Source organism: Schistocerca piceifrons, chromosome 2, assembly GCF_021461385.2.
Source record: "Schistocerca piceifrons isolate TAMUIC-IGC-003096 chromosome 2, iqSchPice1.1, whole genome shotgun sequence".
Classification (NCBI taxonomy): Eukaryota; Metazoa; Arthropoda; class Insecta; order Orthoptera; family Acrididae; genus Schistocerca; species Schistocerca piceifrons.
Window position 1 is genome coordinate 1,045,861,275 of NC_060139.1, and position 144,179 is coordinate 1,046,005,453.

A 144,179-nucleotide genomic window follows, 5' to 3' on the forward strand; every position below is an offset into this window, starting at 1 on the left:
GTATTTACTAAAATAGGTGGCAGATCCGCCGGCAAGTGAGCCTCGGCCCGCTGGTCAGAAAATAAAACGCAATCCAATAAAACGTGGCGCACAGTGACCTGGACGCCGCAAGCACCACACATTGGAGGGTCCTCTCGCCGGAGCAGGAAGCCATGCGTCATAGGACTGTGGCCTACACGAAGCCGAGTGAAGAGAACCTCGTCCCGTCCCGTCGACGCAGTTTTTGTGACTATTATTTCAAACTGCTGCATAAATTTCTTACAGCATTCACAATAAACATACCGTTTAGTGCATTTCTCTATCGATCTTTGTTTTCGAGATATTTAATTTTGAAATCAGGGAGCCTTTTTCTGGACACCCTGTAGCTATCTGAACTCCTTGCCAGACAACAGTCAAGCGCACACCTAGCAGACTTATACGAAATCTTACTCTGAGTGAAACGGGCTTAGCGAAATGAAATTCAGTGTACTCACAGCCAGCCTTCTTCCAGGGCGACGCTAAGTCGGCAGCGCACGAGCGGCGGCTGCTGGAAGTACACCAACATCCTATGGCCGTCGTCCGCTGGTGACGTAGGAGTCTCGGTGGACGGGGACGACGACGAAGACGAAGAATCCGACGACGTCGACGACGACGCGGCTGAGGATGACGCGGCTGACGACGGGGTCGACGTCACAGACGGCGCCGCCTCCCGCTCCTCTCGCTTTTGCTCGCCGTCCGACGTTTCGGCGTCGGCACGACGCGCCTTCTTCGGGAGCACCATCTGCTCGGCCGAGACGCGCAGCTTGTCCACGACGCGGGCGCACGCCTCCCGCAGCGCGGTCTTGGTGTAGCTGGCCGCCAGCCTGGACGCCGGGTGCACCACCGTCGCCACCAGCACCTTGACCAGGTTCTTGTTCTTCTTCCAGAAGTCGCCAGGTCCGTCCTCCACCGCGCTCGCTTCGGTGTTCATCACAGACGCGGCGCCAGAGGGCCGAAGGAGAGCAGCGGCGCGGTACTACACGCTAATGACTTAATGCGCCGCCGTAATAGTACTCTTGCTGCCGGCACTGGGATCCCGCCGCGCTGATGATATTGTTCTCGGCTGCCTCGCCGACACAAACAGCTCCTGCGGACTCCCTGCGGTGGGCGCTGCGCCGCAGAAGAGGCCGGTAATGATGATGGATCAGTCACACGTACCTCACGGCCGGCGCGCTACCGTTGTAAAGAGCGGTTGCCAGTGGGAGGCTGGGCTGATTAGAAAGACGTGCCACAGCAACAGGGGGCTCCCCGGCAGCTGCTGGATGCGTCGCTGCCGTGCTGCTGGAGGCTGCTCTGGGCGGCTTCTGTGACGGAGCGGTCAGGCTGCGGGCCCCGCGCCAGTGCTTCCGGACCTGTAGAGGAGAGACGTCAAAAAAATGGTACAAATGGCTCTGAGCACTATGGGACTTAACATCTAAGGTCATCAGTCCCCTAGAACCTAGAAGTACTTAAACCTAACTAACCTAAGGACATCACACACATCCATGCCCGAGGCAGGATTCGAACCTGCGACCGTAGCGGTTTCACGGTTCCAGACTGTAGCGCCTAGAACCGCACGGCCACTCCGGCCGGCAATGATTTATATATATAAAAAAAGTTAAAGATACACCTACATCTACACCTACATCCATACTCCGCAAGCCACCTGACGGTGTGTGGCGGAGGGTACCTTGAGTACCTCTATCGGTTCCCCTTCTATTCCAGTCTCGTATTGTTCGTTGAAAGAAAGATTGTCTGTATGCCTCTGTGTGGGCTCTAATCTCTCTGATTTTATCCTCATGGTCTCTTCGCGAGATATACGTAGGAGGGAGCAATATACTGCTTGGCTCCTCGGTGAAGGTATGTTCTCGAAACTTCAACAAAAGCCCGTACCGAGCTACTGAGCGTCTCTCCTGCAAACTCTTCCACTGGAGTTTAGTGGTTAGCACACTGGACTGGCATTCGGGAGGACGACGGTTCAATCCCGTCTCCGGCCATCCTGATTTAGGTTTTCCGTGATTTCCCTAAATCGTTTCAGGCAAATGCCGGGATGGTTCCTTTGAAAGGGCACGGCCGATTTCCTTCCCAATCCTTCCCTAACCCGAGCTTGCGCTCCGTCTCTAATGACCTCGTTGTCGACGGGACGTTAAACACTAACCACCACCACCACCACTGGAGTTTATCATCTCCGTAACGCTTTCGCGATTACTAAATGATCCTGTAACGAAGCGCGCTGCTCTCCGTCGGATCTTCTCTATCTCTTCTATCAACCCTATCTGGTACGGATCTCACACTGCTGAGCAATATTCAAGCAGTGGGCGAACAAGTGAACTTTGTAACCTACTTCCTTTGTTTTCGGATTGCATTTCCTTGGGATTCTTCCAATGAATCTCAGTCTGGCATTTGCTTTACCGTCGATCAACTTTATAAGATCATTCCATTTTAAATCACTCCGTACTCCCAGATAATTTATGAAATTAACTGCTTCCAGTTGCTGACTTGCTATATTGTAGCTAAATGATAAAGGATCTTTCTTTCTATGTATTCGCAACACATTACACCTGTCTACATTGGAATTCAGTTGCCATTCCCTGCACCATGCGTCAATTCGTTGCAGATCCTCTTGCATTTCAGTACAATTTTCCATTGTTACAACCTCTCGATATACTACAGCATCATTCGAAAAATCCTCAGTGAACTTCCGATGCCATCCACAAGGTCATTTATATGTACTGTGAATAGCAACGGGTCCTACGACGCTCCCCTGCGGCACACCTGAAATCACTCTTACTTCGGAAGACTTCTCTCCATTGAGAATGACATGCTGCGTTCTGTTATCTAGGAACTCCTTAATCCAATCACACAATTGGTCTGATAGTCCATATGCTCTTACTTTGTTCATTAAACGACTGTGGGGAACTGTATCGAACGCCTTGCGGAAGTCAAGAAACACGGCATCTAGCTGGGAACCCGTGTCTATGGCCCTCTGAGTCTCGTGGAGGAATAGCGCGAGCTGGATTTCACACGATCGTCTTTTTCGAAACCCATGCTGATTCCTACAGAGTAAATTTCTAGTCTCCAGAAAAGTCATTACACTTGAACATAATACGTGTTCCAAAATTCTACAACTGATCGACGTTAGAGATATAGGTCTATAGTTCTGCACATCTGTTCGACGTCCCTTCTTGAAAACGGGGATGACCTGTGTCCTTTTCCAATCCTTTGGAACGCTACACTCTTCTAGAGACTACGGTACACCGCTGCAAGAAGGGGGGCAAGTTCCTTCGCGTATTCTGTGTACAATCGAACTGGTATCCCATCAGGCCCAGGACAACAGAGAGAAGGCAGAAATAGTAAATTTCTCTTTCAAAAAATATTTCATTGCAGAATATCGTACAGTGATTTATTCTTTAAATCGTGACAACAACGTCAAATTGACAGCTGTAGAAATAATTTGACCGTGGGTTAGGAAATCGAATGAAATCGCTCAAAATAAGGATGATGACTGGACCTGATGGGGTTCCTAGCCAACTCTGCAAAGAATACGCTAAAGAACTTGCTCCAGTCCTAGCAGCAGTGCACAGTAAGAAAAAGAAACTTGACATTTAGGTTAATGGCTTGAATGATTTACAAACAAAAAAAAATTGTAGATACAGCTGATTTATCCAGATTTTTGTTAACTTCATACGTAATACATCAACATCAATACTACGAAAGCCGGCTGACGGTTTGTGGTGGAGGTTACGTATCATGTAAAGTACAGCTAGAGGCAGGATACTTGCGATACAAACCGAAACGTCTATCTACTGATAATTCAGTCTACCTATCCCACGGAAAATCCTGTTAAGATTTGACTTTATGTTAAATCAGTAAATGGATCAAAGTCATCTTAGCATACTCTTCGACATCATAATGATATCGAAACGAAGGATTTTGGAAAAACCGACATTCCTCTTCCAAAGACGTTGAGGTATTGTAAATAATTTTATTAATTTTTTGTTTTGTCTTTAACACAGTCACTTTTTTGGAAATTTGTGGTAAGTTCCTATGGGTCCAAACTGAGGAGGTCATCGGTCCCTAGGCTTACACACTACTTAATCTATCCGAAACTAGCCAACTAAGGACAACACACACACCCATGCCCGAGGGAGGACTCGCGAACCGGGTCAAGGCGGCCCAGACAACGCGGATGGTCACTTTTCCATGACATAATCATAATCAGTTTCACACTGCAATGACCAACTTCAGACGCTATAATATAAAATAGAAACACATAAAACATGAAACAAGTGCAATTACAGTCACTAGGACTACTTGTGAGCTTTGTAAAGCGCTGTTAACATGCATACGGTTCATAGCTTTGGGCGGCATTTGATGAACAAGTGTTCACGCGTTGTCAGCTAAACATAAAATCAGAAACCAGGGAATTATGCATATACTCCAAGTGCACTTTTCCTTCCCCAGTCCCGGGTTCGATTCCCGGCGGGGTCAGAGTTTTTCACCTGCCTCAAGATGACTGGGTGTTTGTGCTGCCCTCATCATTTCATCATCATTCCTGAAAGTGGCGAGTTTGGACTGAGTAACGTTGGGAATTTGTAAAGGCGCTGATAACCGCGCAGTTGAGCGCCCTACAAACCAATCATCATCATCATCATCATCATCATCATCATCATCATCATCATCATCATCATTTTCCTCCCCCACTATTTTTGCTAGATGCGAGCGTGTCGCACTGAGCTGTCCGGATAGCTTATGCGCTTGCTAAAATCTACACATCTAACGCAAACACCTTGCAGCAGAAAGTATAGTGCCAGCGAGATGCAATGAGCAACTCCCCTGATTGTCCATTCCGTGTCAGCTCTACTAAGTTCATGCGCTGTGGCCTAAACATCTTGCAGCCGGAAGTGCAGCGCCACTGGGCATTGAAAAATATGCCAAAAAGATCTTACTTTCTTCTAAATAGGTTTTACTGTTTTAACGACCTGAATTTACTTTCATATTTGATGAATAACTGATTGACATATTGTGGTATCGATAGCTTCGATGCCACCGCGTAGGTGCAAGTTCTTAGGTTGGTACTACGAGAGTGGAAGATCTTCGCCGACCACAGCGCCCTCTAGCCGGCGCAGTGCAGCTCTACGAGCGCCGCTCCAGATTCTGCCCATTTTCACGAACAGACGACCAACTAACATTGTTCCATTTTCATAGTGGGCGAGCCACTACAGCCTTTGCCTGTGTTAGCTTTGGTACATCCGGCTTCGCACTTAACGTGCTACTCAGTACAAAATTATGTATTCAAGTTAATATTGCGTTGTGATACAGTGAAACCACTTTTACTTTAATTGCAGTACCGAGAGTTCTATCTCACCTGCTTCTCCTAGCTTCCTACATTCGGCCTACCCTTCAGACGGGATACAAAGCATATAATTGTAACAGGTGTCATATTTTACCGTTTTTACGATTGAATATTATCTTATAGAGGACGCACGCAAAGATTGGGGAAGAAAAGTACACATGGTTGAATGTATATAATTCCCTGATTTCTGATTTTACGTGTAGTTGACAACGCATGAACACTTTTTCATCAAATGCCGCCGATATGTATCAAGCATATGGGCGGCATGTTAATTGCACTTTACTAAGATCACAATTAGATCTAGTGAAAATAACTGGACTTGTTTCAGGTGTTAATTTAAGCTTTTCTGATCTCTGCTGCAGCATCTGAAAATGGCCTGTGAATGCCGAAACTGGCTGTGAATGATCATAAAAAAGTGATTGCGACAAAGCTTAAAGAAAAAGAATGAAGTTTAACGAAGGCAGAAATACTAAATTCTGTTTTCCAAAATTATGTCACTGCAGAATATCGCACTGTGATTCATCCTTTAAATCCTTACAAGAACGTCAAAATGACGTCACATACGTCATAGAGAAAATCGGCTGAAATCGCTCAAAATAAGAAAGACGACTGGACCCGATAGGATTGCTATGCAACTCTACATGGAGTATGCTGAAGAACTTGCTCCCGTTCTAGCAGCAGTGCACCGTAATCTACGTCTACATCAGCACTCCCCAATCCACATGACGGTGTCTGGCCGAGGATGCTTCTGGTAGCACTATCTGATCCCTCCTTCGTTATTCAATTCGCTAATGGCTCGTGGGGAAGAATATTTGTCGGTAAACCTTCGTATTAAATCTTTCTCGAATTTTCTCGTTGTGGACATTTCGCGGGGCGTACGTGGGAGGAGGTAATACGTTTTCCCATTCTTCCTGCAAAGTATTCTCTCTCCCGGCGGTGCACAACGCTTCTCTTGGAGCGTCTGCCACTGCAATTTGTTGAGCACCTCTGCAGTGTTGTAAGCTGTGGATGAATTACAGTTAAGGAACTGTAATTCATCCTATTCTTCCCATGAATCTCAATCTCGCAACTGCTTTTTCCTACTATTTGGTTTATGTGGTCATTCTACGTGTAGTATCTCTGGATAGTTACTCCTAGACATTTTACTGTAGGTGCTCTTTCCAGCAATTTGTCATCAGTGATGTAGCTATACAGTAGCGGATTTGTATTCCTATGTATGCACAATATGTCATTTACGTTCAGGGTCAACTGCCAGAGCCTGCACCAGTCATCAGCCCTCTATAGGTTCCTCTGCACATCATTAGTGTCTTCTGGCGCTGCTATGTTTTATACGCAAACGCATCATCCACGAATAGCCCTAAAGAGCTTCCGACGCCTTCTACTGGATCATTTATATACAGTGTAAACAGTAAAGGACGCCGAACGAGGTGGCGCAATGGTTAGCACACTGGACTCGCATTCGGGAGGACGACGGTTCAAACCCCCGTCCGGTTATCCTGATTTAGGTTTCCCGTTATTTCCCTAAATCGCTCCAGGCAGATGCCGGAATGGTTCCTTTAAAGTGCACGGCCGACTTCCTTCCCCGTCCATACCTAATCCGATGAGACCGATGACCTCGCAGTTTGGTCTCCTCCCCCCAAATCAACCCAACCCCCAACAGTAAAAGTCCCATCACAGTTCCTTGGGGCACCCCCGAAATTACTGTCACAGTTGTCTATTTTGCTCCGTCAAGAGCGACGTGTTGTATTTTGTTTGTGAAGAAGTCTTGAATCAAATCGTAAATTACAATGAGACCACGAGTGCAAACGCGCGAGGAAAGAAAACGATTGAGAAAATCTTATAAAAATTACGGAGGAAATATACTTTAAAAGAATGTTTTGCGAATCCCTATGACAATGAAACAGAGAGTAAAGTGTTATTTTGTGTAACACCGGACGTTTTTCTATTAGAAAGCGAGAAATATAACGTGTTGTATTTTTTATTTAATTTTATTACGTATAAAGTTACGTTTACAAAGCCCGCTCGGCTAGCAGCGCGATCTAACGCGCTGAATCCCGGGCGGGAAGGCGTGCCGGTCCCCGGCACGAATCCGCCCGGCGGACTAGTGTCGAGGTCCGGTGTGTCGGCCTGTCTGTGGATGGTTTTTAAAGCGGTTTTCCATCTACCTCGGCCAATGCGGGCTGGCTCCCGTTATTCCGGCTCAAACACCGTTACCACGTACGCGTACACCATAATTACTCTACCACGCAATCATTTTGGGTTACACTCGTCTGGTATGAGACGTTCCCGAGGAGGGGGACGGGAGAAGGATTGGGGGGGGGGGGGGAGGGGGAGGGGGTGTCCACTGGGGGCCGAATCTCACAATACCCATGGTTTCGGTGTGGGACGGCGGTGAGGTGGGTGGACTGCTGTAGTATGTTGTGGGGCTGTGAACCACTGAGGGCTACGGCGGGACGAAGCCTCTCCGTCGTTTCTAGGTCCCCGGTTCAATACATATACACATACATACGTCTACAAAAATTTGTAGAAATCAGCTCCACCTTCACTTTTTTTGCAAATCATACATTCACGCCATTAACCTAATTATCCAATTTACATTTTATTGTATTACACGCGAAGCTCCTGTTTCAGAATAACACAGGTGTATTCTGTGGCAACTGTTGCACTTCTGCTCTTTAATTTCTGTCCTTTACATCTCAAACCGATCACATACAACGATGTCCTGCAGACAGAATTAAAATGAGTTTATGTTGTTTAAAAATAAATATATATACATCTAAAGTTTGTGGATATGGAATTTACACTCGTTTTATTACTTTTCCTGTATCGATCTGAGCCGCCTGTGGACTGCGTACCGGTATCTAACTACTTCGGATTTAACTTTATTTCCCCAACAATTTTTCATTCGATGAGGGTGATATGTTCTGGAACTTCTGATCAAATCGCTCTAGTTTTCTTGTTTGGTTCTCTCAGGAGATGGGAATCTAAAACCTCCTTGTGAAAATATCTCTGTTCAGAATTTCATTTTCTTCAATCTTCATCTCTTTCAGATCATTTGTGATTTCTTCGAGCCACAAGCACCGTTAGGTTTTTTTTCCAATTGATACGTTCAAAAATTCTCCTGTATACCCTTTTTTTCATTCGTGGGAACGAAATGACCTTAAAACATCAGTCCACGTTTTCTCATCGTTTCTGTAGTTTTCAGTCTCTCCGACTGTTTTAAGACACCTTTTTCTCACGAACGAGTAGACGTATCAAGTTAAAATTTACGTGCATACTAAGGTCTACTGTCCCTTGACGGTGAAAAAACTTTAAACTTGTAAGTCAATACAATCAAAAGACACGTTCATTTTTTATTCTTGCAAAGGCGCTCATTAAAACCTGTACAATACTTCTAGTTGATCCAGGATCATGAAATTTGGCAAGAAGCGAAAAAACACGAAAATTTTTCATCTGTAATCATATTAGTTCAATACCACATTTTTCCATTAGAAACTTAGACTGCATTCGTAATCCGTGAAGAATCTTAGGATCTACTGCAGGAATTTTGATCTTGTTTTCAGTAGTAGACAGAGTAACTCATTAAGAAGGCCCATGTATATAATTTACAAATATTTCGTGCTACTTGGCTGAGCTACGCTTAGATGAAGTCCCCTGTCACTGTGAAAACGATGCCTTTGCCATCGAACAGAGGTAGGCAGAAAGCCACTCGACTACCGCACCGCGCCGGCGATAACATCGCAGGCCCTTTACGAGCTGCTCACACTGCATACAAACAACAGTACCCGACGGTTTATGCGTGCGACACGTATGGCATCTGTAATCGTTCAGAGCAAAGTAATGCTGGTAACTGATGGAAGATCGCTCTTCCATTGTTTAGTATGAGGTACCGATAGACCATAAAACGTCCGCTGAAGCATTCCACGGAACAATTCGACATTTGCGTAACAATAGCCCTTCTCTGGAGACTTCCGTCAAATTTTATCAGTAATCGTGACAGGGACGAGAGCAGACGAAGTCACGCATCTCCAGTTGCCAATTTTCATAGCACGTTAATAAAATTCTAAAATTGATAAAGTAAACGACAAATTACAATAGCGAATGCGAAATTACGGATAAACTTAAAATTAAATATTCTCTACAGTCTTAGGATCTCTGAAACCAATATCTTGACAGTATTTATATCGGTAACAGATGAAAATCGCCTAGGTTATCAGGCAAAAAGGAATACAAACGTCTTAAAAATGAGATCGACAGGAAGTGCAAAATGGCTAAGCAAAGATGGCTAGAGGACAAATGTAAGGATGTAGAGGCCTATCTCACTAGGGGTAAGATAGATACCGCCTACAGGAAAATTAAAGAGACCTTTGGAGATAAGAGAACGACTTGTATGAATATCAAGAGCTCAGATGGAAACCCAGTTCTAAGCAAAGAAGGGAAAGCAGAAAGGTGGAAGGAGTATATAGAGGGTCTATACGAGGGCGATGTACTTGAGGACAATATTATGGAAATGGAAGAGGATGTAGATGAAGATGAAATGGGAGATATTATACTGCGTGAAGAGTTTGACAGAGCACTGAAAGACCTGAGTCGAAACAAGGCCCCCGGAGTAGACACTATTCCATTGGAACTACTGACGGCCGTGAGAGAGCCAGTCCTGACAAAACTCTACCATCTGGTGAGCAAGATGTATGAAACAGGCGAAATACCCTCAGACTTCAAGAAGAATATAATAATTCCAATCCCAAAGAAAGCAGGTGTTGACAGATGTGAAAATTACCGAACTATCAGCTTAATAAGTCACAGCTGCAAAATACTAACACGAATTCTTTACAGACGAATGGAAAAACTAGTAGAAGCCAACCTCGGGGAAGATCAGTTTGGATTCCGTAGAAACACTGGAACACGTGAGGAAATACTGACCTCACGACTTATCGTAGAAGAAAGATTAAGGAAAGGCAAACCTACGTTTCTAGCATTTGTAGACTTAGAGAAAGCTTTTGACAATGTTGACTGGAATACTCTCTTTCAAATTCTAAAGGTGGCAGGGGTAAAATACAGGGAGCGAAAGGCTATTTACAATTTGTACAGAAACCAGATGGCAGTTATAAGAGTCGAGGGACATGAAAGGGAAGCAGTGGTTGGGAAGGGAGTAAGACAGGGTTGTAGCCTCTCCCCGATGTAGTTCAATCTGTATATTGAGCAAGCAGTAAAGGAAACAAAAGAAAAATTCGGAGTAGGTATTAAAATTCATGGAGAAGAAATAAAAACTTTGAGGTTCGCCGATGACATCGTAATTCTGTCAGAGACAGCAAAGAACTTGGAAGAGCAGTTGAATGGAATGGACAGTGTCTTGAAAGATGAACATCAACAAAAGCAAAACAAGGATAATGGAATGTAGTCTAATTAAGTCGGGTGATGCTGAGGGAATTAGATTAGGAAATGAAGCACTTAAAGTAGTAAAGGAGTTTTGCTATTTGGAGAGCAAAATAACTGATGATGGTCGAAGTAGAGAGGATATAAAATGTAGGCTGGCAATGGCAAGGAAAGCGTTTCTGAAGAAGAGAAATTTGTTAACATCCAGTATTGATTTAAGTGTCAGGAAGTCATTTCTGAAAGTATTCGTATGGAGTGTAGCCATGTATGGAAGTGAAACATGGACGATAAATAGTTTGGACAAGAAGAGAATAGAAGCTTTCGAAATGTGGTGCTACAGAAGAATGCTGAAGATTAGATGGGTAGATCACATAACTAATGAGGAAGTAGTGAATAGGATTGGGGAGAAGAGAAGTTTGTGGCACAACTTGACCAGAAGAAGGGATCGGTTGGTAGGACATGTTCTGAGGCATCAAGGGATCACCAATTTAGTATTGGAGGGCAGTGTGGAGGGTAAAAATCGTAGAGGGAGACCAAGAGATGAATACACTAAGCAGATTCAGAAGGATGTAGGTTGCAGTAGGTACTGGGAGATGAAAAAGCTTGCACAGGATAGAGTAGCATGGAGAGCTGCATCAAACCAGTCTCAGGACTGAAGACCAGAACAACAACATCGATTCTCTGCATGGATGAACTGTCTATAGGATGACAATTACTGAATTTTGTGAAAAAAACGTAAATTAGTTGGAAACTACCGCGTGCATGTATTTTATTCAATACGTTAACGTCTTTACAAATATTCGGATTTAGGCTGTGACATGTTCGGTGTGCCCTCCACCATTGGCGATGATGTGTCGCAGACGAATGGTGAAATTCTGCATGACCCGCTGAAGTGTCGGAAAATTGACGCTCTCCATGACATCCAGAACGACTGTTTACAACTCAGCAATGGTTTTGGGGTTATTGCTGCACACCTTCCCCTTAATACAGTCTCACAAAAAGGAGTTACATGTGTTGAGATCCGGGGAATATGCAGGCCAATCGGGGCCGATGCCAGTGGCCTCTGGGTACCCCAGATAAAGAATGAAGTCCCCAAAGTGCTCCTCCAGCACATCAAACGATCCACTGCTTCGATCGGATCGAGCTCTGCCTTGCATCAACCACATCTTGTCAAAATCTGGGTCACTTCGGATAATGGGGACGAAGTCATCTTCCAACACCTTCACGAACAGTTGGGTACTCACCATGCTGACAAGGAATATCGCACCGATTATTCCGTGACTGGACATTGGACACCATACAGTCACCCCTTGAGGGTGAAGAGATTTCTCGATCGCGAAATGTGGATTCCCAGTCCCCCAAATGCACCAATTTTGATTGCTGACGAACCGATCCAAATGAAAGTGGGCTTCGTCGTAAAGCAAACCATAATGCGCGTACTAATTCCCACCGTGCCACACGGCCAACCGTGCAGTTTGAACGTTCTAGCGCAAACTGTTCACAAGTTATGACGATTTTATTTCACATAACTGTCACCCTTAAGTTTGTACGGAAACGTCGGAGTGTGAGACCAACTGGCACTTGTCCGATTTTTTTCTATTTTTCGTTGTTGTTGCTGTTGTTGTTGTTGTGCTCTTCAGTCCAGACACTGGTTTGATGCAGCTCTCCATGCTACTCTATCCTGTGCAAACTTCTTCATCTCCCAGTACCTACTGCAACCTACAAGCTTCTGAATCTGCTTAGTGTACTCATCTCTTGGTCTCCCTGTACGATTTTTTACCCTCCACGCTGCCGTCCAAAACTAAATTGGTGATTCCTTGATGCCTCAGAACATGTCCTACCAACCGATCCCTTCTTCTAGTCAAGTTGTGCCACAAATTTTCTATTTTTCGTTGTTGTTGTTGTTGTTGTAGTCCTCAGTCCAAAGACTGGTTTGATGGAGCTCTCCATGCTGCTCTATCCTGAGCAAGCTTCTTCATCTCCCAGTACCTACTGCAGCCTACATCCTTCTGAATCTGCTTAGTGTATTCATCTCTTGGACTCCCTCTACGATTTTTACCCTCCACGCTGTCCTTCAATACTAAATTGGTGATCCCTTGATGCCTCAGAATATGTCCTACCAACCGGTCCCTTCTTCTCGTCAAGATGTGCCACAAACTCCTCTTCTCCCCAATTCTATTCAATACCTCCTCATTAGTTATGTGATCTACCCATCTAATCTTCAGCATTCTTCTGTAGCACCACATTTCGAAAGCTTCTCTTCTTGTCCAAACTATTTATGCTGTTAACAAATTTCTCTTCTTCCGAAACGCTTTCCTTGCCATTGCCAGTCTACATTTTATATCCTCTCTACTTTGACCATCATCAGTTATTTTCTTCCCCAAATAGCAAATCTCGTTTACTACTTTAAGTGTCTCATTTCCTAATCTAATTCCCTCACAATCGCCCGATTTAACTCTACTACATTCCATTATCCTCGTTTTGCTTTTGTTGATGTTAATCTTATATACTGCTTCCAAGAAGCTGTCCATTCGGTTCAACTGCTCTTCCAAGTCCTTTGCTGTCTCTGAAAGAATTACGATGTCATCGGCGAACCTCAAAGTTTTTATTTCTTCTCCATGGATTTTAATGCCTGCTCCGAACTTTTCTTTGGTTTCCTTTACTGCTTGCTCAATATACAGATTGAATAGCATCGGGGATAGACTACAACCCTGTCTCACTCCCTTCCCAACCACTGCTTTCCTTTCATGCCCCTCGACTCTTATAGCTGCTATTTTTCGTATCTTAGTCGAATTCCCGTGAAATAAGATGAGAAATCTCTTTGGGGGCCATACCAGAATGCTCGGACGGAGTTAGGAAACACAGCCGTTTCGATGACGAACGCACTTTCAACAGCAGAGCCACCTCGTATGGTGGCTGCTTAGCGAGTACGTTTCAGCGAGAGGGCGCCGCATCCCAGCGGCGCCGTGGCCGACATTCGGCGACCTGGTGTGCGTGTCGCGAGAGCAGGGGCGGGCTTCGCGGCAGCCGCCCCCGGAATGTGGGCTACGGTGACGCAACCAGGATGTGATCCGGCGAGCAGCGCGCCCCGCCCTCGGGACACGAAGCTGCCAGGCGCTCGGCACCGCCGCTGTCTGCCGCCTCCTATCCTTCCCTCCAGACCCCGGTAACCCAACTGCGGAATATAATACCAGCTTTACAACTGGATTAAAAACATCCTAGCAAACAGAACATAGAAAATGCTGAAGGTAGCGTAGATAAAACGTAAGGAGAAACGGTTATCTTCACTGAAGAACGAAAGAAACTGGTACACCTGCCTAATATCGTGTTAGGGCCCCCGCCAGCTCGTAGAAGTGCCGCAAATCGACGTGGCATGGACTCCACTAATGTCTGAAGTAGTGCTGGAGGGATCCATGCCGGCCGCGGTGGCCGAGCGGGTCTATGCGCTTCAGTCCGGAATCGCGCGACTGCTACGGTCGCAGGTTCGAATCCGGCCTCGGGCATTGATGTGTGTGATGTTTCTAGGTTAGTTAGGTTTTAGTACACTCCTGGAAATTGAAATAAGAACACCGTGAATTCATTGTCCCAGGAAGGGGAAACTTTATTGACACATTCCTGGGGTCAGATACATCACATGATCACACTGACAGAACCACAGGCACATAGACACAGGCAACAGAGCATGCACAATGTCGGCACTAGTACAGTGTATATCCACCTTTCGCAGCAATGCAGGCTGCTGTTCTCCCATGGAGACGATCGTAGAGATGCTGGATGTAGTCCTGTGGAACGGCTTGCCATGCCATTTTCACCTGGCGCCTCAGTTGGACCAGCGTTCGTGCTGGACGTGCAGACCGCGTGAGACGATGCTTCATCCAGTCCCAAACATGCTCAATGGGGGACAGATCCGGAGATCTTGCTGGCCAGGGTAGTTGACTTACACCTTCTAGAGCACGTTGGGTAGCACGGGATACACGCGGACGTGCATTGTCCTGTTGGAACAGCAAGTTCCCTTGCCGGTCTAGGAATGGTAGAACGATGGGTTCGATGACGGTTTGGATGTACCGTGCACTATTCAGCGTCCCCTCGACGATCATCAGTGGTGTACGGCCAGTGTAGGAGATCGCTCCCCACACCATGATGCCGGGTGTTGGCCCTGTGTGCCTCGGTCGTATGCAGTCCTGATTGTGGCGCTCACCTGCACGGCGCCAAACACGCATACGACCATCATTGGCACCAAGGCAGAAGCGACTCTCATCGCTGAAGACGACACGTCTCCATTCGTGCCTCCATTCACGCCTGTCGCGACACCACTGGAGGCGGGCTGCACGATGTTGGGGCGTGAGCGGAAGACGGCCTAACGGTGTGCGGGACCGTAGCCCAGCTTCATGGAGACGGTTGCGAATGGTCCTCGCCGATACCCCAGGAGCAACAGTGTCCCTAATTTGCTGGGAAGTGGCTGTGCGGTCCCCTACGGCACTGCGTAGGATCCTACGGTCTTGGCGTGCATCCGTGCGTCGCTGCGGTCCGGTCCCAGGTCGACGGGCACGTGCACCTTCCGCCGACCACTGGCGACAACATCGATGTACTGTGGAGACCTCACGCCCCACGTGTTGAGCAATTCGGCGGTACGTCCACCCGGCCTCCCGCATGCCCACTATACGCCCTCGCTCAAAGTCCGTCAACTGCACATACGGTTCACGTCCACGCTGTCGCGGCATGCTACCAGTGTTAAAGACTGCGATGGAGCTCCGTATGCCACGGCAAACTGGCTGACACTGACGGCGGCGGTCCACAAATGCTGCGCAGCTAGCGCCATTCGACGGCCAACACCGCGGTTCCTGGTGTGTCCGCTGTGCCGTGCGTGTGATCATTGCTTGTACAGCCCTCTCGCAGTGTCCGGAGCAAGTATGGTGGGTCTGACACACCGGTGTCAATGTGTTCTTTTTTCCATTTCCAGGAGTGTAGCTCTAAGTTCTAGGGGACTGATGACCACAGATGTTAAGTCCCATAGTGCTCAGAGCCATTTGACCCATTTTTTGAGGAATCCATCAACCCTGCATAGCTGTCCATAAATGCGTAAGACTACGAGGGAGTGGAGATCTCTTCTGAACAGCACGTTTCGGACATCCCCAGATATGCTCAATAATGCTAATGTCTGGGGAGTTTGGTGGCCAGCGGAAGTGTTCAAACTCAGAAGAGTGTTCCTGGAGCCACTCTGTAGCAATTCTCGACGTGTGGGGTGTAGCATTGTCCTGCTGAAATTGCCCAAACCCGTCGGAATGCACAATGGACCTGAATGCAAGTGATCAAACAGGATGCTTACGTACGTGTCACCCGTCAGAATCGTATCTGGAAGTTTCCAACTCCAACTGCATACGTCCCACACCGTTACAGAGACTCCACCAGCTTGAACAGTCCCCTGCTGAAATGCAGGTTCCATGGATTCATGAGGTTGTTTCCATACCCGTACATGTCCATCCGTTCGATACAATTTCAAACGAGACACGTCCGACCAGGCAACATGTTTGCAGTCATCAACAGTCCAATGTCGGTGTTGACGGGCCCAGGCGAGGCGTAAAGCTTTGTGTCGTGCATTCATTGAGGGAACACGAGTAGGCCTTCGGTGATATTTCATCGAATGGTTCGCACGCTGGCAGTTGTTGATGGCCCAGCATTGAAATCTGCAGCAATTTTGCGGAAGGGTTGCTCTTGTGTCACGTTCAACGATTCTCTTCAGCTGTCGTTGGTCCGGTTCTTGCAGGATCTTTTTCCGGCCGTAGCGATGCCGGAGATTTGATTTTTTACCGAGTTCCTGATATTCACAGTACACTCGTGAAATAGTCGTACAGGAAAATCCCCACTTTATCGCTACTTCGGAGATGCTGTATACCGTCACTCGTGCGTCGACTATAACACCATGTTGTCCAAACTCACTTAAAACTTGATAACCTGCAACTGTAGCAGCAATAACCGCACTAACAACTGCGCCAGACACTTGCTGTTCCCGACCACAGTGCCGTAATATGCAGATTTAAAAATCTCTGTATTTTAATACTCAGGCCTATACCAGTTTCTTTGAACCTTCAGTGTATAACTTTCACAGGAAACAGAATCAATTGTAAGAGTCAAAAGATATGAAAGGGAAGCTCTAGTTGAGAAGCCATGAGACACAATCCCACATGCCAAACAGTCTGTGCACTGAGCACTGACTAGGGAATGGTCCAGTCCGACATGTCGAAACCTACCCCGTAATTTTTCACACATTGAAAATACACCGGAAGAAACGCACTGTAGAACTTTTTCTGCTAAGGCGCAGTGCAATTATTTAAAAAATGTTGAAGTTAACTCAGGTTTGCCTCACGAAGAACAGCTTGTAACAGCAGTTTATACAGCCCTTTCTGTCTAGCACGCGAATCGGCGCTAAGTCCAAAACGCACACACGCCAATTTTAAACACTTAAACCTTACCAAGAATGTCTCGAATCATGAATTTTTTTGAACGACTTCCAGTTCATATCGACGGCTGAACTTTTGTAGATGTAGTTCTTACAAGACCGGCAGTGCCTGATGTTACTTTATAGACGACTTTCATTGATCAGGACTTGAATTTGTTGACATGAAATATTTTATAATAATACCTCTAGCACAATTCTTATGATAATTTTTCAGTGATGTGTATTTTGCTTATAATGAAGCAGTTCCTTGTTTATTCCTGTAGTCGTCATAAATATGCGAAGTGTCTACTGGACAAAAATTTCCTTACACCAGGCACACGTAATAATTCTTTTATTAATGCTTTCAGGCACTTCAGTCATTATTAGTCTTATTTAGACCCAGCTGGAATGGTGTAAGAAATAGTCGTGGCTAGTGTTCTGCATATTGTCCTGCATACTAGGCATACTCGGTGAAACTCGTAAAATGTGGTGACGTAAATCGGCAATGCAGAAATTACTGAAGTTTAACAGTACTCTTCCGCTAACCTGAAATGACAAAGAGCTATGGGAAATTATGTTGTCTGACAATTTTCTGAAAATAGTTTTACACAGTTGAATTTGTTTTGTCGAGAGTCTGAATCACATAATTCATTCCAGGTGAAATTTTTAATATATTAACAGTCTTTTCGTCGTTCTTTCTAGGCCAAGATTCCAACAAAAGCAACGAATTCAACATTTTTGCAACTATACAGTCCTAACTATCCTTGATGTTACTAAAAACAGATATGAAACTGCGGAAACAGTAATCCACTGATACTCGTCACTGTTTTATAACATGTCAGAGCATTCATTCATAGACAGCACAAACGAATCTGCTTTTTTCGCTCCAAATGATGAAGTGTAGTCTGCACACAGTTCTTGCACAAAACCTGACTGATGTTTTTGTACGAAACATTTTAGGGGATAACAAGCAGCTTCGTGCTCACGTCAGCTACGGCTTTCTCTGTACTGCAGTACCTATTAATGACATCTGATCTACACTTTTACTTGAGGTAAACTTTGTAATTTTGAGACTTACTGTTTTTTCTATAATATCCTGAATGTTTAATTAGGTCTAAGAAGCCTGGAAGTCACCAGTGTTCATCTCACTTGCAATACAGAGTGCCCAGTCTCATTGATCTTGCTTTGCCACAGTGGTCTGACTCTCACGAACAGTTCTAAATCTTCCGAACAGTTTTTCCTTCTCATTTTTGCAAGTCTCATTTTGGCGCATATTTCGTATTTCGTGTAAATATTTCTTCCATTTATACGGTTTTTGTTCAGATTTACGAAAGGCAATCGGCCTTGTCACTGCTTACGTATACGCATTTTCTCCCTCCTTTGTTTAAACAAAAATTTATAGCCTTTTCTTTCTCACTGGAAGTTATTAATGTAAACTTTTTTTTTTTGGGGGGGGGGGGGGCCTTGAAAGTTGCTCTGTTTTTGTTCTGAGCTTTATTTACCACACGAATCATCGTTCGAGACATTTCCTGTTTTCTCTAATGTTTCCACAATTTCTCACGAAAGAGAGAAAGCATTCAAATGAATGTCCACGAAATTAACTAATAAATAATAGACATGTAGCTCTTCAGAAGAATTACGTGAGTTCGATTGCATGCCACATTCTTCATATTTCATCTTTGCAAGGTTTAAAACATTAATTGGATTCCACGTTACTATGAAACTCTGGAACCAGCACAAAGACAAATGCTATTAGCAAGCATATATCGCAAAGAAAATTAATTCAGTCTTATGTCCACTCATAACACTTAGCAATACTGCCAAGGGCTAGTTTGCCAATTATTATGGATATTAAATGAATTACAAATTTGAGCAAATATAGACTGAACAATTGTTAGAAAATCCATCAACAGAAACTGAAATTCGCTTTACAAACTGCGATCGCATTTGTCATGTTACCTGTTTATGGATGTGGCGTCAATCAAAGATAGCGACTGCCCTCTAGCGCATGTGCTGTCTGCTTCAGTTACTGCAGGGGTGTACACCCCTTCAGCTGCCTGGGGAGCGACGAATTTGGCAATGTTCAACATTAAAAAAAAAATTGCAGTGTGTCTTAGCAGCTAAAATTTTGACCTTACATTTCTTTCCTGCACAAAAAATTTGAGGACAGGTTTCGACATGTCGGCTTGGGCCATTACCTTGTTAGATGACATGGCATATTGGAGTCAGAATTCAAAAGAGCTTGAAAGAGTTCAGATCAAATAAGGCAGAAGGGATAGATAACATTGCATCTCAGATTATAAAATCATTGGGGAAAGTAGCTAACAGACGAGTGTTCAAGTTGATGTGTAAAATCTATGAGAATGGCGACATACCATCAGACTTTCGGAAATACATCATCGATAAAACTCTGCAGATAACTTAGATAGATACGTGAGAAAACTATCGCATAATCAGCTTTACAGCTCACGTATTCAAGCTGATGACAAAAATAATGTAAGGAGAATGGAAAAGAAGACAGGCGATCTGTTAGATGACCATTAGTTTAGCTTTAGGAAAGGTAAAGACGTCAAAGAGGCAGTTCTGACGCTGTGATTAAACCTGGAAGCAGGACTTAATAAAAATCAAATTACGCTCATAGGGTCCATCGACCTGGAAATGACATTAGACAGTATAGTGTAAGATCTTCAAAATTCTTAGAAAATTAGCTGTAAGTTTTAGGAAGAGATTGATAATATACAATACATATAAAAACCAAGAAGCAACAGTAACAACAGAAGAATAGGAACAAAGTTCTCAGATTACAAAAGGTGTAAGACAGGAGGCAGCTGCTTAAAAAAAATGGCTCTGAGCACTATGGGACTCAACTGCTGTGGTCATCAGTCCCCTAGAACTTAGAACTACTTAAACCTAACTAACCTAAGGACATCACACACATCCATGCCCGAGGCAGGATTCGAACCTGCGACCGTAGCCGTCGCGCGGTTCCAAACTGTAGCGCCTAGAACCGCTCGGCCACCCCGGCCCGCGCGTGCATGGAAAAATGGCGCTATCCAAAACCGGCGGCGACGAAACTGTGGTGCACCACAGACCGTAGGTAAAAGGGGTGAACGACTGCTGCGGAGATCTTTACGGGGGGAGCAGAATGCAACTCTTGAGCAAGTGACCGCACAAATGAATCGAGGGCTTACCAATACTTCCCTTCATCTACATCTACATGATTACTCTGCAATTGACATTTAAGTGCTTACTTTATTTTGATGATCATTCCTACCTATGTAGGTTGGGGTCAACAAAATATTTTCGCATTCGGAAGAGAAAGTTGGTGACTGAAATTTAGTAAATAGATCTCGCCGCGACGAAAAACGTCTTTGCTTATTGACTTCCATCCCAACTCGCGTATAATATCTGCCACAATCTCTCCCCTATTACGTGATAATAGAAAACAAGCTGCCCTTTTTTGCACCCTTTCGATGTCCCCCGTCAATCCCACCTGGTAAGGATCCCACACCGCGCAGCAATATTCTAACAGAGGACGAACGAGTGTAGTGTAAGCTGTCTCTTTAGTGGACTTGTTGCACCTTCTAAGTGTCCTGCCAATGAAACGCAACCTTTGGCTCGCCTTCCCCACAATATTATCTATGTGGTCTTTCCAGCAGAAGTTGTTCGTAATTTTAACACCCAGGTACTTAGTTGAATTGACAGCCTTGAGAATTGTACTATTTATCGAGTAATCGAATTCCAACGGATTTCTTTTGGAACTCATGTGGATCACCTCACACTTTTCGTTATTTAGCGTCAACTGCCACCTGCCACACCATACAGCAATCTTTTCTAAATCGCTTTGCAACTGATACTGGTCTTCGAATGACCTTACTAGACGGTAAATCAGAACATCATCTGCGAACAACCTAAGAGAACTGCTCAGATTGCCACCCAGGCCATTTATATAGACCAGGAACAGCAGAGGTCCCAGGACGCTTCCCTGGGGAACACCTGATATCACTTCAGCTTTAGTCGATGATTTGCCGTCTATTACTACGAACTGCGACCTTCCTGACAGGAAATCACGAATCCAGTCGCACAACTGAGACGCTACCCCGTAGGCCCGCAGCTTGATTATAAGTCGCTTGTGAGGAACTGTGTCAAAAGCTTTCCGGAAATCCAGAAATACGGAATCAACCTGAGATCCCCTGTCGATAGCGGCCATTACTTCGAGCGAATAAAGAGCTAGCTGCGTTGCACAAGAACGATGTTTTCTGAAACCATGCTGATTACGTATCAATAGATCGTTCCCTTCGAGGTGATTCATAATGTTTGAATACAGTATATGCTCCAAAACCCTACTGCAAACCGACGTCAATGATATAGGTCTGTAGTTTGATGGACTACTCCTACTACCCTTCTTAAACACTGGTGCGACCTGCGCAATTTTCCAATCTGTAGGTACAGATTTATCGGTGAGCGAGCGGTTGTATATGATTGCTAAGTAGGGAGCTATTGTATCAGTGTAATCTGAAAGGAACCTAATCGGTATACAATCTGGACCTGAAGACTTGCCCGTATCAAGCGATTTGAGTTGCTTCGCAACCCCTAAGGTATCTACTTCTATGAAACTCATGCTAGCAGCTGTTCGTGTTTCAAAGTCTGGACTATTCCATTCGTCTTCCCTGGTGAAGGAATTTCGGAAAACTGCGTTCAATAACTCAACGACCGTTTAGCGAACGTTGCTACATATGGATCTCCGCAACAGGCGCCTGGTTATTGCACCAATATTGACTGCTGTTCATCAGCGACGAAGGGGGGAATTTTCATGTCAGGTTCATCGGCAACCAAGAGTGGAATCTGCGCGCAATTATCGCAACTGGACGTGCACTGAGTGGCGACAGGGGGCCTTTCCAGATGACTCACGCTTTATGGTCCATCGGACAAATGGCCATTGGCTTGTACGTCTGAAAGCACAAGAAGAGAACACTACCGTCTGGGGAATGTTTTCGCGGCATTCCCTGAGTGATATCGTCATTCTGGACGGCATAGTGGTTCAACACAAATATGAATCTATGGGGACCACGGTTCCTCCTTCATCCAGTTTGTTTTTCCTCGTCACGATGGCATCTACCAGCAGGACAATGCAACGTGTCACACAGCTCGCAGTGTACGTGGTGATCCGAAGAGCACCAATATGAGTTTACTGTGGCCCCTGTCCACCAACTGCGCTGTGTGCAGTCTGTGGCTGGTTGGACTCATTGTTGGAATATTCGCTTGTGTAGAGTTGGGCAGTTGGATGTGAACAGCCCGTAGCGTTGGGCAGTTGGAGGTGAGCCGCCAGCAGTGGTCGATGTGGGGAGAGAGATGCCAGAGTTTTAAGAGGTTACTATGAGCGGACGATCTGAACGTGTGTCCGTCAGAAAAATGAAATTTGTAAGACTGGATGTCATGAACTGATACATATATTATGACTTTTGAACACTATTAAGGTAAATACATTGTTTGTTCTATATCAAAATGTTTCATTTGCTAACTATGCCTATCAGTCGTTAGTGACTTCAGTAGTTAGAATGTTTTATTTAGTTGGCAGTATTGGCGCTCGCTGTATTGCAGTAGTTCGAATATCGAAGATTTTTGTGAGGTAAGTGACTTATGAAAGGTATAGGTCATTGTCAGTCAGGGCCATTCTTTTGTAGGGATTACTGAAAGTTAGATTGCGTTACGCTAAAAATATTGTGTCAGTTTAGTGATGATTAGAATCAGTAAAGAGAGAACTGGCTGAGTACGTTCAATTTTGCTCAGATGTTTGAAAATCAAATAACGTAAGAGTTTTACCAGCACAGTCTTTATTTACATTCAAAGGGGTAGTTTCATCTTTCTTTTCATTCAAAGGGGACGTTTCATCATTTATGTGGCTGGACACTGTAAAATGTCACTGGACTGAAGTACCGACAAAAACATCATTTCTTCTTATTTAAACTATCCTCTAGGTACAACACAATTAGGTACAACACTCTCCTTTACTGTACATCGAAGCTGCAATGATGGAAACAAAAGAAAGACTCAAGTGTGGGACTAAAATTCAGGGTGAAAGGATATCGCTGATAGGATTCGCTGACGACGTTGCTATCATCACTGAAAATGAAGAAGAGCTTCAGGAGCTGCTGAATGGAATAAGCCATCTAATGAGTACCGAATATGAGCTGAGCCAATGAAAAAGAAAGTAAAGAGGAGTAGTAGGATGGAAATTAACGACAAGCTAGCATCAAATACAGCTTAAATGTGAGAAAAACACTTCCGAGGCTATACACTTGAAGCATAGCATTGCATGATAGCGAACCGTGGACAATGGGGAAACTGCAACAGAAGAGAATCGAAGAAGTCGAGATGTCGTAGCTGCAGAAGAATGTTGAAAATTATGTGAACTGATGAGGAAAGATGAAGTTCTCCAAAGTAACAGAGAGGAATGAACATGTGAAAACCACTGTTACGAAGAAAGAACAAGATGACATGTCATGTGTTAAGACACCGGGGAATAATTAACGTAGTAGTAGAGGAGCTGATAAGAAATGAGGAGGTCCTTTCGTACGTACATCTGGCAAAAGGAGACCTTGAAGGTAAAATTAGAGATTCACACGGAGGCTTATCAACAAACATTCTTCTCTCAAAACATTAGCGATTGGAATGGGAAAAAGGGGAAATGACAGTGGGGCACAGACTATAAAGTGACTTACTTGAGATTCATAGGAAGATGCTTAAGGAAATGTAACTCATCCGTGGAGGAAGTGGCTTATAAGGCAATTTTTTGACCTATTCTTGAGTATTGTCCTTTGGAGGGAGGGAGGGAGGGAGGGAGGAGGGAGGGAGGGAGGGAGGGAGGGAGGGAGAGAGAGAGAGAGAGAGAGCGGCGCGTTTCGTCATGGGATAGTTTAGCGTTACCGAGATTCTCAACGGACTCCATTAGCGGACGTTACAAGAGAGGTGTTGTGGATCACGGAGAGGTTTGCTATCGAAATTTCGAGAGAGCAGTTTCCGGGAAGAGTCGAAAAATGTTACTTCCTCCCACATTCATCTCGTATAATGACAACGAGGAGAAAGTTCGAGAAATTGGAGCCAATGCTGAGGCTTATCGACCATCATTCTTCCCACGCGCCATTCGGAAGTGGAAGTGGAAGAGTAGGGCGATCAGTTAGTGGTACCAGAAGTGAAGGAGTAGGAGATTAGTGTCCCGTTGACAGTCAAGTCATTGGAGATAGAGCACAAGCTTGGACGGGGGAAGAATGGGGACGGAAAACGGTCGTGCCCTTTCAAAGGAACCCTCCGGCATTTGCCTGAAGCGATTTGGGAAAATCACGGAAAAACTAAATCAATATGGCCGGATGCGGGTTTTGAACCGTCGTCCTCCCAAATACGAGTCCAGGGTGCTAACCATTGCGCCTCCTCGCTCGGTGGTACCAGAAGTACCTCCGCCACACACCATTAGGTAGCTTGCGGAGTATGAAGTAGATGTAGACTTGCAGAATATAGATATGGATGTAGCTGTATAGGTCCCACATATGCCTACATGGGTTATATTCTAGGATGCGTCACGTAAGTATTTTTGTATGTGACGTCCACTATAAACAGACTGCGTTTTCCCAATATCCTACCAATGAACTGAAATTTACCATGTCATTTACCTGGAATTGAACATACGTGACCACTGCATTTCATGTTTCTAAAAACTCTTATATCCGGGTATTTGTGTCACTGATTCCTATAGTGACGTTCATATTTAGTGATATTGCATTTTGTGAAGTGCGCAGTTTTCCATGTCTGACGTCATTCTTTGCAGCGCTTTTAAGTTTCATCTGTATCTGACTGAATATTTCTACAGCGTGTTTTCATACTCATTATTCCAGCATTTGCAAAAAATCTGTGGTTAGTCTTAATTTTGTCTGCCAGGTCAATGATGATGTAAATCAACAGCAACGGTTGCAACACCCTTCCCTGGGGCATGCCTGCTTCTGTATCCGACGATGACTCGCCATACAACAACGCAGCCTCCCTACCAACAGATCCTCGATCTGGTCACTACTTTCGTTTGATGTCGCATACGATCATTAATAGTCATTGGAGTGGTACTGAGTTCAGTGCTTTTCAGAAATCTAGAAATACTGCTTCCTGATGACAGTTTGCATTCATGGTTTGCAGGAAGTAATGTGAGAAAACCGCGGGTTTTTCTTTCGCCCGGTCTGTGTTTCCGGAATCCATGCTAGTTAACATGGAGGAGATTACATTGTTCGACGTACTTCATGATGTTTGTTCTCAGTAAAAGCTTTGTGATACGTAGAGAATTCGCAACGCTGGAAAACTGTAGCGATGTGCGAGTGCCTGCAAAGAAGCGACGCTTGGTACAGATAATGGCACTTGACTCGCAACATAAATAAAGCTAAGTATTACCTGTTATTGCATGATTATGCTATTGCCTAGCAATCATTCGAAAGAGTCATATCCATTAAATATTTAGAAGTATGTATACGTTGCAGTTTAACATGGAACAACCACAGAAAAAAATGGTTCAAATGGCTCTGAGCACTATAGGACTTAACTTCTGAGGTCATCAGTCCCCGACAACTTAGAACTACTTAAACCTAACTAACCTAAAGACATCACACACATCCATGCCCGAGGCAGGATTCGAACCTGCGATCGTAGCAGCAGCGCGGTTCCGGTCTGAAGCGCCTAGAACCGCTCGGCCACACAACCACAGAAAACTGACCTAGAAAAGGATATTAAAAAAACAGTCAGCCGACGAAAAAGATACCTTAGAAACGCCGTCTTCGGCCGATGCTGGAGTATTATTGTGGGACCCCAACTAGCCAGTACTGATAGAGAAAATAGAAAAGACCCAACTACAAACAACGCGTTTCGTTTTAAAACATGACTAGTGTCGCGGAAATCCTCATACAGCTACAGTTGCAGATGCTACAAGAAAGGCACTGTGCACCCATGATTTTCCTCACTCACGTGAGGTAAATGCATAGGTGGCTCCTCTCAAGAGGCTATAACCGAACTAGTTAAATGTACTGATGCTCCACCTTGTAAGGCCCCAATTTAAATCGATTCCTAGTCAGCGTCTAGAACCCAAACTTTTTCACCTACACTGTTTTGTTTCGATGCAGTCTGTCGTAACACGGAGTTGGAAAAAACGTTTTCCACATTTCGTTTACTTTTGTATCTTGGACGCGGTTGTTTAAGGCGATCGCGATCACATTGAAACTACTGTGTGGTTCGCCATTTTCCTGTCAGCGTTATCTACAGGGATCGTCGCATAGCCATAGCGGTCCACATCACACTTATCAGGAATGGGCAACGTCACGCCATTGCATAAACCCACTAGAATACCGGTACTACTTCATCTTCTGACATTTTCATTTTCATTCACCTTGTTGTTCTAATGCTATGCTGCTTGTGCACTGTTGTATTTGTTATTTATTTCGACTGCTTTCATTTTGCCTCAATTTTGATCTGAAACTCTTGTTTACAAAAATTTATGGTAGAAATAGAACAGTCTCATGTCAAAAATGGCTCTGAGCACTATGCAACTTCTGAGGTCATCAGTCGCCTAGAACTTAGAACTAATTAAACCTAACTAACCTAAGCACATAACACACATCCATGCCCGAGGTAGGATTCGAACCTGCGACCGTAGCGGTCGCTCGGCTCCAGACTGTAGCGCCTAGAACCGCACGGCCAGTCTCATGTCAAAGGGACCATGTAACGCACTTGTATTCACATGCATTTATGCAGGGGATCAGTTAAACAACTAGATCAGCATGTCCCAATCAACACCGGAAAACTCTAGAACTGATTACGGAGATCTGGTGCGGTACCGCTAACACGTATCAGTTGATGGGGCCCTCACAATCGCATTCCGCTCCACTTTGTTTGCTACGGGGTTTCCTGTACATTATTTATCTTAATGCCATCACCCTAATGATTATCATGAGAGCTGCATCCATCAGAAATCGCCGTTCCAGTTGGAGATAACACCCGAGAACTTTTCCCGTCGTGTAAGTTCTTACGACCATCTGTCGAAACTACAACATTCCTGTAGAAATTATTACGTACGTGGTATAGAGAATATTTCATCTCGACGTTTCAGTGGTATGAATTTCAGTCCAATTTTGTTTTGTCTTAATACATAGCAGCTCAGCTCAAATTCTTGAAACTACGACTATGTACTTCGTCCGAAATATTAAAAAGAAATGCGGAGATAAAATGGGATCTACTTTCTGTTACGACAAGCACAACGAGTAAAATACTTCAAATAGTACGTTTTATTATTTCACGTGTCTTTCTTCTTCGCCGGCCGAGTTGGCCGAGCGGTTCTAGGCGCTACAGTCTGGAACCGCGCGACCGCTACGGTCGCAGGTTCGAATCCTGCCTCGGGCATGGATGTATGTGATGTCCTTAGGTTAGTTAGGTTTAAGTTGTTCTAAGTTCTAGGGGACTGATGGCCTCAGAAGTTAAGTCCCATAGTGCTCAGAGCAATTTTTTGTCGTCTTCCTTTGGCGGTAGCGCGCTTTCATTGGACGGCTGCCTAATTCTCCGTCCCAGCTTTTGTTGTTCATTCATACATGTCTAGTGTATGATATAGTCAGGAAAATAAAAAAAATTAGAAAAACCGAAGTGCGAGAAAGACTTCCGCTCTGAGGGTTCCGTATAAACTTTATTATGTGGAATGGAAATAAGCGTTTGGCGTCATTGGCCGTGAGGACCTTTACGGGGCAGGTCCGGCCGCCTTGGTGCAGGTCTTATTACACTCGAGGCCACATTGGGCGACCTGCGCGCCTGTTGGAGATGAAATGATGATGAAGACAACACAACGCCCAATCCCTGGGCGGAGAAAAACCCCGACCCAGCCGGGAATCGAACCCGGGCCACTTAGAACGGTAGACCGTCACGCTGAGCTTTTCTTTTTTTTTCTAATTTTTGTTCGTCATAGTTCGTTGCAATTGTTCGTGGTGGACGTCCTCTGACGCCCGCTGAATTTCATAATTGATCTATTCACTCAGTTTTTTTTATTACAGAGGGCGGCTAACCCTCTGACCGAACGCACTGAGCTACCGTGCAGGCACCATTCAGCTATTATGTGAATAGGTAGTAATAACGATTTCGTATACCTCAACAGCCTCGTGCAAATTTTTTTATTGGACGCCACTTCGGCGACTTTCGTGTACCTAACTTACCCCAGTTATCCAACCGGGGAAAGGTATCTGAACCACTTGTTGTTTCTGGTGATTCCTCACATCGTTGAGAGCTGAAGGCTGGGTCAAAAGAGACTGGTAAGTTCATGGTCCGACAGAATTCCATCCTGCCACGTCTCTGTTTCTAGGCGTGGGCCTTACCGCTAGTCAACCGGGCTTGACATGTATACAGCTAGTGCATCTATAAGTTTTGATGAATGAGCTTGCGAGTATTAAAATATGTGGCATATATAGCCGTATCTTCTGACTGCACTGATGCACAAACTTAAATTATTTACACCGCCAAGGGACCGTAGACCTTAGTACTAGACATAAATTTCAAACTGATACGTCTAAACGTTCCTAAGAAAAGGGTGTCTTAACAGTCTGATAGACGGGCGGACAACAAAATGATCCTACAAGGATTCCGTCTTTACCGAGAGAGGTATGTCTAAAAAGAACAAAGCTTATACATACAGTCAGTAACAGCAAAGACAAGAGAGCATATGTAAAACTTTGCAAAACTGAAAGGAAGAGCTGTTGGTTTTAGAAAAATACATGAACGTGTAGCGGATAATCGTGTAAATATGAGATCCTTCCAGTACATAACACCGCAAGGTTTTTTTATAGCCTTTAGTAAATGCAGGAAAATCTCATTTTAGATTCGTCTAATTTGATGTAGCGAACAATCCCGACAGGTTTCAGAGACGTAGTCAAGCACCAAAACGACGTCTATGCTAGGTATTCGTTACATAAAACCGTGGTGTAACTAAATCCTTGGTTTGGAAAAAAAGCCGAAGTGAACATCCATAAAAGACTGTGTGCAGTGTATATTAATGATGCAGTTGATAGGAATACTGCTGGACGATGATTAAAGAGAGTTAAAGCGAAAGTAGTGCAGAAAGTGACCTCAATTATGAGCCACGTTCGGGACGTCCTGTTACAGCCACTGGTCCCGACTTGTTTAATCGCGAGGACGCTTTTATTCCCCCAGACCGGCGCATCACAGCACGAGAGTTGCCTCTAAAGATGTCGGTGAGCATTGAATGTGTGTGTGAAATGATCGAGACGTTTGGATATTCAAAAGTGGGTTCCACGAGTTGTCACACAGACCATAAGCTTCAAAGCTATTTCAGTGAGTTGTTGGAGCACTATGAAGGCAATGAACAGGCTTTTCTACCGCGGATCGATACAGATGACGAAACGTGGGTGCATCACTTTGAACTTTTACCATGAGGGAACACATTCTCTTATACACAAAGGTGGCAGTAGTCATGGGATATCTCCCAATACCGCGTCGGACCAACTTTTTCCCGACAAGGCATGTTTTATATCCCGCCTGGAAGGCGGCACGTGGGTCTGCTCCTGAAAACTGAACGGTTGGCCGAATGACGAAAGTGAGTAGGAGCAGGAGAGGTAAAACACTTCAGTACTGCGTGTAAAACTATAGATGTTTACTATAGGCAAAAACAAGTTAATACGTGGTTACATAACTTTGCAATGATGAGCACGTAGGTGCGAAGACTTAGACCCGTCGTAAGAAGTGCAAAGTCTCTATATGAAGCGAAGTGTCCCGGCTGTCTGGTCTGATCAAATGGGTAGAACCTGCAGCGGCGCTCGTAGAACTGAACAGCGCCTGCTAGAAGGTGCTGTCGTCGGTGTCGTAGTGCCAACCTATGAACTTGCACCTAGCTATCGATACCACAGCATAGACTCAACAAGTCGTTGGAAGTCCCCTGCACAAATATTGAGCCATGCTGCCTCTAAAGCAGCCCATAATTGCGAAAGTGATGCTGGTGCAGAATGTTGTGCACAAACTAACCTCTCGATAATGTTTCATAAATGTTCGATGGGATTCATGTCTGCCGACCTGGGTGGCCATATCATTCAGATTGCTCTTCAAACCATTCGCGAACCATTGGGGCCGGTAACATGGCGTATTCTCGTCCGTGGTAGCTCTATCGTTATTTGTCAACAAGTAGCTGAACATAACCATATCAACTCAATGATCGGCGCAGTTGGACCAGAGGACCCAGTCCATTCCATGTAAACAACACAGCCCCCACCATTATGGAGCCACCACAACCTTGCACAGTGCATTGTTGACAACTTGAGTCCATGGTTTCGTGGAGTCTGCTCCACTCACGAACCCTGTCTTCAGTTCCTATCAATTGCAATCGCGACTCATCTAACCTGGCTATAGTTTTCCCAGGCGACGTTGTGGTGTTAGCAGAGGCACTCGCGTCGGTCGTCTCCTGCCCTAGCCCATTAACGTCAAATTTCGCAGTACTGTCCAAATGAAAACGTTACTCGTGCACGCCGCACTGATATCTGTGTTTCTTTCTCTATGCAAAGGGCGCTGCTCTCTGTCGCAAAGCAAAGGCCGTCGGCGACCGCGTTATCCGTGGTGAGAGGTAATGTCTGAAATTTGGTATTCTTGGCACATTTGTGAAACGGTGGACATGGTAATATTGACTTTCCTAACGATTCCAGAAGCGGCGTGTCCCATGCACCTAACTCCAACTATCATTCCGCGTTAAAAGTCTGTTAATTCCCCTCGTGCTGCCATAATCACGTCAAAAATATTTTCAGGCGGATCCCTGGATGCACTGTCATTTCATACCTTCAGTACGCGATACCACCGCGATCTGTACGAACTGTGATCAAAAAGTAACGGGAATTTTTGTTTTCTTATAGAATTTTTGATTATTCGTCAACATCAACTTTTTTCCCATTCCAAGTAATCCCCTAAGGTGTAAGACTCTCGCGCCAGCACTTTTTCCGATTTTGGAAGCATTTCTGGGTCTCACATTTCGTTCAGTGTCCAGCTCCTTCAGCAATCCTTTTTTTTTATCTCATCAATGGCGGCATATCGGCGTCCTTTAACAGTTCTCTTCAGCCTCGGAAAAAGAAACAAGTCGCTGGGGGCCATGACTGCAGAATACGGTAGTTGAGGCAACATAACGGTATTGGTTTTCGCCGAAACATCACAATCAACCATTTAGGTGTGAGTGGAAGCATTATCTTGATTCAATTTCCACGAGTCATTTTGCCACAATTCTGGTCATTTCCTGCGGGTTGCTTCACGCAAATGGCGCATAACATCCAGTTAGTATTCCTTATTGACCGTGCGACCATTAGGGAGAAATCATTATGCACTATCTCACTGTAATCGAAGAAGACAGTGAGAAGAACCTTCACATGCGAGCGAACCTGTCGAATTTGTTCGGTATTGTCTCTTCACGCAGTTTCCATGGGGATGATTGGACCTTGGATTCGATGTCAAACCCGTCTACCCACTTTTCGATACCTGTCAATCTTCTTTAGAAGTTCTGGATTGTTGTAGACTTCATTCAGCAATCTTGCTGTTGCGTGTTTCATACCTAAAACATACGAAAAAATTGCTTGGCATCATCCAAATGATATGCCGACATTATCAACAATCTCTCTGCTGGTGATTTCGGCGATTTTCCAGATCCATTTTCTTTACTTCTTCGACTTTGTCGTCAGTGATGTGCTAGGATGTTCAGGGCGATCGTGGCCTTCGCGTCGTCTTCTCGATCCTGTTTGAAACGTCTATACCACTCGTAAATTCTTGTTTTGCTCATAGTATTCGCTAAAAGCCACAGCCAACGTTTCGAATGGAGTGCTGCACTTTATTTAAGTTTTCAAACAAAATTTAATGGAACTTCTTTATTCCACCTTTTTCGAAAGTAAAAACTCGCCGAGCACTCGAAAACACTTGTAACTTTTTCGACTGTCCACAAAAAAACATGAAACTGCAAACATTCATTAGGAACACAAAAAAATTGAATATGTGATGTATAAAGACTGCGAAATTAAAAAATTCCCTCGTATATGTGCATATCGTTATTCCATTACTTCGTCACCTCTGTGTATGTAGTGAAAAGTAATAATCCTGCAACACTCCCTTGGGGTACGGTCGAACTCGCTTTTACTTCTGAAGACTTCTCTCCGTTCAGAATGACATGGTGTGCTCCGTTTGTTAGAAACACACACAGTTGGTCTGATATTCCGTACGCTCGGATTTTTTTCATTAGGCGGCAGTGCCAAAGCGCATCGAATGCCTTCCGGAAGCCAAGGAACACGGCGCCTGTATCTGCTGCTATCGAGGTCTCGTGGGTGAACAGCGTGAGGTGGGTGTCCCAAGATCGTTGTTTTCGAAACCCATGTTGGTTCCTACATAGGAGATTTTCAGCCTCCAGAAATGTCAAACTACGCGAGCATAAAACATGTTCCAAAACTGTACAACCGAACGACGTCGGAGATATAGGCCTATAGCATTGTTGAGGGATGGGTAAGGGAAGCCAAAACGTGAGGAAATGGAGAGACGGAGGTCAGAGATGGGCCACGTTCGGGACGTCCAGCACAGCCTCTGCTCCCGCCAACGGGAATCACCATTTAAAGGGTGTCTCCAAAAACATTTTTTTGATTGGCTTTTAGAAGGGGAACGTGCAAATATCTCACCTGGCACAATTAAAAAGCTCTCCGTAAATCTTACCCGTGAGTAGATTCTCTCTTCGTGTCACACAATATCATCAGATTCTAGACGGAGGCATCAAAAGTCAACAGACGCCTGTACCACTATTGGTGAGCATTGTAAGTGCTTGTGAAATGATCGAGACGTTTGGATATTCAAAAGTGTGGTTGAAATGGGTTCCACGAATTCTCACACAGACCATAAGATTAAACACCATTTCACTGAACCATTGAATTGTTGAGGCAGTGTGAGGGCAATGGACAACACTTTCTGCCAAAAATATCTACAGGTGACGAAACCTGAGTACACCAGTTTGAGTTTTTAACAACATGGAACACATTCTCTTATACAACGCTAGCGAAAGACCATAAAGCGTGTGATGACTGATATTGTCACCAGATTCTAACTCCAAAGAATATATTTATTCCAAGAAAAAATTTTGGGACTTTATTTATTGAACGACTTTCGTACACAAGAACTTGATGACTGAATAAATAGCAGAGCAAAAGTAAAGCAGTGAATGTGTTTATAAGATAAAACAAATGTAAGAAAACAAGGAAGATAACGGGCAAGAGAAGAGAGGACATAAAAAGTGAACATGCTCGTATTGCGCATTGCAGAATACACAAAGCTGACTTAGCTGTATAAAGATGGTCCGTAGTTCACTGTTTACAGAAAGAATGTGCCTCTCATTACTTTTCCGTATGTTCATTTCTGAAGCAATATTCATAACGTGGAACCAATTTTTGTGTGTCTACGTAGAAGATAACAGCCCGTGATGATTTGTTAATTTTTTTTTAGTTTTGATCTTGTCCAGATACTAAAGCGGACCAAAAGTTGCATATAAAATTGTGCGATGCTGAAACTGCCATTATTTCTACCCGCTGAACCACGCCGTTGTAATAATTATCAGTCACATTTGACAAATGACCTCGTTAGGACCACTATTCATCAACGGAACTCTGTCCGATGTAATCTTCCAAAGAATGCAGTTGTTTCATAATATGTACATGCAGGTACCATTTCATATGCCTGTGGTTTCTAACAGTCAGTCATTTGCTGTAGACAAAAACTTTTGAAAATAGTACATTAGCCACTAAACCTGAACATAATAAAGGAATACGATGTTGCAGTACTTGTGTTATTACAAATTAAGAATGTCCATTGCATCGTAATTCAGAATAACACAGGCAACGCAATATTGTACTTATCCGCCGACACTGGGCAGGCGACTTTCAAATAAAATGTCTCCGCTGTATGGGAATGCACATAATGGATATACGAGTACGGGTTGTAGACACATGATTGATGACATGTGGAAGTTTGGGTGTGGCCGAGCATCGCGCTCAGGTAGCCAAATGGTGCCGGCACGGTAACTCAGTGTGTTCGGTCAGAGGGCTGGATACCCTCTGTAACAAAAAAAACAACTGAGTGAACGGATCAACGAAGAACCTGAATGGGTATCATCGAACGTCCACCCCGAACGAATTCAACGAACAATGGAGAACAAAATGAGAGTAAAAAAAATGGCAAAGCGACCGCACGCGATAAACGGGAAATCCTGATTCGAGTCCTGCTCCGGCAGAAATTTTCATTGACGTCATTTCATTACACAGCTGGTGGTTGTCCATCTTCGCAACTGCGAACTCATTTCATGTGTAATAAAGAAAGGTGTACATACGTTTTGAGCAGGACATTTGAAGTTTTATAGATCAAACCATCTACTATTTTCAATATATTTGTTATACAACAGTATTCAAAACAGAAATATATTGAAAATACTGTCTTAGTTACAGAAACAGAAAGAGCTAACATATTGTACTGTATGTTAACCGGGGACGTAGAAACGACGGAGAGGCTCCGTCCCCGCCGCAGCCGCAGTGGTCCACAACACCACGACGACTACCGCAGTCCACTTCACCCCTCCACCGCCCCACACCGAAACCAGGGTTATTGTGCGGTTCGGCCTCCGGTGGACGCCTTCCCCCCACCCCCACCCCCGCCCGGGAACGTCTCACACCATAGGAGTGTAACCCTTATGTTTGCGTGGTAGGATAATAGTGGTGTGCGCGTACGTGGAGAACTTGTTTGCGCAGCAATCGCCGACATAGTGTAACTGAGGCGGAATAAGGGGATCCAGCCCGCATTCGCCGAGGCAGATGGAAAACCGCCTTAAAAACCATCCACAGACTGGCCGGCTCACCGGACCTCGACACAAGTCAGCCGGGCGGATTCGTGCCGGGGACCAGGCGCTCCTTCACGCCCGGAAAGCCGTGCGTTAGACCGCTCGGCTAACCAATATCAACCTAACTTATTGTTGCTTAAAATCTAAATTTCTAGTCACTGAACAAAATAATTTGCTAGTGACGGCTCAGAAACGAAGCAACATGTTTGGGCGAACATAAACAGAAGAACTACAGCAAGAATATATCTTAATCTGCACGTTTTTATTTTGTTCACCCGTCATTTATGTCCAGTGGAAATAAATGCAGGTTATCACAAAGTAGGGAAGAGACAACATGATGCTGTACTACAGTGGCTACTTCCTATTACGTACAGGCCTCTGGATTTCCTATTCCTTCCAGTCGTAGGTACTTCCAAGACAACAGCCGTCATAGTAATTAATAGTGTTAGCATATACAATGATAATGCTCTCATACTCTCTATGAAATGAAATGGAAAAATTGTTTCAGCAATTACTGACGTTCTAAAGGTTAAAAATTAGATTGTGTAATGACGCCTATTAAAGAATTCACAGTGGTATGATAAACGTAGCCTCGTACGCCACTTGCCTGAGGATTAAAACACTGCAGTCGCGTCTCTCGAAGAGTCATATTTAGCTCCCGACCGACTACCTGGATACAGGTTCCCCAAGGTTTTCTCAAACCGTTTCTCAAAAACGTATGAAAAATCTTACAGTCTCAGAAAACTCCAGATACTCGCAAAAACGTCTTAAATTCCAAAAACTGGAAAATGAACCTAGGAACGGCACGATCAGTGACACATAATGATTCTCCCTCAAACCAGTAGTGAACATAATCGGAAGAAGCGTTAAAAGAAAAAGAAGAAGAAGAATAAGAAGAAGAAGAAGAAACCAAAAAGATACATATTTCTACGAACATTATTTCAGATATTTTTAACAATTTGTAAAACTGAAGCCTGAACGACCCAGTTTACCGTTAGTTTCTAGCTACGGCAATAAATTTCTTCCCATTACAGTAGTCATTTGCCAATAAAGCCACCTGTATTGCTTGAAGTATTTTATCACAACGTTTCGGCTACTCGGGCCTAGGAGTTCGAGCAGACACCGAACTTTGTTTTGATCTAATAACGGTCGTATCCCGAACATCGCAATAAATGAAAATATGTTAAGCGATATAGACTGCTTATTTGAAAAAAAAAAAAAATACAGTGCTCGCAGACTCGTTTGTGGAATTTATTTTCTTCATTAATAATAGAAAGACGTGTGTTGAGAAACTTTTATCTCTATATTCACTCGGTATTCCGGACACTATATTTTGCTGCTTTATCCTCCTCAGTTCTTATGTACCATATATCTTCATCATCATCATCATCATCATCATCATCTTGGACAGTTTCCAGCCACTGGCTGGGTCTGTCGGGAACACAAACCTCTCCATCGTGTTCTGTCTTTCCACCATTCCCCCTCTTCCACCTTCGTCCAGTTCTCTCCTCTTCTCGTCACACATTCCTTCACTCCCTTCACCCATCTATCTCCTGGTCTTCCCCTGGGCCTCTTCCCCTCCAGTTGGAGATCAAACATCCTCTTTGGAATTCTTCCCTCATCCATTCTCTTCATGTGTCCATACCACTGCAGTCTTGATTTTTCTATCCTGTCCTGTACTGGTTCCTCCTTTAGTCTTTCCCTCACATACACATTTCGCAATACACACACACACACACACACACACACACACACATACACACATACACACACACTTATGTACCATATATGCCAAATCCAATTTTTTTTTCTATCTTAGAGAATCAACTAAACTCGCTGTGCCTGATTGTTGCTTAGCTTTACACTGTGTGTTTTCGGTGCATCACTTGTCTTCTTTCATGTATTTTCGCAGCAGGTGCAGCATATGTATAAAACGTTGTTTACTGTAGTGTTTAGTCATCTTCTAGAAATAAAGATAAGTTTCATCTGTTTTTAATAATTTTGGACTGCATTGCGTGTAGAACAGGATAATATTTGATATATCTACGGTATCGAATAAGTTGGGTTGTTTCTTGGGGGGAAAGACTAAACATCGAGGTCATCGGTCTCATCGGATTAGGGAAGGACGACGAAGCAAGTCGGCCATGCCCTTTCAAAGGAACCATCCCGGAATTTGAGTGGAGCGATTTATGGAAATCACGGAAAACCTAAATGAGGATGGCCGGACACGGGATTGAACCGTCGTCCTCCCGAATGCGAGACCAGTGTGCTAACCACTGCACCACCTCGCTCGGTATCGAATAAGGCTGCACGAAAGGCATTATTCAACATGGTGGCGTTTCTGTCAGGGTTCCTCTGAGCCATAATCCGTAGGTAGCGGTCATCCACTGCAGTAGTAGCCCTTGGGCGGCCTGAGCGAGGCATGTCATCGACAGTTCCTGTCTCTCTGTATCTCCTCCATAGACACACTGTCCAGCGAGTGCAGCAAGGTGGAGGTTTCCTGCTGTTTTGGGGTGACATTATGTGGGGCCGACGTACGCCGCCGGTAGCCATGGAAAGCGCCGTAACGGCTGTACGACACGTGTGCCATCGCTTTGTTTCACTCCGAAACGCCTGATCACTTCCCTTGTTGAAAACTCTTCCTGGCACAAAGTACCACTGCGGGCGTGATCGAACCGCGGTATTGACCGTCTAGGCATGGTTGAACTACAGACAACACGAGCTGTGTTCCTCCTTCCTGGTGGAATGACTGGAACTGATCGGCTGTCGGACCCCCTCCGTCTAATAGGCACTGCTCATGCATGGTTGTTTGCATCTTTGGGCGTGTTAGTGACATCTCTGAACAGTCAAACAGACTGTGTCTGTGATACAATATCCACGTTCAACGTCTAACTTCAGAGGTTCTGGGAACCGGGGTGATGCAAAACTTTTTTTGTCCACGAACGGCACCTGTGCGAAGTCCTACAGAAGCATCAAGTGTAAGGCGTGAATTCCAACGTTGGAAAATTGTTGGTATTTGTATGGTGGATGCTTCTGTAACCATGGGAGCCGAAGCGTTCCAAGACAAGGCCCCTGTTCACAGAACTGGTTACGTGAGCACGAGGATGAACCGTCACACCTCCCCTGGCCACCACATTCCCCTAATCTCAATATTACGGTTCTCCTACACCGTATTAGACATGGTAATGTGTCGTTTCTGCAGTGTTTCCATATTTTTGTCCAACACCTGCACAACTCGTGCGTAAAGCAGGACGCAGTTATAAGAGATTTTGATTAGGAAACGAGATACTAAAAGATGTAGATGTGATTTATTATTCCGGCAGAAAAATGAGCGACTATAGCCGAAGTAGAAGGATATGAAGGATAGAAAAGCGATTCTGAAGAAGGTTAGTGTTTTAACAACTGACATTAATCTAAGTATTAGAAATTATTTTGTAATATATTGGACTGGAGTGTAGTCTTGTGAAAGGTGATGATCTCCTGTAGCATCAGTTTATCCCTGTGGATAATACTTGCGAGGAACGGAAAAATGTCTACACAGTCTAGCTAATAAACAGGACAGGCACGAAAAGAATAGACGCTATTGAAATATGGTACCACTGAAGAACGCTGGAGATTAGATGGATAAATCGAGCAACTAGTGAGGAGATAATTTAATTGCGAAGAAAAGATGTCCCAACTTGGCTAGAAGAAGGTCTCGGTTGATATAGGACATGTAATGACGCATCAATGAGTAAACAATGGTGGAAACTGTAGAGGGGGAGGGGGAATTCCAGAGATATACAAATGCTTGACTACAATAAGAAAGTTCGAATAGATGTAGGTGGTAGTAATCAGGCATGCAGAGATGAAGAGGCTTGCACTTGACAGAATGCCTTGGAGAGCCGCATCAAATCCTCGGACTGTAAACACCAGCCGGCCGGAGTGGCCGAGCGGTTCTAGGCGCTACAGTCTGGAACCGAGCGACCGCTACGGTCGCAGGTTCGAATCCTGCCTCGGGCATGGATGTGTGTGATGTCCTTAGGTTAGTTAGGTTTAAGTAGTTCTAAGTTCTAGGGGACTGATGACCTCAGAAGTTAAGTACCATAGTGCTCAGAGCCATTTGAACCATTTTTTTTTGTAAACAACAAAACAACAACAACGTGATATACTATTGCGCGCTAATGTTTTGAAACTCATTATACCTATAGCTGTAAGAAGAGCAACGCTTTTGTCTGTATCCCTTTTCCTACCACGTACGTGAGCAATGTGAACAGGTTACAGGTACGGGGAGTTGCGCAGTAACGTCGATGCCACTCCATGAGGGCGTAGTGTGGCATCACTGAGCGACCGGTCGCTTCCTCAAAACAAGGGTACGTCAGCTGTGCAGTCCGTTACCACGGGGGACTACGCTTAGTCGTACACTTTCCCTCCTGTGGTCTTTCACGGTGGGGAAATACATTCGTAACGAGAGGAAGTACCTGCATGTTGTAAACAGAATACTGTGGACAGCGAGGCACCCTTGATTAACTTGGCCAGGAAGGTATCGCAGTGGTAATACACTGGACTCGCATTCCGAAGGGAGACTGTTCAAACCCCATTCGGACAACAAGATTTAGGTTTCGCGTGATTTCCCTAAATCGCTCCAAGCAAACGCCAGCATCGTTCCCTTGGACGGCCACGGCCGATTTACGTCCTCATCCTTTCCCAATCTGAGCTTGTCTACGGGGCGTTAACCCTAAAATCCCTTACTTGAGGCACCTTACGACCAGATCTGCCTCTGTCGACCCCAAACAGCGACTGGTGTTATCGAGCCAGCTTAAAAAAATTTTCAGTGAATTATAAGGTTTATAATATAAACAATACTCAGCCACAAGTCATTATCATTATCATCATTATCATTGTACAGTTCCAGTTTCCTGGATACTGTTAATGAACCTCTTTCATTTTTATCTATCAGTGTTTAACCTGTCACAGAGAATGTCACCCATCGTGCTTCCTTTGGCGGCGAGGTATTCCTGGATAATGTTCATCCAACGGGTTCTGGGTCTTCCTATTGGGGGTTTTCTTACCATCCCTCTTTCCAAGTTTATTCGGGCCGTTTTTGTAGTCTCCAACCTCACCTTGTAGCACCGTAGTCTAGGTGTGCTCATTCCGTCTAAAAGGGATGTCTTTATTAGGCTTTATTCCTCACCTCCTCATTCCTTAAATCATCCACCTCAGTCTTCTGGATGGTGGATCGAAGAAATTTCATTTCTGATGCCTGGAGTCTCGAAGCACCTCTCTTCGTAAGGGTGCGTGCTTCGATACCGTAGGTCAATATTTGTACTAACACATATTGAACATCACTAATTTTGCTTTTTTTCGAATCTTGTCATCCCATAAAGGGTTGTCACTTGTTGATAGAATTCATCACCCTTCTGCACTCTTTTGATAATTACTGTCTAATCGAGCTATCTCTGGAGATGATACGACATGTTGTAAGAAGTCAATTGCAGTAGTTGCAATGTAATATTTATTTGCTTGTTTCTAGATATTTCTGCACAACAAGCGTCCATGTTTCAGTTTACAGTACTATTTTCAAGCGCACCAGTGTGTGTTATGAATAGGGAATCTTATTTACATCTTATTTATAATCCCGCAGGTATGTTTATGTATTACATTGATACTTACTAGATGAAGTTAACGATCATATTGCGCCCAGGAGCCTACTGTGGTCTTTCTGTTGTGAAATGTTGTTGTTGTTATAATCACGAAACTGTTGTAATATAAAAATTTTTCGTGGTAGTAATTGTTTGACAGCTATCTGACATTTGGGGTCCTTAGGTGCTGTATGTTTACATATTTTTTTTATCTTTGGGAGTCAGGGATGATCTCTACGTAGCGTAGATATTATTTGGTAAATTTTTTTGTGTATGTATTATTTGTGATTTTACATGTTAATCCTTGCTCGTAGTCGATAAAATTTTCGAAGTAGGGCTTGCGTTTCAGGTCAGTTTATTCATTCAGTGAGTCGTTCGGAAAGTTTTTCGTATGACTACATGTCTCCAATCCCTCCAAAATATTCATAGTACGACCCCGTGTAAAATCTGTACAGTGTTTTCAATGTGTCCTACTCCACCTAAACGTAAGTAAAAATGCAATTTATATAAATACATTCTTCGTCATAAGTAAGATGTAAAGAAGATTCATTATTCGTAACACCCACAGTTGCACTTTAAACAGGCAAGCTTGTTGTGCAGAAATATATGGATACAAGCAAATAAATATTGCATTGCATCTACTAAATTTGGCTTCTTGTGAAATGTTGTATTTCGACGGAGTTCACGCTACAGGCCATACAGACAAAAAACTGGAGATTCTACTTGGGAGATACGGAATACTGTCCACGCTCTTCCTAGTTTCACACTTGCGGTATGCCCCTCTCTGCTGACTGCCATCGTACCTGTCTTGGTTTCACTGATTTGAAGGTTGTACTCCTGGAACTTGGATTTCCATATGTGTAATCTGCTCTGAACTTCTGCTCCACCCCACATCGCGACATCATCAACAAAGGCAGCTGCTTTTAGATCACTACAACATTTCTTGATATTTATAATTATAACATCCATAACAGTAACTGAGGAAGTGTACTGCATTGCTGAACTCCACTCTTGGTCTGAAACCATGAAGACCGTCCTTCTCCAAGTCATACACAGTTACTACGTTCCTTGTAAGGCATCTGGAGTTTCCTTACCAGTCCATCAGGTACATTCCTTATCCTCAGGCACTGTCAGATATTCCTTGCAACGCTATGATGTGCCTTTGTTACATCTAAGAAAACAATTAACAGGTTTTGGTCTTTCTTCCAGTATTTTCCCCTCAACATGAGGGTACTGAAAATTAGAGCAATTGTTAATCTGTTATTTCTGAAGCAATGTTGCTCGCCTTTCAGTTTCGGTTGTGTGATGGCTCTCAATCTTCGCTCTACGATTTTCTGTGGAATATTCAGCCAATGTGGCGGCAAGGTTATTCCCCTGTAATTAGTGGGCTTCCGTCAACTGCCTTTCTTAAACAGAAGAATAATAAAACCCTTGCTCCAATCTGCTGCCATCTTGTTGTCTTTCCACACTGCATTAAGTGTTCCGTGCAGCCACTGTATGTCCTGAACGCCTGCAAGCAGCCCCAAGTATGGTGGTTAAAAGTTTATTTAAAGTAAACCACTATGGTTTCGGATTTATTACAAATCCAGCTTCAGATGGCTTTCACATAATTCCTTGATTTCTCGTTGGGGCTTCGTTTTGTACTTGTTTCTACTTTGGTACAGTGCTGTATGTTTCTGGGCGATGAATTTGTCCCGTGTATACACCACCGCCAGGTTAAGAACATAATTATTGGATTACAGTGCCACAATAGGATAATGTTCACAGTACAGCAAGTTTGTTTGTGGTCCCTTGTGGTCGCCTAAAACCAAAGTCAATCGATGCAACCATTCACAACTGTACGTTACCTACGTGTGATGGTTACTGCGGTCGTGGCTCGTCGGTGATCAGCGACAAGGCGTGGAGAAGGCAAGATGCAGCACTTCTGCGGGCCCTAGGGTACACGTGGTCGTTGCTCGGACAAACATGGAACTGGAGATGTGGTCAAAGAGCGTAAACTGACGGTTGCGAAGTAATACATAGCCCCGGTAAGTCACTAAGCTCCAGTAAGTCACTATTCTCTATGGACGCTTGATTTCTTTTCAGTCAAAATTAATTTTGTCTTTTTAGTATGTTACGCTGTTATTACGACGACTTTTGCTTAATTTAAAGAGTCATGGTCAGATCGATGTTTTATAGTGGTATAAACTGTATATGGTGGTAAACAAAACGGGTCAGAACACTGTTGTAGAAATAACGAAAAAAGCGTGCCAAATTTAAACGAACGCATAATCTCCAAGATAGGCGATCTTTTACAGAATCTCGAAATTTAGCGCGGACTTCAGTGCGAGATGTTTATAACAGTTTCCAAAACGAAACTTTGCCTCGAAACTGCCAGAATATCCCAAGAGATTCTGATCGTATGTACAGTATGTTAGCGGCAAGACACAATCAACGCCTTCTCTGCACTATAGCAACAGAAATACCGTCGCTGACGCTGCTGCTAAAGCAGTTACTAAACACAGCCCTTCCAAATTCCTTCACCAAAGAAGAAGAAATCAAGAACAGCTGCCAAAACGATTAACCTAGAAATAGATACACGCGGAGTAGTGAATCAACTTAAACTGTGTAATAAAAGCAGTTCTTCCAGTCCAGACCGTATAGCAATGAGGCTCCTCTCAGAGTATGCTGATGTAATAGCTCCACACTTATCAATCATATACAGCCGCTCGCTCGACGAAAGATACGTAACCAAAGACTGAAAAGTTGCCAATGTCACACCAATATTCAAGAAAGGTAGTGGGAGTAATCCACTAAATTACACCATTAACGTCGATTTGCAGCAGGATTTTGGAAAATATATTGTGTTGGAACATTATGAATTACAGTAACTCGAAAAGAACGGGCTGTTGACACACAACCAGCGCGGACGTTGAAAACATCGTTGTTGTGAAATACAACTAGCTCTTCACTCACACGAAGTGATGAGTGCTACTGACATGAGATTACAAATTGATCCTGTATTTTTAGATTTTGCAGAAGGCTTTTTACATTGTACTTCACAAGCGGCTTGTACTCAAATTGCGTGCTTATGGAATATTGTCTCACTTATGTGATTGGATTCATGATTTCCTGTCAGAGAAGTCATAGTTCGTAGTAGCTGACGGAAAGTTAACGAGTAAAACAGAAGTGATTTTTGGCGTTCCCCAAGGTAGTGTTATAGGCCCCCGCTGTTCCTTAGCTACATAAACGATTTAGGAGACAGTCTGAGCTGCCGTCTTAGGTTGTTGCATGTGTTGCTGTGGTTTATCGTCTAGTAAAGTCATCAGAAGATCAAAACAAATAGCAAAACGATTTAGAAAAGACATCTGTATAATCCGAACATTGGCAATTGACCCTAAATAATGAAAAGTTTGAGGTAATCGACATGAGTGATAAAAGGAATCCGGTAAACTTCGGTTACGCGATAAATCAGTCAAACCTGAAGGCCGTAAATTCTACTATATTCTTAGGAATTACAATTACTAACAACTTAAATTAGAAAGAACATACAGAAAATGTTGTGGGGAAGGTGCATCAAAGACTAAGTTTTATTGGCAGAAAACTCAGAAGATGCAATAGCACTACTAAAGAGACTGCCTACACTACGCTTTTACGTCCTTTTTTGGATTACTGCTGCGCTGTGTGAGATCTTTACCAGATACGATTAACGAATTACATCGAGAAAGTTCAAAGGAGGACAGCAAGTTTTGTATTATCGAGAAATAGGGAAGAAAGTGTCAATGACATGATACATGATTTTGGGTGGACATCATTAAAAGAAAGGCGTTTTTCGATTTGGCGGAATCTTCTCACAAAAATTTCAATTACCAACTTTCTCCTCCGAATACAAAAATATTTTGTCGACCCCGACCTACATAGGGAAAACTGATCATCGTAATAAAATAAAGGAAAGATACATGTGTTCGTTTTTCCGCATTGTTCCAGATTGGAACAATAGAGAATTATTGTGAAAGTGGTTGGATACCCTCTTCCAGATACTTATGGGTGATCTGCAGAATATCCATGTAGATGCAGATGTAGATATAGATGTAGATGTAGATGTACATGTAAACGGAGGTTAATACGTGTGCGAGTTTACTTTTAATCTTCTGTTACAGTGGGGAGATCTCTGTTATGTAGTTTTTTATTTTCAAATCTTATGCTATACTTAGGTATCGTTAACATTTTTACTTTTCTGAGAGGTAATTATAATAAAAATAAATAAATAAAATAAACAGTGTACAAAGGGGCGACACTTATCACTACTGGCTGCAATTTACACCTATTTAAAGCTCAACCCTGACCTATTCTTTTAGTATTTGACACACCTACCTCGGAGGCAAGCGTGATGACTACGTGCAAGGGTAAGAGGCTACCTATACATTTTAGGGATCACTATATACAATGCGTTTGTTGTCATAGAGCATAATATTTTTGTTAATTGCTCTTGTGCTACTGTTCTAATAATGTAATCGAATTGTTTGATCATAGGATGGTCTGAAGATTGTACTGTGTACCGAAACCGGTAGCCAGTAGGCAACATAAATAAACTGCGACTGGAGACACAAAGACTTTTTTTTCATAATTGTACTGTGTAAGGGGTCCGTAGGCCCTTACTATAACTTTGCACTCAGCACAGGTCGATAGGGCGAACAATCGATTGTGACGTGTTGCGAGAGCGAGTGTCGAGATGCGCCAGAGTGGTTGGCGGGTGTGGTATATGTGTGGAGGCCATTATTGGAATACAGGGTTTTTTAACCGAGAAGGGTGTCACCATCGCCGTGGTTAGACCCTTAAATAATAAATAAATACTGAGAAAGTGATGGAGTATCTTTATAAAAGTGATCAGTGATGTTACTGGTGCCGATATGTAGTTTCGCGTCACCGCGCCGGCCTAATCTTGGATTGCAGTGTTGGATGCAGTGATGGATTAGCGTGTGACGATAATGGCGAATGAAGAAAGCCTGTGCTGAGATTAGCTGTAATTATATATGTATGACGAAGGCAGTGGCTCTCTCCTTTTTGTGTTTTGAGAAGAATATAAGTTCGTAATTAGTAAAACTGTGTTGGTGTTCCTTATTACCATACATTCAGTATTATAGTATTGAACAGGACGAACTGGAAAGTAACAACTTCCGTAGCAGTCAATTCCGATTACCAGCCCCATTAGGTTCACGGTCATGTTAATAATAAATATTGGGCTGCTATTCGATCAAATCAGGTCGGGATAGAAACGGAGGTGTTACACCTGGTCGCTGTTCCACAGACTGTATCTCGGGAATATGTCCTGTATTTGTGTTATGCATTTTGGAGTTAACACGTATTAGCACGTGCACTGAGTGAGCGCTGTTTAATTATCTGATAACTAGTTTACCGCACATCACTCTATATTTCGTGGTAGCACAGAGAAAATTTACAGCATGTGCCCCAGCTTATTACAAAAAAATAAAGACAACTGATGAAATTGCGAAATTTCAGAGGAAAGTACCAACCTCTCTCAGTTGGACATATAAAACAGTTATACACGTTGTTACAAAGTGCGAGCAAACGTATTCAAGCATCGTAAAACAACAATCTATAAGTGCACATGTTCGTTAAACCATCACTAGTCACAAAGGCATTATACCACAACTGCAGACAACTGTGGTCTAATGCATTTGTCACTAGTGATGGTTTAACGAACATGTACACTTACAGACTATGTTGTTTTACGATGTTTGAATACGTATGCTCGCACTGTGTAATAACGTCACGAGTCTATTTAACAGTATTGACAACAAAATACAAATGAGTCAGCTTACATTACGTTGACATGGCTTAAAGCCGTAATATCACTTGATAATGGCTCAAGACGGAAATTGCAATAGTGTAATAAAAACTTATAAGTCACTGGCGTAAAGATAATGTCCTTCAAAAAAAAATTTATGACTGTGAATCCCAGCTACAACAAGTTTATTCATTGTTGGATTTAGTTTGCAGCATTACAACATAGTACTCAGCCAAGAATTACTAAATGTGCAGGGTGTCTCAGGAGGAATGAAGAATGTTGTGGGACATTACAGGAACGATCATCGAAGCAAAAAAGTGTAGAATTCATGAGCTCTGAAACACTTAGCTTAAGAGCCATGAGCACTTGTTCATTTTCGCTACTGTGAAACACATCTACTCAATAAGTGCTTATAGGTCTTCAGAAGCGCATTTTAGAGCCCATGTTTACAGAAGTTCTTTCTTCGACTGAGCGTTCCTGTCATGTCCCTCACATTCACCACTCCTCCCGAGACACACTGTATAGCCCGCTCGACAAACTAGTATCGCTCACTTACAACAGACAGTACTGATGTAAGGAGGCGGATAAATTATCGACTATATTTGTATTCTGAAATTCCTGGCATTGCAATATTAGTTTAGCACTAACAGTACAGTTCTGCGCGGGTGTGCTACCACACTACCAACATTTCCGTGTTGCAATTGCCTTGCCCTCTGCCATAATGACGTTCGCAAACACATGCAGCCAGAACCTCCGACGCAGCTTGTATTTCTTTTGCTGGCGGCCTTCTGCAGATGAGTCGCCGGAACGAGGCCTTGCAGAGAAGAGCCGAGTCGTCGGCTGAAACCGCTATCCTCGCTACACACTCACAGTACCGTATATGATGACATAGGTAATGGTAAACTAATATGCAACGACGTAGATAATAACGCCAGCCAAGTTAATTTAACTTTCTTTGTCTATAACATTGGTTCAAAACGACCACACTGAAGTAAATCTGGCACTGTATAAGAGTGTAAACGGCACATCTCAGATTGTCAGACGAGCAGTTTGACCTCAGGAATACCGTTTTTATTTGGTACTAGCAGGGCTAAACGATCTATCTAGACGACATTAGGTAATTTCTTTGATTTATCAGGAGTATATCATTTTGCGGACTTCGCTTACTTTTGGATGAGTTGGAATATTATGGGACTAGGGAAAACGCTCGACAATGATTCACTTCATGCCTAGAAAGTAGGAAGCAGAAGGTTGTCCACCAGTGTGAACAAAAAGGACAGAAATTCGAATCTGATTGGGAGCGTATTAAGTGGTGAGTTCCACAAGGTCCACGACGGTGTTGTCCGTTGTTCTTGGTGTACACAGCATGTTTCAAAAACACATTTACAAATTCTGGGGTCAGGTTCCTCATGCCAAAATAAGAAAAAAGTTTCTTATTAACATACGTTCGAAAATTCTTCTTTTTCGGGCTATCAATGAAAGTTTACAGTTTAGATGATTGGAGGGCATCAACATATAAATTCATAACAAATGCTCGAAACGTTCTGCTCTTGCATCTAAACACGCATGCATCGTCGACTCATGGGCTCTCGAACCCTTTCAAACACTCGCTGACGGTTTCTAACGGTTTCACAGGCTTCTATGACACTCGGCGTAGAGCTTCTGTATCCAGGTGGTCAGATGCACGTATCCGTTGTTTAAGGTACCAACAAATATAATAATCTAAAGGATGAGGTCAGGGGAGTATGCAGGCCATGGCATTGGTTCTGTTACCAACCCATCTGTCAAGGTCGATACCAGCCAGTGCATCTCGGACAGTGAGACAAATGTGCTGGACCTCCATCATACATGGCCCACATGTTTTTTATTTACAAGGTCTGCTAGTAGGTCTTCGAGGGTGTTTTAAATAGAGTACCTATGACAGTAGTACGTGTGAGACGTACTGGGAGAACTATGACCCTACCAGACTGTCACCTACAATTCCAGACCACACGTTAATCTTAAGCTGGCGCTGATGTCTAGCCTGCACTGTAGCATGAGAACTGCGAGCGGATCATATTTGTAGAGTGTGGAAATTTTTTATTCCATCTCTTCCAAACGTAGTCTCGTGTTTAAAGAAAACTGAAGAGACAAACGACGGATTGGCAGTTTGTGTAACAAGCCATCGGTAAAAGTTCTCCCGTGGTGGGTAACTGGCAGGTGTAAGGCCCTGCATTCCTTGAAGGCGATACGGATATACGAGTCGCTCGTTAAGTATCCTCCAGGCTGAACCTGGAGATGTAGCACATGCCAGGGCACTTGTCTTGCGCTGATTCCTGGATCTTCTTCGACAGCCTGTAGACTGTGGCCTTCCTGGTCAAGCGTACGAGCAATGCCTGTTCTTCCACGGTCAGTAGTCTGTGGTGCTACGTATCTTGTCTCCACAAGGCGACCGTACACAGCACCAAACGTTGGACGACTCGGCTGTCTTTGGTCTGGGAACACCGTCTGATACAGCAGTGCAACCCCCCGTGTCCTTTACCATCCGCGACGCTATACATAAATTCATGTTTGCCTGTTCACGAACAGAGTACGTTCAGTTAACGTACTACATGTAGTAAATGTACACAATAGATAAATTGTAGAAAGACCAATGAGGAATGTACTGCCTGGCAACGCAGTGCCCTCTAGGATACGAGTCAAACGGGTTCATAGATAAGTGAATCGTTGCATTGTGACTGGAAAGCCGCTAAACGTCAGCTTTCATCAGTAACTAGAAAACGAAGGATTTTTGGATTACGTTTATAAGACATCTTTTCTCGTTTTTGGTATTAGGAATGTCACGACGTAAAGTCAAGCGCCGGCACGGCAGTCGGGAACGAGAGAGCAGAGACGGTTGTGGAGAAGACGTCAGCCAATCGCTCGCTGATCGACCCCTCTTCAGGTCGACAACGATCCACAAGGATGATGTCTGCTTTTGTTGTTCCACTGTGCCTTCCAGAATAACGAGATCACCCTGGGAATGCAACGAAAACAATTCCACAGACCATAACGCTCCCTCCTTCTGCCTGGACGCTTCCGACGATTGCTACGGGGCATTTGCTTTCTGACGTTTCACGCAATACACAGCAACGGCCATCTGTCCGATAGAACATAAAACGTTGACACCGGCTTGGTATTGAAGGATCTTGTGTGTAATACTGAAACAGTATCAAATAATGTAGTTCATGAAATAAGTTCGTGGCTTGTGGAAAATAATTTGACGCTAAATCACAGTAAGACTCAGTTTTTACAGTTTCTAACTCTCAATTCAACAAGAACCGATATTTTGATCAGACAGAATGGGCATATTATAAGCGAGACGGACCAGTTCAAGTTCCTAGGCGTTCGGATAGATAGTAAGCTGTTGTGGAAAGCCCATGTTCATGATCTTGTTCAGAAACTAAATGCTGCTTTCTTTACCATTAGAACAGTATCTGAAATAAGTGACAGTTCAACACGAAAAGTAGTCTACTTTGCATATTTTCATACGCTTATGTCGTGTGGTATTATTTGTTGGGGTAATTCTTCTGATTCAAAAAGGGTTTCTTGGCTCAAAAACGGGCTGTTCGAGCTATATGTCGTGTAAGTTCGAGAACCTCTTGTCGACCCCTATTCAGTAGTCTGGAAATTCTGAAATTGCCGTCACAGTATATATTTTCTTTAATGTCGTTTGTTGTTATCAATATTAGCTTATTCGCAAGAGTCAGCAGCTTTCACTCAGTTAATACTAGGCAGAAATCAAATCTGCATGTGGAATGCACTTCCTTGATTGTTGTGCAGAAATGAGTGCAGTATTCTGCTGCACCCATTTTCAATAAGCTACCACAAGAACTCAAAAATCTTAGCAGTAGCTCAAACACTTTTAAGTCTAAACTGAAGAGTTTCCTCATGGCTCACACCTTCTATTCTGTCGAGCAGCTCCTAGAAGAGCCGAAAATTTAAGCAAATTCCAGTGTTACATTGTGGATTTTCTTTATTTAAACTTACGACTTGTCGCCTGAATATGTTTCTTATGTTTCATTTTATGTTTCTACTATCGTCTCATAATTTCATGTATTGACTCGTTCCATGACCATGGAGACTTCTCCTTAATTTGGTCCCACGGAACAATAAATAAATAAATAAACGTGATTTCATCAGGAGAGAGCACCAGTCCCCACTCACATAACGTCCGGCAGCATTACTGGAGTGCAAATTCCAACCTTCGTCGCCGATGAATAGTATTCAGCATGGATGCACAAACCAGGGCCATATGCGGAGGCCCATACGCATCAACTTTCGCTGATGTAAACGTGGGCTTCCGCAGTCGTTGTCACAGTCAATAAAATTCTTCTGGGTTTGAGGCTGCATTGTCATGTGTAAAATTCCGACGTTTCGGCGACTGTTGCAAGGCGCCTTCCTCAGGGTGCCTTGCAACAGTCGCCGAAATGTCGGAATTTTACAGATGACAATACGGCCTAAAACCCAGAAGAATTTTATTGACTTTCGCTGATGTGTCGTTGAGGAGACCCTGTTGATAGCCCTTTGGTTCACGTGGGCGGTCAATTGCTCAAAAGCTGCACGTCTGTTCGGCCGTACACATCTCCGCAGCCTCGTTCACTCCCGTCATCTGTGGACCGTGGTGCACCACAGCTGCATTGATGCCGGTTTTGGACTGAGCTATTTTGCTCTGCACGATGTACTTTAGCCACAGTGACGCGTGAACACTGTACAAACTTAGCTATTACGGAAATGCTTCCACCCTTGGCCCGAAAGCCAATGATCATGCGCTTTTGGAGGTCAGATAAATTGCCCAGTTTCCGCATTACGACTGTGATTGCACTGTTTTCCGCGTCCGCCCGACACGCTTTATATACCTTCCACGTTTAGTGCTGCCACCAGCCGTCTGCGAGTTGTTTTGGACGTTGACATCGAACAAAGGTGGTGGTCACGTTAATGTGAGTGGACCGTGTTTCTTGACACATTGATGGTAAATTGAATAAAATTGCAAATAACTGTTAATTGATGATTTACTCACGATCGGTTTTGTCGCGTTAAAGTTGCATCTTGAGGTGGTTAGTAGTGTCACTTAGATAAGCACACGGAGATGCTCCCAACGTTCGTAGTCACAGAACCCAACCCCATGAAGAGGCGAAGTCGTCGACAAATAATAACCGCTAGAGCATTGTCGCGAATAGTGACTGGGATGAGGCAGCTGTAGTTGGTTGCCGCAAGCGTAACGCACTGGAGGCGCTCAGCTGTACATTAAACTGACTGTTTTCACAGTACGAATGGAGGCACTAGTGTACGTTTGAAGACCAGAAAACGTGATGTAGACCACGAACGTTGGCGGCGTCTCCGTGTGCTAGCGTCTGTGACACTAATAACCAGCTTAAGAAGTTGTTTTAAGGCAGCGAAACCTGTCGTGGATAAATCATCACTTAACAGCTGTCTGCGGTTTTACTCAAGTTGAGTTTACCATGAATTCCAACGGCTGTGACTGCCCAAATTATTAAGTTGTGTCTTGCCATATTATCGTGGAATCTGGTATAATCTGGAGTTTTGTAAAACGTACTGATCTTGGACACTCCACAATAATTCCAGTATTTTACTGAACGGGCAGAGGACTGCTTTCACTGGATGCTATTTCAGGACGTGTTCGATTTTTCCCGACGGCGCGTCGGTGTACTGTATAAAGGCAGACGCCGATTCTTCCTCCGTAGCTTTGTCCGTCTCCGGAAGTGCATAGGGTTAGAGCGCAGAGCGCTTCTGATCTATCATTCCGAGTAAACGTTTTTCCGGAATACCACACTGAGATGATCCTGTTACCGGAGGTGAGTCTCTGATTCTGAGATGGTGACCTACCATTCTGAGCACCCCAGTCCTGTCTAGCGCGGTGTTAGCTGTCTGCATGAAGGTACAGGTTAGTGTGCGTTTTCGTCTGTGGTGCAGGATACCTTCCGCTCTTCTCGTGACCACGACGTTAATGTTTGGTAGACTTCCCTCTGTCTCGGCTTGCATATTGAATCTGATATTAGGTGTGTGCGTGTGTGAGTGAGTTCTTAAGGGACCAAACTACTGTGATCATCGGTCCCTAGAATTACGCACTACTTAAACTAAATCATGCTAACAACAAGACACACGCCCATGCCCGGCGGAGGACTCGAACCTTCGGCGGGAGGAGCCGCGCAGTCCCTGACATGGCGCCCCAGACCGCACGGCCACTCCGCGCGGCTAATTTGATATTGGTATTCACGGAGTTTAGATGTACATGCAAGTCATAGACTTTGTCTCTTAAAATGAACCAGATAACAAACGTGCTGGTCACACAACGGAAAAAGGAAGTGGGTTTCAATGCGAAAGACTCGAGGGCTATTACCTCGAAGTGTTGCACAAACAGATTGTCAACCACAGGCGAGGGTGTGCTGCCTATTGCGACTCACACCGTCTGTTCAGAGTATCCCCCGTTAAAGAGAGAAGGGGCCTACTACGGAAATAAATGGCATCCCACACCATCACTCCTGGTTGTCGAGCCTTATGGTGGGCGACATTCATGTTGGCATCCCACCCAGGCCGTCCTAGACACGTCTTCGGCCTGGAATCTCATTGATTGTAGTACAATCGTCTTCAATGATGCGTCCCGTTTCGAACTGCGCCCCGATGGCCATCAAAGATGTATCTGGAAACGGTGGAGACAGTGGTGTTATACCAACCTGTAACCCCTCGTATGGTCCGACGGCCAGGAGTGATAGTCTGTGGTGCCATTTCGTTTCATTGCAGGACTACTTTGGTTGTCATCCGCAGCACCCTTCGACCACAGCGGTGATGCTCGCCCGCACACGGTGAAGGTTTCTGCTGTTTGTCTTCATGCTGCCAAACCCTACCTTGGTCAGCAAGGTCGCCAAATCTCTCCCTAGTCGAGAACGTTGGAGCTTTATGGCCAACACCCTCCAACCAGCTCGTGATTTTGACGTTCTAACCCGCCAGTTGGACAGAACACCGCACGATATCCCTCAGGAGGACATCCAACAACTCCATCAATCAATGCCAAGCCGTATTACTGCTCGCATAAGGGCGACGTTTTATTGACTTGATCACTTTGCGAAACTCTTTCTCTTGAACAAATCATCCAATTTTTTTCCGAAATTGTAGTCATTTGTTTGTCTGTACATGTACGTCACATCTACCGATTTCCTTCCTATTCGGATGAGTCCTTCGTGGTGGGTCGTTTTTTCCCGCCTTCCTTAGAGGGTACGTGGAAGATAGACCGTGCCTGTATTGGTCGCAAGTGTTAGAACCAAATTTCTGGCCAATGAGTTACAAGAATTCTCGTGGAGGCACCCTGGTGAATACGGAAACAATATCAAACCTCAACAGGTTGTTTGGATCCTTCAGCTTGAAGTTGTTACGCCTTTAAGAAACTCTAGAGGATTGTGGATGTTTTGCGGGCATTTACCCACATACCCACACAAGATATCAGTAAGTCTTTTGGGTATTTTGACAGTAAATATATAGGATCCGTGATATTGCTGAAAATAGGGCGTAACGGCAATTCATCTTTGTGGACCTGTTCGATCAACTAGTACACCGCGAGAAATTTGTTCTCTATTTTATTTGCTTTATTATAAGCAGAATGGTGATCATTGTTAGTTTGAATGCAAGAACCTCCCTAATTACACGCTTCATATGCCAATGTATATTTCAAAGATCTTTCATGAGTATTACACCTTTTTGAGGACGACGAAAAAGGCTCTTTTGATCTCCGACGTTTTACTGTATTATACGCAGCGCATTTCTCGCTGAAAATATTTTGAAACAGGGGTGGTTGTGGTTGTTGTTGCTGTTGTTGTGGTCTTCAGTCCTGCGACTGGTTTGACGCAGCTCTCCATGCTACTCTATCCCGTGCAAGCTTCTTTATCTCCCAGTATCTACTGCAACCTACATCCTTCTGAATTTGCTCAGTGTATTCATCTCTTGGTCTCCCTCTACAGTTTTTAACCTCCACGCTGCCCTCTAGTACTAAATTGGTGATCCCTTGATGCCTCAGGATATGTCCTACCAACCGATCCCTTCTTCTAGTCAAGTTGTGTCACAAATTTCTCTTCTCCCCAATTTTATTCAACACCTCCTCATTAGTTACATGATTACCCATCTAATCTTCGGCACTCTTCTGTAGCACCACATTTCGAAAGCTTCTATTCACTTTCTGTCCAAACTTTTTACCGTCCATGTTTCACTTCCATACATGGCTACACTCCATACAAATACTTTCAGAAACGACTTCCTGACACTTAAATCTATACTCCATGTTCACAAATTTCTCTTCTTCAAAAACGACTTCCTTGCCATTGCCAGTCTACATTTTATATCCTCTCTACTTCGACCATCATTAGTTATTTTGCTCCCCAAATAGCAAAACGTCTTTGCTACTTTAAGTGTTATCTCGACAATATTCCAATATCCTCATTTTGCTTTTGTTTATGTTCATCTTATATCCTCCTTCCAGGTCCTTTGCTGTCTCTGAGGTTTGCCGATGACACTGCAATTCTATAAAAGTGTTTATTTCTTCTCCATGGATTTTAATTCCTACTCCGAATTTTTCTTTTGTTTCCTTTACTGTATGCTCAATATACAGATTGAATAACATCGGGGATAGGCTACAACCCTGACTCACTCCCTTCCCAACCACTGCTTCCCTTTCATGCCCCTCGACTCTTATAACTGCCATCTGGTTTCTGTACAAATTGTAAATAGCCTTCCGCTCCCTGTATTTTACTCCTGCCACTTTCAGAATTTGAAAGAGATTATTCCAGTCAACATTGTCAATACCTTTCTCTATGTCGACAAATTTTGCCTTTCCTTAACCTATTTTCTAAGATAAGTCGTAGGGTCAGTATTGCCTCACGCGTTCCATCATTTCTACGGAATCCAAACTGATCAACCAGTTTTTCCATTCGTCTGTAAAGCATTCGTGTTAATATTTTGCAGCCGCGTCTTCTTAAACTGATAGTTCGGTAATTTTCACATCTGTCAACATCTGCTTTCTTTGGGACTGAAATTATTAAACAAAGGTATCTACCGACAAACCAGAAATTTTGCACATGCTTAATACATTATGTTTATTTTTTCAATCATATCCAGCATGAAGTTTATTAACACGAAAAGTTTATTGCTATGGTATTTGAAACAGCGTAAACCATTCCTGACGGAACAGAACACGGTAATTCAGCAGCAACATTCAAGTTCTATACTGTTAGATTCATGATATTCTTGCTGAGTTTTTCATCTAAAACGTCTTTTCTTGGCTTGCCAAAATAATTTACGCCAACGAGTTAATAATTCATCACATTCCAGTTCATGGCTAAGAGCAATACGAGTAATAGCTATAACCAAGTTGTCAGCAGGTCACTGAACTGTTAATGAGAAAGACATAAGCATATGTCTGCATGTCAAATTATGTGTAACCACTGAGTGTTAAGCTGCCGTAAGAAATTAGCCAGTTGACGCGATTTCATGCAGTTCACCCGGAACGGGTAGCGGATGGTTCAGTGGAGTTATTTCTCTTCTCATCAACAACTTTATCGTAACCGCACTTCTCGCTGCAATATTAAGTGACGACTACTTGAGATGTCTCATTTCACAGCTTGAAGAACATCTCTGGGCACAGTGGAGCAATTTTCAGTATAACGAATGCAGCAGCAGCTCCATAAACCTGACAGTAGCTAATTTCTAGCGCTGCCGTTATGAAAGTTACAGACAGTTATTGTCCAATGGAGGTAATTATAAACGACATACATAGTTTCCTTGTTATGTTCTGGTTCGTACTGACGGGTTACAAGCTGAAATTTATCAGTACCATCAGTGCTTCATTTCTCAATGATGTGACGTTTTCCATGAGTGACATCTTAAGCCGTACCTTCCCTTTCCCTAGTACGATCACTGAGGTACCTTAAGGGGGGACGTACATGAAAATGACCAAATTTGTGAAAAAAATTTTATTGGCTCTTCATTTACTACATGGTATTGAAATTTCAATTACCAAATATTACGTTCCAATTCCGCTTCTAAGGGGGAAAAAAATAATAATTTGTAATAGCTTGCACAGGGCGACGCCCCCCCATCTTGGTCTTCATCCTCTCGTATATCTATTTATACTGCGTTTTTTTCCAGTTTTGTGCAGTCACAATGCAGGGAACGTTTGTGTACTACATCAAGAAGGCTGTGGAATAATATCTCTGCCGCTGGTTTTATATTCTTTGATTTATAGCGTTTGTTTACGAGTGTTTGTTTGGAATACATTTTTACGAAAGTTGTAAGTAGACTTGTTATTATATTTTGCAGCATGCCGCGTTCTAGTAAGGTGTTTAAAAAGGTTAGAAAGTGTCAAGCTTCTCGATGTAGTAAAGACAACTTGAAAACCAGCCCCATAATAACAAATGGAAACGATACTTCAACCAAGAAAGCGAGTGCTTCGAGAAGGAAAATTGACAGCTGTCAATCACTTGATGATTGTGGCTCAGACACTCAAGCTACTAGTGGTTTTAGGCTTATTGATTTGAAAATACTATCTGATATTATATCATCTGCTTGTGTATGTGCTGACTGTGGTGCAAAAAGTTTGAGATTATATGACGAAGAAAACAGAATTGGAATAGTGTGTATGTTGCATCTTACTTGTGAAAGCTGTCATTCAGACACTGCTTTTAGAACTTCGGCATCAAGTAACCGGATATATGAAGCAAATATGCGTTTAATATATGGCATGAGATGTTTGGGCATAGGCAGGGAAGGTACCAGACTGTTTTGTGGGATCATGAACATGCCACAACCAAGTGCTAGGTACACCACTGGAAATAAAACACTGCTAAGTGCTCTTCAAGAGGAAGTGGAAGAAAACTTGAAGTCCTCTGCAAAGGAAGCTGTGAAGATGAATAGTGAACTAAAGACAGAAGCAGATAACACGCCAGACACCGATTTGTGTGTGTCATGTGATGGAACGTGGATGAAGCGTGGACATACATCACTGTATGGAGTATCATCTGTCATTAGTGTTGATACTGGAAAAATTCTTGACGTTCAGGTAATGAGCAAATATTGCTATAGCTGTGTACTCGGAAAGAGAGCTGGTGAAGTGGAAGAAAATAAGTGGCAGGTTGAACACAAGAAAGTGTGCTGTAGAAATTATTCTGGTTCTAGTGGTGGAATGGAACCTGCAGCTATGAAACTTATGTTCCATCGAAGTGTGGAAAAGTACGGTGTTAGATACACAAAATACCTTGGTGATGGTGACTCCAGCTCCTTCAAAACTGTTTTGGAAAGTGAACCTTATGGTCCCCATTGTGCTATAGAAAAGTTGGAATGTGTTGGACATGTGCAAAAACGAATGGGAGGCAGACTTTTAAAATTGAAACGTGAATTGAAGGGCAGGAAACTTGAGGATGGAAAACTTTTAGGTGGTCCCAACAGACTCACAGACAAAGAAATTCATTCTTTACAAGTGTACTATGGCAAGGCAATAAGGGACAACAGTGGAAATTTGAATAACATGCAGAAGGCTGTGTGGTCTATTTATTTTCATAAACTATCCACAGATGACAAACCTGTACATAATTTGTGTGACATATCGTGGTGCAAATTCAAGCAGGCTGAGCGTGATGGCATGAACTATTCACACAAGCACAGTTTACCTGTGGCTGTTTTAAGTGCTATAAAACCAACATTTAGGTGTTTAGCAGAGCCAGACCTCCTACGAAAGTGTGTGCATGGAAAGACACAAAACCCTAATGAAAGTTACAACTCACTGATTTGGAAACGTTGCCCAAAAACAACATTTGTTTCAACAATTATTGTTGAAATTGCTGCATATGATGCTTGTTTAGTTTTTAACAATGGTAATCTTGGAAGAATAAAAACTCTACAGAGGCTAGGATTTCATCCAGGAGCTTTCACCTATTCAATATTGAAGGACATCGATGACAAAAGAGTTGCTGCGGCTGATATTACAGCCAATAAAATTGAACAGCAGGTTAACCAAAGAAGACAAGCAAAGAAGAGACTGCTTGCAGATGAAGAGGAGTATGCATATGGCTTGCACTAGTTCACACAGAGACGGTAAGACCTAATACAAACACTATCAAATCATTGATTCAGTTTTCCCGTAACTTACATTTTTATAACTTTATGTACCTTTTTCTCAAAAACCACAAAAGGTAGAGAAGTGAAATTTGGTATATGACTAGTCAGTACTATAGTGAAAAATTCTGTGGAAGGAATTTTCATTTAATAAAATAGTAAGGTATTTATGGTAGAAAATATTCCTTAAATTTGATATATTATTTTTCAGGGAAATTGGGAGACCCGTAAAAACTGAACAAAAGAAGATATAAAAATTCTGCTCCACAGAGTTTTGTAATTATTTGGTATGAAAGTGTGTACAAAAATTCATTAACATTGCTCTCACAGTTTTCTCAAAAAAGGAACATTTGTAATTACATTGTTGAAAAAAAATTAATTGTTAATAATTAAAGATGTAAAAGGTCAATAAAAATGAAAATTTAGGTTCATATGCGCATAACATTTCTTAATAACTGTACCAAATTTGGATTGATTATCTTAAAAAATTAGAGTTTTATAAAATACTTTTAAAATTACTGCAGTTTCGTGTACGTCCCCCCTTAAGGGCTATATAACGTCTCCAAATGTTTACATTAAAAACTGCGTCATTTTTGTAACTTTCGTAGTTGTCGCTAGGTCTTCTTTTGTTTCGCTGATCTTGGAGAAGGAGTCATTTACGTTGAGGTCTTCGCAGTTTATAGCTGCCGAGCCGCCAGGAAACAGAACATCGCTTGTGTAAAACAACCAGCCACCATTAAGCGGCAGTTTAAAATATTACAAAATATTTCGTGGTTGTTTCCACGGCAGCGGCCACGAAGCAGTTTAAAGCATTTCGTTTAATAATAGCTGGCATGGAAAAGACTATTTTATTACAGTGTTAGTATTTACAATATTTTAGGTCCATGTTAGATACAGCACGTTTGGCCTTAACTGCGAACGAAAGAGTCTTCAGGTATATAAATTGTTTAGACGCTTCTTATGATGATAGTGAACCCACCAACAAAACGTAAATGGAAAGGCAGCATTTTATTCTGTTTACATATTCTTCTTTTATTGCCTAGCCCACGGAAGTCTGACCACTATCGATGCAAGTTTACGTAATTTATAGGCAGGCTTGTTGTCGGAATATCAGTTAACGGAACCGTAAGCAAGAATAAAATGAAATAGCGCGAAAGACCGTAAGTGGCGCCCTATTAAAAGAACTAGGAAACAGGTGGTTCAACATTTCTCCTGAACAACTCCCAGCTTCACTTTATATCTGTCAATGAATTGTATAGAAAGTTTGCGTCACATTCTTCAACAACAGAGTCTAAGCGCTCCTTAAAGCGGAAATACGAGGGTGGTTTGAAAAGTTCTCCAAACGGAGTAGAAAAGGACTTACATCACTGAAACTTTTATTTTTATTTTTCAATGTAGTCTCCTTATAGATTAATGCACTTGGTCCAACGATGCTCCAGTGCCTTGAACCCATCTCGAAAATGAGTTTCCTCCATGGCTGCAAAATAGTTGTCAACTCCGGCTATCAATTCTTCGTTTGAAAAGAATCTTCGACCACCAAGAAAAATACTCAGTGTTGGGAAGAGATGGAAGTCTGACGGATGACATCGGGCAAGCGTGAGCAATTTCACACATTTTCAATCGGCGAGTCTCCATGGCCATTTTGTGCACTTTTGCAATGATTTTTGCAGCAGTGACACAGCTTGGCCGAACACTGCGCGGATCATCATCTAAGCTCTCCCGACCAAATTTAAATTCATTTGTCCACTTGGCAACAGTTGAACATGAAGGGACAGAGTCCCATAGTGTATTTTGCAAATCTGCGTGAATGTCCTTTGCTTTCATACCTTTCTTTACGAAGTACTTAATCACTCTCGAATTTGAATTTTTTTCCGTCTTCGCAAATCACTACGCGGGGACAACAACAGAGCCACGTCACCGTCACAGCTCTCTTCCAAGAGTACTGACGTGGCACGTGTTCTCAGGCAAAAGTCCAATTAATATCACGTGAACAGCTCGTTGCACTAGCACTAACCTCTCGTGGTAATTCCGAGAACTTTTCAAATCACTCTCGTACAGGGGTAGACAAAAAGTATGTGAACAACGCGAGAAATGTATGCCTGAATGTAAATGCAGATTCTAGCCAAGCCTGCAAGTTGCCCTGTTGTATTTGACCAATACGTTGCAAGTGTCAGTAGTGGTCAGAACAGTGCTATGTGTAGTTGTGAGTGCATTATGTCGGAGCTAAGTGAATTCGAACACGGGCAAATTGTTGTTAGTTGTACGGTGAGTGCCTACGTAACCAATGGTGCCGATATGTTTGGTGTTTGGAGAGGCACTGTATCGAAGATTTATACTGCATAGTGGAAAGCGGAAAACAATAATCACCGAGCGAGGTGGCGCAGTGGTTAGCACACTGGATTCACATTCGTGAGGACGATGGTTCAAACCCGCGTCCGTCCATCCTGATTTAGGTTTTCCGTGATTTCCCTAAATCGCTTCAGGCAAATGCCGGGATGGTTCCTTTGAAAGGACACGGCCGACTTCCTTCCACATCTTTCCCTAAGCCGACGGGATCGGTGACCTAGCTGTTGGGTCCCTCCCCCAAATCAACCAACCAACCAAATCAATAATACGCTAAGTCACAATGCTAAGCCGTAAGTGTGTGTGTTGAGTGATCGTTATCGACTGTTATTGAAGAGAAATATGACGAAAAATAACTGGATCACAGCTGCAAAAACCACTGCAGAACCGAGTGTCCCATTCTTAGACCCTGTCAGCACCAAAACAATACGAAGGAAGTATCATACGTTCGGAATTTTAGGGCGAGCTCGAATTCCAAAACCACTCATCAGTGGTGCAAACGTCCGTAAAGGGAAAACTTGGTGCAGGAGCCATAAAACCTGAACTATGGAGTAACGGAAGAAAGTCATTCGGTCGGATGAGTCTTGCTTCATACTGTTACCAGCTTCTGGTCGAGTTTATGTCCCAAGAGTGAAATATGGTGGGGGTTCGGTGATGATTGGGGCAGACATAACGTGATATTCCATGGGTGCCATACGAACTCGAGCTACTGCCAAGGATTATGTGGCCCTTCTGCCTGATGAGATGAATCTCAGGATACAATGTTTGATCCAGAATGCTGATGGCGTGTTCAAAAACTACGCGGCCTCCTGTTCGCACGGCTCCCATCGTCCAACATTGCTTTATGAGTACGAGGATGAATTGTCGCATCTCACCTGGGCACAAAATTCACCAGATCTCAACATCATTGAGCCTTTGTCGTCTACTTTGGAAAGAACGGTGCGTGATTGCCATGCACCTCCATCACTATTTTGCGGGAATAACTGTGTAATATTTCCTTGAAACCATAAAGGACCTCTATTCATTCATCTCGAGAGTACTGGAAACTATTTTGAATGCCAACGATTTTCGTACACAGCGTGGTAATCTGTTGCGTTTGTGATGTTTTCATATTTTTGTCCACTCTCTGTACTTCAATGCCCAGAACGAATGTTTCATTCTGCAACGGAGTATTTGATTTTTGAAACTTTCTGGCAGTAGGAGATTGTGCGCCGGGTCGGACTCGGACGTGTAAGCTTGGCTACCATGGTCGGTGTTGGGACACTTAGAAAAGACTGGTAATTGAGTCGAAACCGGTTATGTAAACAAAACAACGAAATTTCGCATCTGGAGAGTTAGGCTCTAATTAATATGCAGTCAACAGGTGCGGAAGAATCTAGGCAGTTTGAGGAGTGGTAAATTAACCATTCCTGTATGCGCAACGCCTCTGACACAACAGAGCTCCACCAGAATAAAAAATAAAAGAATAGAAATGGTTAACTTTCCATACAACATGTGTCCAATTTTTATTGCTTGCGTAGACGCAACTGGTTACAGAGATAGGTTTTTATTTCGCGTGTTCGTACTCTATCTCGCTGACTTTGTTGATTTGAACTATCATTTTTATTTTGAAGTTCAAGTTTTAAAGTTGTGCATTTCAATTGCGATTGTGCTTTGTTGGCCAATTTTACTGTCTCGTTTAAGTATGCCACACATAGTTACATTTGCTGAATATGTCGATGTGGTATTTGCGTACGGGTTTTGAAAAGGGGAGAAAGGCTACCGCTGCTGCTGCTTGCATTCAATACGGTAGACGATCCCCTATCCGCAGAGCACCAGATTTAACGAGTGTTTCCTCGAGTTTTCACTAAAATACATGTGAGTGGTGCAGTACCAAGCAGTCATATCTCATTTGAACGTGCAAAAGGACTATGTAGATGCAGTAGAAGACATTGCTCAGTTTGATAGAACGTACACGAAAATTTCTACACGTGTCACTGCACCATATATAAGGGGCAGTCAGATGAAAACAAGACAGACGTGCGCCTTTCGCGGGGAAGTTCTCTACCAACGAAGGTCCCCAAACACGGTTAACTACTCACCACCCATCTTCACATCTTTACTTCTGCCAGCACCTCATAGCCTACCTATTGGTCGGGCTCACTGTTTTAATCTGCCAGAAAGTTTCGTATCAGCACACACTGCGCTGCAGAGTGAAAATTTCATTCATTATTTCAAAATTAATCGCTGCAACAGTTTCGCTGCGAATAATTTTCAGTGCACTCTCGAACCCTTCCACTACGCTCTGTTAGGCAGCTGTACTAGTTTCTTTGGCTCTTCAGTGTACAAGAATGTGGCATGCGTTATATATGCACGGCCACTATTCATATCGTTTACAACAGATTCAACACTTTCCGTGATATGAAGGTTATCGATGAGTAAGTCCATTAATAATCAAGTCAAATTATATGGATGTAGGAACTGAAGTGACGAATGAATATTTGTACCAAAGCTGGGATTCGAAACCGTCTCTCCTGCTCACTAGGCAGACGCGCTAGACCCTGTCAGCACCAAAACAACACGAACGAAGAACCATACACTTGGAATTTTAGGGCGAGCTCGAATTCCAAAACCAGTCATCAGTGGTGCAAACGTCAGAAGGGCGCTAACAACTCCACCCTGGCACGGTGGCTTTGCATAACTACACGAACTACCCTAGCACGCATTCCTCCTCAGTCCAAGTTCCTATTCACGCCGTATCCCGCTTGGTATTTCCTCTAAATTCTGAAAGCACTGCAGGGGCTTTCCATCTGTACTGGAACAGCACCTCTGCATCGAACGTCCAGCCACTGCGTCAGGGTGGCGTAGTGGTTGGCGCATCTCCCTACTGAGTAGGGGACCCAAGTTAGAATCGCAACCTTGGTACAAATTTTATTTCTTCGCTTCAGTCTGAGTATTTACACTGAAGAACCCCAGAAACTGGTACACATGTTTAATATCGTGTAGGGCCCCCTTGAGCACGCAGAAATGCCGCTAGAGGGGACTGACACTATGAATTCTTCAGGGATGTTCATAAATCCGTAAGAGGACGAGAGGGTGGAGACCTCTTCTGAACAGCACATTGCAAGGTATCCCAGATACGCTAAATAACGTTCATGTCTGGCAGTTTGGTGGCCAGCGGAAGTGTTTAAACTCAGAAGAATATTCCTGGAGCCGCTCTGTAGCAATTTCGGACTGGGATGTCGCACTGTCCTGCTGGAACTGCCCAAGTCCGTCGGAATGCACGATGGACATGAATGGATGCAGGTAATCAGACAGGATTCCTGCGTACGTGTCACGTGTCAGAGTTCTAGCTAGAAGTTTCAGGAGACCCACATCACAGCAAGTGCACACGCCCCACACCATTACAGAGCGTCCACCAACTTCGACAGTCCCATGATGACATGCAGAGTCCATGGATTCATCAAGTTGTCTCCATACCCGTACACGTCCATCCGATCGATACAATTTGAGACTCGTCCGACCAGGCCACATGGTTCCAATCATTAACAGTCCAATGTCGGTGTTGACGGGCCCAGGCGAGGCGCAAAGATTTGAGTCGTGCAGTCACCAAGGGTACACGAAAGGGTACACGAAAGGGCCTTCGGCTCCGAGAGCCCATGCCATGCCGATGATGGATCGTTGAATGGTTCACACGATGACACTTGTTGATGGCTCAGCATTGAAATCTGCAGCAATTTTCGGAAAGGTTGCACTTCTGTGACGTTGAACGATTCTCTTCGGTCGTCGTTGGTTCCGTTCTTGCAGGATCTTCTTCCGGCCGCAGCGATGTAGGAGATTTGTTGTTCGTGATATTCACTCTACACTCGTGAAATCGTCGTACGGGAAAAAATTCCCACTTCATCGCTACGGCGGGGATGCTGTGCCCTCGCTCGTGCGCCGACAATAACACCACGCTGAAATTCACTTAAATCTTGATATGCTGCCACTTATCAAGAGTGACCATTATAATAAGTGCGCCAGACACTTGCTGTCCTACACAGGCGTTGCCGACCGTAGCGCCGTATCATGCCTGCTTACATATATCTGTATTTGAATACGCATGCCTATACCACTTTCTTTAGAGCTTCAGTGTAGATCCATTAATACTGTTTAGTGATGAGTCAGTTTCCTTCATGATGGCATCAGTAAAACTCGTAACTCACATCGGCATAGAGGAAACTCAGTTGATTGGGTCTGTTGTGTTACTGCATTGTGTTACAGGACCCCATTATCTAGACTTCTTGAAAATGAGCTTCCAGCGTTGCTGGTAGAGTTTCCTTTTCATTTGGCTGCAAAGATGGACATTGGGTCTCCTGCACATTCTAGTCGTCAGCCGACTCATCATCTAAACCTAACCGCCCCGGAAGATGGAACCGCAGAAATGGTCACGTTTCTTAGCCACCAAGACCATCGTACGTTGCTCCATCATTATTTTGCCTGTGGGAATGACTAAAAGACGACTTCTACAAACAAAAAAGACAGAGAGAGAGAGAGAAGAACTGATGAGCGCAAAGACAACATGAAAACGGTTACTCGTGATGTTGTCTATAGAATTTGAAACTGCTTTGAAGTCGGAGGCGGAATTTATGGAAATCAACAGTGAATTTAATCATCTGCCTTAAGTTCTGTAAGTATTTGTTTGGGCTACATTGTCACAGCTGTATCTCCGTAACAAATAAAAATTCCCCATTATACGGGATGTTTTATTCGAATTAATATACTGTGCCGCCTCCTAAACTATCTGCTATTGTTCATGAAACAGCCTGTATAGATACAACAAATAACTGAAGTAAAAGGCGCATGTCATTTTACGCAAAAGTGTGGTGCTCTGTGGAACAAACGGACAGAATGATCTACAGAAACTGTGGAACGTGGTGTCCGAAAAGTGGAAAGGGAAATACTGTGTTCCCACCAATTAGATACAACAGACACACGGAGGTAAGCTGTAGAGGCGAAGTGTACGGGGCAGAAGACGGTGGACGGAAACAGCAGAGACTTTTAATCCAGAACGAAACAGCAAAGTTGTTTTTTTTTTTCAGTTTGCTACGCAGCAAGAGATGTATGCGAACAATAAGACTACTAACTGCGTCCTGTCAAGTCTTTCAGGCAGTGTTAAGAAAAGTCAGGGGGTCAGGGGCCAGAAGCTGGGAGACTGTGTTGCATTCATCAGATCAGTCAGACATTCCAAACGCAGAGACGTCCGGCTAGAATAAGCAGAGAGGAAGCCCGTATCGAATGGAAATCTCTCGAGCGGGCAGCGAGAGAGCAGGGCGTGAGGCGGCGGCCGTCGTTCCTTTACTGCCCTGCTCCCTACAAGGGCGGGCCGGCAGCAGCAGCAACAACAACAGAGCCATCTGCGTGGGCGACAGGTCGGCGCGCAGCCGCCGCTAACGACCGGAGGGCGATGCGCCGCCCCCGCGACGGAGGCGCAAGTGGGCGCAGGTTTCGTCATTCTCATTCAGCAACTTGAGTGGCTGCACCGGCAGGAAGTGTGAAGTGTTTCACACTCGTAAAAATACGTGGTGTGACTCAGAAGTGTGCTATGTACAATGAGAAGTGGGTGACTAGCGTGATTTGGGCACATTTTCGAAATGACAAAAAAAAAGGGAAAAAAGAAACTTAAATACCTACGAGGAGAGGAGCAAATGAATTTGAGCTCTACTGGTTGAGAGAGAGTGCGATGTTATTGCTGTGGTTACAAAATTATGAACTACCTGGCTGTATCAGCCCACATGCCAGCATTACGTTGCACTCCCTCTGGCCTGTATGCATCGACTGATTCGGTTGGGAAAAGTATCATAAAGCCAGTATCGTCTCTGGAGGCACGCTGCCCCATATCTATTGTGACTGCTCCTGGATACTGACCGAGCGAGATGGCGCAGTGGTTAGCACATTGTATTCGGGAGGACGACGGTTCAAACACGCGGCCATCCTGATGTAGGTTTTCCGTGATTTCCCCATATCGGTTCAGGCAACTGCCGGGATAGTTCCTTTGACAGGGCACGACGGACTTTCTTCCCCATCCTTCCCTAATCCGATAGGAGCGATGACTTCACTCTTTGGTCCCCTCCCCTGAATCAACCAACTGACCAACCTGGATACTAGCAGTGGGATTGAGTTGACGTCCGAACTGTCCACACACATCTTATTTCGGGTGTGGGAATCTGAACAGTCACAGCAGCATCCCAACATCACGGACTCAGTTCACAGAGACAGGACGGATGATATCCGTGATGTGGCGCTGTGCCTTCAGAATTTCCTCACGCATTACCACCTGTGACCTGAAATCATAACCAATGCCTCTCCATAGCATGGCCACAACACTGACGTCACTGAGTTTCTTCAAAACATTCTACTACGGGACCTGTCCCTATGTAGCCACCTTACTCATCGACTATAGTCGTCTGAGGTGCAGAAACACGGTCCATCATTGAACACAATACGAAGTGAGTCATCAGCGGTCCATGATTCCCGGTCACGGCACCACTTTAAACACAAATGTTTGTGTTGTGGTGTTAATGGAAGCCTGGGCATGGAACGATAATTTCCTATTCCGATTGCTGCTGGTCTCCGCGCTGCCTAGGCATGGGACGATAATTCCCTAGTCCAGTTGCTACTGGCCTCTTCACAGCCTAGGCATGGAACGATAATTTCCTATTCCGATTGCTCCTGGTCTCCACGCAGCCTAGGCATGGAACGATAATTTCCTATTCCGATTGCTGCTGGTCTCCGCGCAACCTAGGCATGGAACGATAATTCCCTGGTCCAATTGCTACTGGTCTCCGATCAATGGTGCCGGATGACATACGAGGTCTGCTCAAAAAACTCCTCAAATTTGTCCACAAAATTGATCTACTTACCTTTTTACTTATTGTGTATGGTCTCCTTCGATATACTCTCCTGCACAATTCATACACCGCTCCCACGCCGTTTCCACTAGCGGAAGCAGTCTTGATACATTTCTTGCTAGATCGTGCGAAGCGCCATCTGTGAATTTTCTTTTATCTCGTCTATCGTTGCAAACCTTCGTCCTTTCAAAGAGGTTTTCAACTTTGGAAATATAAAAAAAAAAAAATCGCAGAGACCAGGTCGGAACAGTACGGAGGATGAAGTAACACAGTAATTTCGTTTTTTGTGCAGTAGTCACGAACCAACTGGGATGAATGTGCCGGCACGTTATCGTGATGCAAGAACCGTGAATTGTCTCGCTACATTTCAGGCCATTTCTTTTTCACATTTTTTCGTAGGCGTCGCAAAACGCTAAGATAGTACCGTCGATTGTTGTCCCTGTGGCACCAACTCATGATGAACTGATCCTTCATAATCAAAGAAAACTATCAGCATGGCTTTGACACTTGACCTGACCTGAGGAGCTGTTTTGGTCTTGAGAACCTTTCCCGACCTTCTGTGAAGATTGAACCGTGTTCTCAACATCTTGGCCGTAGACCCACGTCTCATCACCGGTTATAATTCTCGTAAGGAACATCTCGTTCTCATTTGCGCGATCCAATAGCTCTTCTCAGACTGCGAGGTGAAGGTCTTTCTGGTCTTCACTCATGAGCCGTGGGACGAACTTGACCGCAATACGATGCATTCCAAGATGCTGTGTCAGGATTTCAGGAAATTATCTAATAGAAATGTTACATTCTTCTGCAATCTCTCGGACAGTCAGTCTCCCACTCCAACGCACAATTTAGTTGACGTTCCTGCCATGAGCGGCGTCATCGAAGGGCGTCCTGAACGAGGGTCATCTTTAACTTCCGTCCGGCCATGTTTAAACCGAGTGAACAATTCCTATCACCGAGTGCGGCGTAAGCACTCATCACCGTAGGCTTCCTGCATCATTTGGCGTGTCTCTGTAGAGGTTTTCTTGAGTTTCCCCCAAAATTAAACGCAGACGCGTTGCTCCTCTAACACTACCATCTCGAAATTTGCAAACTGTGCGACACAACCTTCACAATACTCTCTCTCTCTCTCTCTCTCTCTCTCTCTCTCTCTCTCTCTCTCTCTCTCTCACACACACACACACACACACACACACACACACACACACACACACACACACACACTACAATAAGTAACAAGCGAAACAACAACGAAACTTCCGGCAGTTACACATTACACCCAGACTTGTGCAGAGATGCCAACTGCATTTCACTCCAACTCAGCAGTGGCGTGAAATTACAAATGTTTCGGAATTTTTTTAATAGGCCTCGGAGAATGTTGCAGCGAATCCATTACCAGTTCTCGAATATGGCAGACTCAGAGGTGAAGGGGTCAGGATATGCTTGGTGCACAGTATCGCGATCCTCCTTTGTGGTGGTCAGAAGTGGTTCATCGGAACCTTGGCGATGAGTATGCCTGGCCTCACGTTCCTATGCAACTCAACATCGGGCCACTGTCACATTCGAGTGCCCCACAAATTTGCAAATTGCACTGTTCGACCAGCGGACCAATTCTATTCTCATATTGTGGCCCGTTCCAAACTCTGTTAGGAGCTGATAACGCTGTCTCACACAAGTACGCGGCATCTCCCCTTCCTTCAGTGTTCACTCAACATCTGAAACTGTTCACGCTCCTTACACACCTTACTAGGCATAACTCTAAACACGAACATTAATGCACTCCAGTGTCCGTTCTACCTATCACAGCGAACTGCAGTTCTAGTCATTTACATATCTGTCATGATACACACACACACACATATTATATATATATATATATATATATATATATATATATATATATATATATATATATAGAGTGAGTGTCCCTGCGTACGAAGTTACAGACCATCGTGCTTCAGTTTTATTTTCAGGCAGTCCAAGACTCGCCGCGCGGCCTGCACAATCAAGTTGCGACGAACAATCTGAAACAGGGCCACAGGAAATGAGAAAACGTGAGGCGACGCTAATTGTGACGAGGACTTCCATCATAGTTGAGGTGAGCCGCGAACGTGAGAGCTAAGTTGTTCCGGTGCCAGTGCTATAAAATCTTGCGACAATGTAAAGGGATGCGCTGGTATATTGTTATCAGGACTTTACGCTCAGAACTAGCAGGTACATCAGCTGTAGATTCTTTGGGTTCTTTTTGGCGACGTCTTAAACAGAGAATTCAGTCGCAAATGTAAGAAATGAAAACAAATAAATGTACCATATTACCTTAATAATAAAGTGTAACATTACCTGATATACCGCTTCTCTCTTGAGAGCAAATATTCTATCTTCTATATTGGTTTCATTCCCGAAATCCGTGGAGCAGACCAACGCCTTCTCAGTTCTGCTAGTAACATTTGTGCATTTTTTTTTGTCATCAGTCTTCTGACTGGTTTGATGCGTCCCGCCACGAATTCCTCTCCTGTGCCAACCTCTTCATCTCAGAGCAGCACTTGCAACCTACGTCCTCAGTTATTTGCTGGATGTATTCCAATCTCTGTCTTCACCTACAGTTTTTGCCCTCTACAGCTCCCTCTAGTACCATGAAGTCATTCCCCCATGTCTTAACAGATGTCCTATCACCCTGTCCCTTCTTCTTATCAGTGTTGTCCACATATTCCTTTCGATTCCAACTCTGAGTTGAAACTCCTCATTCCTTACCTTATCAGTCCACCTAACTTTCAACATTCGTCTATAGCACCACATCTCAAATGCTTCAACTCTCTTCTGTTCCGGTTTTCCCACAGTCCATGTTTCACTACCATACAATGCTGTACTCCAGACATTCATTCTCAGAAATTTCTTCCTTAAATTAAGGCCTATGTTTGATGCCAGTAGACTTCTCTTAGCCAGGAATGCCCTTTTTGCCATTGCTAGTCTCCTTTCATGTCCTGCTTGGTCCGTCCGTCATTGGTTATTTTACTGCCTAGGTAGCAGAATTCCTTAACTTCATCTACTTCGGGACCGTCAATCGCTGTTCTCATTTTTGCTACTTCTCATTACCTTCGTCTTTTTTCCATTTACTCTCTCTCCACATTCTGTACTCATTAGATTGTACATTCCAGTTAGCAAATCATCTAATTCTTCTTCACTTTCACTCAGGATAGCAATGTCATCAGCGAATCGCATCTCTGACATCTTTTCACCTTGAATTTTTATTCCACTCTTGAACCTTCCTTTTATTTACGACATTGCTTCTTCGATGCACAGATTGAACAGTACTGGCGAAAGACTGCATCGCGTATTACACCATTTTTAATCTGACCACTTCACTCTTGGTCGCCCACTCTCATTATTCTCTCTTGGCTCTTGTACATATTGTATATTAACCGTCTCTCCCTATAGCTTACCCCTATTTTTCTCAGAATTTCGAACATCTTGCACCACTGTACATTATCGAACACTTTTTCCAAGTCGACAAATCCTATGAATGTGTCTTGATATTTCTCTAGTCTTGCCTCCATTATCAACCGCAACGTCAGAATTGCCTCTCTCGTGTCTTTATCTTTTCTAAAGCTTTCAGTGTATTCTTTCCACCTATCCACTCTCTCCTCTGTATTTAACAGTGGAAGTCCGGTTGCACTCTTAATGTTACCCCCCTTGCTTTTTAATGTCGCCGAAGACTGTTTTGACTTTCCTTTATGCTGAATCAATCCTTCCGACAATCACTTCTTTTTCGAACGCTTCACATTATCCATCCTTGAACTGACCTAGTGAGCCGCCGCGGAGAAGCTCACGGAAAAGCTTACAAGGAAGGGAGTCATGGTGGCTAACGCCCTCCTGGTATATTTGCTTACACATTGTGCACTAGGCCTCTTGATAAAAAGTTATGTCGGTGTCAAGATAACTCGGACACCCTGTACATAGCAAATTTGTCTGTTGCTTATGGAAGTGAAGTGTGAAATGTGGTAGCAGCTGACGAGGTAAGAATAAACGCAGAAGAGATGCATTTTCCTCCTGAAGGCAAGCTTCAGATGCACGAAGTAATTCACATCGGAAACAGTGAAATCAAATATATAAAGGTTATAGGGAAAAAGGGAAAAGGGGACAACGTAAACCAGTGATACTGAAGGCTTGAGTAGGTTCTGAAACTGTGCTTGCGAGGCCTAATTCTTTAAGATGACAACTCACGAGAAGGAGATCTGCCTTTAAATCTAGATCTGCACAAATTTTCAGAAGTTACAATAGACGGACACATTAAGAGCAGTGGCAGAAACGTGTCTCGAGCAGCATAAAACTCTTTAAAATTGATGGTAACTGTAGAAGCAAGATAATACACCACATAAAATGAACGTATGCCGTGGTGAAATACAAAGTTACAGAAGGGAAAATAACTGAATGGCACTAGAAAGGTAGTTTCAGGAACAGATAGGGACTACAGGATTTGGAATTATAGCGGAATAACAGAGACAATTTGTACGGATTGATTGATTTCGGAATAATATTGACGTCACTACTTAATTGTTTCTGTGTATTTCAACTTTTTAAAAGGATGCTCTATGTTTCAGTGCTTCTCACGAGCATAAAACATACCGAACTAACTTATGTATGAAATATACTTCTGATGACATACTTTTACGACCGAGGAAAGCTGGATGGTACCAAATATGAAAGATGTACACTTCGTTAGGTATATGAACAGGTAACCAGTCCGTATGGAGCGCATATCACTAAACGTTTGCCGCTATTGTCGAAATCATTTCGGATGAAAAATAGAACCGATTATAACATCCCTGAGACCTCAGATGTTCATTTTCCGTTTTTACACGTTCTTTTTTGAAATGCATTTGTACAAGTACTTGCTTTCTGCTTGAAAATCTAGTGAGTCATCCACAAACGGAATGAAATAATGTCATTCGCCTAAGTGAGTACAGAAAAGTTAAGAAAGGAAGTAATAATACTGGCCTCAAAGTGATCTGCCTTATCCACCTCTGTAGCTGAGCTGTTAGCGCGGCGGATTGTTGAGCGAAGGGGCCCAGGTTCGACTACCGGCAGGGTCGAAATTGTCTCCGCTCGAGGACTTGGTATTGCGTTGTCCTTACGTTCGTATCGTCGTAAACGACATTCTCCACTGTTGAGATGGTTGTATATGAACGTCTCAAAAGATGGTAAGTAAATGAAAAAGAATTATTTGCCCTCCCCCCCCCCTCCCTCCCGAAAAGTGGCTTCTGGAGCGTTAGCAAAGTCCAGAGACCCATAAAACTCTTTGCCAAATGACCACGGCGTGCTGTGCGTAGAAATTCAAAACTTGTGCAGCATTCCTGCTCGATTTAACACTCCATTACTGATAGCGGCGAGAATCACAGTTCGAAATTCGTGTCTCGCTGCTGTAAAGCGAGGTTCCCAGCGCCGTTTGCGGTATTACGATAAAAGATGAATGCAATGCTTTCTCATGTGTAAGTCATTTATTATAGCATTAAGTCGCTCGTATAACCACGTTTCTATCCTAGTACGTCACATTACCGAAAACTCTCTCTCTCTGTCTTCCTTTTCTCTCACAGCGTACACTTTCACTTTTGTTTCGCGGAAGCAGACCTTTATTTACATCGCACGCTGAATTTCATTCCAGCACGGCGATGTGCATAACGCCATTCCATTGTTCATCTAGAGTTACTACATATGATTAACATTACCTTCTTTCTCTATAGGTCCACAGTTGCTGCAAATTTCTGCGTTTTTCTGTGTAGACTGTTGTTTGTTTCGAAATAGTTTCTCACATTAATATTGGCTGAATATCTTGGAAGAATTCGAGAATAATATTAAACAGAAAACAGTTTTCTACGTTCTGTAAAAATACATTCGTTTGGTCACGAACCGCCTCAGTTTTCTTAGGCCATCGTCAGGTTACCTACTTTCTCATCCTTTCGCCACTGTCAAGCTACTCACAATAAGAATTGTTATAGTTTCAGCATGGTATAATCCACACAGTATGGGGAAAAAGAATACGTAATGACGTGCCGAATAACATTAGGTACGGGCACATCTATGCCAGATATGAAGTCGATATGCGAAATGAAGGGTGATCTCGCTAATGACTAAAGGGGTGGAGTTAGCTGATTGTTGAATCATGAAAGTCCTTACGCACGTCTGTCTATATATTTATAAGAACCATTGTACGCATGTATATAGGCATGTATGTTTAACATCTACTCCTAAACCACTAGATCGGTGTGAGTTACTATCGTGAAAGATACACGTGATGAAAAAAATTACCTATTGGTATCTGCGATAGGGTGCACGGGTGAAAAGGGGATGACATAGAAACATACAGGGTGTTTCAAAAATGACCGGTATATTTGAAACGGCAATAAAAACTAAACGAGCAGCGATAGAAATATACCGTTTGTTGCAATATGCTTGGGACAACAGTACATTTTCAGGCAGACAAACTTTCGAAATTACAGTAGTTACAATTTTCAACAACAGATGGCGCTGCAAGTGATGTGAAAGATATAGAAGACAACGCAGTTTGTGGGTGCGCCATTCTGTACGTCGTCTTTCTGCTGTAAGCGTGTGCTGTTCACAACGTGCAAGTTTGCTGTAGACAACATGGTTTATTCCTTAGAACAGAGGATTTTTCTGGTGTTGGAATTCCACCGCCTAGAACACAGTGTTGTTGCATCAAGACGAAGTTTTCAACGGAGGTTTAATGTAACCAAAGGACCGAAAAGCGATACAATAAAGGATCTGTTTGAAAAATTTCAACGGACTGGGAACGTGACGGATGAACGTGCTGGAAAGGTAGGGCGACCGCGTACGGCAACCACAGAGGGCAACGCGCAGCTAGTGCAGCAGGTGATCCAACAGCGGCCTCGGGTTTCCGTTCGCCGTGTTGCAGCTGCGGTCCAAATGACGCCAACGTCCACGTATCGTCTCATGCGCCGGAGTTTACACCTCTATCCATACAAAATTCAAACGCGGCAACTCCTCAGCGCCGCTACCATTGCTGCACGAGAGACATTCGCTAACGATATAGTGCACAGGATTGATGACGGCGATATGCATGTGGGCAGCATTTGGTTTACCGACGAAGCTTATTTTTACCTGGACGGCTTCGTCAATAAAAAGAACTGGCGCATATGGGGAACCGAAAAGCCCCATGTTGCAGTCCCATCGTCCCTGCATCCTCAAAAAGTACTGGTCTGGGCCGCCATTTCTTCCAAAGGAATCATTGGCCCATTTTTCAGATCCGAAACGATTACTGCATCACGCTATCTGGACATTCTTCGTGAATTTGTGGCGGTACAAAATGCCTTAGACGACACTGCGAATACCTCGTGGTTTATGCAAGATGGTGCCCGGCCACATCGCATGGCCGACGTCTTTAATTTCCTGAATGAATATTTCGATGATCGTGTGATTGCTTTGGGCTATCCGAAACATACAGGAGGCGGCGTGGATTGGCCTCCCTATTCGCCAGACATGAACCCCTGTGACTTCTTTCTGTGGGGACACTTGAAAGACCAGGTGTACCGCCAGAATCCAGATACAATTGAACAGCTGAAGCAGTACATCTCATCTGCATGTGAAGCCATTCCGCCAGACACGTTGTCAAAGGTTTCGGGTAATTTCATTCACAGACTACGCCATATTATTGCTACGCATGGTGGATATGTGGAAAATATCGTACTATAGAGTTTCCCAGACCGCAGCGCCATCTGTTGTTGAAAATTGTAACTACTGTAATTTCGAAAGTTTGTCTGCCTGAAAATGTACTGTTGTCCCAAGCATATTGCAACAAACGGTGCATTTCTATCGCTGCTCGTTTAGTTTTTATTGCCGTTTCAAATATACCGGTCATTTTTGAAACACCCTGTACACTGACAAGATAAAACATTATGACCACTGTCCGCCGCGAGGTTGGATGCCGCTTGGTGACTGTGCGGGCACGTGATGCGCTATTAAATGTATGTTGAAAGGGTACAGTACCGCCCGACATTGAAAATAGGTACAACATACTTCATTATTCTTGTCTGAACAACATATTTTTTCTAATAATAACTCAGTTTCAATTAATACAGCGAAGCCGGATACCAGTGTGGGAAAGAATGACAATTTATTTATTTAATTGATCACATGTGCACTCCCACAAAATAAATCCCTACATCCAGTTTGGTGAGATCTGTGAAATGAATGAATGTATGGTCGTCTGCTAACCGCAGATAGTGAATGTGAGTATATGATCATCTTTGAGACGATCCTTTGGCCAACTTTGGTGGAACCAAAGAGATGAAACCTACCGGAGCTTTGAGCGCCTGAAATGTGGCTGACAAATACGGTAGCATGGTCTTCCCCCACCTCGACAGAGGTGCGAGATGACCCGAAGAACGGCCATGTTTCAGCACTCTGCCGCTGGATCTTGTGCTGTTAAGACCTGTCTTAGTTGTGCTCCGTAAAGACAAAAGAGTGGAGGCATGGTATGCATGTGGAATATTTAAGAGTAGTTTGAGATAATAATTTCTCTATTTCAGGAACTATTGTGGGGAGAATTAAATGTCAGGCAGGTAATATTAATGGGATCGTAGTAACCTTTTGAAGTGACCAACGGTCACAATGAAACCACGTGTAGCAATAAGTTGAAATACTTCTGTGTGCTTAAGCTAAGCTGAATTACTAGCGTGTGTACAATAAGTTTAAATATTTAAGAAATAGCGTGTGTACCGTAAGTTGAAATATTTAAGAAATGGCGTGTGCAGGACTTGAAATTAGAGACAAGTACTTCCACGTGGTGAGTACTGTGTGAGTCTCAAACTGTGTATGAGACAAAAGATAAAGAGAAGCACTCGTCCATGGTATCAGTTGAGGACTCGCGTGTGTGATGAATACGTTCTTAATATTACTTCTCTGAGAGAGAGAAGCAAGGTGAGTCGGCCGTCTATATAGCAACGCCACTTGGCTTGCATCGCACAGGGAGACGTGCATATATCTCCAGAGTTCATAGTAGGAAAGTAGAATTACGAAGTGGGGCAGTGTCGTGTGAAACTGGGATAAATATTAACTGAAGTGGGAAAGCTGAAAGTGATAATGTTGTGACTATTCCCTGTGTAGTATTTCATATTGTAGTTTTTTTTTGTTTGTGGTTTTTAGGGCGCAAAACTTCTATGGTCATTAGCGCCCAGCCCGTGAGTTAGGAAACAGGAAAAAACCGAAATTTAAAACCAGCAGCAATGGGAACAAAGTCATAAAATTTGAGAAACTATAAGCAGAAGGAATGCTTAAAAATCCACTACAGAAAGGGGTTGGTTGTCCCCAAAAAAAGCTTCAAATGACTGACGTCATTTCACTGTCACTAATAAACGAGAACGCGGTCGGCTGAGCGCGTGTCATCAGCTAAAATCGACGATAGATCAGGCGATAGCTGTAGACGGGAGCGTAACGGATTAAAATAGGGGCATTCAATTAAAAGGTGTCTGACCGTCCACAGCTGAGAGCAGTGGGGACAGAGTGGGGGAGGATCGCCGCTTAAAAGATGTAGATGGCTAAAAAGACAGTGCCCTATCCGGAGTCTAGCAAAAATTACCTCCTCCCGACGACGCGTTCGGGAGGAAGAGGTCCAAGCGCAAGGAAGGGCTTTCACTTCCCGCAATTTATTATGGGGAAGTGTTGACCAATGCGCATGCCATAAATGAGCAACTTGGCGACATAAACCGCTCCGTAGATCGGTGAAGGGAAGCGACTGAAGAGCTGGCCGAGGAAGAGAGACTGCAGCCTTGGCCGCTATATCGGCCGCCTCATTCCCACAGATACCAGCGTGTCCCGGGAGCCAGAGGAACGCCACCGAGACGCCCCCCAGGTGGAGCAAGCGCAGACAGTCCTGAATCCGGTGGACCAGAGGGTGCACAGGGTAAAGAGCTTGGAGACTGAGGAGAGAGCTGAGAGAATCTGAGCAGATTACGTACTGTATCCGCTGATGGCGGCGGATGTAGTGGACAGCCTGGAGAACAGCGTAAAGCTCCGCAGTATAAACCGAACACTGGTCGGGAAGCCGAAAGTGATTTGGGGTGTCGCCAACAATATAGGCACTCCCTACACCTAACGATGTTTTCGAACCGTCGGTGTAAATAAATGTGGCGTCCGTCATTTGCGCACATAGAGCAGCAAATGCCCGACGGTAAACAAGTGTAGGGGTACAATCCTTGGGAAATTGACATAGGTCACGGAGCAAGTAGATCCGGGGACGGAGCCAAGGCGGTGCTGTACCCCAAGTTGTCAAGAAGGTTTTAGGAAAGCGGAAGGAAAGAGAATGGAGCAGTTGACGGAAGCGGACTCCCGGGGGTAGTAGGGAGGAGGAGCGGCCTGCATACCCTACATCAAAGGAGGCGTCGAAAAAAAGGTCATGTGCTGGATTAGCAGGCATGGAAGACAGATGGCTAGCATAACGACTCAGAAGGACTGCCCGCCGATTGGACAGCGGAGGTTCAGCAGTCTCAGCATAAAGGCTTTCCACAGGGCTGGTTTAAAAAGCTCCAGACACTAAACGTAATCCACGGTGGTGGATAGAGTCGAGACGCCGAAGAATAGACGGCCGAGCAGAGGAGTAGACTATGCTTCCATAATCCAATTTCGAGCGCACTAAGGCGCGATAGAGGCGGAGAAGGACCACTCGGTCCGCTCCCCAGGAGGTACCATTCAGGACACGGAGGGTGTTAAGGGAACGCAGACAGCGAGCCGAAAGATAGGAAACGTGGGAGGACCAGCACAGTTTTCTGTCAAACATAAGACCCAAGAATTTAGCGACGTCGGAAAACGGAAGGTTGACAGGACCTAGATGTAAGGAGGGCGGAAGAAACTCCTTACGTCGCCAAAAATTAACACAAACGGTCTTACTGGGTGAGAAACGGAAGCCGGTTTCGAGGCTCCACGAGTGGAGGCGATCGAGACATCCTTGAAGACCTCTTTCAAGAAGGCTGGTCCGCTGAGAGCTGTAGTAGATCGCAAAATCGTCCACAAACAGGGAGCCCGAGACATCAGGAAGGAGACAGTCCATAATTGGATTCATGGCGATGGCAAACAGTACAACACTCAGCACGGAACCCTGGGGTACCCCGTTTTCTTGGGAGAAAGTACGGGAGAGAGCAGTGTTCACCCGCACCCTAAATGTGCGCTCTGCCATAAATTCGCGAAGAAATAGGGGCAGCCGGCCTCTAAAGCCCCAAGAGAACAGTGTGCGGAGGATGCCTGTCCTCCAACAGGTATCGTATGCTCTCTCCAGATCAAAAAATATTGCTACCGTTTGGCGTTTTCGGAGAAAATTGTTCATGATATAAGTGGAGAGAGCAACAAGATGGTCAACTGCAGAACGATGCTTTCGGAATCCACATTGGGCTGGTGTTAAAAGACTGCGGGATTCCAGCCACCAAGCTAAACGGTAATTCACCATACGCTCCAAAACCTTACAGACACTACTCGTGAGAGAAATGGGGCGATAGCTAGAGGGGAGCGGTTTGTCCTTTCTAGGTTTCGGAACGGGAACGACAATAGCTTCCCGCCATCGTCTGGGAAAGGTACTGTCGGTCCAAATTCGATTATGAAGGCGAAGGAGGTAACGCAGACTATGGGTTGATAAATGCAGCAACATTTAGACATGGATACCATCCGGTCCTGGGGCGGAGGAGCGAGAAGAAGAGAGGGCATGTTGGAGTTCCCGCATGGAGAAAACAGTATTGTAGCTTTCGTGATTTTGAGAGGAGAAAGCAAGATGTCGCACTTCCGCTGCACGTTTCTTCGGGAGAAACACTGGCGGGTAATTTGAAGAGCTCGAAATCTCAGCAAAGTGCTGACCCAATGAGTTAGAAATTGCGACGTGGTCCACTAAGGTGTCATGCGCGACAGTGAGCCCAGAGACCGGGGAGAAACTAGGCGCGCCTGAGAACCGTCGAAGCCGACTCCAAACTTCCGAGGAGGGAGTGAAGGTGTTAAATGAGCTAATAAAGAATTTCCAGCTTGCCTTCTTGCTATCGCGGATGACGCGACGGCATCGCGCACGGAGCTGCTTATATCGGATACAGTTGGCCAAAGTTGGATGGTGACGGAAAATGCGAAGAGCACGTCGCCGCTCACGTATTGCGTCACGGCATGCCTCGTTCCACCAAGGGACTGGGGGGCGCTGGGGCAATTCGGAGGTGCGTGGTATTGAACGTTCCGCAGCTGTAAGAATAACGTCGGTAATATGTGTGACCTCATCGTCGACGCTGGGAAAGCGACGGTCATCGAATGTCGCTAGAGACGAAAAAAGTGTCCAATCGGCTTGGGCAAACTTCCAGCGTCGCGAGCGCATATATGACAGTTGAGGCTGCAGTCTAAGAACACATGGAAAGTGGTCACTCGAGTGTGTATCATCAAGGGGGAACCATTCGAAGCGCCGAGCTAGCGGAACAGTACCGACCGCAAGATCCAAATGAGATAAATTTGTCGTGGAGGCAGACAAAAATGTGGGGACCCCAGTGTTGAGGCAAACTAGATCCGCTTGGTGGAAGACGTCTAGCAATAGTGAGCCACGTGGACAAGGATGTGGAGATCCCCAAAGCGGGTGGTGGGCATTTAAGTCCCCAACCAGCAAATAGGGGGGTGGAAGCTGACCAAGAAGATGAAGGAGATCAGCTCGTGCCATTGGTGTGGACGATGGAATGTATACCGTACAAAGAGAGAACGTGTATCCAGAAAGGGAAAGACAGACGGCGACAGCTTGGAAGGAAGTGTTTAAGGGGATTGGGTGATAATGGAGAGTATCATGGAGAAGAATCATGAGTCCTCCATGGGCTGGAGGGCCTTCAACACTGGGGAGGTCATATCGGACGGACTGAAAATGAGGGAGAACAAAAGCGGTCATGAGGACGCAGCTTTGTTTCCTGAAGACAGAAGATGACCGGCGAGTAGGATCGTAAGAGGATCGACAATTCATCTCGATTGGCTCGAATGCCGCGGATATTCCAGTGGATAATGGACATAGGGTGAACAGAAAATGGAGGAATGTGACCAAGGGTGCTGTCAACTCAACGACTGCTCAGAGCTTGCGACCGACAGCATGGAATGGCATTCAGTCGAAGGCAGAAGATCCTGATCCATAGGTTGGTCAGGAGCAGCTCCTGCCACCAGCGATCGGCCGGTTGACCGGCCACCAGCAGTGCGCCTCGGCGACACAGAAGACGGCCGAGGGCGATTTCCGCCAGGTGGTGCTGTAGATGGGACACGCCTTGGCGGAGAAGGAGAGGAACTGTGTTTCTTCGTAGCCTTCTTGGAAGTATGATGTTTAGATGAAGGACGAACCGATGGTTGTGAAGTTGCGGTACGTAAAAACTCTTCACGAGTACGCTCTTTTTTTCGAAGACTTGGCGTCTGACTTTTGGGCTCGAGATTTAGCAGAACCCGACGAAGGGTGAGCCATAGAGTGGGCAGGCGAAAGTGGTGAGGTTGAACGGGCGATCTTTGCGCTGGCCGATCTGACGACCGTGGTACTAAAGGTGAGGTCGCAAGTCTGTGTGGCCGCCTCCTTTGTTGGCCGAGGAGAAGCAAGGACAGTGCTGTATTTTCCTGTCTGAGGCACAGTGGGCTGTCGACTGGCGAATAACTTTCGAGCAGCAAAGGTCGACACCCTTTCTTTCACTCTTATTTCCTGGATGAGCTTTTCGTCCTTAAAAACGGGGCAATCTCGAGAGGAAGCAGCGTGGTCACCCATACAGTTGACGCAGCGAGGGGATGGAGGTGGACAAGCACCCTCATGGGCATCCTTGCCACACGTAACACATTTGGCCGGATTGGAACAGGACTGGCTGGTGTGATTGAACCGCTGATATCGATAGCAACGCGTAGGGTTTGGGACGTAAGGGCGAACGGAAATTATCTCATAGCCTGCTTTGATTTTCGATGGGAGTTGAACTTTGTCAAATGTCAAGAAGACAGTGCGGGTTGGAATGATGTTCGTGTCAACCCTTTTCATAACCCTATGAACAGCCGTTACGCCCTGGTCAGACAGGTAGTGCTGAATTTCTTCGTCAGACAATCCATCGAGGGAGCGTGTATAAACCACTCCACGCGAGGAATTTAAGGTACGGTGCGGTTCCACCCGGACAGGGAAGGTGTGGAGCAGAGAAGTACGCAGCAATTTTTGAGCCTGGAGGGCACTGTGTGTTTCTAACAACAGGGTGCCATTCCGTAATCTGGAACAAGACTTTACAGGACCTGCAATTGCGTCGACACCTTGCTGAATAATGAAAGGGTTGACCGTGGAGAAGTCGTGACCGAGAAACAACAAGGAACTGTGGCAACGATGGAAGAACCGTCTGTGGCTGAGACTCAGTGAACTTACGTTTGTGAGCAGACATAGTGGAAGGTGAGGAAACCATTGCGGAAGAATCCCCCATGATTACCGGCGTCTCCGATGGCGCGCTCCTCCCTTGTGGGGGGCCCTCACCGAGGGCACACCCGCCTTAGGTGATTGTTCACACCTCGGGTCACACCTCCCGACAAACGGACGGAGGGACCAATCGGCACTTTCGGAAGGTATCAGCTCGGGTAATCACCCCTCCCTGGGCCTGGCCGTTACCAGGGGGTACATACGTGTCCTACCTGTCTACCCGGGGCGGGGAATTACGCGTTACCCCGTCACCGGCTACGCATGGAAGTGCGTGGGTCGGCCTTCAGACACGCACAGGGAGGAAAAAAGGGAAAGGGAAAGGAAAGAAGAGGGGGTCTCAAACGCCGCAGCGGAGAAAAGGGCAAGGAGAAGAGGGAAGGAAAAGAGAAGGACAGAGGAAGGACGAGGACTTGCAAGTGTAGAAAGCAAGGAATTTGGAACAGTTTCGAGCGTCCGTCTCCGGACGTAGGCACAAACCATACTCCCAGAGGGGGAGAAAGGGAAGGAAAGAGCCAGAGGTGAGGGGGGGGCGAAGATGGGGGACGGGGAAGGATGCGGAAAGGGAAGGGAAGGTATGCAGCCCGGAAAGGAAGGAGGGCCACATTAGCTCGGGGTCCCGTGCTCGCTATGCACGTGTCCACAAGAGAGTTGTTGACCCCCTGGGGGTACCTCATATTGTAGTGTGGTGTATGTCATGTAATTTGGGTATGTGTGGTTTGCATGGGAGAGTAGCGAGGTAGTTTCAAAAGATTAGTGGGTTATGCGTGTTCCTTTTTTACTGCTCGGTCTGGAGGAAAGTTTCGTGATGATGATTGTGAGAGTCGAAGTGTGAGGTATAATAAAAGATCCACCATCCTATCCAGAAAGTGCACTGTAGCGTTAAATAATTACGAGACCATAAGGTACAGAATCACCAATGTTAAGCCATGCCCACTGGGCGGAATTTCTCATGTGTTATTGTTGTAGGTTATAGAATTTGTGTGTTTAGGTTATAGAATTTATCGGAATAAATAAGATAGTGAAAAGAAAAAGATTGGTGGCCTTTTCCTTCGAAGTGTATGTTGTCATGATATCCAGAATTTATAATGTGTGCGCCACTCATATTCAGTGCGATGGCCACCTGTTGATAAAAGCCGTTAAATAAAAAGGAAAGAAAATGTGGTATTGCCATTGCGTAGTGAACAGAGTTCTGTAAATTACTGATAGTCAGATGCGTGTTTCCGTTGCGTATTATTCGTACAGAAGGTTGATTAGTGACTTAACTGTGAGTACGAGAGTTCATGTTACTCGATAAATATGAATCCACTCGCTTGGCAGACCACTCATCTTGCAGGCCTGACTGCTTGATGCCACAGTATGAGCAAGGCATGTGGGTGCCTCTCAATGTAAACGCAGCAGACAGCGTTGGGGATCATCCTAACGAAGGTATGGGCTGCAAATGAGGAAACCCACTGAGATAAGCGACATTAACAATGGGCAGATTATTATTACGCACAGCTTGTGAGAGAATACATCAAAAACAGCGAATCTGGTCGAATGCACGTGCTATTGTCGTGAGCATGTATAGAAAGAGGTAGAAGGACAGTTGAACTACCAATAGGCGTTAAATGGTTGAACTTCCACGAGACTCCACACCACGTGGGATTCGGAGACTTGTCTGCTCTGTAAGCTAGGATAGAAGGCGATCTGTGGCATGTCTTCCGAAAGAGCACAGTGCTGGTGAATGCACAAGTGTTTCCGAGCACACCGTTCATCAGACCGCAGACCACCCCTAACGTGTTGACATATTGACCCGACGACATCGTCAGTTATGCCTGCAGTGATCGTGGTCCATCTGGATTCGAACGTCCATCAATAGAAACGTGTCGGCTCTTAGGGTGAATCACATTTTTGCTACAGTAGGTCATTGGTCGTCTCACAAACGCCGTCATCGAGGTGAACGGCGGCAGGAAACGTGCAGCGCGTCACGGCCGCAGGCTGGTGGGAGCAGTATCATGCTATGGGAGGCATTCTGCTGCATTTGCATGGGACCTGTGGTAGTAATCGAAGACACGCTGACAGCTGCGAACCACCTGCATTACTTCATGCTTGATGTCTTCTCCGACGGCGATGTCATCTTTCAGCAGTGTAACAGTCGGTGTCTCGGATACGAAACACTGCTACGGTGGTTTGAGGAATACTACAGTGAAGTCACGTTGATGTCTCGCGACCAAATTCGTCTGATGTAAATCCCGTGGAACCCATATACCACCGCGTAGCAAATCAGCGGCCCGTTATTTATGCGAATTACACGACCTGTCCGTAGACATCTAATGCCACGTACTTCGACAGACCTAACAATAAACTGTCGGATCCATGGTGCGCAGAATCAGTGATGTATTTCGTTCCAAAGACAGACAAACGAGCTATTGAGCAGGTGGTCATAATGTTTTGGCTCGTCACTGTAACTTAGGAGCTTCAAGGAGCAGTTTTGACAAAATTACGTATATATATGACCCATTATTTGCATAAAAATTCTGTGGGATTAATATACTCCTCCCGGTAGGGGTCGGCGGGAGATACTGTGACATGTAAAAGAATATTCCATAAAGACAGCTAATTTTCGGGGTCACCGGGTTGAGTGGTAACAGCCCTGATGACCTTTCACTATTAGTGGGGAGCGGGGGTGTGGGAGATCAGGAATAGAAAAATAGTGACGTACAGCATATGTATGCAACGCTTGTAATTTCTACCAAACTTGGCACAGGTACCAGTTGCGCTCTGGCCGTAAGACGCTCATATCACCTCAATGGCTGAGGGTGGATGCGAAAGGAATTACATAAAAACATAATTCAAGGCCCCCTGGAAGAATTTTGAGCAAATTTGGTATACACGTAACTCACTATTTGCTAATAGTGTGAGAGCAAGGTACCTCTACAACGCATAGAGGTGGGGGTGGGGATGAGTTAGAGTGATATGTAAAATGTTTTCAGCAATCCTGTCTTTTGTCTCCGTGGTTGTCGAAGCGTGGGTGATGAATACCGAAAGTGTTCATTATATCCTTGTTTATTTCAATCTAGACTCCGTAGCACCATAAACCTACTTCTTCTCTGCGAAAGCCTAACATCTGTGTTGCTTTCAATTCATACGGTCGGCTGTCAGTGTAGCTTAGTGTGTGGACATGTAAATGAATAGAGCTGCAATTCTCTGCAACAAGTAGACGGGCAGTAGAGTGAACTCGTGTTGTTCGTTTTTGATGTTGTTACCAGATCTGGTAGAGTATATAAGAGGCGTTAACAACTTTAGTTGTTGAATGATCACGGTGAATGGCAGGAGTATGTCGCGTACGGGCCGGCCGGTGTGGCCGTGCGGTTCTAAGCGCTTCAGTTTGGAACCGCGTGACCGCTACGGTCGCAGGTTCGAATCCTGCCTCGGGCATGGATGTGTGTGATGTCCTTAGGTTAGTTAGGTTTAAGTAGTTCTAAGTTCTAGGGGACTGGTGACCTCAGAAGTTAAGTCCCATAGTGCTCAGAGCCATTTGAACCATTTGACCTGGGAGAGGTCTCATTCTTCCAATGTTTTGGAGAGACACAGCAGTGTTACTCCCGGCGTCATGGTGTGGGAAGCCGGCGGGTATGGATTCAGGTCACGGCAGCGATTGAGAAAACTCTGACGGCACAATGGTACGCCACAGGCATCCTGCATTCTTTGATGCGACAGACTGTGGTGCCATTTATCGACAGCACAGTGCTGATCCACACACGGTATGTGTCCTTATGATATGTTTGCGTGATACTGACATACTCCGCTGGCCAGTAAGATCGGTTGCTTTGGAGGAGGGGACGAAACAGTGAGGTCAACAGTCCCATGATCTAGGATGGCAGAAATCAAGGGAGGAGCAACAGGAACAGGACAGTCCAGGGAAAAGAACGTCGTGGCAGGAGGAAGAGGAAAGAACAGGCGGGATGTGGGTGGAAATGGGGAGAGCAGGGATGCCCCAGAAACGCAACTTGCAGCGGGGCACGACGACCGACGCCGAACCGTCCCGACACCCACACCATACGATACCATAATCAGAATACAATAAGGGAAAACAAAACAGCACAACGGACCAGTCAAAATGTAGGGAAAAGGCGGAGAGAACATGGCCGGTGTGGAGGCAACGTCAGGGCCCGTGGCCACTAAGATCCCCAGGTCTTCAAATGGTTCAAATGGATCTAGACACTATGGGACTTAACATCTGAGGTCATCAGTCCCCTAGAACTACTTAAACCTAACCTAAGTACATCACACACATCCATGCTCAAGGCAGGATTCGAACCTGCGACCGTAGCGGTCTCGCGGTTCCAGAACGAAGCGCCTAGAACCGCTCGGCCATCCCCAGGTCTGTTCCCGATAGAACAAGTGTGGGGCCACTTCGGTTTGCGACTCCGTTCCAGTGCCAGTATTCACGGTATCAAGGATCAGATACAACAGCTGTGCGCTAGCTTGCCTCAGGAGAGGATACACTTGTTTTGTGACAACCTTCCTAGCCGAATTAGTGGACGCAGACCGGCCAGAGGGGGTGCAATATCGTACTGATAAGTGATATCATACAGCCAAGTCGTTTGTAAATTTAATTCGATTTTGTAATCATTAAAACAACGTCCGGCACCTCCTCAACCTATGAAGTACCATTTCGTTTCCTCCTTCCCTAAAGGATGCTTTTTGTTTTTCAGACATTGTAATTCGAATTACAGATTGTGAGATATCGGCTGGCTTCGAATTAGAGTGTGGTTTTTCGATAATCTGTCATGACAAGCACTTAGATTTATCGTATGTCCTAAAACACCTCAGATTTCCTAGATTTGCCGAGGTTTCTTTAAAGGATCGATCTAATTCTGTAAATTCATTTACTGAGATTAGAATTGCAGAGATTAGTGAGCAGGACAGTACAGACACGAAAGATGAATTTAGCTACAAATGCATTCCTTTAATCGGTAATACTATGTTGAGTGACAAGTTTGTATAGGGGATAAGCCACCTCAACTAAATGCCCAGTTTAACAGCCGTCATCAGCTATTAAAGAAGTTATGACTAAATACGGATCATTCCGATATAGCTGTCGTACCATCAACAAATTGCTAAACGGCTTTTCGCGTATGCCGAAGCGACAGTGCGAGAATTCCGACGCCTGCTCGGGACGGCAGCACGCGTGTGTGTTCCCAGCGGTCTGCACGCCGTTCTGAATCCCAAAACGAGCCGCGACCTTCGCCAGTGGAGAGGTCTACGAGCTCGGAATGCGCTTTCGCCGTTCCAGGCACTCGCTGTACCACTGCTGAGGCGCTCCGCAAATAGATGACGGGCAGTGACGTAGCTTGTGGGAGTATTTTTCCCGATGACATCTTAAATGTCAACTTCAGAAACAACTATAAACAAAACAAACAAACACACACACACACACACACACACACACACACACACACACACACACACAAAATTACGCACGCACAATCATACAGCTACATCTACATGGTTACTCTGCAATTCACACTTAAGTGCCTCGCAAAGGGTTCATCGAACCATTTTCATACTACTTCTCTACCATTCCACTCTCACTCTCTCTCTCTCTCTCTCTCTCTCTCTCTCTCTACGTAGGTGGGTGTCAACAAAATATTTTCGCAATCAGAAGAGAAAGTTGGTGATTGAAATTTCGTAAACAGATCTCGCCGTAAACAAGACCGGCTTTGTTTCAGTGACCGTCACCCTAACTCGCGTATCATATCAGTGACACTCTCACACCTACTCCGCTATAACACGAAACGAGCTGCCCTTCTTTGCACTTTTTCGATGTCCTCCGACAATTCTACCTGGTAAGGATCCCACACCGCGCAGCAATATTCCAGCAGAGGACGGGCAAGTGTAATGTAGGCTCTCTCTTTAGTGGGTTGTCGCATCTTCTAAGTGTTCTGCCAACAAAGCGTAGTCTTTGTTTCGCCTCCACCGCAATCATAAAGTCAGAAGCTGACATTTTTCTTAATGGAGTGACTGTGATAGTTGTTAAACGTTCTTCACATGTACCTTGCTTTAGTAAGAAAGGAACCGTAATAGAGAGGGAGAGTGAATGGGAGGGAGGAAGCAGGATGAGGATGATGAGGAGGAGGAGGAGAAGGAGGAGGAGGAGGAAAAAAGAAAAGCCAGGAACAGGTGCACCTGGCAACTGGAGCTGAACCTGATGTTCTCCATCGCCTCCATTTTATGTATTTACTTAAGAAGTAATTTCTGTAGAAGTAATTTCTGTAGAAGTAATTTCTGTAGAAGTAATTTCCGTAGAAGTAATTTCCGTAGAAGTAATTTCCGAAGAAGTAATTTCCGAAGAAGTAATTTCCGAAGATGTAATTTCCGAAGATGTAATTTCCGAAGATGTAATTTCCGAAGATGTAATTTCCGAAGATGTAATTTCCGAAGATGTAATTTCCGAAGATGTAATTTCCGAAGATGTAATTTCCGAAGATGTAATTTCCGAAGATGTAATTTCCGAAGATGTAATTTCCGAAGATGTAATTTCCGAAGATGTAATTTCCGAAGATGTAATTTCCGAAGATGTAATTTCCGAAGATGTAATTTCCGAAGATGTAATTTCCGAAGATGTAATTTCCGAAGATGTAATTTCCGAAGATGTAATTTCCGAAGATGTAATTTCCGAAGATGTAATTTCCGAAGATGTAATTTCCGAAGATGTAATTTCCGAAGATGTAATTTCCGAAGATGTAATTTCCGAAGATGTAATTTCCGAAGATGTAATTTCCGAAGATGTAATTTCCGAAGATGTAATTTCCGAAGAAGTAATTTCCGAAGAAGTAATTTCGTAGATCTATGCTGTTATCAACACGCTCTCCAGAAGGGTGATAATGTCATTAGGTAACAAACATCTATTTGCAGAGTAGTGACTCGAGATATTTCATGACCTTTCATGTCTTCTGCGTGTCAGTTCCTTTTCCGATAGTTTTTTATATGTTGGGACTTACTGCAAATGTTCGCTAAATTGTTATCGCAACTGTAGTTCTTAATGCAAAACTCGTAAATTGATATCTTTGAAAGTGATATGATAAAGCACCCTACGCCTCTACAGGTTTTCTTCACAATTTTAAATAATAGTAAGTCAGCTTGTTTCCAATAAGAAATCACGTGCAAAAAAATTACGACTGTGGTCTTTACAAGTCCGCGTCGGGCTCGTTGTTCCTGCCGACAGAACACGTTAAGTATATGGGGGCTAACGACGTCGTGACGCGAAGGAGGCGGGATGGATTGTACTGTATGTGGCGAATCCAGCGGCACCTTACAGCTATTATATGCTCATGCATATGAAGCAAGATCTTAAAAGAATACCCGAGGCATACATGTAAACGTAAACTTTTACTGGGCATCCACATTTCGCTGACGATAAACCAGTTTGTCTCCTCGCTCTTTTCTCTTTTTTTGAACAGAGAAATATTCTCGTCCGGTAAAATGCTTCAAACTTATTACAACATATCTTGAAAACTATAGAACTCATTGATTTTTTATTGACTTCCAGAATACCCTTCTCGGTCGGCAAGGAGTCTTTCCAAAGCTGTGCATTCCGTTATGTTTGATGGGCATATGCTCCTAAATACGGCGTTTTGTTTTTTTTTTTTTTTTTTAATTTTGCCAATATTTCACTATCAAGAAGTATGACGTTTGAAATCTCAACCTTCTACAAAAACTCAAGTAAAATTCTTAAATTCAGATACAGTACAAGCCCCTACGTCATTTCTAAACATGTTAAATATCACTTCGTAACTTTAATTAGAACTGGAATTACATTTCTTCTTCAATAGTCGAAATTTTTTAACCGGAAGTGGCTACACAGTGGGAGCTGAAAATGCCAACACAGCTCCCATTCGTGTACTGTTGGCGGGAGCACTCCAGCACCCTAGCTGTCAAATGTTGGCTAGTTTTTAATCTGAACTATAGTGAGGCCTCACTGTTTAGTTTACAATAACCAGAAGGAAGAAAGTGAAGTACGTTATTCCAAACTATCTACTCATTTTCAAGCCCAGAAACACTCTTAGGCAACAATGTAAACCGAGTTCCTCGCAACTGGCGTCCTTGTTTCGAAAATATTCTTTCATGTACCGCCCAGCGCCAAAAGAGAAAGTCGTCATTTTCACCCTGTCGATACTAACAGACTGGCAACAGGTACATCCGCTCGGTAACAGAGTTGTTCGCCCAAGCCAAAGATCTGAATCGAGTCCTGGTTCGGCACAAGCTCTGTAATCTGTCAGGACTATTCGTGACTCTGGTTTTAGACAAGCACTTTTGTGACGGGGTATGTAGTGAGATCGTAGAGAAGCATTCTCATGGCTGAGTAGATTTCTAGTATGATCTTCGCTCAGTAAAAGGGTGCTTTAGTCGTAAACTTAGCGGAGAACAGTAGTTGGGTTCGACATCGAGTATTATCAAGTACAGGCGTGACTAGATGAAGGGACCGTGACAGCTCAGCTTGACCTTCAAGTGAAGGGAACAGCGTCAGCTGTCGTATCACGAGAAAACGTCGGTCCTCGTCTACTGTCAAACCAGTGTTTCATTCCTTGGACTATCCAACAACGGCGCATCAGCTGTCTTGATTCTTGTATCTACATTCTTCTAAGTATTCTTGCTACAAATAGCAGCTGGTGACGTCGCAAATGATCTGGTGATGTGAAGGCATCTCAGTGACATTGCAAAGCATAAATCGGTATTACTGCTTCTTGATTCGGGAATCAATGTATAATTTCGCCAACAGGGATACCGAATAACAAATTCTCTAAACATTTGCGTTACATTACAACTATGTTATAACGAGTAATTAGTACAAGTTTACCCACCTTACCATTCACACAGGCTACATACATTATTTAATCAGCCCACCTAATGGAGACTTTCATGCTGTTACTATTCAGTATATTTCAGATTCACACACTACGGGCATATAGGTTGCTATTCGCCATGGTGGAGAATTTCTTTGCCAAGACCATCCAGAAGCAAATGGATTCTATCAGACTGATAGCATGATCCTGTGTAAATGTTGTAACTCGTTTAGTAAATGGCGAATATTATACTTTTCTTTCGCGCGGAACAGCTACAACGAAGTCCACAAACCGATCAACATTACAACTAGAAAGTAAATCGCCTTCTGGCTCATTCGATGACGTAATTTTCCAAAGACAGCTTAACATCTAGTTAAGGCGACATTTGTAAATGTAATGTGGTACTACGTACGTAGCCGGCCAGGGTGGGCGAGCGGTTCTAGGTGCTACAGTCTGGAACCGCGCGACCGCTACGGTCTCAGGTTCGAATCCTGCCTCGGCCATGGATATGTGTGATGTCCTTAGGTTAGTTAGGTTTAAGTAGTTCAAAATTCTAGGGTACTGATGACAGAAGTTAAGTCCCATAGTGCTCAGAGCCATTTGAGCTACGTACGTAGATGAAATTGAGAAGGAATGTGGAGCACTTCTAATCGATATTTATCTAATTTGTTAATCAGCGCTTCGAGAAAAATGTTGTACCCGTGAGGTCTGAGTTCTATGGTCCATAGAAAAGTCTGTTACCGAAATACTCGGTTAAAATGAGAAACAAGGAACATATATACCTACAGAATCAGTTATTATACCCATTATTCCTAACTGATGAAGGAAATGATGCAGATATTTGCAAGACAGTGGGCTGTAATAGATCGCTGTAAGACGTATTTATCTACTGCTCCGCGGAAAGATAATTCTTTTACTATCTAAATTGGAGATGAAAACAGACTTTTGTAGAACTGATGGAATTCCTAAGAACAGAGGAAGCATATTCTACACGCAGTGGTAATTTGTAGCGCGAACTCCCGTTATGTGATGCTTGACTGTTTACATACGACCTTCGCAGGTCTGTCGGCGCTGCCGCTATTTTTACTGAATCAGTCACCTAAAAGAAGAAGTAAATAGGTACTGTTAGCCTTACAATTGGCCTTAATGGCAAATTAAACCATAGAAATTTTTGATAGGGCTTTGTCTAAATGCAGCTGGAATTCCAGCAACAAGCTACATAAACAATTGATAATGGTTCAAATGGCTCTGAGCACTATGGGACTTAACTTCTGTGGTCATCAGTCCCCTAGAACTTAGAACTACTTAAACCTAACTAACCTAAGGACATCACACACATCCATGCCCGAAGCAGGATTCGAACCTGCGACCGTAGCGGTCACGCGGTTCCAGACTGAAGCGCCTTTAACCGCACGGCCACACCGGCCGGCTAAACAATTGATAATGTTTTTGTTAGTCTTCACTAAAATATTTTTGCGTGACACGTTTCTTCCTGCGTTAGAGCGCATTCAAGTACGTAAAACTAGCGGTGACTCTCCGTGCATTAGTCGCCACATCAACAACTGTTGCATTTCGTATGAAAGTTTTCTCTGTTATTATCGTAATAACAGTGACAAGTAAAATAACGAAAGTATAATCGTTTACAATGCTGCATTGACAGAAGCGGCAAGATTAATTAAACAGTAGGATACTTTAAGCAGCTGTAACAAACATTCTTTATTATATCGGGGAAAATATGCATAATGTAAACTTCTCATAAACAGAATTGCAATAAGAAATTTTGGAAGAAAGAGGTCAAGCTTTGCCACGCTTGGCTACTAAGGTTAGTTACATAGAAATTGCGAAGACGGTGGACACTACTTCAGGTAGTTAGAGGTTCAAAACTGTCTTCTAGATTCTTTGAAACCATATCAAACGATCACGTAATAAATTAAGCTTATTCATTATGGATATTCTAGAGTTCATTTCTCTGTATTGAACATAGATACACAAAAATACGACCAGTCCTTTTTTGAATTATTTGTTTGTTCCCAGAAACTAGCTTTCGGCCCTTTTCACCTCATCTTCAAATGAAGCTCACAGTAGTCACATATGTGTTTCCGTAGTGTGATGCTCTGTACTGGCTCTGTGAAAGTTAGCTAGGAGAATTTCAATGTATCGCCATGTGTGATAGTTACATTGCGAGTTAGTTTACTTACTGCATCAGTATGGGCGGTATTGTAACTGGTATCCGTCTGGCAGGTTCCATTATGATTGCCTTGTGATCACTTGTCTCTTATAAATGTAAACACCGACTGTCATCAGAAATTACTACACAGATTCTTCATTAAGGGCATGAGTAATATTGAGTCCCGTACACGATCCAGTGGGAGGCCCCTAATGACCTTGATATCGATGGAATGTTATTCCCCCCTCCCTCTCCTCTTCGGCAGCGGCGTGTACCAAATACCGCTGACGAAAACGCCACCGCTAAACTGTCGACAGCCTCACTTAACAACACAATGGTCCCCGCAAGCACGAGGAATGCGCGTCACTGTGGGACCTACCGTCGGTTTCCGGCAGGACTGCTGCTCCTCGCGACGTCCACTGGAGCGCTTTCACTGCCCACCGGCTGATGTCCTCGTGCACGACTGACGTCGCAGGACCGGTAGCGCAGTTGGGATTGTGGAACGCTGCGGCGTGACGTCACGGCGACTCGTCCCCGCGGAAGCGCAAGCACAAGCACAGCGGAGCCCGCACACCGCACACCGCACACACCACACGAAGCCGAAGCCACTGCCGTTGTGCAAGACGGGCCGCGGAGCGCGGGCGGGCCAGCCGTCAACGGCGTCGCCTAGGCAACCGCGGGGACGCCGAGCGCGCGAGGCGGGGAAGCCGCGAGCGAGTCTCGCAACCGGCGGCGGCAGCCACCACATCCACTCCGCTCACTGCGACGCTGCAGTGCAGAAGCACTGAAAAAGTTACAAGGCTTCGGACAACGACCTGGCATTGTTCTGCGAGTCGTTCCGCACAGGCTGGGAGGGTTATTCGGAATGCGCGGTCCGAATAACTAATCGAATGTCGCGCCAACACTGAAACACCCATGCGCACCCACTCCCGGCATGCCTTGCTCGTCAAACGACGCCATTTGCACTGGTACTGTCGCAGTGTGCTGTTTACAGCACAGGGGTGACACTCGGATACACTACGTTTACATGCGACACATCTTCCGGAAGACGAAAACCGAATTTCGGAAACTGATTTCGGTGTCGCGTTTACATGTTAAGGACTGAAGCGCATTTGCTAGCACAGTTTAATATGGCGCCTGGAAAACAGCTGTTACAGTTTCTGCTTTACGCAGCACAATCGTTATTTCTCTACAATTAGACGAGGTGTAAACCAGATCCAGTCTTAGATTAGATTAGATTAGTACTTGTTCCATAGATCATGAATACGACACTTCGTAATGATGTGGAACATGTCAGGTTAATAAAAGGTGTCTCTACAAGATATTACATTACACAAAATATTACATGACACTAAATATTTTTAATTTTTTTGTGGGGGTTGGGAAATTATCCACTTACTATATCCAAAAATTCATCTAATGAGTAGAAGGAGTTGCCATTAAGAAATTCTTTTAATTTCCTTTTAAATGCTACATGGCTATCTGTCAGACTTTTGATGCTATTAGGTAAGTGACCAAAGACTTTTGTGGAAGCATAATTTACTCCCTTCTGAGCCAAAGTTAGATTTAACCTTGAGAAGTGAAGATCATCCTTTCTCCTAGTGTTGTGGCCATGTACACTGCTATTACTTTTGAATTCGTTTGGACTGTTAATAACAAATTTCATAAGTGAATATATATATTATGAGGCTACAGTGAAGATTTCTAGCTCTTTACATAAGTGTGTGCAGGATGATCTTGGATGACCTCCAGCAATTATTCTTATTATACGCTTTTGTGCAATGAACACTCTTTTATCAATGATGAGTTACCCCAGAATATGATGCCATACGAAAGCAGAGAATGAAAACAGGCGTGGTAAGCTAATTTACTGAGATGTATATCGCCAAAATTTGCAATGACCCTAATAGCATAAGTAACTGAACTCAAACGTTTCAGCAGATCCTTAGTGTGTTTTTTCCAGTTCAACCCCTCATCAATGCATACACCTAGAAATTTTCAATAGTCTACCTTACCTACCGATTTCTGATCGAAGTCTATATTTATGAATGGGGTCATTCCATTTACTGTGTGGAGCTATGTATATTGTGTTTTGTCAACGTTTAATGAAAGCCCATTTGCAGAGAACCACTTAATGAATTTCTGAAAAACATCGTTTACAATTTCACCAGTTAATTCTTGTCTGTCGGGTGTGATAGCTATACTTGTACCATCAGCAACGACGCCACTTATCAAACGACGCTACTTGTTCTTCACTGTACGAAAATTTGTAAAAGCAAGACGAAACCTGGCCGACCAAACGCGTTTCAAATCCGGTTGCGTTTACAAGGGAGCGAAAATCGATTGCGGTATTGGAAAATCAACAACCAGAATCGATTTTGAAGTGTTTGCATCAGCGCCCAGAAGTGGTATTGGGAAATCGGTTTACGAAATCCAGCTTTGGGAGCCCCATGTAAACGAGGTGATTAAAATTTCTGATAACACTCGCTTGGTTCGCTGCCACGCCACTTGGAGCGCTTCATGTTTCTCGATAAATCATCTCGCTTTCTTCTTGGCTGATTTTTAGTCTTCCATGTTAATTTTCGTTTCATAGTTAACAGAAGTTGATTTCATCGCAGTGTACTTCACATTACGATTTCTCGTGTGTATTGCACTCTTTGAATTGCGTTATAAACGTGTTACTCGTACTCTGATTCTGTTCTTCTCGTGTCTGTAATACAGGGTGCGGTAAATGATTCCAAATTTATTTTGGTTTCATATAAACGAGAAGCTGCTTTCGTTGCATGATGTTCTGCGGGCTTATGTCTGTCTGTTATTGCTCTCGCATCTGAGTGTGAACTGCTCGATTGAAATTCAGTGCAAGTATATTGCTCGCATCCTACGTTATATTTGTTTGCATACGTTTTCCGTTCACTCTCGTATTTAACGGACATCTCAATGCTACCAGGTTTTTACAGTATTGGTACTGAGCTTTATTATTTCTTGCCACAGTATGTGTATGTAATTCTATTCTGAATGGTGTTGCTTCTTGCCACTGAGCACCATGCATTTCACAGTGTCATGCAGAGTATGAAGGTAGATGTAGATGAGTAGGCCCTAGGCTTTGTAGTCTTACTGACTAGAGAATTCTTCCAAAATGCTAAAAATATAATTGTAGTTACGCAAATGTTTTTACAAGTTGTTAACAAGTACTACAACCAGCACATTTTAGCAGATGTCTATAAAAATTTCGGTGGTCTCTATTAAGGGCGAGATTACGAAAAACAGATGATAAGACGGAAGGTGATCAATTATTATAGAACATTGTCACAGGGGATAAGAACTAAATTTCTCACATGACCCCAAACGCCCGTCAGTGGAATGGCGTAACAATACATCACCAGTCAGTCACGACCAAGCACAGAACCTCAAAACGCAACGTTATGGCAACCGTGTTCTGGGGTGGACATCGAGTCTTGTTAGTCGAATATATATAGTAAGGGACAACAATGAACGCAGCCGCTTGCTGCGTTACCCTGACTAAACTTCGACGTGCGTCACAGAATAAGCTACTTGGCCATCTGACGCCTGGAGTTTTGTTGCTGCATGGCAGTGCCAGATCTCATTATGCCATTCACATCTAACATCTGATAAGATCTTTTGGATGGGAACAGATTGTACAGTCTTGGACATAAAAACTGACCGCCGGTCGGCCGCAACAGAGACCAAGTCCGTGTCTTTCACTTAAGATGGCCGATAAAACCTACCGCCCCTGACAACGCGAAGTCCAGCCATCTGCACAATCTGGCAACAGTATAAGATGCGGAAGTGTCAGGAGGAAGTGTTGCCTACTTCCGAGATATTGTCGTGTTGTGTGAGTCAGTGGTCTAGTGGTGCCGGCATGGTAGTTCAGCGTGCTCGGTCGGAGGGTTAGCTACCCTCTGTAATAAAAAAAACTGAGTGCACGGATCAATGAACAGCCTGAATGGGTGTCATCGGACGTCCGCCCCGAACAAATTCAACGAACAAAATGAGATCGACAAAAAAAAGTGATAACCCTCGTGCATGCTAAACTTGTAGTCGCGTGTTCGCGTCCACCGTATTTTTTTTCCTTCTTTTTAACCACATGTCGCCCCTCGTCTAAAGTTATGAGATAGACCGAACATCGTTGATAATTCGCTTCGTATTCTAGCTACCAGAAATAACAAGTACTTCCAGAAACAATTCCGCAGGACAGCTCGTGGCTGGGTCGCGATCAGCACAGCGTACCCTCGAGCGTTTCCTCGCGCTGCAGCGGCTACCGGCCACCAGCCAGACGCCACCCGCTGCCTGAAATCCGGCACTGCCCAGTGAAAGCGGTGCAACGATGTCAGTGTATGTATCAGATGCCATTTTCGAATTTAAAGTTCTAATTATCATTTTGCAGTTAAGCACTCGATTTTTCATACTTGGAAATCATGAACTACAGTTAAGCATTATAAAATTGGGTCGCAAGTGGAAAAACGTGTAACATCTGCAACACAATATTTACTTTTGGTATAATAGAGGGATGAATGCAGAGGAGGCAGTTCGAAAGATTTTAACTGCGTGTGGAGCGAGTGCCTTTGGGAAAAATACGCCAGAAGCAGATATTCTTGTTTCAACGAAGATCGTTCTGGCGTGAATGATTTTCCATGTTAGGGAAGCCTCGACTACTGATATAAGTGATGGATTACAATTTAACCCTCACGCGACATTTGCATTCAACAGGCAAGGTTCTGAAGTCTGGTGTAGGAATACTCCACGCTCTAATTCGAAACAAGAAAAAAAAAATCAACGGAGTGACTATTACTGCAGTTTTCCTTGAACGTCATCAGGTCGCTTATTGAGTATTTCTTTGCAGTACTGTTACTGGTAACGAGTTATGATGCCTTTGTCGTTAACTTCCTAAGAACAAATGAAAGGCTGAGCCCTACCAAAAGATGTAAACTCGAGCAAAGAATAGTGTGAACATAATATAGCTCCAAAAGTGTGTTTTGCATTACGAATTCTTCCCCAAGGGTGTGTTCATCACAGCTGGAATTTATTGCCAATAACTGAGACACTTTTCGGTCGCAGTGAAAGAAAATCTACCGACAAAACTATATTATGTGTGATACTGCATGATAACGCACTATGTTGGTTTGAGAAACAAAAGTGTCCAGGAGATTGATAGACAAGTCATCTCTCAGGCACTTGTCCCTCTGATCGTATACTCGTAGAATTTTACCTTTCCCGTTCTTGATCGACCAACCGTTAAGGCAATTCATTTCTAGACGAAAATGCTCTTCAAAATACACTGGTTTAATGACATCGTTAGAACAGTAGGTTTCTACAGGCGTAGAATTTGTAAAATACTTTAGCACTGTCAGAATGTTTTAGATGTTACGAAAAATATACTGTTGCTGGTTAATTTCTCTTTGATGATAACTGTTGTGTTCAATAAACTAATGGAAAACGCAATTAAAATATTCACTGCACTAATACAAATTAAATTCAACTTACTACAGAAACATCACGACGGCAGTCTATCTTCATAAAACATTAAATGTCTGTTAGACGATTGTGCCTATTTTAACACGAATTAGTAGGATATACCGACTTTTGATTTCTGTATTTACTTCATGCCCTGTATCACACTCAAGTACTACGAAAATGCGGCAGTTCATGGATAAAATTATGTATTCACAACAACAAAAAATATGGCGGCAGAAAAGAAAATATTCCACGAAGAAAGGACAGTATACATTTAGCTTTTACGAGGTTTTAAATATTTACTAGGAAGTTAGATGCGTTTTAGAACGTAATAACAATTTCCTGTTTAGTAAACAAAAAATTTCCATGAAATATTGCCTAATTACATTTGGATAAATAGCCGAACCATGTTGCATTGTTATACCTCATGTGGAGTGAAATACATAGGATCACTAATTTTTATGGGCAAAAACATTTACGTTGAACGATAGAAATAATATTTTAATATATTTCGAAATAATTTGGAGAAATATAGAATTTCCATAAATACTTTCGCATAACATGTCAGTCCAATGGACAGGGATCCTGTAGTTTATAAATGCAACTACAAAGAGCGCCGCCGAAAAAAGAGATAGAATCGCAATTTTCTGTAAACTGAGGATGATATAGGAATCCAATAATCTTGGTTCTTTGTAAGAGCTACAACGGTTTCTGACGTCATATTAAAAATACAAAAAACATTAGAATTTAACAATTGCTGTGAACAGATTCACAAATAAACATAAGGTACTGTTTAGTGTAACAAAAATTTTGTTTGGTGCTTCTGCATACTGCGATTTTGTTATTAAAGAGGCACAGAAATAAGAATCTGCGAAAACAGCTTCAACAGGGAGAGCGGATACTGTCCTAGAGTTGCTTGCAAGTGATCTAATGCACTGAGAAGAAACAGAGATACATACCACAGTATTAACGCTCCTATGGGAGCGATTGCACCACCACTCCAGACGGTGACACCGTCTGTGGCAGCCTAACCTAATTGCCGACCACCAAGATGCAACCGTCGGCTCAAGAACAGCTGCTAACGTAGCAGCTTACAAGTAGATATCCTCAATATAGCGAAACAGCTCGAACAACTTTAGAATACTAAAAGGGTGAAAATGTTACATTGCTACCAAAGGATCGTAAAGTGTACTACCCCATACTTTATTCAAAGGAAGTCATAATTTACAGGCTATGCATTAGCTAATTCCCATTATCAGTTCTCTAATGGACAAATTAAGTACAAAATGTCCTGTTTGATACCCTACTACAGTCATAAATTGTACGAGGGTTAAATAATATAGGGTTAAAAAATGCAAGGCCTCCGGTACAGATTGTATACCAGTCAAGTTCCTTTAATGCCATACTTGGCAATCACAAACAAAATCTCGCTCGACTGAAGATCCGTATCTGAAGAATGGAAAGTTGCACAAGTCCATTATCACTCGGGAACCAGCAGTAAGCGCTGAATTAGAGGCCCTTACCGCACACTCCAACGTACACTCATATTGTGATCAGCAAATACGGTGTAGTGTTGTGTTTGTGGGAAAGGTTGAACACTGGTGGCGACACATTTACTCCACTCGAATAGCTAGCAGCCGATCTTAACACCCATATCCAACGGGCAGATCACCGTCACAGCGTCGCATGCCTTCACTGCAGTGGCTTTTGGAATGTAACTCAGAGTAATGGTCCGATGACAGAGAAATGTTCGTCACCATCTGTCCTCCCCCTTTCGGCCAACTTCGAATCGGTTGCATACCAGTCCTGCGTCACCGCTCAGGCCTCGGAGTCGGGAACTTATTATATATTTACAAAGTTTGAGATCAGGCCCCGTAGGCCATGTGATACCGACCGGCCGACGCGTCATCCTACAGTCCTGCTATATTCCCGGCCAGGAGAAGACTACTAGTATCAAACATAGGCCTTAATTTGAGGAAGAAATTTGTGAAAATGCACGTTTGGAGCACAGCATTTCATGAGTGTGAAAAATGGATTTTAGGAAAACCAGAATGGAAGAGAATCGAAACGTTTGAGATGTGATGCTACAGCAGAATGTTGAAAATTAGGTGGACTGATGAGGTAATAAATGAGGAGGTTCTACGCAGATCGAGATCGGCGAGGAAAGGAATATCTGGAGAACACTGACAAGAAGAAGAGACAGAATGATATGACACCTTTTAGACGTCAAGGAATAACTTCTATGGCACAAGATGGAGCTGTAAAGTGCAAAAACTATAGAGGAAGACAGAGATTGTAATCCATCCAGCAAATAATTGAGGACATAGTTTGCAAGTGCTACTCTGAGATGAAGAGGCTGGAATAGGAGAGGAACACGTGGCGGGCCGAGTCACGCCAGTCGGGACAATTCGAAGTTCTAGGTACCTAACAAAAAGTTCCAATAACAGAGAGACAAATTTAACGAAAGTCGGACTGCACAAAGTGGAAACAGGGAGAAGTCTAAACAACAGTGTTGGTTAAAAAATGCGACCTTAGTTTCAGTAACATTTGTATTTCTTTACAGGACAAATTAAGAAGTAACAATTAGAAATCAGATTAAAGTGTAGTAGATATTTGCCTACTTAATTATTTCTTTTAATTATTTTAACTTTGCAAATGGTAATCATGTACAAATTTCTGAGAATACGTAAGCAAACTTCGATGTCATTTCATCATTTTCCTTGCTTAACTCCCGTAATCGACGCTCTCTTTTCTGTACTAATCTTCTTACGAAAGGAGATACTATACCTCTTCTTACAATTATTAGCTAACCCCAAATGCTCGTACTAACAGCGAATGTCTTGACCTTTTTTTTAAGCGTATCACCCTCGATAGCTATATTTCGTCCTCTACGTTCACTAAGCTATTTCAGTAAACATTGTTCAAGAAGCAAGAACTCAGCTGCCACGTTCCCTTCCTCCCTCCTTATGACAAGCCCTCAGCATCCTTACCTTCTTCCTTCAGGGGTATCTACAGCATGGATGACGAAATCCCGAAAGTTTTCGCTACATCCTCTTTTTTTTCGATTCCACTTTCCACGGCCTCTACAACCCCTCTTTTCTTCTGCGAAAGTTAAACACTTTAATTTCTTCGAAGTGATTTTTCCAACATATTTATGTACTACAGTAAGTTATGCATTGTTGAGAAAACAAATGACGAAATAAATTTCTGACAAACTGACGACACAATTCGACTTACTGAGTGTAACATAGCGGCTGACTTCGGATTACGGATAAATACAGCTAAAAGGCATTTGTTACGTATTTTTATTTAAGCTAATATGCATTTTGAGCTTTCACTCATCGTCATTTACCGTAATACATATCGGGGTCTCCAGTCACTATACAGTTACAACATCGACAGGAGTGTGACTTCAGACCGCCATATACCATCGACTCTTGTTAATTCGAAGCGCCGTAAATCGAATTCCTCGATAAATCGAAATAATTGTCGATTACGGAAAAACCACAATAAATCTAAAAAGTCCTGTGCATCTTGGCGCACTCGATAAATCTAACCGTTTGCAACGACATACCTCCCCGTAAACACTCTGTAAGTCGACAATAATTTATCGATTTCACTGGCTGTTGAGGTCCGTGGCTGTGTATTATATTATTTAAATAAATATAGCAACTAGTCACTTTCTCATGTATTTTTATTTAAGCAAATATGCGTTCGGGCTTTACCCATCTTCAGTTAGCGTAATATATATTTGGGTCTTCAGTCAGTACTTAGTTATAACATGGACAGCAAATCGGACGCTGCAGCTGCCTTCCTAATCAGCTTGTTATTCCGATTCTCGCTCTTATGGATGTGGCATCAACTCTTCTTTACTTTTGTTTTACAGAAAAACGGCTCAGTATCCGCTATGTTGCCGGCTAACAGTCATTAGGTAATAATTTCCATGGTTCTTGAGGAAGTCGCCAAGAATAAAAACTGTCGGGAAAAAAATTGATTGGAATATATCCAACAAATAATTAAGGAGGCTGGGTGCAGACGCTGCACTTTTACTTTGAAATACCATTTTCTTGGTAGGTCATATTGTGTCTGTGGATATGTTGGCTGCATTTGCCATAGGTACAGTCTACTAGTGAAACGTGGCAGGCAAGTTTTCAGATCGCGACACGTTAATTTTGGCGGGATTCTGTAAATACAAAAAGCCTCGCTATTGGACAGCTGTTTTCTGCTTTTTTCGCTGTTGGTGAGCAGGCAGGGTTCGGCGGAAAAAGATGGCCGAATGTCAGAATCCGCGAAACGTTTGAAGGGTACTTCTAGAGACGTAGAGGAGCTCGGAGCTTAAGACTTCTTCGCAATACGCTGTAGTCTTCACACGTAAAAGATTTTTTTCGATGACTTGGTAGACTTCACACAGAGATTTTCATGCGCAGGCTTAACCAACTCGGATCTTGAGTTATTACTGACCTGGAGGTGTGTGTGCACCTTGTGCACGTCTGCTGCATATGTGAAAAATGATCGACGCATCTTACCAGATGAGCCAGGAGCGGAGTTGCAGCCCTCGTCTTCAATCGCGAGCCATTCACAAGATGGCGGTGTCCGTCATGGCGCTTGTGCTTTATTACAGAAAACATAAATAGCAGCACTGGCGTGTTAGGACATTCTTGGACCGCACTTGCATTTCTGTACGAGAATCTGTCTCAGGTTCAACCCTGGTTTGTTGAAAGTGTCCGTTTTGCAATTACTTACTTGGTCTACAGTCACTCTCTTACGTGGAGAAATCACAAGCTTTGCAATTCACTTTTTGATCGGTATTATCATCAGCAGGGCATACTTTTTCGTTCAACGGAGTAACAGTGCTAATCAATTAAAGCCAGTAATTAGATTCTATAATTTGTGTTTGTAAATCATTGCACGTTTTCTCATAATTAATGCATATGGTTGATGTTTTTGCTGAAGAAATCAACGTGTTTAAATGACACATTTTTCTGTTAGACACTTTCCCCTTAAGTTAATTGTTCCCTGTATAAATCCCCACTTTAGGGTTTACAACTTGGGCCGTTAGAAATCAGCGTTATTCGATTAAATTGTGCACCTTAAACTCATAGCTTAGGTCTTAAAGGCGTGGCCCTACTCACGATTAATTTTAGGTGTAGGATAACTTCCCACAGAAGGGCGTATAGCAGTGGTACAGTTCGCACAGGAATATTCATTATACTGGTGAGAACACCTCCACCGTTGTCCAGTATCACTTACAGTCGACTTACTAATCCCGATAAATCGAATTTCTAGATAGATCGAAACATACTGCCCGACAAAAAAGATGAAGCACTATGAAGACATGGTGTCAATGTAATTTTGTACATGTACGCACCATCACCGGGTATGTAAATGATTCGAGTTGCAGGTAAAACGGCCACCAGAGTGCATTAGTGTTGTTCGTATTAAAGTGTTGTTACCAAGCCTTTTAGAGTATACAACGGTCGTGAACAGCGTCAGGTGTTGAGTGGTCACTGTGAAGGAAATGTAGACGCTGCATACGCGTGTGAGACAGCGTTATCAGCATCTGACAGAGTTTGATAGAGCCTGGTTGTGCGCCTCCATTTGGCAGGCTGGACGAGTCGAGCAATGTCCTGATTTGTGTGGCGTTCGGAAGCGACAGTGGGCTGTTGGTGGACTGCATGGGAACACGAGGTAAACCGTACTCATCAGTTAAAAAAACGAAAAAAATTAATTTTCTTTTGACTTGAATGTTAGTGATACTATGGTAATATTATTAACTTTATTTTGTCCACCTCCATGGCTGAGTCGTCAGCCCGGCTAATACCACACGAGGGGCCAGGGTTCGATTCCTTGCCAGAGCGGATATTTTCTCCACTCGGCGACTGAGTACTGCCTTCGTCATCATTTCGTGATCGTCAACAAGCAAGTCGCCCGAGTGTCGCCAAGTAAAAAGATTTGCACAAGGCAACCGGTCTACCAGACGGGAGGCCCTAGCCAATCGCACATTTCATTTCAAATTTACTTTTAGAGTGGATACCTTTACTTAGAAGCGAAGGCCACGACGTTGGGATCATGGATTTGTTTCAAATTTTGTACTCCTTTAGTGGGCTATTAAAACAACATAACGTGCAAGAGGTAAGATGCGCTACTCTGGCAATTCCGAGAAAATCACAAGAGAAGTTTTACGCGTTTGTTATGTAACTGATGCATCTGCGCGATGGTGCTGGTCGTAAGAAGTCACTGGAGCCAAGCGGTTAGCGGTTAGCGTTCGCGCGCGCAAACACGTCGTAAACAAAGCGGCGCTTCGAACTCACATAATTTTTAATCAATATTTTTTTCATAACTGGTCATATTATTTAATTTATATGACATTTGAGAAGTAATACAATGAAAAAAACACGTACATTTTCATAAAGTTTTAGTGAATTTCATACGTTTCTTGTCTATTTTCTATTTGCAATTAAATTTTCAAGGACGAGGGACAGGCTTGGAAAGCCCAAGTCAAACCTCGGCAAATAATGACGCGAAAGACGTTATTAACAATCAGTAATATAGTAAGTCACAATGTGCCAGGCCATAGAAGTAATGTACAGTTACCCGTTGTATGTGCTCTCAACATCAGACGCTGCAGGATGGTATTTGTCATACAAACATAAAAACATAAATTAAAACTTCACACAAATGTACGGGGCATTTTTTTCATTATATTACGCTATGTGATCAAAAGTATTCGTACACGCCCAAAAACATACATTTTTCATATTAGGTGCATTGCGCTGCCACCTACTGCCTTGTACTCCATACCAATGACCTCAGTACTCATTAGTCGTCTTGGGAGAGCAGAATGGGGCACTCCGCGGAAACACAGACTTCGAACGTGGTCAGGTTGTTGGGTGTCACTTGTGTCATACGTCTGCACGTGAGATTTCCACGCTCCTGAACATCCCTAGGTCCACTGTTTCCGATGTGATAGTGAAGTGGAAACGTGAAGGGACACGTACAGCACAATAGCGTACAGGCCGACCTCGTCTGTTGACTGACAGAGACCACCGACAGTTGAAGAGGGTCGTAATGTGTAATAGGCAGACAGCTATCCAGGCCATCACACAGGAATTCCAAATTGCATCAGGATCCACTGCAAGTTCTATGACAGTTAGGCGCGAGGTGAGAAAACATGGATTTCATGGTCGAGCGGCTGCTCATAAGCCACACATCATGCCGGTAAATGCCAAACGATGCTTCGCTTAGTGTACGGGGCGTAAACATTGGACGATTGAACAGTGGAAAAACGTTGTATGGAGAAACTAATCACGGTACACAATGTGGCGATCCGATGGTAGGGTGTAGATATGGTGAATGCCCGGTGAACGTCATCTGCCATCGTGTGTAGTGCCAACAGTAAATTCGGAGGCGATGGTGTTATGGTGTGGTCGTGTTTTTCATTGAGGAGCTTGCACCCCTCGTTGTTTTGCGTGACAGTATCACAGCAAAGGCCTACATTGATTTTTTAAGCACTTTCTTGCTTCCCACTGTTGAAGAGCAATTCGGGGATGGCGATTGCATCTTTCAACACGATCAAGCAACTGTTCATATGGCACGGCCTGTGGCGAAGTGGTTACACGGCAATAACATCCCTGTAATGGACTGGCCCGCACAGAGTCCTGACCTGAATCCTAGAAAATACCTTTGGGATGTTTTGGAACGCCGACTTCGTGCCAGGCCTCACCCACCGACATCGATACCTCTCCTCAGTGCAACACTCCGTGAAGAATGGGCTGCCAATCCCCAAGAAACCTTCCAGCACCTTATTGAAGTGGAAGTTGTTACCAAAGCTAAGGGTGGATCAACACGACATTGAATTCCAGCATTACAGATGGAGGGCGCCATGAACTTGTAAGTCATTTTCAGCCAGGTGTCCGGATACTTTTGATCAAAATACTATATTGTCAAATGTCATATAAATTAAATAACATGACCAATGATGAAAAAAAAAACAGATTAATAATTTAGTTTGAGAGGTTGTCAAATTGTCGCCTCATACACGTCCGTCATACGAAGGTCACTTAACGACCATGAACTCTAAAGTCCGGCACGTATACACAGATACATAATAGACGCATAAAACTTCTCTTGCGATTTTCTCGGAACTGCCAGAGTAGTGCACCTTACTACTTGCCCATTGAGTTTATTTAATCGCCTACTAAAGGCGCACAAAGTTTGAAATAAGTCTGTGATACCAACGTCATGGCCTCCCCTTGTTAAACATTTTCTTGATTTTCCCTTGATCAGCCACACTTCAGTTAAATCGCTCTCGTTTATTCGAAGTATTTCGGAGGTCTTGTGAACTACCACTTATCGACAGCCAGCACGATACCACACCTGTGGTGCAGACGAGCCCCTTAATAAGTCTGGTCTGGATACCTCTGTGTCTACACTACGACACCGAAAGCCATCGTACAGCATGTGGCGGGAGGTACCACATGTACTCCCCCAATTTAATACTGACAACACTGCAAATATTAGTGATAAAGGTATCACTTCAAAAATGGTTCAAATGGCTCTAAGCACATCTGAGGTCATCAGTCCCCTGCACTTAGAACTAATTATACCTAATTAACCCTAGGACATCACATACATGCATGCCCGAGGCGGGATTCGAACCTGCGACCGTAGCAGCATCGCGGTTCCGGACTGAAGCGCCTAGAACCGCTCGGTCACAGCGGCCGACCAAAGGTATCACTCTCACTGTCACTGATGTTAAGGGATATTATAAATCACTAAAACTGAACGCTGATAAAATGCCAGAAGAAATTCTTATCAGAGTCTATACCGAATCTGCGATTAAGTTAACCCCTCTCATAAACATAAAATAATGTAGATCCCTCGTACATATATTTTGCCCAGTAGTTGGAAGAAATTAAAAGATGAAAAGCAATGAGACATCTCGAACAGGATCTCCTCCATGCCAACCACTGTGGACTCAGGAAACATCGATCACGTGAAACTTTTCGTTTATGACATCCTGAAAGTCACGGATCAAGGCAGTCAGCTTTATGCAGTACTTCTTGGTTTCCGTAAACATGTGTATCAGTACGAGACCTACGCTTGTTATCGTAAGTTCTATCGTATGAGGTGTCTAGCGAAATTTGTGATTCGATTGAGAACTGCTTGGTAGTGTGTATATGACGTGTTATGTTATCTTGGATGCAGAGCCATCGACAGACTTAGCAGTATCTTAAGGTGTGCCCCAGAGAAGTGTTTTAGGACCTTTGCTGTTTATATTGTACATTAACGACCTTGCGCACAAGGTCACCTCATACTTCTTGCACATGATGCAGTTACCTGTAAAGAAGTGCTATGTGAAGAAAAGCGTACAAATATTCAGCTATATCTTTACAAGATTACAAAGGAGTGCAAAAATCCGTTTATAAGTTCCGAAGGGCAAAATTGTGTACAAAGGAGAGTGCTTAAAGAACACCCACGTGAGCTGTACTAGAATATTGCTCAAGTGGATGAGACTCTTACCAGATTGGACTAACAGGGGACATTGAACGTATACAGGGAGGGAAAGCACAGATTGTGACATGTTTGTTTGATCCGTGCGAGAACCTCACAAAGATGTTGGAAAAACTGAACTGTCAGGCGCTTGAACATGAACTTTCCCGATAAAGCCTAATTTGAAAGTTACAAGAACCAGCCGTATATTATGGATCTAGGAACAGACTACGACTCCCTACGTATCGTGTGGACAAGATTAGACTATTTACGGCGCGCATAGAGGCACATAATCAATCATTCTTCTCACGCTCTGTGAGTGAATAGGAAGAGAATAAGCCTTAATAACAGGCAGGATGGCAAGTATCCTCGGCGAAGTCAAAAAGTGATTGCAAAACCGAATTTACGCAAAGTACATTTAAAATGTGTGTGCAGTGCTCTCGGAACGGGAAAGAAGAAGTATGAGTCACAAAAAATATCAGTAATACAAAACATTTTGCCATACCAAAATCACGTTTTTAAAAACCAAGGGATGTGTTAAATCGCCGATAAAATTCACGTTTACATCGTTTTGTTTCCAGATGACAAGGTATCAGTGCAGGACACCATGCAAATTATTCTGCAAAACCATATAATGTAAAATCGAGATAAGAACAAAAACGATCAAAAACTGTCTTAACTCCTCATTTTGCCAGATAAGTTACAACCTAAAATATCTTCATTTTCACAGTTGTTCAATAAACAAAAACCCAATGAAGATGGCGCAGAGGTGCCGAAACATGTTTGGGTAATAAGAAAAAAACAGCGTTTTGTATACAAGGCGGAACCTATATCCAATAGTATTAACACTTCATAGTGGTTTGCAGAATATGTATACAAATGAAGGTGTAAAATTGTGGAAAGAAAGACTGTAGACGCTCATTCTGTACACTGCTGAATTTCAGTTACGTTACCTTCTTTGACATTACGTGAGATATAATCTGGGGTAAGTCACTTGTGAGCAGGAAGTGTTGTGGACTTGCAACCGTAGTGTATCTCATAAATCGCAATGAAACAAATCTCTAAATCAAGTGTTCAAGACAGCTTCCAGAATGTTCTGAAGAAGAAAAAAGTGTGTGCGAAGTTCGTCCCATGCACCTTGACTTCCAAACAAAATCAACGATAGTAGTAACTGGACGCCTGCCTCGACTTGATTGAAATGTAAAACGCGGAAAATTCTTGTATGTAAAAATTCATCATGAGTGATGATAATTGGTGTTATTAATACGTATCTACCACACAAAAAGTCTTAGTGCTGAAATTCATATGAAGTGTCAGCACTTTGACGACATGACCGGCATTTAAGCCAATGTGAAGCACATATTGAACAATATCCCAAAAAATACTTTTCTGACAGTTTCACATGGTTATATGAACCTTGCGTGTGTGTAGCCGAGCAGAGGAAAGCTACGTAGAACACCCAAAGCGTTAAAACCACCAGCTTAACGTTTCTCTGTGTTTGATTAACATTTGGACTGATTGGCATACGAGTAGCTGCATTATTATCAAACGAATGCCACTTGGTTTAATGTTGCAGTTTTTTCGCAGGTCAACGCCTATTTGTCAGCAATGATTCCAAATCAGAATTACTGTTTAGAGCGTACTGGATAATATGTACATCTTTCATAAGTATATAATAAACCCTGTACTACCTGTAAAGGAGATCATTCCGAAGTCCAAATGGCTGGGGTTCATTCCACGGTTGGTTATAAGGTTCCCTTTTTCTGTCACTTGCCTCTTCTTTCACCTCTGACAATGATTTGTGAATGAGAAAAATGTCAATTTTCCCCTTCTTTGGAATCCGCGTTGACCATAGCCTCTCTAAACTGTGTGGTTGAGGAAGGTCAAAAGTCGGAGAAAGGTAAGGGCACGCGTAGCAAAGCGCTTCGGCGTGAAACCAGTCTTCATGTTAAGAAACCTTTATTTAGTTATGCATACAACCATCTAATTCATCGTTTAGTTTTATATCTCTACAAATTGTTGCAACGAGATATTTCTATGAAATGACGCAGTCCAATTGTAGTTGTTGATGTTGTAGTCATGGGATATTTTGTGAAGTGCACAAGTTTACCTTTCTGAGCTTATAAAACAAGCGGAAATTTTTGCACTTCTTTGAAACCTTATCAAGATCTGACTAAACACTTGTGCAGAATTTTTTCATACAGTACTGCATTGCAGACAACTGCGTCACTCGGGAAAAGAATGAGGTTACTGTTAATGTTGGCTGCAAGGTCAGTACTGTACAATACAAACAGTAAAGGTCCTAAGACACTTCCTTGGGGCACTACTTAAAATACTACTACATCTCGCCACGACTCTCCATCAAAAATAAGATAATATGGTGTATTCCCCATACCAAGTGGTTTCCGATCGAGTCACATAATCCGCTAGTTACTTCACACGGTCGTACTTTCAATAATAAGCGTAGGTGCAGTACTGAGACAAATGCTTTTCGGAAATCAAGAGATACTGCATCTAGCTGACTACCTTGATGTATGATTATCAGGATGACATGAGAGAGAAGTGTAAGTTGGGTTTCACATGGTCGATGTTTTCGGAATTTATACCGGTTGGCACGGGGGAGATTCTGTTTGAGAGACCTCATTATGTTTCATCTTTTTTTTCTTCCAGGTACTGGGTATGGTTTGTGTTCGAGGGATCTACGGTATATTATGGTCAAGAGAGTGATTAACAGTGTCACAAATTTGATATAGATTTAGATAGGGGTTCCATAGTGCCCTTACGCTTTGTCGAGTTGTAGCAATTTCAATTGTATCTCAACACTAGTGATAATAATACCAATATCGGCCCAGTGGTTATCAGGTTGGACTCGCACTCGGAAGAACGACAGTTCAAACCCACGTCCGGCCATCCTGATTTAGGGTTTACGTGATTTTCCTGAATCGCTTTAGGCAAACGCCGGGATGGTTCCTTTGAAAGGGCACGGCCGCCTTCCTTCCCTAATCCTATGGGAAAGATGACCTCGCTGTCTGTTTACCTATATCATTCATATAAGCAGTCCTGTGAACAGTAAGTTTTCGCAATACTTCTGGATTGTCTTTGGTAAAGAATGGAACAGTAAGAAGGAAATATGGTTCTGGCATACCGCGTGCCAGAACTGAGTGCTCGGATTGACAGGATGTAACACAGGGATGTAGCCTTTCACCCCTAATGTTCAGTCTATACATCGAAGAATCAATGACGGGAAATAAAGAGAGTTTCAAGATTGGGATTACAATTCAGGGTGAAAAGTTATTAATTATAAGATTCACTGATGACATTCCTATCCTCTTGAAAGTGAGAACTGCAGGACCTGTTGAATGGAATGAACAGTCTAATGAATACAGAATATGGACTGAGAGTAAATCGACGAAAGACGGAAGTAATGAGAAGTAGCAGAAATGAGAGCAGGGAGAAACTTAATATCAAACAGGGAAGCACGAAATAGGCGAGGTTAAGGAATTCTGCTACTTGGGTAGCAAAATTACACATTATGGGTGGAGCAATGGGAACAAAAAGCAGACCGGCACTGACAAAAAAGGCATCCCTGGTCAAGGGAAGTCTACTAATCCAAACTTAGGCCTTATTCTGAGGAAGAAATTTCTAAGAATGTGCATTTGGAGCCCAGCATTGTGTGGTAGAGAAACATGATTGTCGGAAAACAGGAAGAGAAGAGAATCTGATCATTTGAGATGAGGTGCTAGAGAAGAAAATCAGGTGGACTGATAAGGCAAGAAATCAGGAGATTCTCCACAGAATCGGTGAGGGAAGGAATGTATGGAAAACGCCGACAAGAAGAAAAGACGTGACGATAGAGCATCTGTTAAGACATCACAGAAGTAGAGGGTAAAAACTATAGAGGAAGATAAGTTTGGAATACATCCGGCAAATAACTGACGGCGTACGTTGCAATCGTTACACTGACATGAAAAGGATGTCACAAGAGGGGAATTCGTGGCGAGCCGCATCGTACCAGTCAGAAGACTGATGACTGGAAATGAAGCTACTGTGCACCTCCCGCCACACGCCGAACAATGGCTTCGGCGCACTCGCGTAGACGCAGAGATATGCAGACCAGACCTCGTAAGGGGCTGCCTTCACTGCAGAAGTGAAGGGCCTGCTATCGCGGCGTAAAACACTCGCTTTTCATACGGGGTCCGTCATTGCTGTTGGCAGGCTGTGATTGTAGGTCGTACACAAACATGCCTCACGAACAGGATGTGCTACGTCATGAGGAGCAGCTCTCGGGAGCTCCGAAGTGGAGGCAACCTGGGTTTTCCATTTTCATGCGGACGAGTAAAGGGATACTTCCTCAATATACCTAATCTGTTTTCAACCTAGCAAAGTACAACATTCGTTTCTGTTTATGTCACAGCCTCCAAATATTTGACACAAATTGGCTGCTTAATTAAAAGTAAAAGAGATTCAAAATCCATGGGAATAAAAGTAATTAAAGGTATAGGTTTTCCAGCGGAGACGTATTGCTGCAGGGCATGGAGACAGATTAGGACTGAGCGCTAGAGAACTAGCGCAATGTGGCCATCGAAAAACTGAGTACTGAGGCCGCTCTGCACTACGAGGAAATCAAACTGCTCAGTGGAAGGCCAGAATTTCTGATAGATGTCACGTGCTTTGGCCACATTATAACACAACTTTCCTCCCCAGGCGCGCCACGTGGTGGGATGCAAAGGTGTGGGCCCGCCTAAGACCTCAAAGAGAGAGATGCACTTTGTAATTAGTAATCAGTGTATCTAATCACAGATTTCGCACCCTTCTCTTGTCAACCCACGGGGATAATTCGCTTTTGAGCCGTCAATTTTATTTCTAGTTTCATTAAATTTCATTTGTAATTTTACACAATAATACAAAAGTTCTAGCAGACAGGAGAAGATATTAAATTGATTACTGAAGTACTGGATCTAACTAAATACAAAAAAAAGAAACTAAAAATTATTCTTTAAATTTTACTATTGACGTTTAAATATTGTACGTTGTCGGGGATTATGATTCCTTTTATTTAGCTATAACAATGAAATTCTACACGGAGTTGGAATGCGATGGTGTTAAATCTTTGGTTCATAAATCATCATCAAGAACATTTTCTTTCGTATGAAATGCTAATGACATAAGACTTTGTAATATTTCATAATTTATGTTAAAATGGCTCTGAGCACTGTGGGACTTAACTTCTAAGGTCATCAGTCCCCTAGAACTTAGACCTACTTAAACCTAACTAACTTAAGGACATCACACACATCCATGCTCGAGGCAGGATTCGAACCTGCGACCGTAGCAGTCGCGCGGTTCCAGACTGAAGCGCCTAGAACCGCTCGGCCACATATTTTATGTTAAACATTGTGTTTCAAAAAATAGGTCCGTTCCAAGTCGAAGTTCTCTGTGATTTCGGCTTGTGGGATTTTAATAAGATCACTGAATATATTTGACCTTGCTGCCTATCAGGAAAATCAACAAACTTCTTTAACGCAATGTCGAAAATTACAGATTAATTTTTCAGAGGTACAGCACAGTTAATGTCGGTGAAGCCAACTAAAACTCTCCCACAAAGACGTCGCCTTTAATACATAACACTTGTCTCGCAATATGTTTGAAATTAGGTTGTGACTGGGATTGCTTTCAAATTATATGTTCAACATACACTTAGATTAACTCTTCAATGAACAGAAATCAGAATCAAGTCAGCGGAGGAGTGCGATGCGAGTGCGAATGAGAATGTGAATAAGTTTCCTTTAATTTACGTCTATGGTCACAAACTTTTTTTTTAACAGATTACCGATTTCAGTCTATAATGACCATCATCAGATCTGTTTTCTAAAAACAAAGTCCTAATGTATTGCAGCCATAGTGGCATCGTCGGCTGCAGTACATTAGGACTTTGTTTTTATAAAACAGATCTGATGATGGTCATTATAGACTGAAATCGGTAATCTGTTAAAAAAAAAGTTTGTGACCATAGACGTAAATTAAAGGAAACTTATTGTATATACGGGTCACTGTCTTATTTGCGACAATGTCGCAGCTTGTGAGAATGTGAATGTTAATGCAAGAGTCTACAAGAGTCTACATTATTTCATCCTATATATCAATTCTGAAACAATATTCTCGTCGCGTTATGACGTAGTTTGTATTATCTCTCTACAAGTTAGTTTCTCCTTGCTCTTACATAATCTTAGCCAGTGTGCTTCAACATAAGCTATTATTACTTATACGTAACTAAGAAACCATAATAATTACGTAGAAACTCTTAAAAGTAATAAAAGAGGCGCTACATGGGAAACAGAAATATGAAAGCGTATCGTGGCAGCGGTCATTATGGGAAAAGTTACTAATTCGTTCAAAATCGCGGCATCCGTTAAAAATTCATTGACAAAATCCATGATATGGTAAAGCAAGATAAAAATTCGCGAGGTTGCTGAGATTGTAGGCATCTCAACTAAGCGAATGCTTAATATCCTGCAAGGAGAACTGCCTATGAAGAAACTGTGTGCGAGTTGGGCGCCGCAACTGCTCCCAGTCGACCAAGAGCGCAAACGGCAAAACATTTCAGTACAATTTCTGCCAAAGTTTAGTCGAAATCCGCAAGACTTCTTTTTGTACTGTTGATGGAACCTGGATCCATCAGTACACACCAGAGACAAAACGACAGCCAAAACAATCGAGAAAAGCTAGTGAAACTGCACTGAAGAAGGTAAACACCATTTTGTTAGCTGTTTAGGTGATGACCACTGTTTTTTGGGATTCACAAGGAATAATCCTCATAGATTACTTGGAGGAAGGTAGAACTATAACAAGATCCAGTTCATTGTTGGACTATTTGAATCTTGCGTTGGCTGAAAACAAGGGCATGGTAGGCAAGCAAAATACTGCTCTTTCACCAGAATAATGCACCCAACAGTGAAAACAATGGTGAAAGTGCATGGACGCCTTTGAATTTGTTCTTCACCCCCCTATTCACAAGACCCAGTTACTTTTACCCGTTCGCTGACTTGAAACTTTGGCTTTCTGGGAAGAAATTTTCCTCACGTGACGAAGTGATAGCAATTAACGAGAATTTTCTAGCTTTTAACAGAATCTATTTTTATGATGGGATGAGAAAGCTGGAGGAACACTGGACCAAGTTTATATCCCTCAGAGGAGGCTATGTCGTGAAGTAAGGTGAACTGTTTACGAAACGAACATTTTTTTTCTTGCTTTTTTACCAGACGTACCTAATTACCCTCGTAATGCAGACGGCTGTGTCTTGCTTGGCCAGTCTGGATGTGCAAGAGGTCACATCGCAACTATGAGGGGGGTCGGAAATGTTTCCGATCGCAACATCAAGACAGCAGCACTTGTCAAAGAAAGTGGGAGAATTTGTTAGCGCATGCGTAATGAGGCACTTACCAAAATTTCAGTCATTTTGGAAGTTGTTATTTGACAGTCGTTTTAGAGAGAGGATGTGAGAGTTTTTGTGAAAATGGACAAAATTGAGTATCGAACGGTCATTAGATTTTTGTTTTTGAAAGGCAATACGCCGACGCAGATTATACATGAGTTGGAGGCTGTATACGGAGACTCTGCACCGTCATTTACCACCGTGAAATTCTGGGCTGCTGAATTTAAACGTCGCCGTACCAGCCTGGATAACGATGAACATTGGGGACGATGCGCCACCCCTCTCTGTGTTTGCGGAGAGGAAGAAGACCCAAACCACATATTGCTGCGATGTCCTCGTAACACGTATCAGATAAACGTACTTCAAAATAATCTTCGGGCTCTTGGTCATCTGCTCCCAAGCAGCCCTCAAACCTTGTTAGCATGCAATGACACAGTAACGTATAAAATCCTGTGTGAGTTCCTAAACAGTGCCAACATCCAGATATAGCTCCTTATGCTGTTAATCCAATGACCTTGTTAATTAGAATGTCAGAGGAAGACCAGAGCACAATTAACTGGCTATATTTCCATGTGCTACTCAGCATGATATGGAATGTTAAGTCTATAAATGTACGTCGCCACGTATTTCCTATATGAATGGATCTGAAGACTAACATATCTCTACGTGTGGCTATAATATCCAAATATAGTTATTGTATACTGTTCCCATGTTCTGTCTACACGGTACTTTTAGACCTGCACGAATATTCAGTTATCTGTCCCCAGTTTTTGCAACAACTCTTTCAGGCCACGCAAAGTAACAGTTTATTGTTATTTTGGATACATAGTTATTAATATGGATTAAACCGGGAAGGTCCCAAATGTATATCAATGGCGATTTATCATTTATTATTGTGTTATCTATAGAAATTTGATAGGACGCTACCTCTCTGTACGCTGTGTTACATTTTCGTCTTGTTAGTCGTTTCAGTATACTGTGCATGTTGAATTTGTTTCATGTCGAAATCTGCGCTTTGTTAAGCCTATGTAGCTTCGTACCATGGTATGACTTAAACTTACGTATAGTAAGAATTGTGAAAGCAAACTATTGTGTATCATTCCCATGTTGAGATGACTATATGGGCACGTTCCGAAGACCAATAAATTACAAAAAAAGTTCGGGACGGCCAAAACAGCTACCACTGACGATACTATTGCTCAAGTTCACAAAAGGGTGCTACAGAAAAAGGAAGAACTATTACAGGATCACAGTACGTGATGTAACTTGACAAGCTGAAAGCGGAAACTAAGGAAACACGGTCACACATGCAGAAGAAGAAAAATTTATTTCACCAAGACAATGCGCCGACTCACACGTCAGCAGTTGCCATGGCGAAAATCCACGAATCGTGGTTGAACTGCTTGACCACCGTCCCTTACTCCTCAGGTCCAGCCCCAAGCAATTTTTTTGTTTTCCTGTTTTTTGTTCCATTGGCTAAAAATTGAGTTTTCCAAAGAAAGACACTATTATTTGGAATGGTTAAAGAGACGGGAACATCACAGGGACAAATCAGTAGGCTTACAAGGGGATTGTGTTAAAAAAATAAATTTGAAGAAGTAATATCTTGTTTCTTTGTTAGGCCGCAAAATTTTGAGACTACCCCTGTACAGTGAGGCCACTGTAAGGGATACTGCATTAAACCTTGAGAATCTTTATTTTATTGTTTACTGTGTTCGGCGAATTTTATCTCTCCTACCTGCTGGCGTAACCTGATTTACTGTTCTCATTTACTGTGGATCTGGTAAGCAGGGGGTAACCTGTGTTGATATATTCTATTGTTTACAATCTGTTCACTAATAATTGATTGCGTAGTATTAGTTCAGGGTGACACCTTTTGGTGGGGTATATTTTGGGACATTGTATTCTGGGCTAAGATTTGATCATTGTTTGGCTTTCTTGTCGTCCTTTTACTGTTGCATTATTACTTGGCTTATGTTCATATTGTGAATGTGCTTGGATTTCCTGAATCTGACTTCTATTTAAAAACTATTAAGGACTTCTATTTAAAAACTATTAAGGATTACATCCTCACAACCTCGAGCCACTTCATACTCCCACAATTTCCTACGCCACACGTCAAAAAGTAAAACTATTCAAAGTGAACAAAGATCTAGGACCTGACTTAGTTTCTACTAGATTTCAAGTTTATTACCACGTGGAACTAGTGTCTCCTCTAAAAATTATTGTCGAGAATCTCTCGCGCAGAAAATTGGTTAGTGTGACTCTATGCAACCAGAGTGAAGAACGGATGTCCAGAATTAAACACAAATGTCGCGGACATCCGTTTGTTGCAAGATAGAAAAACGGTTTTTATGATCAAATATTGTGTCACTATAGGAAACGAAGCTTCTCTCAAAGAGTAAGATTGTGTTCAAAGAACAGCACATGTGTTACGGACATTTATAAATACCATGATGAGTAACAGGGAACTGCCCAAAATTGCTTACACATTTGATGATTTCTCCGTGTCAGTAATGAGTCCTTAGTTCTTTGGGGTTAGCGAGTCTTCTGTCCACTCGCCCATGTGGCGTGAACTTCTTATTATTATTTTCATCTTATACTTTTCGAGGAGATAGTGAGGAACTATATAGAACCTCTTCCAGAAGTCGGGTACCAACGGATAACTGCAAAAGATTTACGATCGTTGGTTTGGTACACCGACCAGCCTGAGTTTGGTTTTCAGGCGGTTTTCAATGCTAGTTCAAGGAAATTATGGGGTGGTTCTCTGTCTCATAAAATGCATATCGTATCAAAACACTTATGCTCGGAGGGGAGATCTATAGTGGTTACTCTGGAGAAGAAGGTCTTACCCGCGATCGCTATAAGAAACTTTGCAGATAATCAGTTTCGGTAAAACTAAGTTACCATCTTCAGATTTGTAATAAAATTACAAGACGTCCTATATGCTGCTATATAAGTAACGCAACATTAGCTCATAGAAGAACCAAAAGACAACATACCTTCATGAAGATTATTACAAACATCTTGTGCCAGCTACACACAAAATCCTCCCATTGAATCTCCAGGTACATAAAACATGAATGTTGATGCGTTAACACGTCAAAATTAAAATTAGTGTGTACATAACAATTCGCCAAAACATCGTTCCCATAAGATAACACGTGATGCCATCAGGGAGCCACACGACTAATTATCAACAGCCAATACATTGGTCGAACTGACCATAAGCACAACAGGCGTCGCTGCAGTGCATAGATTTTTATCAGTAAAATCTCCCTCCTAGCATGACTCTGGTGAACGAAGTTGAAATTTGAAATACATCTGCCAAATCATAAAAAAAATACAGCGGGCACCGTACAACGGGATTAACGCTGGGAAAGGTAGAGATAGGACGAAGAGGTTTGGAGCGTATAATGTGTTCGAATATTATTAATTACCTCGAAGGTAACGATTTATCGACAAATAGTCAGCACGGATTCGGAAAATATCGTTCTTGTGAGGCACAACTAGCTCTTTATTCTCACGATGTAATGAGTGTTATCGACAGGGGATGTCAAATTGATTACATATCTTTAGCTTTTCAGAATGCTTTTGAAACCGTCCCGCGCAATCGTCTTCTGATTAAATTGCATCCCTATAGAGGATCGCCTCAGTTGTGCGACTGGACTCATAATTTCCCGTCAGAAAGATCACAGTTCTCAGTAACTGACGAAAAGTCATCGAGTAAACCAGAATCAATATCTGGCGTCCTGCAAGGAAGTGTTATAGTTTCAAAATGGTTCAAATGGCTCTGAGCACTAAGAGACTTAACTTCTAAGGTCATCAGTCCCCTAGAACTTAGAACTACTTAAACCTAACTAACCTAAGGACTTCACACACATCCATGCCCGAGGCAGGATTCGAAACTGCGACCGTAGCGGTCGCGCGGTTCCAGACTGTAGCGCCTAGAAGCGCTCGGCCACACCGGTCGGCATTGTTATAGGCCCTCTGCTGTTCCTGATTTACGTAAACGACATAGGAGACAATTTGAGCAGCCCTCTTCGATTGTTTGCAGATGATGTTGTCATTTTTTGTCTTGTAAAGTCATTACATGATGAATTAGACAAGATATCCTTATGGTGTGAAAAGAGGAAGTTGAATCTAAATCATGAGAAGTGTGAAGGCATAAACACAGCACAAAAAGAAATCAGATAAAATTCGTTTAAATGATAAATCACACAATCTAAAGGCTGCAAATTCAGCTAAGTACTTTGGGGTTACAATTACGAACAACTTAAACTGTAAAGATCACACAGATAATGTTGTGGTAAATCAAACCAAAGACTGCGATTTATTGGCAGAATACTTAGAAAACGCAACGGGTCTACTAAAGAGACTGCTTACACCACGCTCGTCCGCCCTCTTCTGGAGTACTGCTGTGCAGTGTGGGACCCTCGTTGGTGGTACTGATGGAGGCCATTGGAAAAGTTCAAAGAAGGGCGTCTAGTTTTGTACTGTGCCGAAATAAGGGAGAGAGGGCTATGGATATGATACGTGATTTGGGGTGGCAAAGGCGTTTTCCGCTGCGGTAGGACCTTTTCATGACATTTCAATATCCAACTTTCTCCTCCTACGGCAAAAATATTTTGTTGGCGCCCACCTACATCGGGAGAAAAGATTAGCATGATAAAATAAGAAAAATCAAAGCTCGAACAGCGAAGTTTAAGTGTACATTTCTCGCGCACTCCTTTCGAGAGTGGAACGGTAGAGATATAGCTTGAAGGTGGTTCGATGAGTCGTCTGCCAGGTGCGTAATTGTGAATTGCAGAGCACTCATGTGTTTTGTATACCCTCGTCGCCAGTTTTGTAAAGGCCTCGTCGCTACTGCTGTGGAGGCCCGGTTGCCACTGTTGTTACGGTAGGCCGAGTTTGAGAGTTGGTGAAACGGTCTCTGGTGCAGTACACCGCTTAGAGAATTCCTCCCTGCCACTAGTACACACCTGTGCCCCAGGGTCAGATAACAGGATAGGAAAACGAAGCTTCTACAATACTCAAACAAATTAGTAAAGAAGTGATACAAATGAGTTTACATATCTTTGTGAATTGTTGAATGATTAACTCTGCAAAACAGCAAGTAATATAACTCAAAAAGGGCCTCAATGGCTAGGTGCAAATAATCGTAGGTACACGTCACAGTACTCAGAAAAACAATGCAATTTACAACAACTGTCTGTCCGCTTCTAAGAGTTCAATAAACGACGTTCCCTGTCTAAGTCAGTCCTGGACGATGATCTATAAGTAACTGTCTTCCGAACAGGCTACTGTCCCGTCAGTGACGGATTGTATTCGACCGGAAATTGGCCGAGGCGAAGTCGATATGTTCATCCTCAGCGACACACGTGGCGCTGGTGGAACTCGCGCAAGATGCGGGCCTCTACGGCTCAGTCACGTGCTCGCATCTTTGCGCCTGTGGTGCTTTTGCCTCGGCTGTGTGTTGTTCTGACGACACAGCAATGTAGGTGTAGATATAGAAGTAGACAGAAATCTGCTGATCACGAACTTTAAGCCACTATTACACCTCCTCTTGTCAGTCAACTGAGACTGATGAACATTTTTCCCACCACCAAGATTCAAACCGGCTACTTCTGAGTCGAGCATTAAAACACTGGCGTGCGTTAGTGACCTCTGCTACAGAAATGGTTTTCGTTGCTGATGATAAGTTTGGTGACTGTTTCCAATTGAGTGAAGTACAAAAAACTTTTAACTGTATAAAAAAATAATCTGTACACACAGTGTACAGTTACGAGCTCTCTATCGCCCAATAGTGCGATAGGTACTAATGAATTAAGTTCCTAAGCAAAAACAATGGTTATTTTCTGCAACTGCTAATGTCTTGAAGTTATGTCGGAAGCCACACTTCTGCGTGGCAGAGTTATCTCATTTGTGTACTGGATGATGGGCGGCGACCGACTGACATTGAAGTTTAGAAAATGACTACTGAACGCAATGTGGTTTCTGCGCGACATCTATTTAAATATGCGATTATGCTTTTACAAACTGGTTAAAAAATCAATAATAGGACAAAAGGCAGGGAGGACTGAATTATATATTAGGTTGAGACGTTATTTTATTTAAATATGGTATGGACGTCCCGAGATTGGTACAGATCATGGCTCTATTTCATGGTGCGAAAGTTTTTTCGAGCACTCGGATCTATATAGGGTGTTACAAAAAGGTACGGCCAAACTTTCAGGAAACATTCCTCACACACAAAGAAATATGTTATGTGGGCATGTGTTTGCAAACGCTTACTTTCCATGTTAGAGCTCATTTTATTAATTCTCTTCAAATCACATTAATCATGCAATGGAAACACACAGCAACAGAACGTACCAGCGTGACTTCAAACACTTTGTTACAGGAAATGTTCAAAATGTCATCCGTTAGCGAGGATACATGCATCCACCCTCCGTCGCATGGAATCCCTGATGCCCTGATGCAGCCCTGGAGAATGGCGTATTGTATCACAGACGTCCACAATACGAGCACGAAGAGTCTCTACATTTGGTACCAGGGATGTGTAGATAAGAGCTTTCAAATGCCCCCATAAATGGAAGTCAAGAGGGTTGAGGTCAGGAGAGCGTGGAGGCCATGGAATTGGTCCGCCTCTACCAATCCATCGGTCACCGAATCTGTTGTTGAGAAGCGTACGAACACTTCGACTGAAATGTGCAGGAGCTCCATCGTGCATGAACCACATGTTGTGTCGTACTTGTAAAGGCACATGTTCTAGCAGCACAGGTAGAGTATCCCGTATGAAATCATGATAACGTTCTCCACTGTGCGTAGGTGGAAGAACATGGGGCCCAATCAAGACATCACCAACAATGCCTGCCCAAATGTTCACAGAAAATCTGTGTTGATGACGTGATTGCACAATTGCGTGCGGATTCTCGTCAGTCCACACACGTTGATTGTGAAAATTTTCAATTTGATCACGTTGGAATGAAGCCTCATCCGTAAAGAGAATATTTGCACTGAAATGAGGATTGACACATTGTTGGATGAACCATTCGCAGAAGTGTACCCAAGGAGGCCAATCAGCTGCTGATAGTGCCTGCACACGCTGTACATGGTACGGAAACAACTGGTTCTCCCGTAGCACTCTCCATACAGTGACGTGGTCAACGTTACCTTGTACAGCACCAACTTCTCTGACGCTGACATTAGGGTTATCGTCAACTGCACGAAGAATTGCCTCGTCCATTGCAGGTGTCCTCGTCGTTCTAGGTCTTCGCCAGTCGCGAGTCATGGGCTAGAATGTTCACGTTCTCCCTAAGACGCCGATCAATTGCTTCGAACGTCTTCCTGTCGGGACACCTTCGCTCTGGAAACCTGTCTCGATACAAACGTACCGCGCCACGGCTATTGCCCCGTGCTAATCTATACATCAAATGGGCATCTGCCAACTCCGCATTTGTAAACATTGCACTGAATGCAAAACCACGGTCGTGATGAACACTAACCTGTTGATGCTACGTACCGATGTGCTTGATGTTAGTACTGTAGGATTGAGTCGCATGTGAACACAAGCACCGAAGTCAACATTACCTTCCTTCAATTGGGCCAACTGGCGGTGAATCGAGGAAGTACAGTACATACTGACGAAACTAAAATGAGCTCTAACATGGAAATTAAGCGTTTCCGGACACATGTCCACATAACATCTTTTCTTTATTTGTGTATGAGGAATGTTTCCTGAAAGTTTGGCCGTACCTTTTTGTAACACCCTGTATAAGTACGGAAAGAACTACATCTGAAACGTTCCTTTCGTCCTTTCTTCTTCGGAGCTTCCATGGCGTCGTGCCAAAACACACTCGCACTCGCAACCAGGATGCACACAGTCTTGGCGATGTGTTAAGGAGATTTAATTGCAGACGTTCATCTCGGATCAGGAATAATTCGCTGTTCTGCTGCTCTACGAATAAAAATGCGTGGTCCAGTCACATTAATGTGACCACCACATTATCTCATCCGCAAAAGGGCAGTGATCATTCGCTTTCGGGCCAAGAGTGGAAGCAATTCTGAAATGGCTAGGTTTGTAAACTGTTTGCTTGCGGCGCGGTGCATGGCAAAATGGCGCTGTGAAAAACCGGCGCTGAGGCAACTAAGGTGCAACACGGGCCATACATGGCAAAGGTGAACGACGGCTGCATACAAGTACAATAGTTGGCCAACTGACCGCGCCGATGAACCAAGGGGCTAGCAACAGCGTCTCCTCAATGACCGTGCAGCAAAAGTTTGCTGGATATGGGCCAACAAAGCAGGCGCCTGGTTCATACACCCATGTTGACTGCTGTTCCTCGACGACGAAGGTTCGAATTTGCATGTCGGCGCAGGAACTGAACGGCCAGCGAGTGGCGACGGGTGACCTTTCCAGATGAGTGACTTATACTCCGATGGCGTGTACGGCGTGAAACGTCTGGAAGCAAACACCATGGAGGAATCTTCTCATTTCATTCTCTGGGTGATGTCGCCATTCTGGAGGGCACAATGGATCAACACAAGCACGCATCTATCCTTGGGAACAATGCCCACCCATACATGCAGTTTGTTTTTCGTCTGTGCGATAGCATCTACCAGCAGAACAACGCAAAGTATCACACAGCTCGCAGTGTTTATGCGTGGGTCGAAGAGCAGCAGGATGAATTTGACGTGCTCCACTGCCCAGCAGACTCCTCGAATTTAAACCCAATCTGTCGGACCATCTCGATCGTGCTGTTTGCGCTGTGGATCCTCAACCGAGAAACCTAGCTCAGCTTTCCACGGCACTGGTGTCAGCAAAGCTCCACGTCCATGTCGCTACCATCCAGAATCTCATGCACTCTCCTCCTGCACGTCTCGCAGCAATCCTTTCAGCAAAAGGTGGGTTATTCATGCTTTTGAGAAATGTTCAAATGTGTGTGAAATCTTATGGGACTTAACTGCTAAGGTCATCAGTCCGTAAGCTTACACACTACTTAACCTAAATTATCCTAAGGACAAACACACCCACCCATGCCCGAGGGAGGACTCGAACCTCCGCCGGGACCAGCCGCACAGTCCATGACTATTCATGCTTTTGACAGTTGGTTTTTTTACGTTGCTGAGCAACAGTCATACAATATTTTTTAAAGCAACACATCACCATTTGACGGTTCTATTGTTTATTTAAGTACATTTTCAAGTATTTGATTTCATGTATTTAACATGTATTGCAGAACATTTGACGTGTTATGAAACTCAAAGTTGGCCATAAATTAAGAAAAATATTGGTTCCCCACGAAATGTCAGAAATAAAATCACCATTTGTAACTATAACTATAACGTGCTATCACGATTACTTACTGACGTGTTAGAAGATGGTGATTTTATATCTGGCATTTCGTGGGGAGCCAATATTTTTCTTAATTTATGGCCAACTTTGAGCTTGACAATATTTTAAGTGCCCTGCAATATATGTTAAAGACATAAAATCAAATACTTGAAAATGGCATAGAAGGTCAAAATGTGGGTTGTATTTAAATAAACAATGTAACAGTCAAATGGCGATGTGGTCCTTTAAAAAAATTACTGCGAGTTCACAGTGTGTATAAGGGTCACCACTCTCTCTTTGACCCTCGAGACAGGGTTAAACTTCACTGGTCAGTCCAAAAGCCCTGTAGCCATCTGACTACTTCCAGAAAGATTCTGATGTCCACCACTGAATTCGAATATGTCCACCTTCAATAGTTCAGTTCACCTCCTTCAGCTGCTATTAGAAACTGCCGTTGATAATTACCGTAACAGCTAAGTAAGTTCATAGTTCAAATTCAGTAGGGAAAAGGACACAAAAACACCAAGCTCAAATTTGCACAGAAATACCATATTTATTGGTATTACTTAATCCCAGCCAAGCCCATGGCTTTTATTTAACAACGCCTCCATATAGCCTAAGGGTTAACTGTCTGCTCTAAGGTCCTCTTCTGCCGAACAAGTCCGTATTCACTAATTCTCAATACTCACCAGTGTGGCCGGATACTGTTCCACGCGACTGATATAGCGAACGGCGCTAGCACCTACAGTCATCTAGCAAACGGCATGTTAGTCATTTTAAGAGTCAAACATTCTATAAGTCGACAATTCTAAATAAAGATAACTTCTTAGATGCCGTAGATGATAAAACGATTATGTGAAGGTTATGAAATGTGTTCAGTAAAGTACACGAACAAGAAATCTTTGATTACGTTTTTGAAGTGAAAAAGTGATTGTACGGATTTACAGTGATGTACCAACATTAGTATTCCAGTTGGCAAAGAGGAATTAAACTACGGCATTGTTTTAACAAAGAGTCGGAGATGGCAGGCAAAGACAGCACTACATTATTGGCCTTAGGGAACCTACCTCGATGGCTAGAAGGCACACTTTAACAAAGTCAACGTAGAAAGTGATTTGATAATATTAAAACAGCAAAAAACAATTTCATCCTCCTCATCACATTTATAATGTGAGTGAAACCGTTGACAGTACGGTCCAAGAACAGCGAAGTGTTTTGACTTAAGGGAAGGGGCTGGCGTTACTTCAGCCGAAAGAGGGTTGTCGTCCACTTTCAGAATACGTATGCCCGTACCTGCCACTTTACCTCTTTAAGCTGGGAAAGGCGGCCACTATGGAAGGCTGCAGAAAAAAAGCGTATAAATACATGTAGTGCACAACTGCAGTATTGGTCACTAAATGCAACGTCACTAGCTGATAAACCAATGACTTTATTTGACGCTTTTCGGGTAGAACCCATTTCACCGTGACAGCTTTGTTTATTACGTACTGTCTTTATACATGTGATAAACAAAATGTTGATGACAATCTGAGGATGGATTATACCCGAAACGCGTCAAATAAACTCACTTGTGAATCAGCTGGTGGCTTCTTATGTAGTGGCCAAGAAGTGTAGTACTTCTAATGATCTGCAATATGATCGCTTTCTTGCTGCATGACTTCATGTCGCAATTACAAGAAAAGAATATGGGCCCTACTCATTACACAGGGTGTTATGGATATAAATGCAGATATTGTAATCATTGGTACCTTAATATGATCCCACTTCACTGCCTCAATTTTCTTTTCTCTGCATCTTACGACAAACGTATCGCATAATTTGCAACCTGATGTTTTCTGCACAGCCGTAACTGTGGACTATGCCTGTCTGTATAGACTAACCGTTTTGCGTCCACGCATACGCATTTCAACACATAAACTGCTGCTGAGAGGAAAATAAGCATTAATGGCTAGCTCTTGTCACATGTACTGGAGGTACTAACCAACCTAAAAACATACTACTCCTAATAGCTGCACTCCTGGAAATTGAAATAAGAACACCGTGAATTCATTGTCCCAGGAAGGGGAAACTTTATTGACACATTCCTGGGGTCAGATACATCACATGATCACACTGACAGAACCACAGGCACATAGACACAGGCAACAGAGCATGCACAATGTCGGCACTAGTACAGTGTATATCCACCTTTCGCAGCAATGCAGGCTGCTATTCTCCCATGGAGACGATCGTAGAGATGCTGGATGTGGTCCTGTGGAACGGCTTGCCATGCGATTTCCACCTGGCGCCTCAGTTGGACCAGCGTTCGTGCTGGACGTGCAGACCGCGTGAGACGACGCTTCATCCAGTCCCAAACATGCTCAATGGGGGACAGATCCGGAGATCTTGCTGGCCAGGGTAGTTGACTTACACCTTCTAGAGCACGTTGGGTGGCACGGGATACATGCGGACGTGCATTGTCCTGTTGGAACAGCAAGTTCCCTTGCCGGTCTAGGAATGGTAGAACGATGGGTTCGATGACGGTTTGGATGTACCGTGCACTATTCAGTGTCCCCTCGACGATCACCAGTGGTGTACGGCCAGTGTAGGAGATCGCTCCCCACACCATGATGCCGGGTGTTGGCCCTGTGTGCCTCGGTCGTATGCAGTCCTGATTGTGGCGCTCACCTGCACGCCGCCAAACACGCATACGACCATCATTGGCACCAAGGCAGAAGCGACTCTCATCGCTGAAGACGACACGTCTCCATTCGTCCCTCCATTCACGCCTGTCGCGACACCACTGGAGGCGGGCTGCACGATGTTGGGGCGTGAGCGGAAGACGGCCTAACGGTGTGCGGGACCGTAGCCCAGCTTCATGGAGACGGTTGCGAATGGTCCTCGCCAATACCACAGGAGCAACAGTGTCCCTAATTTGCTGGGAAGTGGCGGTGCGGTCCCCTACGGCACTGCGTAGGATCCTACGGTCTTGGCGTGCATCCGTGCGTCGCTGCGGTCCGGTCCCAGGTCGACGGGCACGTGCACCTTCCGCCGACCACTGGCGACAACATCGATGTACTGTGGAGACCTCACGCCCCACGTGTTGAGCAATTCGGCGGTACGTCCACCCGGCCTCCCGCATGCCCACTATACGCCCTCGCTCAAAGTCCGTCAACTGCACATACGGTTCACGTCCACGCTGTCGCGGCATGCTACCAGTGTTAAAGACTGCGATGGAGCTCCGTATGCCACGGCAAACTGGCTGACACTGACGGCGGCGGTGCACAAATGCTGCGCAGCCAACACCGCGGTTCCTGGTGTGTCCGCTGTGCCGTGCGTGTGATCATTGCTTGTACAGCCCTCTCGCAGTGTCCGGAGCAAGTATGGTGGGTCTGACACACCGGTGTAAATGTGTTCTTTTTTCCATTTCCAGGAGTGTATAATTAGAAGTCTGCAAATGAAGTAAATACTGATGTAATGTTGTTCAGCACACTGTCCTCAGTCACCAATAAAAATATCTGCATTTATACCTTTAACACCCTATATATTTTTTCACTTATAGATATTTTGTATTATACCTTATGACATGTAGATTCAAAATAAGGACAATCTTCCATCAATAAATTTGGTTTGGTCAACATTAAATTTCCCTTAGAATGGCCACTTGACCCCACCTTGCGCTACCGAACAGTAAAGTTTTGAAAATTACAACTCATGTAAGAATTTGCAGATTTCATGCATTCAGGGTACATGCTTTATGCACGTAAGAGAAAAGAGAAAATAAATTATTATTGTAGGAGAGAAATCATAGCAATTGCAGCTACGCCACCTTATTACGCTTCAAATTGTCGGCGGTATCGGATACGGCTGCTCTCAGCAACTCGCAGGAGGCCAGACGTCACGCGGCATATCTCGGTGCCCTCGAGGAAGACGGACCCTGCAACTACATAGTGACGTCACACTAGTTGCCTTGCCCGACATACATCTTGAACACTCGGCTCCATTCCATAACCACAAGAAATCAGTACATCAATCAAAAGGGACACACTAAAGGTCTTAACTTTGTCGTGTACTATCGAGGCCTTGCTTGTATTTAAATGTGCAGTTAGAAATTATTAAACTGGTCTGAAATACACTCACATTCAGAAAAAACAGCATGACTAGTGATAGGACAGTGATATTGACAGCCCGCATCTCGTGGTCGTGCGGTAGCGTTCTCGCTTCCCACGCCCGGGTTCCCGGGTTCGATTCCCGGCGGGGTCAGGGATTTTCTCTGCCTCGTGATGGCTGGGTGTTGTGTGCTGTACTTAGGTTAGTTAGGTTTAAGTAGTTCTAAGTTCTAGGGGACTTATGACCATAGATGTTGAGTCCCATAGTGCTCAGAGCCATTTGAACCATTTGATATTGACAGGACATGCACATTAGTATGCTCTCCAAAAATGATTAGCATTTGAACCGTGTCATTCTGCGGGTTCAAAGTCAACATCGAAGTTGTGGTACAACATCACCTACTGGTAAAATGTGCGTGCAGCTTTCGTTGTCGCTATAAACAGAAGCTAATGCATCAGTGTGACTTGAGCGGACGCGCAGGATACCTCACAGTCGTATGTGCGAACCGTACCATCAAATCAGTGAGTTTAAAAGAGGGCGCATTATTGGCATGAGAGAATGTGATGCATCCAACCAGGAAATAGCTGCTCATGTGGAACTAAGTGTTTCGTGAGTGCAACAGGTATGTGCAGAATGGGTCATGGAAGGCCATAGGACATCTCCTAAGAAGGTCGACACCTCATCTGAATGGCATTGCAGGACAGATCTGCAACCTCCTCGGCTCTGAGGCAACAGTGGAACAGTGGAACACGTCGTACACTACCAGGGGTGACAGTCCGTAGCCATTTATTACGACATGGGTTACGTGCACATTGTCCACTTCTCACCCTATCTTTAACGGATGTGCAGAAACATGCTAAACGGCGATGGTGTATGGAAAGAAGTCACTGACAAGGGAACCTCCCCATCGCACCCCCCTCAGATTTAGTTATAAGTTGGCAGAGTGGATAGGCCTTGAAAAACTGAACACAGATCAATCGAGAAAACAGGAAGAAGTTGTGTGGAACTATGAAAAAAATTAGCAAAATATACGAACTGAGCAGTCCACGTGCCATATGCAACTTCAAGGGCAAGGTGCTGTCAGGAGCGCCGTGGTCCTGTGGTTAGCGTGAGCAGCTGTGGAGTGAGGGGTCCTTGGTTCAAATCTTCCCTCCACTGAAAATTTTAATTTTTTGTTTTCAGACAATTATTATCTGTCCGTCTGTCCGTCCGATGCGATCACTTTTTTGGGAGTGATAATCACATCCACAAGAAAACCTAAATCGGGCAAGGTAGAAGAATCTTTTTACCCATTCGCCAAGTGTACAAGTTAGGTGGGTCGACAACATATTACTGTCATGTGACGCACATGCTGTCAACAGTATCGTATAGAATATATCAGACGTGTTTTCCTGTGGAGGAATCGGTTGACCAATGACCTTGCGATGAAATGTTTTCTGTTCCCATTGGAGAGGCACGTCCTTTCGTCTACTAATCGCACGGTTTTGCGGTGCGGCCCCAAAACACAAAGACTAAACTTATTACAGTGAACAGAGACGTCAATGAATGAACGGACAGATCATAACTTTGCTAAAATAAAGAAAGTGAAATATTTGCTCGGGGAAGGACTTGAACCATGGACCTCTCATTCCGCAGCTGCTCACGCTAACCACAGGACCAAGCCACTCCTGACTGCACAGTACCCTAGAAGTTGCATATGTTGCACGTGGACTACTCAGTTCGTATATTTTGCTAATTTTTTTCATAGTTCCTCACAACTTCTTCCTGTTTCCTCGATTGATCTGTGTTAAGTTTTTCAAGGCCTATCCACTGTTCCAACTTATAGCTAAATCTGAGGGGGGTGCGATGGGGAGGTTCCCTTGTGAGAACAGGAATGGTATCAGATAGTGTTTTTGGACGATCCAGCTTCTGTTTGTTTGAAAATGGTGGCCGCATTCTGGTTCGCTGCAAACATGGGGAGCCAGCCACTGTGGCCAAGCGGTTCTAGGCGCTTCAGTCCGGAATCGTGCTGCTGGTACGGTCGCAAGTTTGGATCCTGCCTCAGGCATGGATGTGTGTGATGTCCTTAGGTTATTTAGGTTTAAGTAGTTCTAAGTCTAGCCGACTGATGACTTCAGATGTTTAGTCCCATAGTCGTTAGTCATTTGAACCATTTAAAACACGGGAATATGCATCATAGTGACTGCATTCACACAAGACACACAGCGTCAACTCAAGGCCTTTATGGTGCGAGGTGCAATTGGGACAACCACAGATCACAGCTAGTGCATGTCAAGGTACTGTGACCAGTGTAACCTACGTGAATGAAATCCTGCGACCCCCTAGCCACACCCTGTGGGCACAATACCCCAGTCGCCATTTTTCAATGGAACAATGCATGACCACATGTTGCTGAACGAACAAATGCCTTCTTGGTGTCACAGGATGTCAGCGTTTTTCCCTGGCCTGCCAGATCAGCAGTCTCGTCGCCAATCGAAAATGAGTGGGATACGGTGAAACGATTGGTGCAGCAATATGACCCAATGCAACCACGGCAGATGAAATTTGGCAACAGGTGGATGAGGCGTGGATGGGTATGCCACAGGACGCCAGTCACGCCTTTAAGCGTCGATGCCATCACGCATGGAACAATTTACCAGGGCGCGTGGAGGACCTCGTACCTTCTAGGCAACAGGACACATGCTAAACCGAGGTAACGTAAATGATACACATTTCCGCAGAAGATACTAATCTACGCGACCCGTGAACTGAACGTCCTATCTCTAGTCGTTCAAGTTGTTCGTTTTTTTTCTGAACTTAAATGTAGTAACTTGCTCCCTGCCGGAGAGTCACGCGCTGTGACGCACGCCACAGGGTTCGCATATCTCGTGGGCCCCGGCACATCTGCAATCATGAGGCTGTGTCTGGCCCTCGGCTGCGCCTGCGCAAGGTGAGCGAGCCCCCTCGGTAACGGGACGACGGGTAGCGTGCAGCCCGCGGCACGTGCCGCGTGGCATTTTGCCGCCCCGGGCCGAGGAAGCGCCGGGTCGGGTCACGGCGACCAGTACCCCCGCCCCCCTCCTTCACAGCACTCTACTCTCTCCGCGTCTGAAAGTCAAGGCCGTGCGCAGACGGCGTGGGCGGCGAGCATTCCTGCCCGCTTGGAGTGGACAAGGCACCCGGTGCGCCCCTCAGTTTCGTCACGCCTCTAGCGCCCTGTAAGACAGGACCGGCTTAACGCTAATGGGAGCAGACCGGAAAAATGAAAACATCTCATCACTTAATCTTTGACGTCTCTAATCGCCATTAGATGCCTTACGCAATGAAGACAGCCACCTGACGTTAAGCCACTTTCACATAAACAACTACAGCGATGCCACAGCTTTTGACATACAGTAGCGGTGACGGAAGCTACACTTCGCACAGGGTGCCACAGATTCTAGGTTTTGACACAGTTGTCAATACTGTGCCATCTAAGAATGTCGTAGTACAGGATAAGAAGTTAGAGCTTAGGCAACAGTTAAACGGAAGGGAAAGAAAACTCAGCGGATTTCATGCGAAAATAAAATGATCTCGCTGTGATTGAAAAATTGTTTTTACTAGGGTCTGGAAGACAGTCTGCTCCTTCCCTGTGGAAAAAACCCTTTTTTGGATCACTGTGAATTTTTCTGCGACAGTGTCGCAACTCATGATAAGACACTTACAAAAGTAATAACATTTGAAGACGAAAATGCTGTCTGGTGTGTGGATCAAACTAACATTTGGCTTGCAAGTATCGTCTGTAGACGCACCACTCATGCCAGAAGTTAGAATTTTAATTTTGATGATCTCATTTTCTCAGGAACAAGTAGGCGTATCAAGTTGAAGTTTGTCTATAGTCATTTGAGACTGTAATAAGCGTTAGCTTCTAAGTCAATGTAATTAAAAGGTACGGGCATTTATGTCACATATTTTGATATCACAAACTCACTCATCGAAACCTGTTGATCTATAATAATGAAATTTGACAAGAAGTAGGATTTCACGCTTCGTAATTACATCACGCGAAAAAAATATTTCTTTTGCCGTTTGTTATCCAGTATCAAACTCTAAAATAATCAGTAGGTCTACATTCAGGCTGACTGGGTCGCAATGGTAAAAGTCAAATATAAGGCAAAGAATGACTTTACTCCCATATGACACGTTGCAGCCTGAATGGAGAACTACTGATTACTACACACTGAAGAGCCAAAGAAACTGGTACGCCTGCCTAATATCGTGTACGGCTCCCGCGAGGAGCATGCAGAAATGCCGCAGCACGACATGGCATGGACTCGACTAATGTCTGAAGCAGTGCTGGAGGGAATTGATACTATGTATCCTGCAGGGCTGTCCATAAATCCATAAGAGTACGAGGGGATGGAGATCTCTTCTGAGCAGCACGTTGCAAGGCATCCCAGATATGGTCAATAGTGTTCACCTCTGGGGAGTTTGGTGGCCAGGGGAAGTATTCACACTCAGAAGAGTTTTCCTGGGGCCACCCTGTAGCAATTCTGGACGTGTGGGGATGTCGCATTGTCCTGTTGGAATTGCCCAAGTTCGTCGGAATGCACAATGGACATGAATGGATGCAGGTGATACTTAACGTACGTTTCATCTGTCAGAGTCGTATCTAGACGTATCAGGTATCCCATATCGCTCCAACTGCACACGTCCCACACCATCACAGAGCCTCCACCAGATTGAACAGTCCCTGCTGACATGCAGGGTCCACGGATTTATGAGGTTGTCCCCACAACCGCATGTTTCTAGTCATCAACAGTCCAGTGTCGGTGTTGACGCGCCCAGACGAAACGTAAAGCTTTGTATCGTGTAGTCACCAAAGGTACAATTCTGAGCCTTCGGCTCCGAAAGCCCGTATTGATGATTTTTCGTTGAATGGTTCGAACGCTGACAGTTATTGACTGCTCAGCATTGAAATTTGCAACAATTTGCGGAAGGGTTGCACTTTTGTCTCGCTGAACGATTCTCTTCAGTCGTCATTGGTCCCGTTCTTGCAGTATCTTTTTCCAGCCGCAGCAATGTCGGAGATTTGACGTTTTACCGGATTCCTGACACTCACGGTATACTCGTGAAATGGTCGTACAGGAAAATCCACACTTCATCGCTACCTCGTAGATGCTGCGTCCCATCTCTCGTGCGCCGACTATAACACCACGCTCAAACTCACTTAAATCTTGATAACCCGCCATTGTAACAGCAGTAACCGATGTAACAAATGTGCCAGATACTTGTTGTCTTATATAGGCGGTGCCGACCGCAGCGCCGTATTCAGCCTGTTCACATATCTCTGTATTTGGATACGCTTGCCTGTACCATTTTATTTGGCACTTCAGCGTATTAATGGTCGCCGGCTTCCTGCATGACTTTGCCATATTTATATTATTGAAATGAAAACATTATCGAAAATCTTGGAATCCCTGGGACCGATATGTTGCAGTATCAGTCACGATAACGCAAAAAAATGGTCGGGATTTCCGGTTTCCGGAATTTTTGAACTGTTTACACAGGGTGTTACAAAAAGGTACGGCCAAACTTTCAGGAAACATTCCTCACACACAAATAAAGAAAAGATGTTATGTGGACATGTGTCCGGAAACGCTTAATTTCCATGGTAGAGCTCATTTTAGTTTCGTCAGTATGTACTGTACTTCCTCGATTCACCGCCAGTTGGCCCAATTGAAGGAAGGTAATGTTGACGTCGGTGCTTGTGTTGACATGCGACTCATCGCTCTACAGTACTAGCATCAAGCACATCAGTACGTAGCATCAACAGGTTAGTGTTCATCACGAACGTGGTTTTGCAGTCAGTGGAATGTTTACAAATGCGGAACTGGCAGATGCCCATTTGATGTATGGATTAGCACGGGGCAATAGCCGTGGCGCGGTACGTTTGTATCGAGACAGGTTTCCAGAACGAAGGTGTCCCGACAGGAAGACGTTCGAAGCAATTGATCGGCGTCTTAGGGAGCACGGAACATTCCAGCCTACGACTCGCGACGGGGGAAGACCTATAACGACGAGGACACCTGTAATGGACGAGGCAATTCTTCGTGAAGTTGACGATAACCCTAATGCCAGCGTCAGAGAAGTTCCTGCTGTACAAGGTAACGTTGACCACGTCACTGTATGGAGAGTGCTACGGGAGAACCAGTTGTTTCCGTACCATGTACAGCGTGTGTAGGCACTATCAGCAGCTGATTGGCCTCCACGAGTACACTTCTGCGAATGGTTCATCCAACAATGTGTCAATCCTCATTTCAGTGCAAATATTCTCTTTACGGATGAGGCTTCATTCCAACGTAATCAAATTGTAAATTTTCACAATAAACATGTGTGGCCTGACGAGAATCCGAACGCAATTGTGCAATCACGACATAAACACAGATTTTCTGTGAACGTTTGGGCAGGCATTGTTGGTGATGTCTTGATTGGGCCCCATGTACTTCCACCTACGCTCAATGGAGCAAGTTATCATGATTTCATACGGGATATTCTACCTGTTCTGCTAGAACTTGTGCCTTTGCAAGTACGACACAACATGTGGTTCATGCACGATGGAGTTCCTGCACATTTCAGTCGAAGTGTTCGTACGCTTCTCAACAACAGATTCGGTGACCGATGGATTGGTAGAGGCGGACCAATTCCATGGCCTCCACGCTCTCCTGACCTCAACCCTCTTGACTTTCATTTATGGGGGCATTTGAAAGCTCTTGTCTACGTAACCCCGGTACCAAATATAGAGACTCTTTGAAGTGTTGGCAGAAGAGCCAACACCGTGTTGCTAGAGGAGGCCGAAATGCACGCTTTTAAGCTCACGCAGATTGGCGTGAGGTCTGGAACATTACAAGGAAATGTGAACTTAGAAAAACGGACGCAGTTGCTGTAATACGTAACTTTAATCCATAAGTGGTGTACATCGGTCTGACGGTACAGGCATCACAAGTTATATATCTATTGATAATGGCGCCTTGCTAGGTCGTAGCAAATGACGTAGCTGAAGGCTATGCTAACTATCGTCTCGGCAAATGAGAGCGTATTTGTCAGTGAGGCATCGCTAGCAAGGTCGGCTGTACAACTGGGACGAGTGCCAGAACGTCTCTCTAGACCTGCCGTGTGGCAGCGTTCGGTCTGCAATCACTGACAGTGGCGACACGCGGGTCCGACGTACACTAACGGACCGCGGCCGATTTAAAGGCTACCGTCTAGCAAGTGTGGTGTCTGGCGGTGACACCACACTCTTCGTGCTCGTATTGTGAGCGGCTGTGATACAATACGCCATTCTCCAGGGCTGCATCAGCGCATCAGGGATTCCATGCGACGGAGGGTGGATGCATGTATCCTCGCTAACGGAGGACATTTTGAACATTTCCTTTAACAAAGTGTTTGAAGTCACGCTGGTACGTTCTGTTGCTGTGAATTTCCATTCCATTATTAATGTGATTTGAAGAGATGTAATAAAATGAGCTCTAACATGGAAAGTAAGCGTTTCCGGACACATGTCCACATAACAAATTTTCTTTCTTTGTGTATGAGGGATGTTTCCTGAAAGTTTGGCCGTACCTTTTTGTAACACCCTGTATACATAATTTTATATGGAGCCATTAGTGCACCACTCCTGCTCCCGCCTGGCCAGTTTAGTTGTCTTGGAGTGGACATACATGTATACATATTGTAAGTAGATCCAGTTTTATAATATGTATGGATTCATTCAAAAACCTCTACAGATTTTGGGGTACATCATTTGTCTATAAATATTGTACGTAAAGTTTAGCACAAGGACACACACACACACTTCTACAAAAAATTAAACAGTAATGTCAGGTCGTCTTCGTATCGTTCCGGAAACTCCGAGATTATTCCTACCGATCACTTTTACCTGTAAATACAGTAAGAAAATGAAGGCACACTGAAATCGAAAGTATCGTAGCAGATAATGCCACGAAAAGTGGGTCAAAATGCCGGTATTTTGAAATACAGCCATCAGGGAGCAGTCACTAATGTAAGTAGGCTGTTTAGGTTTTTTTATTGGTAACGCCACCTCTGTATGAAAATCACTGGCTGTGCTGTGTGCAGTCTGTGGCTGCTTTGCATTGTTGTAATACTCGCCATTGTAGTGTTGGGCAGCGGCAGCTGGATGTGAACAGCGCGTAGCGTTGCGCAGTTGGAGGTGAGCCGCCAGCAGTGGTGGATGTGGGGAGAGAGATGGCGGAGTTTTGAAATTTGTCATGAACTGCTATATTTATATATGATGATATCAAGGTAAATACATTGTTTGTTCTCTATTAATATCTTTCATTTGCTAACTATCCCTATCAGTAGTTAGTGCCTTCCATAGTTTGAATCTTTTATTTAGCTGGCAGTAGTGGCGCTCGCTGTATTGCAGTAGCTTGAGCAGCGAAGATTTTTGTGAGGTAAGTGATTTGTGAAAGGTATAGTTTAATGTTAGTCAGGGCCATTCTTTTGTAGGGAATTTTTAAAGTCAGATTGCGTTACGCTAACAAAATATTGTGTGTCAGTTTAAGCATAGTCATGTATAATTGTTCAAAGGGGACGTTTCACTAAGTACAACCGAGTAGAACTTTTTGTTGCGTGACAAATGGTTCAAATGGCTCTGAGCACTATACGACTTTACTTCTGAGGTCATCAGTCGCCTAGAACTTAGAACTAATTAAACCTAACTAACATAAGGACATCACACACATCCATGCCCGAGGCAGGATTCGAACCTGCGACCGTAGCGGTCGCTCGGCTCCAGACTGTAGCGCCTAGAACCGCACGGCTACTCAGGGCGGCTGTTGCGTGACAGAAAGAGGCACCAATGGAATGAGGCCACCAGAAAGTTGGTGATTACACATGCAACTACGGTGGCACTGCAGTACGTCACTTTAGTTTCGCGTGTGAACGCTGCTCTACACTCGCATTTGTGACCCAAATCGTAAAGGTCCCTAACGTACGCCTGTGCGGTGACGCTCGACTCGGAGATAGCCAGATTGAATCTTGATGGTGGAAGTAATTTTTACCACTACTTATGGCCAGCAAAGGGGCGAGAGGTGGTGGCGTAATGTTCCTGATCGCCAGACATTCAGCCTGTGTCCTGGGTTGAATACCGAACGTCTCCACAGGGTCATTGATGGAGCGAGGACTGTGATTGCTGATGGCGACTCGTCCGTCGGATAGGGAAGTTAAGGATGACGTACGAGAAAAAAAAAGAGAACACATAATCTACTGTAATTTTTACTATTTGAAAGATAATTGAAGCAAATTTTGCAAGTATCATTATGTTATTGGCTATAATCTGAATTAAGTTTTTTGACAAATAATTTGATTAGGACGGTGCTGGATACTTTTAGAACACATACTACGAACATCAGGAGCGTTTTATCAAGGGTTACTTTACTTATCACTTTCACCATGTGGTACGTTATTCTTAAGAATTCTTTGCAATTAGATAAGAAATCTGTGTACAGTTTTTAATGGTAGTCCTAGAACACACGCAACTTTTTTAAAAAATTATGTATATGACTAAAAGCAATTATTATTTCACGTAATTTAAATAAATTTGATACCAATGCACTTAGAAAAATTTTACACCATAGGAAGCTGTGTTACAGCATCTACAAAGTCTGTAGCAAATTTTACATTTCTATCCTCAATGGTTTAGTAATACAATCAAATAAAAAGGTGGAAATTATATCTCAAAGTAGATTAAAGTTCATATTTTCATTTAAAAACAAATGTGTTTATTGACTAACTAAACACTCAGGATCACGCAATAACTTCGTTTTGTCCTCTGTCTCCGAAGTTTCTTCTGTTTTCAACACTCCTTCATCCGGTCGCTATGCTGTTGCTTTTGTTCTTCCGTCCTTTTTCTTCCCGTCTTCTTTCGATTTCAAACATTTCCAATCTATACATTCTGTTCCGAAACATGTCCCGCTCTAACATGAGGGCTTCTGGGGTGTTGGATCTCTCAGAATCTCCCCGAGTTTCTTTAACCTATATCTTGATGGTCTCCTTGTTCCAGAGGAATCATTTTTGGGTAGGTTGTTCAGTCTGTACAGACGTCCAAGAAGTATCAGCCTACTTTTCCTCATGGTCTCCGAGATCCACTGGTAGACTTCTTCGCTCCTCTGACATTTCTAACCATCATCAGTCTGGATTGAACCCACGGCTTTCTGCAGGATTTTGGTCATCAGCCTACTGACTGGTTTGATGCGGCCCGCCACGAATTCCTTTCCTGTGCTAACCTCTTCATCTCAGAGTAGCACTTGCAACCTACGTCCTCAATTATTTGCTTGACGTATTCCAATCTCTGTCTTCCTCTACAGTTTTTGCCCTCTACAGCTCCCTCTAGTACCATGGAAGTCATTCCCTCATGTCTTAGCAGATGTCCTATCATCCTGTCCCTTCTCCTTATCAGTGTTTTCCACATATTCCTTTCCTCTCCGATTCTGCGTAGAACCTCCTCATTCCTTACCTTATCAGTCCACCTAATTTTCAACATTCGTCTATAGCACCACATCTCAAATCCTTCGATTCTCTTCTGTTCCGGTTTTCCCACAGTCCATGTTTCACTACCATACAATGCTGTACTCCAGACGTACATCCTCAGAAATTTCTTCGTCAAATTAAGGCCGGTTTTTGATATTAGTAGACTTCTTGGCCAGAAATGCCTTTTTTGCCATAGCGAGTCTGCTTTTGATGTCCTCCTTGCTCCGTCCGCCATTGGTTATTTTACTGCCTAGGTAGCAGAATTCCTTAACTTCATTGACTTCGTGACCATCAATCCTGATGTTAAGTTTCTCGCTGTTCTCATTTCTACTACTTCTCATTACCTTCGTCTTTCTCCGATTTACTCTCAAACCATACTGTGTACTCATTAGACTGTTCATTCCGTTCAGCAGATCATTTAATTCTTCTTCACTTTCACTCAGGATAGCAATGTCATCAGCGAATCGTATCATTGATATCCTTTCACCTTGTATTTTAATTCCACTCCTGAACCTTTCTTTTATTTCCATCATTGCTTCCTCGATGTACAGATTGAAGAGTAGGGGCGAAAGACTGCAGCCTTGTCTTACACCCTTCTTAATACGAGCACATCCGTCTTGATCGTCCACTCTTATTATTCCCTCTTGGTTGTTGTACATATTGTATATAACCCGTCTCTCCCTATAGCTTACCCCTACTTTTTTCAGAATCTCGAACAGCTTCCACCATTTTATATTGTCGAACGCTATTTCCAGGTCGACAAATCCTATGAAAGTGTCTTGATTTTTCTTTAGCCTTGCTTCCATTATTAGCCGTAACCTCAGAATTGCCTCTCTCGTCCCTTTACTTTTCCTAAAGCCAAACTGATCGTCACCTAGCGCATTCTCAATTTTCTTTTCCATTCTTCTGTATATTATTCTTGTAAGCAGCTTCGATGCATGAGCTGTTAAGCTGATTGTGCGATAATTCTCGCACTTGTCAGCTCTTGCCGTCTTCGGAATTGTGTGGATGATGCTTTTCCGAAAGTCAGAAGGTATATCGCCAGACTCATATATTCTACACACCAACGTGAACAGTCGTTTTGTTGCCACTTCCCCCAATGATTTTAGAAATTCTGATGGAATGTTATCTATCCCTTCCGCCTTATTTGACCGTAAGTCCTCCAAAGCTCTTTTAAATTCCGATTCTAATACTGGAGCCCCTATCTCTTCTAAATCGACTCCTGTTTCTTCTTCTATCACATCAGACAAATCTTCACCCTCATAGAGGCTTTCAATGTATTCTTTCCACCTATCAGCTCTCTCCTCTGCATTTAACAGTGGAATTCCCGTTGCACTCTCAATGTTACCACCGTTGCTTTTAATGTCACCAAAGGTTGTTTTGACTTTCCTGTATGCTGAGTCTGTCCTTCCGACAATCATATCTTTTTCGATGTCTTCACATTTTTCCTGCAGCCATTTCGTCTTAGCTTCCCTGCACTTCCTATTTATTTCATTCCTCAGCGACTTGTATTTCTGTATTCCTGATTTTCCCGGAACATGTTTGTACTTCCTCCTTTCATCAATCAACTGAAGTATTTCTTCTGTTGCCCATGGTTTCTTCGCAGCTACCTTCTTTGTACCTATGTTTTCCTTCCCAACTTCTGTGATGGCCCTTTTTAGAGATGTCCATTCCTCTTCAACTGTACTGCCTACTGCGCTTTTCCTTATTGCTGTATCTATAGCGTTAGAGAACTTCAAACGTATCTCGTCATTCCTTAGGACTTACGTATCCCACTTCTTTGCGTATTGATTCTTCCTGACTAATGTCTTGAACTTCAGCCTACTCTTCATCACTACTATATTGTGATCTGAGTCTATATCGGCTCCTGGGTACGCCTTACAATCCAGTATCTGATTTCAGAATCTCTGTCTGACCATGATGTAATCTAATTGAAATCTTCCCGTATCTCCCGGCCTTTTCCAAGTATACCTCCTCCTCTTGTGATTCTTGAACAGGGTATTCGCTATTACTAGCTGAAACTTGTTACAGAACTCAATTAGTCTTTCTCCTCTTTCATTCCTTGTCCCAAGCCCATATTCTCCTGTAACCTTTTCTTCTACTCCTTCCCCTAAAACTGCATTCCAGTCGCCCATGACTATTAGATTTTCGTCCCCCTTTACATACTGCATTACCCTTTCAATATCCTCATACACTTTCTCTATCTGTTCATCTTCAGCTTGTGACGTCGGCATGTATACCTGAACTATCGTTGTCGGTGTTGGTCTGCTGTCGATTCTGATTAGAACAACCCCGTCACTGAACTGTTCACAGTAACACACCCTCTGCCCTACCTTCCTATTCATAACGAATCCTACACCTGTTATACCATTTTCTGCTGCTGTTGATATTACCCGATACTCATCTGACCAGAAATCCTTGTCTTCCTTCCACTTCACTTCACTAACCCCTACTATATCTAGATTGAGCCTTTGCATTTCCCTTTTCAGATTTTCTAGTTTCCCTAGCACGTTCAAGCTTCTGACATTCCACGCCCCCCCTCTCGTAGAACGTTACCCTTTCGTTGATTCTTCAATCTTTTTCTCATGGTAACCTCCCCCTTGGGAGTCCCCTCCCGGAGATCCGAATGGGGGACTATTCCGGAATCTTTTGCCAATGGAGAGATCATCATGACACTTCTTCAATTACAGGCCACATGTCCTGTGGATACACGTTACGTGTCTTTAATGCAGTGGTTTCCATTGCCTTCTGCAGCCTCATGTCGTTGATGATTGCTGATTCTTCCGCCTTTAGGGGCAATTTCCCACTCCTAGGACAAGAGAATGCCCTGAACCTCTATCCGCTCCTCCGCCCTCTTTGACAAGGCCATTGGCAGAATGAGGCTGACTTCTTATGCCGGAAGTCTTCGGCTGCCAATGCTGATTATTTATCAAAGTGGCGGGGATCGAACCCGGGACCGAAGGCGTTTTGATTATGAATCAAAGACGCTACCCCTAGACCACGGGTACAACCCGTCACTGCCGTACAGGCGTTCTGTTATGACCGCAGAACTGTAGTGTTTTGGAGTGGTATTCCAGGAGAAGCAGTTATTGTTGTATAAGTTTTCAATCAGCCCATATGTTGTCTCCATCAATCGCAGCTTTTTCTTGTCAATTTTCTTGTATCGTCTTACTGAGACATTTGAATTACCTTACCGCAGTAATCTGACCTACCTCTGTTTCAAGGAATTTCGTTCCATATTTGTCATTCATCATTAAATTGCTTTGCTATCGAGATCCTCGGCACCGTCCCGCCGACTATCCGTTTTAGTTTTATCTAAATGATCGCTTCCTCTGGTCTTTCCGAGAGTATCGCGAAGCCATATGCAAAGGCCATGCAGTTAACTAATTTCTTCCGATTTCTTTCCTAAGCAGGCTAGGCTTATTTCTTTATTTTAAAGTTCTGATTTCCAAATTCTCACAACCTTTGGTGACAGGCAGTTGAAGAGCGGCAATAGAAAACGTTGCAAGTGCCTTTTTCTACATAAAAGAAAAAAATACCTCGTTTTCACTACCATTGTGTTCTCGGTGCTCTGTTGCATATCCCTAGACTCGATCCAGGTACCAAACCTTGCAGAAAGTCTTTCAAACACGCTTTAGTAGATTGTTCGTGATTTTCCTGCTAAGCTGTGCTTCCCTCTGGCGTTCCAAAGGTTAAAAATATTCGCAGTGGTTTTCGTCGAGCACAGCTCTCGTAGTTAAAAACCTAATGCAGTATTTCTCCACTTGTGTGAAACGTAGTGCATCAGTATTAATGGCACTTGAAACTAAAACTTTCTTTCTGCTGTTTTGTCGGAAATTAACAGTGCTGAAAAAAATGTGTGTGAAATCTTATGGGACTTAACTGCTAAGGTCATCAGTCCCTAAGCTTATATGCTACTTGACCTAAATTATCCTAAGGACAAACACACACACCCACGCCCGAGGGAGGACTCGAACCTCCGCCGGCACCAGCCGCACAGTCCGTGACTGCAGCGCCTGAGACCGCTCGGCTAATCCCTCGCGGCAACATTACTGAGACCGTGGCTGCGGACAATATACAAGATGATTCTTGCAAAAAAGAAAACAACACCCAGCCACTGTTAATAATTCTCTTTATTTACACAATAGCGCCGATTGTGGTTTCGAACCAAGAGGCTCATCTTCTGATGGCTGTTCGCGTGTCGCAAAAGGAACATCCAGCTTCGCGTAGCCCTATTACACGCCCTCGTTCAAACTCAGTGAAGTGTTGATAATGACGTCTTTGATGCCTCAAAGGCATTCTTCATGGACATTAACGCACCACGTCCAGTCTCAAACGTAAATAACGTTCACGACCGTAACAGCGTGTATTTACAGCAAACCTGATTTGCATCCTCATAGAGACGCTACTAGAGCTACTCTTATGCGACTGGCGAGAAATTTGAATAGACATCGTCTTTCAGATGTATAGACACGCCTACCAACTTTCACGTCGCACTACTCCTTCTTGGTGCTGCGATATCTTTTCCGTCACTGTATGTACGTAAATATCATTATTAACACTCACTGGTTGCTGTTTTCTTCTTTGGGA

At 43.8% G+C, this 144,179-nt stretch overlaps 2 protein-coding genes across 2 annotated transcripts; one reads left to right on the forward strand and one right to left on the reverse strand.

Annotated features, from left to right (window-relative positions):
- Positions 1-469: 469 nt before the first annotated feature.
- Positions 470-93,829, reverse strand: LOC124776110 (corepressor interacting with RBPJ 1-like). Its single transcript, XM_047250951.1, has 2 exons — positions 93,638-93,829; positions 470-1,370 (listed from the first exon to the last, which is right to left on the reverse strand). The coding sequence occupies exon 2, from the start codon at positions 947-949 to the stop codon at positions 470-472; it is 480 nt and encodes a 159-aa protein (XP_047106907.1). The 5' UTR covers positions 950-1,370; positions 93,638-93,829.
- LOC124776857 lies at positions 56,542-58,883 on the forward strand. Its single transcript, XM_047252032.1, has 2 exons — positions 56,542-58,590; positions 58,823-58,883. Exon 1 carries the CDS (start codon positions 56,822-56,824, stop codon positions 58,574-58,576), a length of 1,755 nt encoding a protein of 584 aa, XP_047107988.1. The 5' UTR covers positions 56,542-56,821; the 3' UTR covers positions 58,577-58,590; positions 58,823-58,883.
- Positions 93,830-144,179: the final 50,350 nt, after the last annotated feature.

What these genes read in the sequence shown, in the direction of transcription:
- LOC124776110 (XM_047250951.1), bottom strand. Translation starts at nt 949, where the DNA reads ATGAACACCGAAGCGAGCGCGGTGGAGGACGGACCTGGCGACTTCTGG.
- LOC124776857 (XM_047252032.1), top strand. Translation starts at nt 56,822, where the DNA reads ATGCCGCGTTCTAGTAAGGTGTTTAAAAAGGTTAGAAAGTGTCAAGCT.